The sequence below is a fragment of the Lathyrus oleraceus genome, chromosome 5, assembly GCF_024323335.1.
Source record: "Lathyrus oleraceus cultivar Zhongwan6 chromosome 5, CAAS_Psat_ZW6_1.0, whole genome shotgun sequence".
NCBI classification, from domain to species: Eukaryota; Viridiplantae; Streptophyta; class Magnoliopsida; order Fabales; family Fabaceae; genus Lathyrus; species Lathyrus oleraceus.
This window is the reverse complement of record NC_066583.1, coordinates 179,669,485-179,813,663: the sequence shown is the minus strand read 5'-3', so window position 1 is coordinate 179,813,663 and position 144,179 is coordinate 179,669,485.

Here is a 144,179-nt window from a genome sequence, read left to right as displayed (position 1 = left end):
TCTTGTATTGCTTTAACCTTTGTGGGATCAACCTCAATACCTCTTTCACTGACTATAAAGCCCAATAACTTGCCAGAACGGACTCCAAATGTACACTTGTTGGGATTCAGACGAAGCTTATACTTCCTCAGACGCTGAAAAAGCTTCAACAAGTGCTCTACATGTTCAACTTCCGTTCTCGACTTAGCAATCATATCATCAACATATACCTCAATCTCCTTGTGCATCATATCATGGAACAAGGTAGTCATAGCTCGTTTATACGTGGCTCCGGCGTTCTTCAAACCGAAGGGCATCACTCGATAACAGAATGTTCCCCAAGGTGTGATGAATGTTGTCTTCTCCATATCCTCGGGTGCCATTTTAATCTGATTATATCCGGAAAATCCATCCATAAATGAGAAGACTTTGAATTTAGCTGTAGTATCTACCAACATGTCAATATGTGGTAGAGGGAAATCATCTTTCGGACTAGCTTCATTCAAGTCTCTATAGTCCACACACATCCGGACTTTTCCATCTTTCTTAGGTACGGGCACAATATTGGCAACCCACTGAGGATATGTAGAAGTCACCAGAAACCCCGTATCAATTTGCTTTTGAACTTCCTCTTTGATCTTCACTGCCATATTAGGATGAGTTCTTCTGAGCTTCTGCTTCACAGGCACGCACTCAGGCTTCAAAGGCAAGAAATGTTGCACAATATCAGTATCTAGACCAGGCATGTCTTCATATGACCAGGCGAAGACATCGACATATTCTCGTAGCAACTCAATCAACCCCTTCTTAACAGATTCTTCCAAGAGTGCCCCAATCTTGACCTCTCGCACACAATCTTCAGACCCCAAGTTGACTGTTTCCAGATTTCCAAGATGTGGCTGAATGATCTTCTCTTCATGCTCAAGTAAACGGGTGATCTCATCAGGAATCTCTTCAACATCATCTTCCTCTGCCTCAAATACAGGGAATTCAAAATTGGGAGATGGCGTTGGGTCATTATGTTCAATGGGTCTAGAAATCAACCTGCATAATGATTTTGGATATGAAAAAGCTTTAGAATTTAAACAAGGCAAATCATTATGCAGATGAAAAGATGTATTTTATTCTATTTTAGGGTTTTATGTGATCACCAATTTCATGCAAAAAGCAAAAAGGGAAAATAATTTGGAAAAACAAACATTTAACATGAATTTATTGAAAGAAAATATCATTGTATTTATGTTGCCAACAATGTCATCACTCCTCCTTTTAGCATGGGAGAAGGGTTTTTTTTAACAAAGTGATCATTACGTTGACTTGTGGACAACTGTAGGAATATCCACAGCGACCCAATTGTTGCAGATCCCTCCAGGGATAATGAAATTGCGAGAATCCTCTACATCCTCTTCCAAGACAGCAACAGCTTCCTCATCCTGACCGGTGTGGATAAAACCTCCACTCTTGAATAGCCCTTTCTCGTTGAAGACCCTAGAAGAAAAACCAATGCCAGCCCGGGACTTATTGTCTTCTAGCTCAATCATTTTTCCTAAACCAGCAGTTGCACCACACTCGATGGCCAACTTTGCATCTTTATAGGAAGTAAATGAAGGACTTCTCTTCTCGACAGGCTCAGCTATAGATAAAGCTTGGAAAGGAGTTCCAACTTCATCCTCAGCATCTATGTATGAGAAGGAAGACAAGTGGCTAACCAGGAGAGCCTTTTCTCCCCCTACCACTACCAGTTTCTTCTTCACAAATTTCAGCTTCTGGTGTAGGGTGGATGTCACGGCGCCAGCCTCGTGAGTCCATGGTCTGCCCAAGAGACAGCTATACGATGGGTGGATATCCATAACCTGGAAGGTAATTTGGAAATCACTTGGTCCAATCTTGATTGGGAGATCAACTTCCCCAATCACAGTCTTACGCGACCCATCAAAAGCTTTCACAACTACTCCACTCTGCCTCATGGGAGGCCCTTGATAAGATAGTCTGGAAAGAGTGGACTTTGGCAATACGTTCATGGATGACCCAGTGTCCACCAGCACATTGGACATGGCGTCGTCTTTACAATTCATGGAAATGTGTAAAGCCAAGTTGTGGTCTCATCCCTCCTTAGGGAGATCAGAGTCACAAAAACTCAAATTGTTACAAGCAGTAATGTTTGCAACAATGCTATCGAACTGTTCTATTATGACATCATGATCTACATATGCCACATCCAAAACATTCTGCAGAGCCTCTCTATGGGGTTCCGAATTCAGAAGCAAAGATAACATACATATTTTGGATGGCGTTTGTAGAAGCTGGTCTACAACATTGTACTCGCTCTTCTTGATGAGCCTCAACATCTCATCACAGTCTTCTTTCACATTGCCACTCGGGCCAACAGAAGTAGGAGTTATCAATGTAGAGGAGGGTTTAACAGCAAGTGTCGGATTCAGAGGATTCACCGCATTCTCAATCGGGCGTTCACCATAATCAGCATTAGCCTGAGGCTTGGGAGGTGCTGAAAATACATGACCACTGCGGGCCAGCCCACTTAAATCAACAATATTAACAACAGAGGAGGAAGGCAAAGGCACTTCTTTCTCTCCTTCAACAGCAACAACGTTGTAACGGAAGGGAATTGCCTTTTCGGACGAGTAAGGCACTGAACCGGCAGGTTTGATGATCAGAACAGGGGAAACCTTCTGCTTGCTACCATCGTACTTGATGATAACAGGTTCGGGTATCCGAAATACTGGGGAAATTACGTTAACCTCGGGCTCATCTTCGTCAACATTCCTATTTTGAAGGATCTCAATGACTCCTTCATCCAGCATTTCCTGAAGATCTTTGCGCACCTAGCGACATCCCAATTTGTTAACAGAGCAAACTCGGCATCTATCATGATCGTGCTCATAGTGACTATAATCACACAACAAACGATGCATTTCGATCAGAGACTGTCAGATATGACTGACATATTTGACCTTGTACTTGCCAGGGCAACCCTGGACCATGTTAAGAGATTTCCCATGCCCGGGCAATGGGTTCTTCTTTACATTAGGACCTACGTCCTCAAAGCATAGAATACCACACCTTACAAGGTCTTGCAAGGATAGCAATTCTCCACGTCATGGCTGGGAGCACCAGAATGGTAAACACAATGCAATTCGGGCTTATACCACCACTGGGGGTTAGCAGGTATAGCCGGGGGGTCTCTCGGAGTAATCAGCTTCCTCTCTATCAAAGAGGGATATAATTCTGCGTACGTCATCGGAATAGGATCAAAGGTGACCCTTTTCTTCTCGTAACTCGTGCTGGCTTGATTACTGTTGCGAGGCTGGTAGGCCTGCTGCTGCGGACGATGCTGTTGTTGCTGATATTGCTGAGGTGGTTGCTGATTGTTATTGTGATGCTGATACTGTTGATTGTCTCTAAAGACAGGTTCTATATGAGCCACCTGGTGCTGGTTACTAGCGGGACGCATAGTTTTCCTCCTCACAGAGGGTCTTCTAGATTTCACATGGGAGGTCACAGCATGTGCCTCTCCATCTTTCTTCTTCGCAAACGCCCCATGACGTTTGGCAGAAGAGCCTTCATCCTTGGTTAGACGTCCTTCTCTAACCCCTTCTTCTAAACACATCCCCATATTCACCATCTCGGTGATGTCAGAAGGAGCGCTAGCAATCATCCGCTCATAATAGAATGAACTCAAGGTCTTCAGAAAGATCTTGGTTATTTCCTTCTCTTCTAGCAGAGGCACGATCTGTGCTGCCACCTCTCGCCACCTCTAGGCATATTCTTTGAGCGTTTCCTTGTCCTTCTGGGACATGGCCCTCAACTGATCCCTATCGGGAGCCATATCCACGTTATATTTGTATTGCTTAACGAAGGCCTCGCCAAGGTCGTTGAAAGATCGGATGTTCGCACTGTCTAACCCCATGTACCAATGCAGAGCGGCACCGGACAGACTGTCCTGAAAGTAGTGGATGAGTAACTGGTCGTTATCAGTCTGAGTAGACATCTTCCTGGCATACATGACCAGGTGGCTGAGAGGACAAGTATTCCCTTTGTACTTTTCAAAGTCAGGGACCTTGAATTTCCCAGGAATCTTCACGTTTGGAACTAAGCATAGATCGGAAGCAGACTTGCCAAAGAAGACCTTTCCTCTAAGAGTTTTCAATTCCTTGCGCAGCTCAAGAAATTGATCATTCATAGCATCCATCTTCTCATAGACATTTGGGCCCTCAGACGGCTCAGAATGATAGATGGTGTCGTCTACCCTGGGCATGGTATGCACGACAGGAGGAGGAACAACAAGGACCGGGCTAGATGCCGGCATAGAAGCAAAATTCGGAGCAGGACCCTCAGGCATGAAATTAGGAGGCATCCCCCACGGAAATCTGGTTAGCATGGCTGTCGGAGCAAAATGTGCACTGGCAACAGGCACAGTTGAGGAGACAATCTCAGAGATGACTGTCCTCTGGGGAGGAGTTGAAGGCGTTGGAGAAGACTGGCTATGGGCAGCCAAGAATGATTCCATCAGGGCAGTACCGGTGAGTCAGCTTGTCTTCAAAATAAATGAAGAGCACAGAGTTAGACCACAGGACAAGAGACCGGAAACAAAACCTACTTATGCACATGATGCATGCAATGCTTGTGCATATGATTTGTTTTTATTTTATTTCAAAGGAACTCTAGGGTTTTATTTGCAAATTTTGGAATCATTAAGTATTTTATCGCATATGGAAATATCTCATAAAATAATATCATAAGTACAGCATTGTCAATCGTATACAAGAGGAAAGGAAAATAATCATCCTATGGATCCCTAGAAACAATCATCTAATGCTCGGGACACAGGAAGATAAGATGCACGAAGCCTCTTCACCTCTCTCTCGTAGGCTGCCTCCATATCTGCCTTCTCCTTGGCGAGTCGATCGTACTTTCTCTTCCAAAACCGGGAAGACTGAGGAAGTAACAAATCCATGCATCATTAGGATCATCAATAACTTGATGCTCAAGGAAATCAATCAAAGCATCCTTCTCCTTAATCTGCTGAAGCAACTCTTCCCTTTCACGGATCCAAGCATGTGATCGGTCTTCGTCTCTCAACTCCTCTACTCCTTGATTAGGGAGGGTTGAATGCCCAGCCATAATCATAGGTGTAGGTCTTGGATACTCGTAAGGCATGAGATACTCAGACGCTCTCTTCCTCACCCAACTAGTGTAAGGCTCCAAAGCGATGCAATTCTTAGGACCCAATTCCTTCCTTCCCTTCTTATGAATCTTGCGCCAAGCGCGAACCATCCTAGCTTTCAAGCCTTGGGGATCTTTACCCTCCTGAAAGAACACACCTTCTAACAGAATGTTATTAGGTTTATCCTTTAGGGGGAACCCAAGCTGACGACGTGCCAAAACAGGGTTGTAGTTGATCCCACCACATGTACCAAGAAGAGGTACATTGGAGAATTCACCACAAGAGTCAATAATCTGCACACCATCATACACGCGGTTGTACCAAGAGGTATCATCATTAGTGAGAGACCTAAGTCTCGTGGACCACCGTAGACATCCCTTGTTCTCCTTGAAAGCGACCGTCTGAGGTAAGTGAGAAATAAACCACTTATACAACAGAGGCAAACAACACACAATAGCGCCACCACCTGTCGCATCACGCGAAAAACCGGCGGGAAAAAGAAGAAACAACAGAGCCGCCACCGTGCGTTATTTATCCCAAAAGAGGGAAAGGAAACGCTCAGAGTAAACCTGGGAAAGACATGGTCTCGCGACCAAAGAGGATGGGTTCGGGAGTCGGTTATGCGAAGGGAAGGTATTAGCACCCCTACGCATCCGTAGTACTCTACGGGATCCACGCACAAAAGGAAGGATAAATGGTTGCTAAACACTGCTCAAACTCACACACACTGGCTGAAGGAGACAAAAGAAACTGACTGAAACTGACTCGGCAGGACATCGTATCCTGGGCCTACTTAGTCTATCAGGCATAGACATCAGAGTCGAAGTAGTTCGGACCGGGGAAACGACACATGCTCGCTAGGATGTCGCATCCTATGCATACGTATCTTCTCGGACGAGAGAAGAATCAGAGCATTCGTAGCTCGGCTGACACGCACACAGACAGACACAGGCAAAGGCAAACGTGGAGCCTGAATGCCAATCACTGGACTTACATCAGCATCCGAACCAAAACACACCCACACTGGAACCCGAATGCCACTCGATGGTCTTACATCAGCTTCCAAGCGCACAACAACACAACAAGTTAATAGGGAGTCGGGGACTCGAGCCTATAACTGTCAAACAACACACACAAAAGAAAAGAAAAGGCGCCCGGAGAGATCAGCTCAATCTCCTGCCTACATACTTCATCTGGTGTGAAGATCAGGGCGATGTAGTTCCCCTACGCAGGGACAAAGGATCTAGCCTAACCAGATAACAGAGGGAGACACAACACTAGGGAGACTACGACTCGAGCCTAGATGTTGTCATGCAAAGTCGACCCTAAGTCAAGGTTTCTAGCTAACTGGCACAAGGGCCAAGCCTATCCTAAACGTGACTTGCACAGGAAGCAAGCCACACCTAACCTAACTCGCACAGGAAGCAAGAAGGGTCTCGATTGCAACTAGGGCAAGAGAAAGGGGAGGTCTCAATCGCAACGAGGGCGAGAGAAAAGAATTAGCGTTAGTTGTTAATCAAACTCGACAAGACATCGCATCTCGTGCCTACGTATCTCATCTGAACATGAGAATCAGAGTTGCCGTAGTTCGGCTAAACTATTACTGTTGGTTTGTGTTTTTTAAGTGGACAACGTCACTACACAATCTACCTGATGCTCGACCTTTGGAGACTTACTCATCTGTAGTAGAAGGAGTTAACGTATCCTTAAGAGGGGATGATGTTTGTTTGTGTTTTAAGAAGCTCAAGCAAAAAGGAAGTCCTATACGAAGGAACCGTGCTACCTTAATTGACATGCAAACGAGACTACGCGGAGTCTAACAACCTAGGGGATACAAACACACCACACAAGCATACACAAGCACCTCCAGCATAAGATAAACACACCAACAAGGGGGCTCAAGCATGGGTTAGGTTTTAGTCGAGGGGTCATATCAACCTCAACAAACAAACCTCTGGAATGGGGTGAGTGGTGCTCTTAACCTTGCCATTGAAGGGCTAAGGTGAAGCAGATGAAAGGTGAGTGAAGATAAGACTTCACAGCTCTTATCCCTGGCCTGGGAGAGCTTAAGACAAGAATGTGTGGGTTCAGAAGGTGGGAACCCTTCTACACATTTGAAACTGACTCAACTGTGCAATTGCACAAGATCTTGGGTTTTTATCTGTAATGCATCAACACAGTGGTGTGAGCAAAACAGAAGACACACTGAATAGCAGGGGATAGGTTGCTTATCCCTTGGTTCTGCCAATTGCCTCTTCACTTAGGAGGTCTTTGACTCTGTACAAGGACAATTTAAACATACACAAACATTGCCTCTTAAGGAGGACTTCAGACAGTTGCCTGGCCAAGTAACAGGCCAGGTCTTCCAGACTACATGAAGAAAAGGAATTATACCTCAAGCAAGTTGCTAAATAGCAAAGCAAAGCAAGTTCAAAGAACTTAAGCAACTAATGGTACCTGAAATAGTCAAACTAATCAGTACACATTTCAACAGCTAAAGCAAAAGGAATTGGTAAACAATAGTCAACACAGAGGGACCAATGTGCAAAGCACAAGACTCAAATCAAATGAGTCATACCACCTACAAAACAAAGGTTAGCTCATGATGAATAATCAAACTCAAATCAAAAGAAATTGATCTCATTGGTCATTGGGTGTTCAACCTGAAAACACAAGCTCAAGAGTGAGTGACTGGACCACTAGGGCAAGCCTAGGGTCAAAAGAGAATGAAAAAGTCAAAACAGCAAACCATATTCAATCAAAATCAAATACAATCAATCAAGAAGCATTTCCAATTGGATCCATATTCACATCATGCATCATCATCAGTTCATGAGCAAAAGAAGTCAAAGCATTGCAAACAGAAGCTCAAAGAAGTCAACAGAATGACTTGCACCAAAAGTCAACTCAAACATTTTCAAAAATCATCAAATAATTCATGCTCAATCAAAATCCGTAACATGACATGCATATGAAATTTCAGCTCAATTGGATCATGGGAAGATGGTCAATTGAAATCAGAAAGTCACAATCAATTCAAGTAAGCACAAAGAAGTCAAACAAACATGTACCAACTTCAAAAAATCATAACTAAATGAAAACAGATGAGAAATGAATGGGATTAACACCAATGCAAAGCTCAAGATGTCTAGTATGCACATGCAAAATTTCATGATCATACAATAAAGTATGAGAATTTCCCAAATGAAATGGCAAGGTGTGTCACACAAAGTCAACATTTGACTAGGCAGGGAGAAAAAATCTCAAACAAATGGAAAATAGCACAATTAATTCCAAGAAAAATCACAAGTCAACTAGACATATAAGAGAGGGATCATGCAAAATTTGGGGTCAATTGGAGGCCAGGAAGCATGCCAACATAATTCATGAATTTGCATATCCATGGTGTGACACAAGTTGTCACACCCTACTTCAAAAATTCATATCTCACAAACCACACATGATAAATTCAAGAACTCTACATCAAAACAAACATGAATGAGTGTAGATTAACCACAAAAAATTTCAGAGTCATTGGATGCATCATTACAATTTCACAAAAGGATTGGCAAAAGGTACAAAATGTGCATACATGTCAAGAACCCTAAAGCCATTAAAAATCCAGCCAATCAAAAAATCATTAAAAATCATGATAAAAAAGTAGGCATTCTCATGAACATGATGAAAAAAATTTCATGATTTTTGGAGTTGAAATGAGTGAATTGTGAATTTTGTAAGTTGAGTAATCAAATGAAATAAAAATAAGAAAAATAAATGAATTAAATTGATTAATTAATGACCGGATGGCAAAGCTGTAAATATTGAGTTCATTTAGCAAAACGCAGCGTTTAGACGCGGCCAGGGAAATGTTCTAATTGGTCCGCTCCAATGGAACAGTAAATTGCAACGGAAACTGGGCATGGCTTTGTAAACTTAGGGTTTCTGGGCAGCAGCATGAACACTCATCATCACCAATTCGTATTTTTCACAAAAAATCCCAGAAACCAAAACTAAATACACACAAATGTTCAGCATGGCATGGCAAACAAGATTCCAACAATAATTTCCATTAACACACAACATACATCCTGAATCGTGCAGAAGAAAATCCAACATCAAGCTTTGCTCATGAACAAAAATTCTCAGAAATGAATAACGGGCACACATACATGTTCATCCAAGCATGGTAAAGATAAATCCAACATTAGTTTTCATGGAAACAGGCTGTGGAAAGAGAATCGAACAAAAGAGCATATGAACATCAACTTTTAATTTCAGATTTCTTGCAAACTACTCAACCGAATTACATGAGACAAAGTTCATAGCAATCAGCATATCAAGACCTACACTAAGCATGGCATGATTTGGTAAAACAAGTAAATCGAAAACCTACCAAATTAGAGAGCAGATGCAGATTCAGCAGCTTTCTGGCCCTTAATGCTTGAAACAGATGAAGGTTCTACTTCCACAAGTTGAATGGTGAAGAAAGCTTAGTTCATGGATGCTTGGAAACCACTCAAATCAGATCTGCCATGGATGGATGCTTGGAATAACAGTCGAGTAAACCTCCTTCCAGTTGTGAAATGGCAATGAAAATATGTCCACAATGATGCTTAGGTGTTTGAACAAAGCTAACCAGGTCGTGGCCTTTGAAGGATTTGGAAGATTTTGGAAAATGCAAGAAAAATGAATTTGAGAGAGAGAGTAAATTTCTGAGTGTTTGCAGCTGCTAGGGTTGCTTCCAATGACAGAAAATGTCTTAAATATGGACTGTTTAAGCAATGCTAATCATGTGTTAATCAAACTTTGCTTAAATGAACCAAATTGCAAAATTGCTAATTTTGCACCAAAGGCAAATGGAGTGTGCAAGTCTGCCCGAGTTTGGGCTTTGGCAAGTCAGAAACAATGTTATGAAACAAATCCAAATGGCCAAAAGTGTTAAAACATGCTAAATCAAAAAGTCAACCTTGGTCCACACTTGAATTTAATTAGGTTAGGTCCAAAAATGCCATTTTGATTGGCAATGTTTTGGTGCATGAAATTTATGTTTTTGGAAAGAGGAGATGAAATGTGGTTTGTAGGAAAAAACCCCACCAAAATTGGCCAAATGGTTTGAGAGATATGGCCTTTTGAAGTTCAAGATTTTGTGAAAATGATTTGATCATATCTTGACAACCATGCATGGGAATTGAGAGTTCTTGGACTTTTTGGAAATGGGAGAACAAGATCTTCAACTTTCATGTTGGGCAAAAATTCATTTGAAGCTTGTATCATGATGTAAGTTGAGGATCAAGAAGTTTCCATTTTTGGCAGTTAAAAATACAGGTCCAGTTTCTATTTTTGGAAATTTTCTGTTTGGCTTCAAATTCTTCAATGATATTGTTTGCCATGATATATGAGGCCTATTGGGACATGAATAAGCTCTTTCAAACCAAATCCAACCATCAAAACCATAAAATCAACCACAGTTGACCAAGTTTGACTTTTCTAGGGTTTCTGGCTGACTGTGCATGAACTGATGATTTCTGAACATCCAACCCTTGACTTAAACACTTCAAATGGACCTCCAAGTCATGTGAACTTGTTGGACAAACCCTAGGGCCTTGGCTCCTTGAGAAAACCCTTGCTTGCTTGGTTGACTGATCTCCTGATCAGTTTGACCTAATTTCTTGACTTGCTTGCTCTTGAGGCAACTGGGGGCAATGCAATGCTATGCAATGGACCATGATATGCTATGACCTAATATGAGAATGTATGTACAATGATAGGTGCAAATTTGAGGTGCTACAGCTGCCCCTATTCAATCATCTGGGAACCCGAACGGATGATAGCAATGGCTGTCAGACTTTCAGGGTAAACAGGGATTGAATACAAAAGAACCGTAGAAATTTGCACCGACTGGATATAATACCGGAAAAACCACGTCATTTACCGATGACAACTGCATGATAGCTTCAGAAAAAACATTTACCGATGGTTGGAGAACTGGAAACTTGATATTTACCGATATCAACTTCAGCAAAACCATTTACCGATGGTTGCTGGGAAAACAACTTCTGAAAAACAAATTTGATGTAGAAAGGAAGCAAAACCATTTACCGATGGTTAAAACTTGATATTTACCGATATCAACTTCAGCCAGACCATTTACCGATGGCCGCTGGGAAACAAATTTGATGTAGAAGGAAGCAAGACCATTTACTGATGGTGGCTTCAAAGAAACTTGACATTTACCGATGTCAACTTTAACAGGGCCATTTACCGATGGCTGCCGCAACTGGGAATTCGATATTTACCGATATCGAAGAAAACTGGGCCATTTACCGATGGCATCTCCGCTTGGGGAGGAACAAAATCTTTGTGGTGATACCAGACAAGACGTTTACCGACGACTTCTGGGGATTTTGATTTTACTAACAAGAGAACAAAGAATGACCAGACATTTACCGATGACTGGGGTGAGACTCGATGTTTACCGACATCGAAAGATGATGTTTACCGACATCAAAAGAAAGACCAGACATTTACCGATGACTGGGGTGAGAAATTTATTGGGGAGATACAAACAAATATTCGCAACTGGAAACCAGAGAGGACATTTACAGATGACTCTACTGGGGACTTCTGGCTGGGGAATTATCAGACATTTACCGATGACTGAAATAAAGACTCGATGTTTACCGACACCGAAAGATGATGTTTACCGACATCAAAAATGACCAGACATTTACCGATGACTGGGCGGAACTTGATGTTTACCGACACCGAAACAATGGCGTTTACCGACACCAAAAATGACCAGACATTTACCGATGACTGGGTGAGACTCGATGTTTACCGACACCGAAACAATGGTGTTTACCGACACCAAAAAAATGACCAGACATTTACCGATGACTGGGTGAGACTCGATGTTTACCGACACCGAAACAATGGTGTTTACCGACACCGAAAGAAATACACGTGGGTGCTGAAATGACGCTTACCGGTATCACAAGAACGACATCTGAGATATGTCAAGGCAAGGCTGATCACTTGCTAAGGGTCTCACTGGGGAGAAACAAACTTTCTGTCACCATCGGGTGAGGAAATAAACCTCTGTGGGGATATCAATTCTGAAATGTTGTCTGAGCAATTGTAGCAGACTTGCTGTGCTGATGTTGAGTAAAAAGATCCACCTCTGTCGGGGATACAGTCTGATGTGGTCTCGAACACATGAATGCATATGTTTGAATTTTTCTATGGCGTAATGCTCCATATGGAATGGAAATGCTACGCAGTTTTGGGGATGCGATGATTACTACATGCAATGCAATATGATGAGAATTCTGCGGGGGAGAATACAAAGGACGACCATGCTGAGAAGTCTTCAAAATAAATCCGCTGGGGGAGGCAAAATAACTGCTGGGGAACCAACAAAATGAATCCACCAGGGGAAGACAAGGCAACTCGCTGGGGAGTAATAACGCCACTCTGCTAGGGGAAAGCAAAGGTAAACTGTTGGGGAACCAACAACACAACTCCACTAGAGGAAGACAAGGCAACTTGCTGGGGAGTAATAAAGCAACTCTGCTAGGGGAAAACAACGGCAAACTGCTGAGGATAGCCCGATGAATCCACAAAAACTCGGCTTGGGGAAATGAACGCTCCGCTGGGGGAAACTAAAACAGGCAACTCTCTGGGGATAAGGCTCATACAACCTCAGATAAAATGGACTGTGTTGTGGGGACTAACCGTTACTCCGCCGGGGACGACCCACAATATTCACAAGTAGAATCAACTCAGCTGGGGATGCGAGTATTAATCCGCTATGGCCACGCGTCCAATCTACTGGCGGGATGGACTCTGCTGGAGAAATGACTGCTTCGCTGGGGAAGGCTTAAACAAAACATAGTTAGGAGAACGACTCTGTTTGGGGAAACAAGCTACTGGGGAATGCTCACAGGTGACGACCTGCACAACAGAATAACCGATGCCCCAGGGGGTACATGGACAAGATACGCTCAAGTGTCCTCAACATTCAAAATGATTTTCAAACGTTTTAATCTTTTGCACGTCATTGTTTAGCCTTCATGTTTTTATATGCAATGTTTATCAAAAATTCGGACGTTTTTGCAAACAAAACAGTAAAAGTAAAAACAAGAGAGCAATTTATCTGAATAACGACTTTTTATTGATTGCAAGTGTGCCTGAAAAGGCAAATACATGGGGAAGCAATTCCTAGAAAGAGGTAATTGCGCATAAAAGGAAAAATAAACTATCCTAATGGCAATGTGAACGCGGCATTCACTGTTTCCCAACTCTGTTATAACTCGTAGATCATCAGTTTCCTCCCAACTCCTTGCTTTCTGAGAAGACTGACTGGACCGATCACATCTTTCGAAATGGCATCTGACGAAGCATGATGAAGTACAGATGACTCAGACTGTAGTCTTCGCTTTAATCCCTCTTTTGGCCGGATCGCCCTTTCGGGTTTTCAATCCACCGGGATACCCATTTTTGCCTAAGCCGCCCTTGCGGGTTTTCGACTTACCGGGTGTACAATTTTTTTATTTTTATCCCTAACTTTTGCCCGAACCTTTTCTTTTTTTTTGGTTCGCCGGGATGCCTATTTTTGCCTGGACTCTTTTATTCTTTTTGTCCAGCGGGTCAATTTATGCGAAGTATTTTTTGACTACGTCTGAGTTAACAGGGGAAGGAAAATCTTCACCATCCATAGTTGTAAGCATCAAGGCTCCACCGGAGAAGACCTTCTTCACAACATATGGACCTTCGTAATTAGGAGTCCACTTGCCCCTGTTATCTGTACCGGGAGGAAGGATCCTCTTCAAAACCAGATCGCCAGTTTGAAATGTCCGAGGACGCATTTTCTGATCAAAGGCTCGCTTCATCCTTCTCTGGTATAACTGCCCATGGCACACAGCTGCTAACCGTCTCTCTTCGATAAGGCTTAACTCATTAAACCTTGTACGAATCCACTCGGCTTCGTCCAGCTTAACATCCAATAATACCCTTAGAGAAGGGATCTCCACTTCAACTGGTAGGACTGCTTCCATACCATACACAAGGGAGTAGGGGGTTGCCCCGGTCGACGTACGTACTGAGGTACGGTACCCATGCAAAGCGAAAGGCAACATCTCATGCCAATCCTTGTACGTAACGACCATCTTCTGCACAATCTTCTTGATATTCTTGTTAGCTGCCTCTACAGCACCATTCATCTTTGGTCTGTAAGGAGAAGAATTGTGATGTTCGATCTTGAAATCTTTGCAAAGCTCTTTCATCATCCTGTTGTTGAGATTTGAACCATTATCAGTGATGATTCTCTCAGGGACTCCATAACGACAGATGATTTCTTTCTTGATGAACCGGGCAACCACTTGTTTGGTAACGTTTGCATAGGAAGCTGCTTCTACCCACTTGGTGAAGTAATCGATCGCAACCAAGATGAAGCGATGTCCATTCGAAGCAGTAGGCTCAATCTTCCCAATCATATCGATGCCCCACATGGCAAACGGCCAAGGCGAGTTCATGACATTCAACGGGCTTGGTGGTACATGCACCTTGTCAGCATAGATTTGGCACTTATGGCACTTCCGAGCGTATTTGAAGCAATCGGATTCCATAGTCATCCAGTAATATCCGGCTCTCAGCAATTTCTTCGACATTGCATGACCACCAGCATGGGTACCAAACGAACCCTCGTGCACTTCTTGCATTAACATGTCTGCTTCGTGTCTATCCACGCATCTGAGCAAGACCATGTCAAAGTTCCTCTTGTATAGCACATCATCCTGATTCAGATAGAAGCTTCCAGCCAGCCTTCTCAGGGTCTTCTTATCATTCTTCGACGCACCCTCAGGATACTCTTGAGTCTTGAGGAAGTTCTTGATGTCATAATACCACGGTTTCTCGTCAATAGCAACAACAGACTCGGCTGCAAACACATACGCAGGCCTCTCGAGTCGATTCACAGCAATATGTGGTGCATGGTTCCACCAATGAACTTTATCATAGAGGATAAAGTAGCCAAAGCATCAGCCATCTGATTCTCGTCCGGGGGACATGATACAACTTCACCTTCTTGAAGAACGTCAGTATCCTTCTGGTGTAATCTCTATACGGAATCAAATGTGGCTGGTTCGTATTCCAATCTCCATTGACCTGATTGATCACTAGAGCAGAATCTCCAAATATGTCAAGTGTTTTGATCCTCAGATCAATGGCTTCTTCTATCCCCATGATGCAAGCCTCATACTCAGCTTCATTGTTGGTGACGTCGAATGTCAATCTGGCAGAAAAAGGTATATGAGCACCTTTGGGATTGATCAACACTGCCCCAACACCATTACCGTTCATATTCACAGCCCCATCAAACATCAGTGTCCACTTGTCATCAGGATCTGGTCCTTCCTCGACAAGCGGCTCTTCACAGTCTTTTATCTTCAGATACATGATGTCTTCATCAGGGAATTCAAACATCATTGGCTGATAATCATCGATTGGTTGTTCGGCAAGATAGTCTGACAGAATACTACCTTTGATGGCCTTTTGAGACGTGTACTGAATGTCATACTCTGTTAAGATCATCTGCCAACGGGCAACACGTCCGGTGAGAGCTGGCTTCTCAAAGATGTACTTAACTGGATCCATCTTAGAAATCAACAGAGTAGTGTGGTTCAACATATACTGCCTTAGTCGGCGAGCAGCCCAGGCCAAAGCACAACAAGTTTTCTCGAGCAGTGAATATCTTGTTTCACAGTCGGTAAACTTTTTGCTTAGGTAGTATATGGCATGCTCTTTTCGACCAGACTCGTCATGCTGACCCAATACACACCCCATTGAAGTCTCAGTAACTGATAGGTACATTATCAGCGGCCTCCCTGGAACTGGAGGAATCAGGATTGGAGGTTTCTGTAAATATTCTTTGATCTTGTCAAAAGCTTTCTGACAATCATCATTCCATTTGATCGCCTGGTTTTTTCTGAGCAGTTTGAAAATTGGTTCACATGTGGCAGTTAGATGAGATATGAACCTTGCAATGTAGTTCAACCTCCCTAAAAACCCACGGACTTGCTTTTCCGTTTTCGGTTCAGGCATCTCTTGAATAGCTTTGACTTTTGCTGGATCTACCTCAATCCCTTTCTCACTGACAATGAAGCCTAAAAGCTTCCCGGATCTCACCCCAAACGTACACTTGTTCGGATTCAGCCTCAGTTTGAATTTGACCAGTCTGTCAAATAACTTCTGCAGATTAAACAGGTGCTCCTCTTCCGTCTGCGACTTCGCAATCATATCATCCACGTACACTTCGATTTCGTTGTGCATCATGTCATGAAAGAGAGTCGTCATTGCCCTCTGATAGGTAGCACCGGCATTCTTCAACCCGAATGGCATTACTTTATAGCAGAATGTGCCCCAAGGTGTAATGAATGTCGTCTTTTCCATGTCCTCTGGCGCCATCTTAATCTGATTATAGCCTGAGAAACCGTCCATGAAAGAGAATACCGAGGACTGAGCCGTATTATCAACCAATACATCGATGTGAGGTAATGGGAAATCGTCTTTCGGACTCGCTCTGTTCAAATCCCGGTAGTCGACACACATTCTGACTTTGCCATCCTTCTTTGGCACAGGAACAATGTTGGCAACCCACGGCGGGTAACTTGTAACAGCCAGAAAACCTGCATCCCACTGCTTCTGAACCTCTTCCTTGATCTTGACAGCCATATCAGGACTAGTTCTGCGAAGCTTCTGCTTGACCGACGGACACTCTTCTCGGAGAGGTAACCGATGCACCACAATGTCTGTATCCAGACCCGGCATATCTTGGTATGACCAGGCGAATATTTCCACATATTCTTTCAGCATCTCAATCAGCCTCCTCTTGACAGAGTCTTCTAAAGCAGCCCCGATCTTGATCTCTCTTCTGGCTTCCTCAGTACCCAGATTAACGATTTCCAACTCCTCCTGATGAGGTTGGATGACCCTTTCCTCTTGCTTCAGTAGTCTGACCAATTCTGCAGGGAGTTCACAGTCTTCCTCACTCTCCTCTTCAGCTTGGTAGATGGGATTGTCGAAATCATACTGAGCCATAACAGAGTCGTTCACAGTGGATGCCAAAATATCACTTCTGCATGTTTAATGTTTTGTTTTTAGAAAAGATTTCAATAAAGTCACGAAAAACAAAAAAACATTGCCATTTTTATTATTTTGAAAAAATGGAAAATCAAAAAGAAAGACAAAGATCTCAAAATTTGATCGCAAAACGTCCTTTATTTATAAACATTGTAAACATGATGTGGCCCTACAATGAACCACTACGCCTTGGGCAGAACGTAGGGTTTTCATGCAAAATGAAAAAACAAAGGAAAATTACTCTGTCAGTAGAGTAACTTGGACCACTTCTTCAGCCGTCCAATTGTTGATAGACTCGCCTGGTGCACAAGGGCGGACCCAGACATCCAAATCACAGTCACTGTCTTCACCATCAGTAGCAAAGACATCTCCATGGTTCATCAGCCCAGCGCTGGTAAAGGTACTCGGACCTGCTTGTACGCTCTGCTCTGCTCGGAGAGGCTCGTACCCAATGCCGAATTTGTCTTCTTTGATTGGCAAGTCAACCATCTTGCCCCAGCCTTCAGCTTTGCCAGAGTCAATCACCTCTTTGGCCTGCTTGTACGATGAAATCGAAGCACCAGGCTTCCTCTGCTCAGCACAAGCTACCCCTTCAAGCGCCACAGTCTCAAATGCCTGACACAGGGTTTCGTGGATCTCGCCATCTACCTCAACATACTTGAATGAGGAGAGATGACTCACCAGAATTTCTTCTTCGCCACATACGGTCACAATCTGACCGTTCCAGACATACTTGAGTTTTTGGTGCAGAGTCGACGAGACTGCCCCAGCTGCGTGTATCCACGGACGCCCCAACAAACAGCTATAAGCAGGCTGAATGTCCATCACATAGAACACGATGTCGAAAACTTCCGGACCTATCTTTACCGGCAAGGTGACTTCACCAAACACAGACCGTTTGGATCCATCAAAAGCACGCACAATAAGGTCACTGGGAGTGAGCACAACTCCCTCGACATCAATCTTCTTTAGAATCTGCTTGGGTAGGACATTCAGGGACGACCCGGTGTCTACCAGCACGTGAGATAAAACAGCACCTTTGCACTCCATAGTGATGTGCAAGGCTTTGTTATGATTACGTCCCTCAGGCGTTAGGTCTAGGTCAGTGAAACCTACACCGTGCCTGGTACTCACATTGGCTAGCACACCCTCCAACTGGTTGACGGATATCTCTTGCGGGACGTACGCCATGTTCAGCATCTTCAACAAAGCGTCCCGGTGTGCCTCAGAGCACATCAGCAAAGAGAGTATTGAAATCTTTGACGGAGTCTGGTTGAGCTGATCTACAATCTTGTAGTCACTCTTTTTGATAATCTTCATGAACTCCTCAACATCTTTTTCGAAAGAACCCTCAGCCTCCTTCTGAGCCGGTTCCTCGTCAACCACTGCTTGTTTACCCTTAGCCCTTGCGGATGCCTCAGCAGTAGCATCCCTCAGAGGCTGAGGAGCAAACAGTCGTCCACTCCTGGTGAAACCTCCTGGTCCTCCAACATTGTCCACCACTGGACTTGCAACAGCAGGAGTTTTCACTGGAGCACTGATAGTTACTGGCGCTTGACTAACTGGCCTTGTCTGATTACCAGCCCTTCTATCATTGCGATAGGCGTTGTCGTACCTCCACGGAACAGCCCTACTATTTTCCACTTGCCTTCTGCCAGGCGCCACAATAGTAGTTGGTGCACGGATGGTTACCGGAGCTGGAATGGTAACGGGAGTATTGCTCGTTGTAGGTGCACTGACAGCCCCACGCCCTCGTCCTTCAGACGGCTTGAAATATATGGTGACAGTAGACACTGCCCCATTCTCTTTAACGGCCCGGCTGAACTGGAGACAACCCTCATCAATTAATCTCTGAATACCAGCCTTCAACTGGTCACAGCCATTGGTGGCTTCAGCACAACCCATACAATCTTCATTACAACCCGGGTCAACACCCCCCTTCAACAAACGGTCTTTCACTACAAGTAGAGAAGTCTGAACATCTTCAACATTCACAACCAAATCTTCAGCCTCTCCTCCTTCAACATTGTTCACCCTATGCCCGCCATGCTGAGGCATAGGATTGTTCACTACGTTTGGCACTGGAGCAAAGTTGATCGCTTTAGCATCGATCAAGTCTTGAACTTTATGTTGCAGAGCCCGGCATCTTTCAGTGTGGTGGCCTGGTGCCCCAGAGTGAAAATCACAACAGACATTTGCATCATAACCCGGAGGCAACACTGTTGGAGGAGCCATGGTACGCAATTCAACAAACCCTAACCGGAGTAGTTCGGGTAACAATTCGGCGTACGACATTGGCAATGGATCAAAACGTCGATCAGCCATCCTCTGCTTGGGCTGATACGGACGTTGCTGTTGTTGTTGTTGTTGTGGTTGTTGTGGTTGTTGAACCCTTTGTTGTTGTTGACGAGGCTGAGGTGCAGGAATAGTCACTGCAGCCACCGGACGATATTGATCTCTGTTTGCACTTGCTCTGTACACACCCCCTCTATGTTGTACAGCATTGGTCTCTCCTTCTCTACGGCGAGGTGCCCCAGAGAAGGGTTTCTTCGAGGATGACGAAGAACCCGCATCATGAATCCTCCCAGCTTTGATTAAACTTTCAGTTCTTTCGCCACAGATGACGACGTCAGAAAAACTTCCGAATGGGCAGCTTCCCATCCGGTCCATATATACACCTTGCAGAGTACTGATGAACATGTCAGTCAACTCCCTTTCCAGCATAGGGGTTGAACTCTCGCAGCTAGTTCACGCCATCTCTGGGCGTACTCCTTAAAGCTTTCATTATTCTTCTGACATAGACTCTGCAGCTGAGTCCTGGTAGGAGCCATGTCCATATTATGCTTATACTGTCTGAGGAACGCTTCACCCAGATCTCTCCAGCATCTGATGGAATCCCGCTTCAACTCCATATACCAATCCAAAGACGCCCCAGATAGGCTGTCTTGGAAGAAATACATCCACATCTTCTCATCATCAGTGTATGCGGATATCTTTCTGTAGTATGCCTGCACGTGGGTGCGAGGGCAGGAGGTACCGTTGTATTTATCAAATGACGGCGCCTTGAATTTGTGCGGGATTCTCAGTCCTTCAACTAATCCCATATTTGTAACATCAAAACCGAGAGAGTTTTGACATTCTATTGCCCTGATCTTCTCAGCAAGGGCCTCGACTTTGCGATCTCTCGCATCATTTCTGCCCAAAATGCCTTCGTCTTCACTGAGCATAGTGAACAAATCCTCTTGTCTGTCAACAATCGGAATTCTGTTACGGGCTGGAACATGAATGACTCTGGCACTAGCAGCATCTGGAGCAATCGGTTGACCGTCAACTCGGATACCCCTCAACTCTTCACCTACAGCATAGTTGTTGACGGGAATAGCAGCAGCAGGAATGTCAGGAACTGGATTTCCTTCTGGTAGAGCCTGGTTGGGCGGTGGAATTGCAGCTTCTTGTCTCTGAACCAGTGCTCGGAGCTCTTCTTGGCCTTGTGCAACCCCTTGCATCATGTGCATGAACTGGGCCATGTTAGCCCTCATCTCTGCCAACTCAGCTTGTACTTGATCCATGTTGCGTTGATGGTTGAGCCTCGTTGAGTAGCGGTGTTGTCTTTGATCAGCTATCCTGCCTGAACACAGGAACCCACAGTAAGAAGACGGCACAAGAACACCTGTTATGCAAATGATATGAGTATGATGTTTTATGATATGCATGATGCACATGAGATGCTCATTTCTCAGGCATTCAAAGAGCCTGACCCTTTCTGAAAAGATGGCAACCTGCAGCAACAAGAGAACAACAGATACAGGGAAAAAAGAAAGCAACAGAGAAATGCTGACAACCTTATCTATACATAAGGGTAAAAAGGTCATACAACCAAGTCAACAGAATACTCGCATAAACAGAGTACAAAGAAAAGAATCCCATCCAACAAGCCTGGAGGTGATTCTCGATAACAAAGATTCAAAAGACGGATTACAAGCAAATGAATCCCATCCAACAAGCCTGGAGGTGATTCTCAACAAATACAACCAAAGGTACAGTCTAGGACAGACGGTCTTCCGGAATGAGAGTCTTCAGGTAATGGCACTGGTCTATCAACAGTGTGCATTCTGAACATTCTGGTAGAGGGGTAATCTTCTCCTTCAGTTGTCTTCTAAGCTCCAAGACTTCTCCTCCAAGATAATCTTCTGACTTCTGTCTCAACTCCACCTCTTTCTTCAACTGAGTGTCTTTGTCTTTGAGTTGCTTCTCCAGGTCTCTGATCTTCTTCTGATAGTTGACTTCTGCTCTCTGTAGCCTCAGACATTCCCTATGCTCTGCGTCCAACATAGACTCTACCTCATCATATGATCTCTTCTTGCTCCTTGCTCTGCTAGTATCCTCTCCTTGCACTTCCCTGAGTTGATGGGCCAAGTGCAGCTTATCAGCCTGAGCTTTGTACAGCTCCATCTGAGTGTCTTGCTCCTTCTCTCTCAGACGACGACTCTCCATCAGGGCTTGCTTATAGTGTTCAGCAGGCACACTATCAGCAAGAACCAAAGGTGGTTGCTCTCTCAACGGCTCCATCCTATCGTAGGGTAGCAGCAAAGTTTCCACTCTCTTCTTTACCCAATCAGTGTAATCGGGCATCGCAATGGCAAACTTCTTCCCTAAGACAGATCCATCCCTGACCCCAAGAGATCTCCAGGCTTTCCCTATCTGCTCCAACCTAACAGGGTCATCCTTCTTCTCAAAACACACACTCTCAGCTATCTCAGCTTCAAGTGGTCTTCTACTCATAACAAACCCTAGCTGGCGAAGGGAGAGAACCGGGTTGTAGTTGATGCAACCTTTGGTCCCCACAAGTGGCACGTTCCGGAATTCGCCACAACTCATGATAACATCCTTTACGTCCATCCGGTATGACTGCCATCTGATGTCGTAAGAAGTGAGCGACATGACCCTCTGAGTCCACTTAAGAGTGCTCTGGGTATCCACAAATGGTCCACTAGCTGGCAGAAGAGACATGAACCATTTGAACAGAAGAGGTAAGCAGCACCTGATGGCTCCACCCTTACCATGCCTACTGTGGATGGCATAGTAAGTATCAGCTAGAAGGGTTGGGACTGGATTCCCTCTGATAAAAATGCTGATGGCAGCATGATCAACAAAATTTGGCATACTGGGAAATAGAATGATTCCATATATCAAGGCGGCAAGCTGTGCGTGAAAAACTTCCCAATTTCCCTTTTTGCTTCATCTCTGGCTACTCTCAACAGAAACTTCAATGGCAGACCCACTACTTCCCCACAGGGCTTCCAATTCTCACCAACTTCCTTGACACTCATTCGTAGAGCTCTGGCAATTAATCTGAAGTCAACCTCCTTTGGGACGTCCAAGAAGGGAGTCTGATGCTGAACCGGGACGTTCATCAGAATAGAGTACTCCTCGAGAGTAGGTGCTAGCTGATAATCTTGAAATGTGAAGCATCTGAGCTCTGGATCATAGAACTGTAGTAGTGTCTGCAGAGGCACCGGATCCACTACTGTCTTCAGCACTGTCAAGATATCTCCATACTGTCCAACGAAACTCTTCAGACGATCATCTGTCACAAAGCTACCCAACTCAATCAGTGAAGTCAACGACTCACGATGGAAACTATAGGAACATGTCTTCCGCTTCGGCTCTGAGACTGTTGTCATCTCTATCAGTAGACAAGCTCTGGAATGTACCTGAGAAATGATATGCATGCAGAGATTAGCTTTTTTTTTTTTCTTTTTTTTTGATTGATTTTTTTGATTGATTTTTTTTTACTGCGTTTCTTTTGAAAAAAATAAATATGCTATGATGCAAATGATGCAGACTGGACTGGCTGGTTGTGCAAATCTCTGATCACTAGGTCGAAGCTTCAGTCAAAAATCAGAACCCAAATCCAACTTAAAAGATCCAAGGTCAACTGAACACACTGTCTGAACAAAGTCACCAACAGAACCGAGTCACCAACAGTACCTGTAATGATCAACCCTTCCCCACTCACGGGTGTAGTCTAGGCCAGGGTAAGGTCGAGAGAAACGCAGCATAAATAACCTTTCGCAGAATATCATCATATACACACCCGAAGTATGTAACGATAATATCCCACCAGGGTCTGAACTGCTCGTGATATCAATGTTCCGCTAAGTGGCGCAATACCACCCGCTTCCCATGAATCACTCTATTCCTAAGTATCCTGGATTTCACTCACGGTCTGGGTATTGGACCTTTTACCTCAACTGACACCCACCCCACACAGAAAAACAGACAACCAGCCAGGCAGTAATGAATAATGAATATGAATGCAAACATTAATGCACACAATCAATGCAATCAATAAATGAAATGAACAACTAATGAAAGCAATAAATAAACACAACACAAAGCAACCAAAACCCTAATCCTAGAGAGCGCTAGGAGAGACTCGCTCAGGGAAGATGGACCAGCACAGGTCAACTTCAACAAAAATCCCCAGCAGAGTCGCCAGCTGTCGCATCACGCGAAAAACCGGCGGGAGAAAGAAGAAACAACAGAGCCACCACCGTGCGTTATTTATCCCAAAAGAGGGAAAGGAAACGCTCAGAGTAAACCTGGGAAAGACATGGTCTCGCGACCAAAGAGGATGGGTTCGGGAGTCGGTTATGCGAAGGGAAGGTATTAGCACCCCTACGCATCCGTAGTACTCTACGGGATCCACGCACAAAAGGAAGGATAAATGGTTGCTAAACACTGCTCAAACTCACACACACTGGCTGAAGGAGACAAAAGAAACTGACTGAAACTGACTCGGCAGGACATCGTATCCTGGGCCTACTTAGTCTATCAGGCATAGACATCAGAGTCGAAGTAGTTCGGACCGGGGAAACGACACATGCTCGCTAGGATGTCGCATCCTATGCATACGTATCTTCTCGGACGAGAGAAGAATCAGAGCATTCGTAGCTCGGCTGACACGCACACAGACAGACACAGGCAAAGGCAAACGTGGAGCCTGAATGCCAATCACTGGACTTACATCAGCATCCGAACCAAAACACACCCACACTGGAACCCGAATGCCACTCGATGGTCTTACATCAGCTTCCAAGCGCACAACAACACAACAAGTTAATAGGGAGTCGGGGACTCGAGCCTATAACTGTCAAACAACACACACAAAAGAAAGAAAAGGCGCCCGGAGAGATCAGCTCAATCTCCTGCCTACATACTTCATCTGGTGTGAAGATCAGGGCGATGTAGTTCCCCTACGCAGGGACAAAGGATCTAGCCTAACCAGATAACAGAGGGAGACACAACACTAGGGAGACTACGACTCGAGCCTAGATGTTGTCATGCAAAGTCGACCCTAAGTCAAGGTTTCTAGCTAACTGGCACAAGGGCCAAGCCTATCCTAAACGTGACTTGCACAGGAAGCAAGCCACACCTAACCTAACTCGCACAGGAAGCAAGAAGGGTCTCGATTGCAACTAGGGCAAGAGAAAGGGGAGGTCTCAATCGCAACGAGGGCGAGAGAAAAGAATTAGCGTTAGTTGTTAATCAAACTCGACAAGACATCGCATCTCGTGCCTACGTATCTCATCTGAACATGAGAATCAGAGTTGCCGTAGTTCGGCTAAACTATTACTGTTGGTTTGTGTTTTTTAAGTGGACAACGTCACTACACAATCTACCTGATGCTCGACCTTTGGAGACTTACTCATCTGTAGTAGAAGGAGTTAACGTATCCTTAAGAGGGGATGATGTTTGTTTGTGTTTTAAGAAGCTCAAGCAAAAAGGAAGTCCTATACGAAGGAACCGTGCTACCTTAATTGACATGCAAACGAGACTACGCGGAGTCTAACAACCTAGGGGATACAAACACACCACACAAGCATACACAAGCACCTCCAGCATAAGATAAACACACCAACAAGGGGCTCAAGCATGGGTTAGGTTTTAGTCGAGGGGTCATATCAACCTCAACAAACAAACCTCTGGAATGGGGTGAGTGGTGCTCTTAACCTTGCCATTGAAGGGCTAAGGTGAAGCAGATGAAAGGTGAGTGAAGATAAGACTTCACAGCTCTTATCCCTGGCCTGGGAGAGCTTAAGACAAGAATGTGTGGGTTCAGAAGGTGGGAACCCTTCTACACATTTGAAACTGACTCAACTGTGCAATTGCACAAGATCTTGGGTTTTTATCTGTAATGCATCAACACAGTGGTGTGAGCAAAACAGAAGACACACTGAATAGCAGGGGATAGGTTGCTTATCCCTTGGTTCTGCCAATTGCCTCTTCACTTAGGAGGTCTTTGACTCTGTACAAGGACAATTTAAACATACACAAACATTGCCTCTTAAGGAGGACTTCAGACAGTTGCCTGGCCAAGTAACAGGCCAGGTCTTCCAGACTACATGAAGAAAAGGAATTATACCTCAAGCAAGTTGCTAAATAGCAAAGCAAAGCAAGTTCAAAGAACTTAAGCAACTAATGGTACCTGAAATAGTCAAACTAATCAGTACACATTTCAACAGCTAAAGCAAAAGGAATTGGTAAACAATAGTCAACACAGAGGGACCAATGTGCAAAGCACAAGACTCAAATCAAATGAGTCATACCACCTACAAAACAAAGGTTAGCTCATGATGAATAATCAAACTCAAATCAAAAGAAATTGATCTCATTGGTCATTGGGTGTTCAACCTGAAAACACAAGCTCAAGAGTGAGTGACTGGACCACTAGGGCAAGCCTAGGGTCAAAAGAGAATGAAAAAGTCAAAACAGCAAACCATATTCAATCAAAATCAAATACAATCAATCAAGAAGCATTTCCAATTGGATCCATATTCACATCATGCATCATCATCAGTTCATGAGCAAAAGAAGTCAAAGCATTGCAAACAGAAGCTCAAAGAAGTCAACAGAATGACTTGCACCAAAAGTCAACTCAAACATTTTCAAAAATCATCAAATAATTCATGCTCAATCAAAATCCGTAACATGACATGCATATGAAATTTCAGCTCAATTGGATCATGGGAAGATGGTCAATTGAAATCAGAAAGTCACAATCAATTCAAGTAAGCACAAAGAAGTCAAACAAACATGTACCAACTTCAAAAAATCATAACTAAATGAAAACAGATGAGAAATGAATGGGATTAACACCAATGCAAAGCTCAAGATGTCTAGTATGCACATGCAAAATTTCATGATCATACAATAAAGTATGAGAATTTCCCAAATGAAATGGCAAGGTGTGTCACACAAAGTCAACATTTGACTAGGCAGGGAGAAAAAATCTCAAACAAATGGAAAATAGCACAATTAATTCCAAGAAAAATCACAAGTCAACTAGACATATAAGAGAGGGATCATGCAAAATTTGGGGTCAATTGGAGGCCAGGAAGCATGCCAACAAAATTCATGAATTTGCATATCCATGGTGTGACACAAGTTGTCACACCCTACTTCAAAAATTCATATCTCACAAACCACACATGATAAATTCAAGAACTCTACATCAAAACAAACATGGATGAGTGTAGATTAACCACAAAAAATTTCAGAGTCATTGGATGCATCATTACAATTTCACAAAAGGATTGGCAAAAGGTACAAAATGTGCATACATGTCAAGAACCCTAAAGCCATTAAAAATCCAGCCAATCAAAAAATCATTAAAAATCATGATAAAAAAAGTAGGCATTCTCATGAACATGATGAAAAAAATTTCATGATTTTTGGAGTTGAAATGAGTGAATTGTGAATTTTGTAAGTTGAGTAATCAAATGAAATAAAAATAAGAAAAATAAATGAATTAAATTGATTAATTAATGACCGGATGGCAAAGCTGTAAATATTGAGTTCATTTAGCAAAACGCAGCGTTTAGGCGCGGCCAGGGAAATGTTCTAATTGGTCCGCTCCAATGGAACAGTAAATTGCAACGGAAACTGGGCATGGCTTTGTAAACTTAGGGTTTCTGGGCAGCAGCATGAACACTCATCATCACCAATTCGTATTTTTCACAAAAAATCCCAGAAACCAAAACTAAATACACACAAATGTTCAGCATGGCATGGCAAACAAGATTCCAACAATAATTTCCATTAACACACAACATACATCCTGAATCGTGCAGAAGAAAATCCAACATCAAGCTTTGCTCATGAACAAAAATTCTCAGAAATGAATAACGGGCACACATACATGTTCATCCAAGCATGGTAAAGATAAATCCAACATTAGTTTTCATGGAAACAGGCTGTGGAAAGAGAATCGAACAAAAGAGCATATGAACATCAACTTTTAATTTCAGATTTCTTGCAAACTACTCAACCGAATTACATGAGACAAAGTTCATAGCAATCAGCATATCAAGACCTACACTAAGCATGGCATGATTTGGTAAAACAAGTAAATCGAAAACCTACCAAATTAGAGAGCAGATGCAGATTCAGCAGCTTTCTGGCCCTTAATGCTTGAAACAGATGAAGGTTCTACTTCCACAAGTTGAATGGTGAAGAAAGCTTAGTTCATGGATGCTTGGAAACCACTCAAATCAGATCTGCCATGGATGGATGCTTGGAATAACAGTCGAGTAAACCTCCTTCCAGTTGTGAAATGGCAATGAAAATATGTCCACAATGATGCTTAGGTGTTTGAACAAAGCTAACCAGGTCGTGGCCTTTGAAGGATTTGGAAGATTTTTGGAAAATGCAAGAAAAATGAATTTGAGAGAGAGAGTAAATTTCTGAGTGTTTGCAGCTGCTAGGGTTGCTTCCAATGACAGAAAATGTCTTAAATATGGACTGTTTAAGCAATGCTAATCATGTGTTAATCAAACTTTGCTTAAATGAACCAAATTGCAAAATTGCTAATTTTGCACCAAAGGCAAATGGAGTGTGCAAGTCTGCCCGAGTTTGGGCTTTGGCAAGTCAGAAACAATGTTATGAAACAAATCCAAATGGCCAAAAGTGTTAAAACATGCTAAATCAAAAAGTCAACCTTGGTCCACACTTGAATTTAATTAGGTTAGGTCCAAAAATGCCATTTTGATTGGCAATGTTTTGGTGCATGAAATTTATGTTTTTGGAAAGAGGAGATGAAATGTGGTTTGTAGGAAAAAACCCCACCAAAATTGGCCAAATGGTTTGAGAGATATGGCCTTTTGAAGTTCAAGATTTTGTGAAAATGATTTGATCATATCTTGACAACCATGCATGGGAATTGAGAGTTCTTGGACTTTTTGGAAATGGGAGAACAAGATCTTCAACTTTCATGTTGGGTAAAAATTCATTTGAAGCTTGTATCATGATGTAAGTTGAGGAACAAGAAGTTTCCATTTTTGGCAGTTAAAAATACAAGTCCAGTTTCTATTTTTGGAAATTTTCTGTTTGGCTTCAAATTCTTCAATGATATTGTTTGCCATGATATATGAGGCCTATTGGGACATGAATAAGCTCTTTCAAACCAAATCCAACCATCAAAACCATAAAATCAACCACAGTTGACCAAGTTTGACTTTTCTAGGGTTTCTGGCTGACTGTGCATGAACTGATGATTTCTGAACATCCAACCCTTGACTTAAACACTTCAAATGGACCTCCAAGTCATGTGAACTTGTTGGACAAACCCTAGGGCCTTGGCTCCTTGAGAAACACCCTTGCTTGCTTGGTTGACTGATCTCCTGATCAGTTTGACCTAATTTCTTGACTTGCTTGCTCTTGAGGCAACTGGGGGCAATGCAATGCTATGCAATGGACCATGATATGCTATGACCTAATATGAGAATGTATGTACAATGATAGGTGCAAATTTGAGGTGCTACAGCTGCCCCTATTCAATCATCTGGGAACCCGAACGGATGATAGCAATGGCTGTCAGACTTTCAGGGTAAACAGGGATTGAATACAAAAGAACCGTAGAAATTTGCACCGACTGGATATAATACCGGAAAAACCACGTCATTTACCGATGACAACTGCATGATAGCTTCAGAAAAAACATTTACCGATGGTTGGAGAACTGGAAACTTGATATTTACCGATATCAACTTCAGCAAAACCATTTACCGATGGTTGCTGGGAAAACAACTTCTGAAAAACAATTTGATGTAGAAAGGAAGCAAAACCATTTACCGATGGTTAAAACTTGATATTTACCGATATCAACTTCAGCCAGACCATTTACCGATGGCCGCTGGGAAACAAATTTGATGTAGAAGGAAGCAAGACCATTTACTGATGGTGGCTTCAAAGAAACTTGACATTTACCGATGTCAACTTTAACAGGGCCATTTACCGATGGCTGCCGCAACTGGGAATTCGATATTTACCGATATCGAAGAAAACTGGGCCATTTACCGATGGCATCTCCGCTTGGGGAGGAACAAAATCTTTGTGGTGATACCAGACAAGACGTTTACCGACGACTTCTGGGGATTTTGATTTTACTAACAAGAGAACAAAGAATGACCAGACATTTACCGATGACTGGGGTGAGACTCGATGTTTACCGACATCGAAAGATGATGTTTACCGACATCAAAAGAAAGACCAGACATTTACCGATGACTGGGGTGAGAAATTTATTGGGGAGATACAAACAAATATTCGCAACTGGAAACCAGAGAGGACATTTACAGATGACTCTACTGGGGACTTCTGGCTGGGGAATTATCAGACATTTACCGATGACTGAAATAAAGACTCGATGTTTACCGACACCGAAAGATGATGTTTACCGACATCAAAAATGACCAGACATTTACCGATGACTGGGCGGAACTTGATGTTTACCGACACCGAAACAATGGCGTTTACCGACACCAAAAATGACCAGACATTTACCGATGACTGGGTGAGACTCGATGTTTACCGACACCGAAATAATGGTGTTTACCGACACCAAAAAAATGACCAGACATTTACCGATGACTGGGTGAGACTCGATGTTTACCGACACCGAAACAATGGTGTTTACCGACACCGAAAGAAATACACGTGGGTGCTGAAATGACGCTTACCGGTATCACAAGAACGACATCTGAGATATGTCAAGGCAAGGCTGATCACTTGCTAAGGGTCTCACTGGGGAGAAACAAACTTTCTGTCACCATCGGGTGAGGAAATAAACCTCTGTGGGGATATCAATTCTGAAATGTTGTCTGAGCAATTGTAGCAGACTTGCTGTGCTGATGTTGAGTAAAAAGATCCACCTCTGTCGGGGATACAGTCTGATGTGGTCTCGAACACATGAATGCATATGTTTGAATTTTTCTATGGCGTAATGCTCCATATGGAATGGAAATGCTACGCAGTTTTGGGGATGCGATGATTACTACATGCAATGCAATATGATGAGAATTCTGCGGGGGAGAATACAAAGGACGACCATGCTGAGAAGTCTTCAAAATAAATCCGCTGGGGGAGGCAAAATAACTGCTGGGGAACCAACAAAATGAATCCACCAGGGGAAGACAAGGCAACTCGCTGGGGAGTAATAACGCCACTCTGCTAGGGGAAAGCAAAGGTAAACTGTTGGGGAACCAACAACACAACTCCACTAGAGGAAGACAAGGCAACTTGCTGGGGAGTAATAAAGCAACTCTGCTAGGGGAAAACAACGGCAAACTGCTGAGGATAGCCCGATGAATCCACAAAAACTCGGCTTGGGGAAATGAACGCTCCGCTGGGGGAAACTAAAACAGGCAACTCTCTGGGGATAAGGCTCATACAACCTCAGATAAAATGGACTGTGTTGTGGGGACTAACCGTTACTCCGCCGGGGACGACCCACAATATTCACAAGTAGAATCAACTCAGCTGGGGATGCGAGTATTAATCTGCTATGGCCACGCGTCCAATCTACTGGCGGGATGGACTCTGCTGGAGAAATGACTGCTTCGCTGGGGAAGGCTTAAACAAAACATAGTTAGGAGAACGACTCTGTTTGGGGAAACAAGCTACTGGGGAATGCTCACAGGTGACGACCTGCACAACAGAATAACCGATGCCCCAGGGGGTACATGGACAAGATACGCTCAAGTGTCCTCAACATTCAAAATGATTTTCAAACGTTTTAATCTTTTGCACGTCATTGTTTAGCCTTCATGTTTTTATATGCAATGTTTATCAAAAATTCGGACGTTTTTGCAAACAAAACAGTAAAAGTAAAAACAAGAGAGCAATTTATCTGAATAACGACTTTTTATTGATTGCAAGTGTGCCTGAAAAGGCAAATACATGGGGAAGCAATTCCTAGAAAGAGGTAATTGCGCACAAAAGGAAAAATAAACTATCCTAATGGCAATGTGAACGCGGCATTCACTGTTTCCCAACTCTGTTATAACTCGTAGATCATCAGTTTCCTCCCAACTCCTTGCTTTCTGAGAAGACTGACTGGACCGATCACATCTTTCGAAATGGCATCTGACGAAGCATGATGAAGTACAGATGACTCAGACTGTAGTCTTCGCTTTAATCCCTCTTTTGGCCGGATCGCCCTTTCGGGTTTTCAATCCACCGGGATACCCATTTTTGCCTAAGCCGCCCTTGCGGGTTTTCGACTTACCGGGTGTACAATTTTTTTATTTTTATCCCTAACTTTTGCCCGAACCTTTTCTTTTTGTTTTTGGTTCGCCGGGATGCCTATTTTTGCCTGGACTCTTTTATTCTTTTTGTCCAGCGGGTCAATTTATGCGAAGTATTTTTTGACTACGTCTGAGTTAACAGGGGAAGGAAAATCTTCACCATCCATAGTTGTAAGCATCAAGGCTCCACCGGAGAAGACCTTCTTCACAACATATGGACCTTCGTAATTAGGAGTCCACTTGCCCCTGTTATCTGTACCGGGAGGAAGGATCCTCTTCAAAACCAGATCGCCAGTTTGAAATGTCCGAGGACGCATTTTCTGATCAAAGGCTCGCTTCATCCTTCTCTGGTATAACTGCCCATGGCACACAGCTGCTAACCGTCTCTCTTCGATAAGGCTTAACTCATTAAACCTTGTACGAATCCACTCGGCTTCGTCCAGCTTAACATCCAATAATACCCTTAGAGAAGGGATCTCCACTTCAACTGGTAGGACTGCTTCCATACCATACACAAGGGAGTAGGGGGTTGCCCCGGTCGACGTACGTACTGAGGTACGGTACCCATGCAAAGCGAAAGGCAACATCTCATGCCAATCCTTGTACGTAACGACCATCTTCTGCACAATCTTCTTGATATTCTTGTTAGCTGCCTCTACAGCACCATTCATCTTTGGTCTGTAAGGAGAAGAATTGTGATGTTCGATCTTGAAATCTTTGCAAAGCTCTTTCATCATCCTGTTGTTGAGATTTGAACCATTATCAGTGATGATTCTCTCAGGGACTCCATAACGACAGATGATTTCTTTCTTGATGAACCGGGCAACCACTTGTTTGGTAACGTTTGCATAGGAAGCTGCTTCTACCCACTTGGTGAAGTAATCGATCGCAACCAAGATGAAGCGATGTCCATTCGAAGCAGTAGGCTCAATCTTCCCAATCATATCGATGCCCCACATGGCAAACGGCCAAGGCGAGTTCATGACATTCAACGGGCTTGGTGGTACATGCACCTTGTCAGCATAGATTTGGCACTTATGGCACTTCCGAGCGTATTTGAAGCAATCGGATTCCATAGTCATCCAGTAATATCCGGCTCTCAGCAATTTCTTCGACATTGCATGACCACCAGCATGGGTACCAAACGAACCCTCGTGCACTTCTTGCATTAACATGTCTGCTTCGTGTCTATCCACGCATCTGAGCAAGACCATGTCAAAGTTCCTCTTGTATAGCACATCATCCTGATTCAGATAGAAGCTTCCAGCCAGCCTTCTCAGGGTCTTCTTATCATTCTTCGACGCACCCTCAGGATACTCTTGAGTCTTGAGGAAGTTCTTGATGTCATAATACCACGGTTTCTCGTCAATAGCAACAACAGACTCGGCTGCAAACACATACGCAGGCCTCTCGAGTCGATTCACAGCAATATGTGGTGCATGGTTCCACCAATGAACCTTTATCATAGAGGATAAAGTAGCCAAAGCATCAGCCATCTGATTCTCGTCCCGGGGGACATGATACAACTTCACCTTCTTGAAGAACGTCAGTATCCTTCTGGTGTAATCTCTATACGGAATCAAATGTGGCTGGTTCGTATTCCAATCTCCATTGACCTGATTGATCACTAGAGCAGAATCTCCAAATATGTCAAGTGTTTTGATCCTCAGATCAATGGCTTCTTCTATCCCCATGATGCAAGCCTCATACTCAGCTTCATTGTTGGTGACGTCGAATGTCAATCTGGCAGAAAAAGGTATATGAGCACCTTTGGGATTGATCAACACTGCCCCAACACCATTACCGTTCATATTCACAGCCCCATCAAACATCAGTGTCCACTTGTCATCAGGATCTGGTCCTTCCTCGACAAGCGGCTCTTCACAGTCTTTTATCTTCAGATACATGATGTCTTCATCAGGGAATTCAAACATCATTGGCTGATAATCATCGATTGGTTGTTCGGCAAGATAGTCTGACAGAATACTACCTTTGATGGCCTTTTGAGACGTGTACTGAATGTCATACTCTGTTAAGATCATCTGCCAACGGGCAACACGTCCGGTGAGAGCTGGCTTCTCAAAGATGTACTTAACTGGATCCATCTTAGAAATCAACAGAGTAGTGTGGTTCAACATATACTGCCTTAGTCGGCGAGCAGCCCAGGCCAAAGCACAACAAGTTTTCTCGAGCAGTGAATATCTTGTTTCACAGTCGGTAAACTTTTTGCTTAGGTAGTATATGGCATGCTCTTTTCGACCAGACTCGTCATGCTGACCCAATACACACCCCATTGAAGTCTCAGTAACTGATAGGTACATTATCAGCGGCCTCCCTGGAACTGGAGGAATCAGGATTGGAGGTTTCTGTAAATATTCTTTGATCTTGTCAAAAGCTTTCTGACAATCATCATTCCATTTGATCGCCTGGTTTTTTCTGAGCAGTTTGAAAATTGGTTCACATGTGGCAGTTAGATGAGATATGAACCTTGCAATGTAGTTCAACCTCCCTAAAAACCCACGGACTTGCTTTTCCGTTTTCGGTTCAGGCATCTCTTGAATAGCTTTGACTTTTGCTGGATCTACCTCAATCCCTTTCTCACTGACAATGAAGCCTAAAAGCTTCCCGGATCTCACCCCAAACGTACACTTGTTCGGATTCAGCCTCAGTTTGAATTTGACCAGTCTGTCAAATAACTTCTGCAGATTAAACAGGTGCTCCTCTTCCGTCTGCGACTTCGCAATCATATCATCCACGTACACTTCGATTTCGTTGTGCATCATGTCATGAAAGAGAGTCGTCATTGCCCTCTGATAGGTAGCACCGGCATTCTTCAACCCGAATGGCATTACTTTATAGCAGAATGTGCCCCAAGGTGTAATGAATGTCGTCTTTTCCATGTCCTCTGGCGCCATCTTAATCTGATTATAGCCTGAGAAACCGTCCATGAAAGAGAATACCGAGGACTGAGCCGTATTATCAACCAATACATCGATGTGAGGTAATGGGAAATCGTCTTTCGGACTCGCTCTGTTCAAATCCCGGTAGTCGACACACATTCTGACTTTGCCATCCTTCTTTGGCACAGGAACAATGTTGGCAACCCACGGCGGGTAACTTGTAACAGCCAGAAAACCTGCATCCCACTGCTTCTGAACCTCTTCCTTGATCTTGACAGCCATATCAGGACTAGTTCTGCGAAGCTTCTGCTTGACCGACGGACACTCTTCTCGGAGAGGTAACCGATGCACCACAATGTCTGTATCCAGACCCGGCATATCTTGGTATGACCAGGCGAATATTTCCACATATTCTTTCAGCATCTCAATCAGCCTCCTCTTGACAGAGTCTTCTAAAGCAGCCCCGATCTTGATCTCTCTTCTGGCTTCCTCAGTACCCAGATTAACGATTTCCAACTCCTCCTGATGAGGTTGGATGACCCTTTCCTCTTGCTTCAGTAGTCTGACCAATTCTGCAGGGAGTTCACAGTCTTCCTCACTCTCCTCTTCAGCTTGGTAGATGGGATTGTCGAAATCATACTGAGCCATAACAGAGTCGTTCACAGTGGATGCCAAAATATCACTTCTGCATGTTTAATGTTTTGTTTTTAGAAAAGATTTCAATAAAGTCACGAAAAACAAAAAAACATTGCCATTTTTATTATTTTGAAAAAATGGAAAATCAAAAAAGAAAGACAAAGATCTCAAAATTTGATCGCAAAACGTCCTTTATTTATAAACATTGTAAACATGATGTGGCCCTACAATGAACCACTACGCCTTGGGCAGAACGTAGGGTTTTCATGCAAAATGAAAAAACAAAGGAAAATTACTCTGTCAGTAGAGTAACTTGGACCACTTCTTCAGCCGTCCAATTGTTGATAGACTCGCCTGGTGCACAAGGGCGGACCCAGACATCCAAATCACAGTCACTGTCTTCACCATCAGTAGCAAAGACATCTCCATGGTTCATCAGCCCAGCGCTGGTAAAGGTACTCGGACCTGCTTGTACGCTCTGCTCTGCTCGGAGAGGCTCGTACCCAATGCCGAATTTGTCTTCTTTGATTGGCAAGTCAACCATCTTGCCCCAGCCTTCAGCTTTGCCAGAGTCAATCACCTCTTTGGCCTGCTTGTACGATGAAATCGAAGCACCAGGCTTCCTCTGCTCAGCACAAGCTACCCCTTCAAGCGCCACAGTCTCAAATGCCTGACACAGGGTTTCGTGGATCTCGCCATCTACCTCAACATACTTGAATGAGGAGAGATGACTCACCAGAATTTCTTCTTCGCCACATACGGTCACAATCTGACCGTTCCAGACATACTTGAGTTTTTGGTGCAGAGTCGACGAGACTGCCCCAGCTGCGTGTATCCACGGACGCCCCAACAAACAGCTATAAGCAGGCTGAATGTCCATCACATAGAACACGATGTCGAAAACTTCCGGACCTATCTTTACCGGCAAGGTGACTTCACCAAACACAGACCGTTTGGATCCATCAAAAGCACGCACAATAAGGTCACTGGGAGTGAGCACAACTCCCTCGACATCAATCTTCTTTAGAATCTGCTTGGGTAGGACATTCAGGGACGACCCGGTGTCTACCAGCACGTGAGATAAAACAGCACCTTTGCACTCCATAGTGATGTGCAAGGCTTTGTTATGATTACGTCCCTCAGGCGTTAGGTCTAGGTCAGTGAAACCTACACCGTGCCTGGTACTCACATTGGCTAGCACACCCTCCAACTGGTTGACGGATATCTCTTGCGGGACGTACGCCATGTTCAGCATCTTCAACAAAGCGTCCCGGTGTGCCTCAGAGCACATCAGCAAAGAGAGTATTGAAATCTTTGACGGAGTCTGGTTGAGCTGATCTACAATCTTGTAGTCACTCTTTTTGATAATCTTCATGAACTCCTCAACATCTTTTTCGAAAGAACCCTCAGCCTCCTTCTGAGCCGGTTCCTCGTCAACCACTGCTTGTTTACCCTTAGCCCTTGCGGATGCCTCAGCAGTAGCATCCCTCAGAGGCTGAGGAGCAAACAGTCGTCCACTCCTGGTGAAACCTCCTGGTCCTCCAACATTGTCCACCACTGGACTTGCAACAGCAGGAGTTTTCACTGGAGCACTGATAGTTACTGGCGCTTGACTAACTGGCCTTGTCTGATTACCAGCCCTTCTATCATTGCGATAGGCGTTGTCGTACCTCCACGGAACAGCCCTACTATTTTCCACTTGCCTTCTGCCAGGCGCCACAATAGTAGTTGGTGCACGGATGGTTACCGGAGCTGGAATGGTAACGGGAGTATTGCTCGTTGTAGGTGCACTGACAGCCCCACGCCCTCGTCCTTCAGACGGCTTGAAATATATGGTGACAGTAGACACTGCCCCATTCTCTTTAACGGCCCGGCTGAACTGGAGACAGCCCTCATCAATTAATCTCTGAATACCAGCCTTTAACTGGTCACAGCCATTGGTGGCTTCAGCACAGCCCATACAATCTTCATTACAACCCGGGTCAACACCCCCCTTCAACAAACGGTCTTTCACTACAAGTAGAGAAGTCTGAACATCTTCAACATTCACAACCAAATCTTCAGCCTCTCCTCCTTCAACATTGTTCACCCTATGCCCGCCATGCTGAGGCATAGGATTGTTCACTACGTTTGGCACTGGAGCAAAGTTGATCGCTTTAGCATCGATCAAGTCTTGAACTTTATGTTGCAGAGCCCGGCATCTTTCAGTGTGGTGGCCTGGTGCCCCAGAGTGAAAATCACAACAGACATTTGCATCATAACCCGGAGGCAACACTGTTGGAGGAGCCATGGTACGCAATTCAACAAACCCTAACCGGAGTAGTTCGGGTAACAATTCGGCGTACGACATTGGCAATGGATCAAAACGTCGATCAGCCATCCTCTGCTTGGGCTGATACGGACGTTGCTGTTGTTGTTGTTGTTGTGGTTGTTGTGGTTGTTGAACCCTTTGGTGTTGTTGACGAGGCTGAGGTGCAGGAATAGTCACTGCAGCCACCGGAAGATATTGATCTCTGTTTGCACTTGCTTTGTACACACCCCCTCTATGTTGTACAGCATTGGTCTCTCCTTCTCTACGGCGAGGTGCCCCAGAGAAGGGTTTCTTCGAGGATGACGAAGAACCCGCATCATGAATCCTCCCAGCTTTGATTAAACTTTCAGTTCTTTCGCCACAGATGACGACGTCAGAAAAACTTCCGAATGGGCAGCTTCCCATCCGGTCCATATATACACCTTGCAGAGTACTGATGAACATGTCAGTCAACTCCCTTTCCAGCATAGGGGTTGAACTCTCGCAGCTAGTTCACGCCATCTCTGGGCGTACTCCTTAAAGCTTTCATTATTCTTCTGACATAGACTCTGCAGCTGAGTCCTGGTAGGAGCCATGTCCATATTATGCTTATACTTTCTGAGGAACGCTTCACCCAGATCTCTCCAGCATCTGATGGAATCCCGCTTCAACTCCATATACCAATCCAAAGACGCCCCAGATAGGCTGTCTTGGAAGAAATACATCCACATCTTCTCATCATCAGTGTATGCGGATATCTTTCTGTAGTATGCCTGCACGTGGGTGCGAGGGCAGGAGGTACCGTTGTATTTATCAAATGACGGCGCCTTGAATTTGTGCGGGATTCTCAGTCCTTCAACTAATCCCATATTTGTAACATCAAAACCGAGAGAGTTTTGACATTCTATTGCCCTGATCTTCTCAGCAAGGGCCTCGACTTTGCGATCTCTCGCATCATTTCTGCCCAAAATGCCTTCGTCTTCACTGAGCATAGTGAACAAATCCTCTTGTCTGTCAACAATCGGAATTCTGTTACGAGCTGGAACATGAATGACTCTGGCACTAGCAGCATCTGGAGCAATCGGTTGACCGTCAACTCGGATACCCCTCAACTCTTCACCTACAGCATAGTTGTTGACGGGAATAGCAGCAGCAGGAATGTCAGGAACTGGATTTCCTTCTGGTAGAGCCTGGTTGGGCGGTGGAATTGCAGCTTCTTGTCTCTGAACCAGTGCTCGGAGCTCTTCTTGGCCTTGTGCAACCCCTTGCATCATGTGCATGAACTGGGCCATGTTAGCCCTCATCTCTGCCAACTCAGCTTGTACTTGATCCATGTTGCGTTGATGGTTGAGCCTCGTTGAGTAGCGGTGTTGTCTTTGATCAGCTATCCTGCCTGAACACAGGAACCCACAGTAAGAAGACGGCACAAGAACACCTGTTATGCAAATGATATGAGTATGATGTTTTATGATATGCATGATGCACATGAGATGCTCATTTCTCAGGCATTCAAAGAGCCTGACCCTTTCTGAAAAGATGGCAACCTGCAGCAACAAGAGAACAACAGATACAGGGAAAAAAGAAAGCAACTGAGAAATGCTGACAACCTTATCTATACATAAGGGTAAAAAGGTCATACAACCAAGTCAACAGAATACTCGCATAAACAGAGTACAAAGAAAAGAATCCCATCCAACAAGCCTGGAGGTGATTCTCGATAACAAAGATTCAAAAGACGGATTACAAGCAAATGAATCCCATCCAACAAGCCTGGAGGTGATTCTCAACAAATACAACCAAAGGTACAGTCTAGGACAGACGGTCTTCCGGAATGAGAGTCTTCAGGTAATGGCACTGGTCTATCAACAGTGTGCATTCTGAACATTCTGGTAGAGGGGTAATCTTCTCCTTCAGTTGTCTTCTAAGCTCCAAGACTTCTCCTCCAAGATAATCTTCTGACTTCTGTCTCAACTCCACCTCTTTCTTCAACTGAGTGTCTTTGTCTTTGAGTTGCTTCTCCAGGTCTCTGATCTTCTTCTGATAGTTGACTTCTGCTCTCTGTAGCCTCAGACATTCCCTATGCTCTGCGTCCAACATAGACTCTACCTCATCATATGATCTCTTCTTGCTCCTTGCTCTGCTAGTATCCTCTCCTTGCACTTCCCTGAGTTGATGGGCCAAGTGCAGCTTATCAGCCTGAGCTTTGTACAGCTCCATCTGAGTGTCTTGCTCCTTCTCTCTCAGACGACGACTCTCCATCAAGGCTTGCTTATAGTGTTCAGCAGGCACACTATCAGCAAGAACCAAAGGTGGTTGCTCTCTCAACGGCTCCATCCTATCGTAGGGTAGCAGCAAAGTTTCCACTCTCTTCTTTACCCAATCAGTGTAATCGGGCATCGCAATGGCAAACTTCTTCCCTAAGACAGATCCATCCCTGACCCCAAGAGATCTCCAGGCTTTCCCTATCTGCTCCAACCTAACAGGGTCATCCTTCTTCTCAAAACACACACTCTCAGCTATCTCAGCTTCAAGTGGTCTTCTACTCATAACAAACCCTAGCTGGCGAAGGGAGAGAACCGGGTTGTAGTTGATGCAACCTTTGGTCCCCACAAGTGGCACGTTCCGGAATTCGCCACAACTCATGATAACATCCTTTACGTCCATCCGGTATGACTGCCATCTGATGTCGTAAGAAGTGAGCGACATGACCCTCTGAGTCCACTTAAGAGTGCTCTGGGTATCCACAAATGGTCCACTAGCTGGCAGAAGAGACATGAACCATTTGAACAGAAGAGGTAAGCAGCACCTGATGGCTCCACCCTTACCATGCCTACTGTGGATGGCATAGTAAGTATCAGCTAGAAGGGTTGGGACTGGATTCCCTCTGATAAAAATGCTGATGGCAGCATGATCAACAAAATTTGGCATACTGGGAAATAGAATGATTCCATATATCAAGGCGGCAAGCTGTGCGTGAAAAACTTCCCAATTTCCCTTTTTTGCTTCATCTCTGGCTACTCTCAACAGAAACTTCAATGGCAGACCCACTACTTCCCCACAGGGCTTCCAATTCTCACCAACTTCCTTGACACTCATTCGTAGAGCTCTGGCAATTAATCTGAAGTCAACCTCCTTTGGGACGTCCAAGAAGGGAGTCTGATGCTGAACCGGGACGTTCATCAGAATAGAGTACTCCTCGAGAGTAGGTGCTAGCTGATAATCTTGAAATGTGAAGCATCTGAGCTCTGGATCATAGAACTGTAGTAGTGTCTGCAGAGGCACCGGATCCACTACTGTCTTCAGCACTGTCAAGATATCTCCATACTGTCCAACGAAACTCTTCAGACGATCATCTGTCACAAAGCTACCCAACTCAATCAGTGAAGTCAACGGCTCACGATGGAAACTATAGGAACATGTCTTCCGCTTCGGCTCTGAGACTGTTGTCATCTCTATCAGTAGACAAGCTCTGGAATGTACCTGAGAAATGATATGCATGCAGAGATTAGCTTTTTTTTTTCTTTTTTTTTGATTGATTTTTTTGATTGATTTTTTTTTACTGCGTTTCTTTTGAAAAAAATAAATATGCTATGATGCAAATGATGCAGACTGGACTGGCTGGTTGTGCAAATCTCTGATCACTAGGTCGAAGCTTCAGTCAAAAATCAGAACCCAAATCCAACTTAAAAGATCCAAGGTCAACTGAACACACTGTCTGAACAAAGTCACCAACAGAACCGAGTCACCAACAGTACCTGTAATGATCAACCCTTCCCCACTCACGGGTGTAGTCTAGGCCAGGGTAAGGTCGAGAGAAACGCAGCATAAATAACCTTTCGCAGAATATCATCATATACACACCCGAAGTATGTAACGATAATATCCCACCAGGGTCTGAACTGCTCGTGATATCAATGTTCCGCTAAGTGGCGCAATACCACCCGCTTCCCATGAATCACTCTATTCCTAAGTATCCTGGATTTCACTCACGGTCTGGGTATTGGACCTTTTACCTCAACTGACACCCACCCCACACAGAAAAACAGACAACCAGCCAGGCAGTAATGAATAATGAATATGAATGCAAACATTAATGCACACAATCAATGCAATCAATAAATGAAATGAACAACTAATGAAAGCAATAAATAAACACAACACAAAGCAACCAAAACCCTAATCCTAGAGAGCGCTAGGAGAGACTCGCTCAGGGAAGATGGACCAGCACAGGTCAACTTCAACAAAAATCCCCAGCAGAGTCGCCAGCTGTCGCATCACGCGAAAAACCGGCGGGAGAAAGAAGAAACAACAGAGCCACCACCGTGCGTTATTTATCCCAAAAGAGGGAAAGGAAACGCTCAGAGTAAACCTGGGAAAGACATGGTCTCGCGACCAAAGAGGATGGGTTCGGGAGTCGGTTATGCGAAGGGAAGGTATTAGCACCCCTACGCATCCGTAGTACTCTACGGGATCCACGCACAAAAGGAAGGATAAATGGTTGCTAAACACTGCTCAAACTCACACACACTGGCTGAAGGAGACAAAAGAAACTGACTGAAACTGACTCGGCAGGACATCGTATCCTGGGCCTACTTAGTCTATCAGGCATAGACATCAGAGTCGAAGTAGTTCGGACCGGGGAAACGACACATGCTCGCTAGGATGTCGCATCCTATGCATACGTATCTTCTCGGACGAGAGAAGAATCAGAGCATTCGTAGCTCGGCTGACACGCACACAGACAGACACAGGCAAAGGCAAACGTGGAGCCTGAATGCCAATCACTGGACTTACATCAGCATCCGAACCAAAACACACCCACACTGGAACCCGAATGCCACTCGATGGTCTTACATCAGCTTCCAAGCGCACAACAACACAACAAGTTAATAGGGAGTCGGGGACTCGAGCCTATAACTGTCAAACAACACACACAAAAGAAAAGAAAAGGCGCCCGGAGAGATCAGCTCAATCTCCTGCCTACATACTTCATCTGGTGTGAAGATCAGGGCGATGTAGTTCCCCTACGCAGGGACAAAGGATCTAGCCTAACCAGATAACAGAGGGAGACACAACACTAGGGAGACTACGACTCGAGCCTAGATGTTGTCATGCAAAGTCGACCCTAAGTCAAGGTTTCTAGCTAACTGGCACAAGGGCCAAGCCTATCCTAAACGTGACTTGCACAGGAAGCAAGCCACACCTAACCTAACTCGCACAGGAAGCAAGAAGGGTCTCGATTGCAACTAGGGCAAGAGAAAGGGGAGGTCTCAATCGCAACGAGGGCGAGAGAAAAGAATTAGCGTTAGTTGTTAATCAAACTCGACAAGACATCGCATCTCGTGCCTACGTATCTCATCTGAACATGAGAATCAGAGTTGCCGTAGTTCGGCTAAACTATTACTGTTGGTTTGTGTTTTTTAAGTGGACAACGTCACTACACAATCTACCTGATGCTCGACCTTTGGAGACTTACTCATCTGTAGTAGAAGGAGTTAACGTATCCTTAAGAGGGGATGATGTTTGTTTGTGTTTTAAGAAGCTCAAGCAAAAAGGAAGTCCTATACGAAGGAACCGTGCTACCTTAATTGACATGCAAACGAGACTACGCGGAGTCTAACAACCTAGGGGATACAAACACACCACACAAGCATACACAAGCACCTCCAGCATAAGATAAACACACCAACAAGGGGGCTCAAGCATGGGTTAGGTTTTAGTCGAGGGGTCATATCAACCTCAACAAACAAACCTCTGGAATGGGGTGAGTGGTGCTCTTAACCTTGCCATTGAAGGGCTAAGGTGAAGCAGATGAAAGGTGAGTGAAGATAAGACTTCACAGCTCTTATCCCTGGCCTGGGAGAGCTTAAGACAAGAATGTGTGGGTTCAGAAGGTGGGAACCCTTCTACACATTTGAAACTGACTCAACTGTGCAATTGCACAAGATCTTGGGTTTTTATCTGTAATGCATCAACACAGTGGTGTGAGCAAAACAGAAGACACACTGAATAGCAGGGGATAGGTTGCTTATCCCTTGGTTCTGCCAATTGCCTCTTCACTTAGGAGGTCTTTGACTCTGTACAAGGACAATTTAAACATACACAAACATTGCCTCTTAAGGAGGACTTCAGACAGTTGCCTGGCCAAGTAACAGGCCAGGTCTTCCAGACTACATGAAGAAAAGGAATTATACCTCAAGCAAGTTGCTAAATAGCAAAGCAAAGCAAGTTCAAAGAACTTAAGCAACTAATGGTACCTGAAATAGTCAAACTAATCAGTACACATTTCAACAGCTAAAGCAAAAGGAATTGGTAAACAATAGTCAACACAGAGGGACCAATGTGCAAAGCACAAGACTCAAATCAAATGAGTCATACCACCTACAAAACAAAGGTTAGCTCATGATGAATAATCAAACTCAAATCAAAAGAAATTGATCTCATTGGTCATTGGGTGTTCAACCTGAAAACACAAGCTCAAGAGTGAGTGACTGGACCACTAGGGCAAGCCTAGGGTCAAAAGAGAATGAAAAAGTCAAAACAGCAAACCATATTCAATCAAAATCAAATACAATCAATCAAGAAGCATTTCCAATTGGATCCATATTCACATCATGCATCATCATCAGTTCATGAGCAAAAGAAGTCAAAGCATTGCAAACAGAAGCTCAAAGAAGTCAACAGAATGACTTGCACCAAAAGTCAACTCAAACATTTTCAAAAATCATCAAATAATTCATGCTCAATCAAAATCCGTAACATGACATGAATATGAAATTTCAGCTCAATTGGATCATGGGAAGATGGTCAATTGAAATCAGAAAGTCACAATCAATTCAAGTAAGCACAAAGAAGTCAAACAAACATGTACCAACTTCAAAAAATCATAACTAAATGAAAACAGATGAGAAATGAATGGGATTAACACCAATGCAAAGCTCAAGATGTCTAGTATGCACATGCAAAATTTCATGATCATACAATAAAGTATGAGAATTTCCCAAATGAAATGGCAAGGTGTGTCACACAAAGTCAACATTTGACTAGGCAGGGAGAAAAAATCTCAAACAAATGGAAAATAGCACAATTAATTCCAAGAAAAATCACAAGTCAACTAGACATATAAGAGAGGGATCATGCAAAATTTGGGGTCAATTGGAGGCCAGGAAGCATGCCAACAAAATTCATGAATTTGCATATCCATGGTGTGACACAAGTTGTCACACCCTACTTCAAAAATTCATATCTCACAAACCACACATGATAAATTCAAGAACTCTACATCAAAACAAACATGGATGAGTGTAGATTAACCACAAACAATTTCAGAGTCATTGGATGCATCATTACAATTTCACAAAAGGATTGGCAAAAGGTACAAAATGTGCATACATGTCAAGAACCCTAAAGCCATTAAAAATCCAGCCAATCAAAAAATCATTAAAAATCATGATAAAAAAGTAGGCATTCTCATGAACATGATGAAAAAAGTTTCATGATTTTTGGAGTTGAAATGAGTGAATTGTGAATTTTGTAAGTTGAGTAATCAAATGAAATAAAAATAAGAAAAATAAATGAATTAAATTGATTAATTAATGACCGGATGGCAAAGCTGTAAATATTGAGTTCATTTAGCAAAACGCAGCGTTTAGGCGCGGCCAGGGAAATGTTCTAATTGGTCCGCTCCAATGGAACAGTAAATTGCAACGGAAACTGGGCATGGCTTTGTAAACTTAGGGTTTCTGGGCTGCAGCATGAACACTCATCATCACCAATTCGTATTTTTCACAAAAAATCCCAGAAACCAAAACTAAATACACACAAATGTTCAGCATGGCATGGCAAACAAGATTCCAACAATAATTTCCATTAACACACAACATACATCCTGAATCGTGCAGAAGAAAATCCAACATCAAGCTTTGCTCATGAACAAAAATTCTCAGAAATGAATAACGGGCACACATACATGTTCATCCAAGCATGGTAAAGATAAATCCAACATTAGTTTTCATGGAAACAGGCTGTGGAAAGAGAATCGAACAAAAGAGCATATGAACATCAACTTTTAATTTCAGATTTCTTGCAAACTACTCAACCGAATTACATGAGACAAAGTTCATAGCAATCAGCATATCAAGACCTACACTAAGCATGGCATGATTTGGTAAAACAAGTAAATCGAAAACCTACCAAATTAGAGAGCAGATGCAGATTCAGCAGCTTTCTGGCCCTTAATGCTTGAAACAGATGAAGGTTCTACTTCCACAAGTTGAATGGTGAAGAAAGCTTAGTTCATGGATGCTTGGAAACCACTCAAATCAGATCTGCCATGGATGGATGCTTGGAATAACAGTCGAGTAAACCTCCTTCCAGTTGTGAAATGGCAATGAAAATATGTCCACAATGATGCTTAGGTGTTTGAACAAAGCTAACCAGGTCGTGGCCTTTGAAGGATTTGGAAGATTTTTGGAAAATGCAAGAAAAATGAATTTGAGAGAGAGAGTAAATTTCTGAGTGTTTGCAGCTGCTAGGGTTGCTTCCAATGACAGAAAATGTCTTAAATATGGACTGTTTAAGCAATGCTAATCATGTGTTAATCAAACTTTGCTTAAATGAACCAAATTGCAAAATTGCTAATTTTGCACCAAAGGCAAATGGAGTGTGCAAGTCTGCCCGAGTTTGGGCTTTGGCAAGTCAGAAACAATGTTATGAAACAAATCCAAATGGCCAAAAGTGTTAAAACATGCTAAAACAAAAAGTCAACCTTGGTCCACACTTGAATTTAATTAGGTTAGGTCCAAAAATGCCATTTTGATTGGCAATGTTTTGGTGCATGAAATTTATGTTTTTGGAAAGAGGAGATGAAATGTGGTTTGTAGGAAAAAACCCCACCAAAATTGGCCAAATGGTTTGAGAGATATGGCCTTTTGAAGTTCAAGATTTTGTGAAAATGATTTGATCATATCTTGACAACCATGCATGGGAATTGAGAGTTCTTGGACTTTTTGGAAATGGGAGAACAAGATCTTCAACTTTCATGTTGGGCAAAAATTCATTTGAAGCTTGTATCATGATGTAAGTTGAGGAACAAGAAGTTTCCATTTTTGGTAGTTAAAAATACAGGTCCAGTTTCTATTTTTGGAAATTTTCTGTTTGGCTTCAAATTCTTCAATGATATTGTTTGCCATGATATATGAGGCCTATTGGGACATGAATAAGCTCTTTCAAACCAAATCCAACCATCAAAACCATAAAATCAACCACAGTTGACCAAGTTTGACTTTTCTAGGGTTTCTGGCTGACTGTGCATGAACTGATGATTTCTGAACATCCAACCCTTGACTTAAACACTTCAAATGGACCTCCAAGTCATGTGAACTTGTTGGACAAACCCTAGGGCCTTGGCTCCTTGAGAAACACCCTTGCTTGCTTGGTTGACTGATCTCCTGATCAGTTTGACCTAATTTCTTGACTTGCTTGCTCTTGAGGCAACTGGGGGCAATGCAATGCTATGCAATGGACCATGATATGCTATGACCTAATATGAGAATGTATGTACAATGATAGGTGCAAATTTGAGGTGCTACACCACCCTTTGCATTCCTCATATGCAAAGTGAAATAAGTATCACCCAACAGAGTAGGAACGGGATTAAGAGCAGAGAAGATCCTAATAGCGTTCACATCCACAAACTTGTCGATGTTGGGGAATAAGACCAACCCATAGATGAGAAGTACAAATATGGCTTCAAAAGCATCCTCACTCATGGCCTTTCCATAGATAGTAGCTTGAGCAATGAGGAACTCAGAAGGGAGACCTTGAATTCCACCTTTGGTAGTCATATGAGCATCAACCAGAGATTCATCTGTGTGTAACATATCTGCTATCTCTTGAGAAGTAGGAACACTCTCCAAACCACTGAACCACAACTGATCCAGGATAGGTATACCCACAAGATAGGCATACTCCTCAAGGGTAGGCAAAAGCTGAAAGTCCGGAAAAGTGAAGCAACGGTACAAGGGATCATAAAACTGCATCAACACGCTCATCAGTCCTTCATCCACCTGAGTAGTCAGAAGAGGAAGAAGCTTCCCAAAATGAGCTTTGAAACCCAAGGGATCTAGTACATAGGATGTCAGATTCCTTAACTCTTTCAAATCTGGTTGCCTGAAACTGTACTTCTTTGTATTCCTTCTTTGTCTTTCCATGTCTGAAAATTCTGCAAATAAACCCCTTAAGATTCTTGAAAATTTCTTATTGTTTTAATGATATGGATGCAAATGGGTGCATGAATGCATGTATGCAACAATCACACTCAAGGATCAAGCAAAGCACACCAAATAAATGTCATGGGATGGATCATATCATCCTTAATATCAATCATCCATTTTGGTGAATTATGGTTTACACCTTATCAACACCCAAGTTCCATTGATATTAAGGATATATGAACGGAACAACCATGAATCAAGGGTTTGTTGCAAGTCACGAGCATGGAGTTTAGGTTAAGGACCACCCAAAGGGAGTGTACTAAGGTTTAAACCTGCCAAACATGTTCTACAAGAGGTTCCCATAGTCATCATCTCATCTTTCAGATATTATCGGAGAAACGAATACTCGTATTCCAAAAATATTCTCAAGAGAGACTCTTATGAGTGTAGTATCGCGTAACAATCGTATCAAATCTTACACTTGAACGACTTTCGCACTACATCCTAAAAATAGGCCAAGATGGGCTTGGTAAACTAAGTTCCTTGGCTTCTAAGGTCTATATTGGAAAGAGTAATGTCTAACCACAACTTACTTGTGTGACATTATTGATCCCAACATGACCTCCACCAAGTGAATGGACTTGCAAGTCAACTTGCTAAGGAATAACTCCACACAAGTCAACAAGACTATGCCATTCTCCTACCCTAAGTGAACTCGAGTTCGGGTATAGAACTCATCTCACAAAGATCACCAAGCATACAAGAAATTAATATTCAAGCAAATCAATCATTACACACAATACAATAATCCCAAATTGCACAAAAATATGTCACAATACAACACAATAAGTATGAAAAGTAGGCAAAACCCACTAGGCAAATTTTCCCCAACAGAGTCGCCACTTTTCTGTAGCGGGGTATTCGTTACCATTAGAGATATTGATTAAATCCTAGGTAAGCCATACAAGTCGAGTCGCCACCGCACTTCTATTTATCCAAAGGAATGGTTAGAAAGCGAACAAAAACCTAAAAGTTTTAACAAACACTACTAAAAGAAACAGAGATCTGGGTAAAGGGGTTGGTTATGCAATGGGAAGGTATTAGGCACCCAAAACATCCTAGGTACTCCTAGGGAGCCCTTTTCACATTTGTTGCAAAGGTTGTTTGTTTTGTGAAATTTTGTTTGTGCAAACAATGATTGAAGGGATGAGAGAAGAATATACAAGTTTATTTACATTTTGGTGTTTGGATGGATAAACCCATTTCCTACGTACCATCTTATAAAAAGATTAGGATCAAAACCTCGTAGTCCGGGGTAAAAATCTCAAAAACAAGTTGGTGAATTGATTGGTCCAAAAGCCTTAAGGTCTTTTGTTATCAAAGGGAGAAAAATCAACCAAACCACAAATCCCCCATGTGAGGATAACTTCAACATGCTAGTGAGGGGTTAACCCTATAATAAGCATGGAAGGCTCATTGTCCATCACTAAGGACAAAGGTGAGTATTACATCTACCACAAAGATAACTCAAACCTAATAGCTAAAGGTTATGAAAAAAATTGATTAAGAAGTGGCCATTGAAACCACAAAAGAAATTTGAATGGGTTATATTTTCCAATTAGAAGTATATTCAAAAAATGGTCAAAGTTGACTTAAAAGTTCAATTCAAAATAAGTGTTATGAAAAGGAGGTTTGAAAATCAAAAGCATAAGGCTCAGGTTTCTAATGTTGAAAATAAGTGAAATATTTGCACAAAAAGTTTTGGCTTGGGTTAGAGTGGAGAGAAGAAGAAGAATGGCTAAGTCCTAAGTGAAACAAAAAGGTGAGGGATAAGAAAATTAACCACACTAGGAGTTCCTCTCTTGAGATCATATAGATGATCCAAGTAGTTCCCATCCTTTGGAATAAGCAATAACAAGCAAATATTTCAAGCAATCAAACACAAGGTCATGCTTCTAAGAATCCTCCAATGGCTTTTGTATCTCACACTTTGGATGCTCATGGAAATGGTTCCTCAAAGTTACTCAAGGTTGGGATCCCCTAGCACAAGAAAACACACATCAAAAAGTTCTATAAACAATCAAGGAATGGACAAGAGGGAGTTTTAGAAGATAGTCCCTTCAAAGTTCTCTTCAATTTTTATAGCACTCTAAAGGCCCAATGCCTAGTTTCTCTTCAAATTCCATTTTCTTAGGTAGGGTCCTAAATTCTAAGTCCATATTGTCCAATTCTTGGTATGTGGTTCACAACAAACAGACAAACACAAGCACAAAAGATATATACACAATTATAAACCCAAGTGGGCAAAAGGCAAATGGGATTAACATAAACATGTGCTCCAATGAGCAAAGGAAAAATCAAATGAATAATATGTGCAAGAATTGTAAATTGCATAAATGTAAATTGCATAAAGTAAAAGTTAGTTGTTAGTGGTTAATGGTTAGTATGCCATAAGGCAAAAATTTAGCGCTATGTTAAGCAATCGTAATTGGACTTATGTAGAAGTCACAACTATCTGAGGCCAGTGAATAATAATGTAGGCAACAAACACAAGTTAAGAGTCTTGATTAGTGAACCAAGTCCCAACAAATTGCCATGCCAAAAAGAGGAAGAAAATGACCTTGTATTGGTTTAAGCCATTTGCATGATTTAGAAGACAACATATCTTTAATGCAAAGCCATTCACTTGATCAATTGATCAAGATGAATTAGATTTGAATCAAGGAATGTTAAGTCTCCCTAATCAATGCTAACTTATCAACCTTCAACTCATTGATCAAAAAGAAAAGAAGTAGAAGAAGAAGAAGGAGAAGATGGATAAAAAAAATGGAAATGACAAAATAAAATGCATTTCATGGAAGGTCATGTACCAATCCTCATATGTTGACCAATAATATTGAAAGTCAAGGTCAAACAACCAAAAACAGAAGTGGGATGAAGATTGGAAGTCAAGAAATGAATAAACTATTTTTGGCATTTTTTTATATTAAAATAAACTTGAATTAAAATAAAATGGAAAGGTCAAACTTCAAAATCGCTTCAAATCAACTTTGAAAAGTCCAAGTGATTTATCCTAAGTTCAACAAGGTCAAACAAAGTTTGACAAAAAATTTCAGCATTTTTAAAAGTCAGAAACTATTTTTAATGAATTAAAAATGAATAAAAATAACCTAATTGAACTAAAATCTCAAATAAATCTCAAATCAATTCAAAAATTGATGGGAATATTTTTCATAGATCAATCATCATTCAAATAGGTTAGGAAAATATTTTTTGTATTTTTTGAAATATCAAAAACTATTTAAAATGAATTAAAAACCACCAGAAAAGAGAAAATTCACAAAAAATATCAAATGATGAAATAAAAAATATTAAAAATCAAAAATAGAAACTAGAAATTATTTGGGAAATAATGCAATTGGTCCCATATTTTTTGGAATTAAAATGAGAGAGATATGATTTTTTGAAATAAAAGGAAATAAACAAAATAAAAACAGAAATTAGAAAAATGAAAAAAACGAGAGCCCTTGGATCTGAGCTCATTAATTGAGCTGGCAGATCCAAGGATCCAGAGGCGCGCGCTCACGAAACACCACAGTCAATGCCACCACATGGGAAAGAATAAAAGGTCATAACAAACAATGGCTATGATTGAATCTGGAGATCACATCCAACGGTCCAGATTCAAACTGGACATGATGAAGCCACCGGAGCCTTCATCTTCTCCGGCGAGCTTCCCAGATTCCGGCCAAGTTGCAGAAAATAAAAAGGCAACCAAAACGTGCGATCTATATATCAATCGAAAGAGGAAGTGATGTACATCACTCCTATGCCATGCACTTCCACTCTAGATCCCTATAAATGGAGAAATCAGAGCTGGAAGTATGATGGTGTTTATCATGAACTTCATGTTTTTGCAAAATTTAAAGCACAAATCAAATGCCTCTATTGAGAGGACTTCAACCAATATTAGATCCAAGCAAAAAGGTCCATGGATGAAGAGAATCGAGGAAATTACCAGTTGGAGTGCAAGCTTGAGTTCTGGTGAATTGAGCATGAAACCTTGCTTGCTTTATCAAAACAGAAGTCCAATGGATCAAGGTGAAGAGGTCTAGGAACTTTTAGATCAAAGAAAACAGTCGAGGAAACTAAATTCTAGATCTGAAATTTTTAGAGAAAATAGAGAGTTCCTTTGAGTGTGGTTGAGGATTCAATTCAACAGAGTTTCAGGCGCCTTCAGGTTAGTGAAATGAAGCTCATATGCAATGTATTTATAGGCAAGGCAATGCTGAATGCATGATTTCAAATTTGCATGAATGGAAAGGGCCTCCATGCATGGGCCTGTACAGGCGCATGGAGGGCCCAATTCCACTTGGTTTTGGCAGCTGATCATCATCATGTACAAATTGGACGTGCAAATTGGATGTTAATGGATCATGCATGGCAATTGGAATGATTTTCATAAAATGCACTATTTCATTGAAGCCTTCGAAAATGCCATGTCCAAAATCAAAATGCAAGCTTATGAGTAATGGTTGGAAAGCTTATTTCATAAGGAACAAATTTCATGTTGATCAAAACTTCATTTGGGCCTTGGAAATTAGTGAAATTTGAGCTTGAAGGGTGATGTGCAAAACATATCAAGGCAAGGTTTCTAAAATTGGCCAACTTTCAAGCCCTTCTGTTTTGATGATACAAACTCCAAATGGAAAAACCTCCAACATCAAAGTTGTAGATATTTTCAAGACAATCAAAATGGACTTACATTTTGAATCATTTGGATTTTTGATGAAAGAGTTATGGGCACTTGAAGTTGGACTTTTTTGACTTTTAATGCATTTGGTCAAAAAGGACCTATAATGTCTTGCATTATCACATGTATTTTCTTTGAGATTTTGAAATTTTGTTCAACATAACATTTGAAGTAGACATCTTAAGCTTTCCAATTCATTTTATCCAACCTCAAAATCATAAGAAATGAATGAGTTATGTCCTTGGGAAGTTGACCCATAATTAGGGTTTCAATCAAAATGACCTATAATGTATTGGAATGGCAGATGGTCTTCCAAGCTTCAAATCAATTTTTGATTAACATGAAAGTTATTAATATTGTCGTTAAGAGAATTTTTGCTTTTGGAACCATCTCCATTTGACCAACACATAAAAAGTTAGGTCTCAGTGCATTTCAAAATAGTCAGATGAATTGACTGATCAACTTCTCAAGTTCATGACTCATATCTTGATGAATTGATGATTGAGGATACTCAAATAAGTTCAAATATGCATGAAATGATGAATTAAATAACTTCCCTTGATTGTATTTGACCATGGGCTGAGGTTGCTTCATGAGCAAGGCATTGTGATGCACAGATGAATTAGGGTTTCTCTGGGGAACAAACCTTAAACCCTTTGACTTGCATTGATCAAACATGATGAATTGAGATACTAGGGGGGAAAATTTGATGGATGAGAGCTTTGGGAATCATTACCATGCTTGCTTCCACCTCCTCTTGGCCATGTCTTTGTACCAATGACCTCCTTGAAGCTTTTGATCTTGTGATTGCTCAAGCTACAACCAAAAGATGTTAGTGACATATTTTTGGGCTTTTTGGTTATTAAACAAAATGAGAAAAGAAATGATATACAATTCAAGCATGCTTGGTGATCTCAAACCAACTCACAAGGGATCCCACCCAAAGGCAAAGGGAACCAAGATGCTCAATGATCCTTGAGGCTATGCAAATGAAATGTTATGATGCCATGAGGGATCTTAGGGACAAAATTAGGGTCTTACAGATGCCCCTATTTAAGGTCATTCTAGCCGAAGAAGAGAAGGTTAAAATCTTCGTCTCGACGAGGTAGAATGGGCTTAAATAATAACAAAGAGACGAATTTTGGTCCCTAAGAGACCTCATGATGCAGATGTATGTATGCAAAAGGTAAAACCCCTGTGGGTATATGTGTCCACAATGATAAAGATTAAGAGGAAATTGACGACTCTCATGAATAATTCATTCTATAGGGCAGAGACTCTACTGGGGAGTAAAGGACTGAAATCGCGTGAGCAGGTCACGACTCAAAGTTGGGGAAAAGAGTCTCCAAAGGGAATAAATCCGTTGGAAAGACTCGAGCTGACTCAAAGATGCATGTATTGGGGAATATGTCAATACAGCAAAACTATCCGCAATGGATACTTCGGATAAAATCCGGATGAAGACAATCCGCCGAGGACTCGCTGGGGATACCCAACAGAATCTCCTAGGGGAGCAGGGGGGTGAGGTATTACCGGTTACTGGGTAATAAGCTCAAAGAGACGTGTGATCTGAACACCGGTACAAGGGTGAGAGATACAACAAGCTCAGGAAGAAATGAATATCTAAGACCGGTATAAGGGTGAGAGATATCAAAACTTCAAAACATCTGAGGAAGACCTAAAAAAGGTATATTTCAACTCAGGAACTCTGACTCCGCAGGGGACAAGAGTCATAATAGGGAGCAGAAAGGAAGGAACACCAGGGATACCAGTTATTGGGCATATAATAGGTGACCAACCAAGGCGTGAATTGGGGAATATTTCCAAGACACTCATCATCCAAAAGAGGGCTAAAAGCAAACTCGATTATAGGATGGATATTCGATTTCGCAAAGGGGATACGAATCTTACTCGACTGGGGAAGAACAAAAGGCTTCAACCAAAGAGTGCATGAGATATATTATCTATTACCGTCCGAACGTAGATAATATACTCGCATGGAAGATTATCCACAACCAGTTACTGGGTTAATAAAGGATAGATCGACCGAAAAGAAAAGGCATCGGGATACCGAAACTAGGTATATAATGATGACCAATTCAGGAAAGAAACAATCGTTACCAACAACAGGGTAGACGAGAGATAACTTGCTGGGGATAAATTGCATATACAGGGCAATTATCCAGGCAAAAAGAGGGAATATCAACACCGAATATTGGATGAAAATAACCGTCAAGGAGGGGATTACACCTACCGGATATTGGGTAGGAAACCGCGGAAAAGTAACCGTTATCGATTACGATGAACAAAAGGTTAACTCTGCAAAGAAAAAGGGTTTACAACTACCGATATAAGGGTAGAAAACCACAGATTCCGCCGGGGATAATATGAATGATTGCTAATTACTGAGCAATTATTCATTTATACCATAGGGAAGCAGAAGGAACAGTTATAAGATGCCAATTTAGGATCAAACCAAAGAGGCGAACTGAATCAAGACTCGTCCTAATGAGGATATAACTCAATATGGGAACCCATCCCGATATATGTGTTGGGAGGAAACAGAAACAACCATCATCCACGAGGATATATCTCAGTGGGGAATATGGGAGAAAGGGTAAACACTTTCTGCTTATGGGGCTGACTCTATATGGAGAGATCAGACACACACAATCTGCTTGGGGAGATATATATCACCAGATAGCAGGAGACAACAAACAACGATATATGGCGAAGAATGCAACATGAATATCTGAATGTTAAGATTATGCATGCATATGCGTGGTTTATGTTTGATGAATGCTAACAAACAGACATATCTAACACAAACAGGTCCAGGAATCTACCACCCGGTACTACATCTCAAGGGGGAGGCCAGGATCCATGGAGAGTATCCAATATGTCGGGGATCAGGGATACCAGAAAACAGCAATATCTCTGCAGGGGATGAATCATCACAGATAAATTCCACCATACCAACAACTCTACTGGGGACTTATCCGAGGAAATGAAGGAATTCTGGGGATCAACCACCAAATACCGAATCTTCCAGAGAGGACACATCTGCTGATGAGGGAAGACCACTGCTCTGTTGAAAGGAAGGGAGGAGAATAACAATATTCTGGGGGAAGAGGATACAGTCATGCCAGGAATATGAACAAATGTCTTACCCTGTTGGAAATCATACCACCCTTGGGAGAGCATTGAGGATCCCTTAAGCATCCTTTCGTCTTTGTGAATGTTCACTTTGTTTTAAAAACAATTTATGAAAAATTTATTTGTTTATAACAATGATATTTTTCTCAATTAAAAACATGCAAAACATTTGTTGAATGGAAACAAATAAGAGTGCAAACAATTGGGTAAAGGTTCAAATTTATTTGATGGAATGGTAGTCTGCAAATGGCAAGACTCCATAGATCTTTACAAGTTCGAAATTGGTGATATATATTGGAAAAGGGCTACATTGAACATAATGACCATTTCTCCACCAATTCCAAATCCGATGTATTTGAAGCTTCAGTTGATGATGACTGAGCGAGAATCTCTGACGAACGACAGTTGTAGAACAAAAGTCTTGTCAGGATGCAGTTACTTGCCAAATCCCTAATTTTTGCCTAGATTGCCCCAGGATGAGGTGCTCAATCTAGCGGGATATATATATATATATATATATATATATATATATATATATATATATATATATATATATATATATATATATATATATATATATATATATATATATATATATTATGTCTCTAACTTTTGCCTGGATCGCCCTTTCGGGTTTTCAATCCACTGAGACGCTCATTTTTGCCTAAGCCGCCCTTTCGGGTTTTCGACTTAGCGAGCTACTCTGTTTTTATTTTTAGGCGAAGTATTTCTTGACTACATCTGAATTCACAGGACGAGTGAAATCCTCCCCATCCATAGTTGTAAGCATCAAAGCACCACCTGAAAAGGCTCTCTTAACAACATATGGACCTTCATAGTTTGGAGTCCACTTGCCCCTGGAATCGGGCGCGAAAGACAAGACTTTCTTGAGCACTAGGTCACCTTCTCTGAACGCACGAGGCTTGACCTTCTTATCAAAAGCTTTCTTCATTCTTTGTTGATATAACTGACCGTGGCACATGGCAGTCAATCTCTTCTCTTCAATCAAATTCAACTGGTCATAACGACTCTGAACCCATTCAACATCAGTCAACTTGGCTTCCATCAAGACTCTCATTGATGGGATCTCCACCTCTACTGGGAGTAAAACCTCCATGCCATAAACAAGAGAGAAGGGGGTTTCCCCTGTTGAAGTGCGGACAGATGCACGATATCCATGTAAAGCAAATGGCAACATCTCATGCCAATCTTTGTACGTAACCACCATCTTCTGAATAATCTTCTTGATATTCTTGTTAGTAGCTTCAACAACCCCATTCATCTTGGGTCTGTAAGGAGAGGAATTATGATGTGCTATCTTGAACTTATTACACAGCTCTTTCATCATCTTGTTGTTCAAGTTGGATCCATTATCAGTAATGATCTTATCTGGAACACCATACCGACATATGAGTTGATTCTTGATAAACTTCACAACCACCTGCCTGGTCACATTTGCATACGATGCCGCTTCAACCCACTTGGTCAAGTAATCAATTGCTATGAGAATGAATTTGTGCCCATTGGACGCTTTCGGCTCTATCATGCCAATCATGTCAATTCCCCACATGGAGAAAGGCCATGGTGATGAAATCACATTCAGAAGTGTCGGGGGAATATGAATCTTATCCGCATAAATCTGACACTTATGGCATTTCTTCACATACTTGCAGCAGTCAGACTCCATTGTCAACCAATAGTAGCCTGCTCTCAATATCTTTCTAGCCATGGCATGTCCATTGGAATGAGTACCAAATGAACCTTCATGAACTTCAGCCATCAACCGGTCTGCTTCGTGTCTATCCACGCATCTGAGCAGAACCATGTCAAAATTTCTCTTATAAAGCACATCTCCATTGAGGTAGAAACTGCCAGATAATCTCCTCAAAGTTTTCCTATCTTTCACAGATGCCCCAGGTGGGTAAGTCTGGCTCTGAAGGAAACACTTGATATCATAATACCATGGCTTATCATCTTTTACTTCTTCAACTACAAATACGTGAGCTGGTCTATCCAAGCGCATCATAGTGATATTGGGAACTTCATTCCACAGTCTGACCATAATCATTGAAGCAAGTGTAGGAAGAGCGTCTACCATCCGATTCTCATCTCGAGGAATATGATGGAAGTCAACATCAGTAAAGAACGTTGAAATCCTCCTCACATAATCTCTATAGGGGATGAGACCAGGTTGATTCGTCTCCCACTCACCCTTAATCTGATTAACAACGAGGGCCGAATCACCATAAACATCAAGATGCTTGATCCTAAGATCAATGCACTCCTCCAATCCCATAATACAGGCCTCATACTCAGCCATATTATTCGTGCATTTGAAAGTTAGCCTTGCTGTAGCCATGAGGGGTGATAATCACTTCCCCAATACCATTTCCATATTGATTTACATCGCCATCAAATACCATACTCCATCTGGAACCAGGCTCTGGCCCTTCATCGAGTGTAGGTTCATCATAATCTTTCATTTTCGAATATAGAATTTCCTCATCTGGGAAGTCGTACTGAACTGACTGATAATCCTCGATCGGCTGATGTGCCAAGTGGTCAGCCAAGATACTACCTTTGATAGCTTTCTGAGCTCGATACTCAATATCATACTCAGACAACAACATCTGCCAACGGGCAATCCTCCCAGTTAAAGCAGGCTTCTCAAATATGTACTTGATTGGATCCATTCTGGATATCAACCAAGTTGTATGATTTAACATATACTGGCATAAGCGCTTAGCAGCCCAAGCCAAAGCACAACATGTTTTCTCAAGCATTGAGTATCGAGACTCACAATCAGTGAACTTCTTACTCAGGTAGTAAATAGCATACTCTTTCTTCCCTGACTCGTCTTGCTGACCCAGGACACAACCCATTGAATCTTCAAGAATAGTCAGATACATAATCAAGGATCTCCCTTCCACAGGCGGGGACAGAATCGGGGGCTCGGACAGGTACTCTTTAATACTGTCAAAAGCTTTCTGGAAATCCCTGGTCCAATCATGAGACTGATTTTTCCGGAGGAGCTTGAATATCGGCGCACATGTGGCAGTCATGTGGGATATGAATCTGGAAATGTAATTCAAGCGGCCAAGAAAACCTCGGACTTGCTTCTCAGTTTTGGGCGCAGGCATATCTTGTATTGCTTTAACCTTTGTGGGATCAACCTCAATACCTCTTTCACTGAAGATAAAGCCCAATAACTTGCCAGAACGGACTCCAAATGTACACTTGTTGGGATTCAGACGAAGCTTATACTTCCTCAGACGCTGAAAAAGCTTCAACAAGTGCTCTACATGTTCAACTTCCGTTCTCGACTTAGCAATCATATCATCAACATATACCTCAATCTCCTTGTGCATCATATCATGGAAGAAGGTAGTCATAGCTCGTTTATACGTGGCTCCGGCGTTCTTCAAACCGAAGGGAATCACTCGATAACAGAATGTTCCCTAAGGTGTGATGAATGTTGTCTTCTCCATATCCTCGGGTGCCATTTTAATCTGATTATATCCGGAAAATCCATCCATAAATGAGAAGACTTTGAATTTAGCTGTAGTATCTACCAACATGTCAATATGTGGTAGAGGGAAATCATCTTTCGGACTAGCTTTATTCAAGTCTCTATAGTCCACACACATCCAGACTTTTCCATCTTTCTTAGGTACGGGCACAATATTGGCCACCCACTGAGGATATGTAGAAGTCACCAGAAACCCCGCATCAATTTGCTTCTGAACTTCCTCTTTGATCTTCACTGCCATATTAGGATGAGTTCTTCTGAGCTTCTGCTTCATAGGCACGCACTCAGGCTTCAAAGGCAAGAAATGTTGCACAATATCAGTATCTAGACCAGGCATGTCTTCATATGACCAGGCGAAGACATCGACATATTCTCGTAGCAACTCAATCAACCCCTTCTTAACAGATTCTTCCAAGAGTGCCCCAATCTTGACCTCTCGCACACAATCTTCAGACCCCAAGTTGACTGTTTCCAGATTTCCAAGATGTGGCTGAATGATCTTCTCTTCATGCTCAAGTAAACGGGTGATCTCATCAGGAATCTCTTCAACATCATCTTCCTCTGCCTCAAATACAGGGGAATTCAAAATTGGGAGATGGCGTTGGGTCATTATGTTCAATGGGTCTAGAATTTAACCTGCATAATGATTTTGGATATGAAAAAGCTTTAGAATTTAAACAAGGCAAATCATTATGCAGATCAAAAGATGTATTTTATTCTATTTTAGGGTTTTATGTGATCACCAATTTCATGCAAAAAGCAAAAAGGGAAAATAATTTGGAAAAACAAACACTTAACATGAATTTATTGAATGAAAATATCATTGTATTTATGTTGCCAACAATGTCATCACTCCTCCTTTTGGCATGGGAGAAGGGTTTTTTTAACAAAGTGATCATTATGTTGACTTGTGGACAACTGTAGGAATATCCACAGCGACCCAATTGTTGCAGATCCCTCCAGGGATAATGAAATTGCCAGAATCCTCTGCATCCTCTTCCAAGACAGCAGCAACTTCCTCATCCTGACCGGTGTGGATAAAACCTCCACTCTTGAATAGCCCTTTCTCGTTGAAGACCCCAGAAGAAAAACCAATGCCAGCCCGAGACTTATTGTCTTCTAGCTCAATCATTTTTCCTAAACCAGCAGTTGCACCACACTCGATGGCCAACTTTGCATCTTTATAGGAAGCAAATGAAGGAGTTCTCTTGTCGACAGGCTCAGCTATAGATAAAGCTTGGAAAGGAGTTCCAACTTCATCCTCATCATCTATGTATGAGAAGGAAGACAAGTGGCTAACCAGGAGAGCCTTTTCTCCCCCTACCACTACCAGTTTCTTGTTCTTCACAAATTTCAGCTTCTGGTGTAGGGTGGATGTCACGGCGCCAGCCTCGTGAATCCATGGTCTGCCCAAGAGACAACTATACGATGGGTGGATATCCATAACCTGGAAGGTAATTTGGAAATCACTTGGTCCAATCTTGATTGGGAGATCAACTTCCCCAATCACAGTCTTACGCGACCCATCAAAAGCTTTCACAACTACTCCACTCTGCCTCATGGGAGGCCCTTGATAAGATAGTCTGGAAAGAGTGGACTTTGGCAATACGTTCATGGATGACCCAGTGTCCACCAGCACATTGGACATGGCGTCGTCTTTACAGTTCATGGAAATGTGTAAAGCCAAGTTGTGGTCTCTTCCCTCCTCAGGGAGACCAGAGTCACAAAAACTCAAATTGTTACAAGCAGTAATGTTTGCAACAATTCTATTGAACTGTTCTATTGTGACATCATGATCTACATATGCCACATCCAAAACTTTCTGCAGAGCCTCTCTATGGGGTTCCGAATTCAGAAGCAAAGATAACACGCATATTTTGGATGGCGTTTGTAGAAGCTGGTCTACAACATTGTACTCGCTCTTCTTGATGAGCCTCAACATCTCATCACAGTCTTCTTTCACATTGCCACTCGGGCCAACAGAAGTAGGAGTTATCAATGTAGAGGAGGGTTTAACAGCAAGTCCCGGATTCGGAGGATTCACCGCATTCTCAATCGGGCGTTCAACAAAATCAGCATTAGCCTGAGGCTTGGGAGGTGCTGAAAATACACGACCACTGCGGGTCAGCCCACTTACATCAGCAATATTAACAACAGAGGAGGAAGGCAAAGGCACTTCTTTCTCTCCTTCAACAGCAACAGCGTTGTAACGGAAGGGAATTGCCTTTTCGGACGAGTAAGGCACTGAACCGGCAGGTTTGATGATCAGAACAGGGGAGACCTTCTGCTTTCTACCATCGTACTTGATGATAACAGGTTCGGGTATCCGAAATACTGGGGAAATTACGTTAACCTCGGGCTCATCTTCGTCAACATTCCTATTTTGAAGGATCTCAATGACTCCTTCATCCAGCATTTCCTGAAGATCTTTGCGCACCTGTCGACATCCCAATCTGTTAACAGAGCAAACTCGGCATCTATCATGATCGTGCTCATAGTGACTATAATCACACAACAAACGATGCATTTCGACCAGAGACTGTCGGATATGACTGACATATTTGACCTTGTACTTGCCAGGGCAACCCTGGACCATGTTAACAGATTTCCCATGCTCGGGCAATGGGTTCTTCTTTACATTAGGACCTACATCCTTAAAGCACAGAATACCACACCTCACAAGGTCTTGCACCTTGGTCTTCAAAGGATAGCAATTCTCCACGTCGTGGCCGGGAGCACCAGAATGGTAAACACAATGCAATTCGGGCTTATACCACCACTGGGGGTTAGCAGGTATAGCCGGGGGGTCTCTCGGAGTAATCAGCTTCCTCCCTATCAAAGAGGGATATAATTCTGCGTACGTCATCGGAATAGGATCAAAGGTGACCCTTTTCTTCTCGTAACTCGTGTTGGCTTGATTACTGTTGCGAGGCTGGTAGGCCTGCTGCTGCGGACGATGTTGTTGTTGCTGATATTGCTGAGGTGGTTGCTAATTGTTATTGTGATGCTGATACTGTTGATTGTCTCTGAAGACAGGTGCTATATGAGCCACTTGGTGCTGGTTACTAGTGGGACGCACAGTTTTCCTCCTCACAGAGGGTCTTCTAGATTTCACATGGGAGGTCACAGCATGTGCCTCTCCATCTTTCTTCTTTGCAAACGCCCCATGACATTTGGCAGAAGAGCCTTCATCCTTGGTTAGACGTCCTTCTCTAACCCCTTCTTCTAAACACATCCCCATATTCACCATCTCGGTGAAGTCAGAAGGAGCGCTAGCAATCATCCGCTCATAATAGAATGAACTCAAGGTCTTCAGAAAGATCTTGGTCATTTCCTTCTCTTCTAGCAGAGGCACGATCTGTGCTGCCACCTCTCGCCACCTCTGGGCATATTCTTTGAATGTTTCCTTGTCCTTCTGGGACATGGCCCTCAACTGATCCCTATCGGGAGCCATATCCATGTTATATTTGTATTGCTTAACGAAGGCCTCGCCAAGGTCGTTGAAAGATCGGATGTTCGCACTGTCTAACCCCATGTACCAATGCAGAGCGGCACCGGACAGACTGTCCTGAAAGTAGTGGATGAGTAACTGGTCGTTATCAGTCTGAGTAGACATCTTCCTGGCATACATGACCAGGTGGATGAGAGGACAAGTATTCCCTTTGTACTTTTCAAAGTCAGGGACCTTGAATTTCACAGGAATCTTCACGTTTGGAACTAAGCAGAGATCGGAAGCAGACTTGCCAAACAGATCCTTTCCTATAAGAGTTTTCAATTCCTTGCGCAACTCAAGAAATTGATCATTCATAGCATCCATCTTCTCATAGACATCTGGGCCCTCAGACGGCTCAGAATGACAGATGGTGTCGTCTACCCTGGGCATGGTATGCACGACAGGAGGAGGAACAACAAGGACCGGGCTAGATGCCGGCATAAAAGCAAAAGTCGGAGCAGGACCCTCAGGCATGAAATTAGGAGGCATCCCCCACGGAAATCCGGTTGGCATGGCTGTCGGAGCAAAATGTGCACTGGCAGCAGGCACAGTTGAGGAGACAATCTCAGAGATGACTGTCCTCTGGGGAGGAGTTGAAGGCGTTGGAGAAGACTGGCTCTGGGCAGCCAAGAACGATTCCATCAGGGCAGTCAATCTGGCCACTTCCTCCTTGAGTTCACGGTTCTCTTGCTCTAGATGATCCATCAGTCTTGCAGAGTTGGCTCTAGTGTAGTACCGTTGAGTCAGCTTGTCTTCAAAATAAATGAAGAGCACAGAGTTAGACCACAGGACAAGAGACCGGAAACAAAACCTACTTATGCACATGATGCATGCAATGCTTGTGCATATGATTTGTTTTTATTTTATTTCAAAGGAACTCTAGGGTTTTATTTGCAAATTTTGGAATCATTAAGCATTTTATCGCATATGGAAATATCTCATAAAATAATATCAGAAGTACAGCATTGTCAATCGTATACAAGAGGAAAGGAAAATAATCATCCTATGGATCCCTAGAAACAATCATCTAATGCTCGGGACACAGGAAGATAAGATGCACGAAGCCTCTTCACCTCTCTCTCGTAGGCTGCCTCCATATTTGCCTTCTCCTTGGCGAGTCGATCGTACTTCCTCTTCCAAAACCGGGAAGACTGAGGAAGTAACGAAGTCCATGCATCATTAGGATCATCAATAACTTGATGCTCAAGGAACTCAATCAAAGCATCCTTCTCCTTAATCTGCTGAAGCAACTCTTCCCTTTCACGGATCCAAGCATGTGATCGGTCTTCGTCTCTCAACTCCTCTACTCCTTAATTAGGGAGGGTTGAAGGCCCAACCATAATCATAGGTGTAGGTCTTGGATACTCGTAAGGCATGAGATACTCAGACGCTCTCTTCCTCACCCAAGCAGTGTAAGGCTCCAAAGCGATGCAATTATTAGGACCCAACTCCTTCCTTCCCTTCTTATGAATCTTGCGCCAAGCGCGAACCATCCTAGCTTTCAAGCCTTGGGGATCTTTACCCTCCTGAAAGAACACACCTTCTAACAGAATGTTATTAGGTTTATCCTTTAGGGGGAACCCAAGCTGACGACGTGCCAAAACAGGGTTGTAGTTGATCCCACCACATGTACCAAGAAGAGGTACATTGGAGAATTCACCACAAGAGTCGATAATCTGCACACCATCATACACGCGGTTGTACCAAGAGGTATCATCATTAGTGAGAGACATAAGTCTCGTGGACCACCATAGACATCCCTTGTTCTCCTTGAAAGCGACCCTCTGAGGTAAGTGAGAAGTAAACCACTTATACAACAGAGGCAAACAACACACAATAGCGCCACCACCCTTTGCATTCCTCATATGCAAAGAGAAATAAGTATCACCCAACAGAGTAGGAACGGGATTAAGATCAGAGAAGATCCTAATAGCGTTCACATCCACAAACTTGTCGATGTTAGGGAATAAGACCAACCCATAGATGAGAAGTACAAATATGGCTTCAAAAGCATCCTCACTCATGGCCTTTCCATAGGTAGTAGCTTGAGCAATGAGGAACTCAGAAGGGAGACCTTGAATTCCACCTTTGATAGTCATATGAGCACCAACCAGAGATTCATCTATGTGTAACATATCTGTATCTCTTGAGAAGTAGGAACACTCTCCAAACCACTGAACGGAAACTGATCCAGGATAGGTATACCCACGAGATAGGCATACTCCTCAAGGGTAGGCAAAAGCTGAAAGTCCGGAAAAGTGAAGCAACGGTACAAGGGATCAAAAAATTGCACCAACACGCTCATCAGTCCTTCATCCACCTGAGTAGTCAGAAGAGGAAGAAGCTTCCCAAAACGAGCTTTGAAACCCAAGGGATCTAGTACATAGGATGTCAGATTCCTTAACTCTTTCAAATCTGGTTGCCTGAAACTGTACTTCTTTGTATTCCTTCTTTGTCTTTCCATGTCTGAAAATTCTGCAAATAAACCCCTTAAGTTCCTTGAAAATTTCTTATTGTTTTGATGATATGGATGCAAATGGGTGCATGAATGCATGTATGCAACAATCACACTCAAGGATCAAGCAAAGCACACCAAACAAAGGTCATGGGATGGATCATATCATCCTTAATATCAATCATCCATTTTGGTGGATTATGGTTTACACCTTATCAACACCCAAGTTCCGTTGATATTAAGGATATATGAACGGATCAACCATGAATCAAGGGTTTGTTGCAAGTCACGAGCATGGAGTTTAGGTTAAGGACCACCCAAAGGGAGTGTACTAAGGTTTAAACCTACTAAACATGTTCTACAAGAGGTTCCCATAGTCATCATCCCATCTTTCGGATATTATCGGAGAAACGAATACTCGTATTCCAAAAATATTCTCAAGAGAGACTCTTATGAGTGTAGTATCGCGTAACAATCGTATCAAATCTTACACTTGAACGACTTTCGCACTACATCCTAAAAATAGGCCAAGATGGGCTTGGTAAACTAAGGTCCTTGGCTTCTAAGGTCTATATTGGAAAGAGTAATGTCTAACCACAACTTACTTGTGTGATATTATTGATCCCAACATGACCTCCACCAAGTGAATGGACTTGCAAGTCAAATTGCTAAGGAATAACTCCACACAAGTCAACAAGACTATGTCATTCTCCTATCCTAAGTGCACTCGAGTTCGGGTATAGAACTCATCTCACAAAGATCACCAAGCATACAAGAAATTAATATTCAAGCAAATCAATCATTACACAGAATACAGTAATCCCAAATTGCACAAAAATATGTCACAATACAACACAACAAGTATGAAAAGTAGGCAAAACCCACTAGGCAAATTTTCCCCAGCAGAGTCGCCACTTTTCTGTAGCGGGGTATTCGTTACCATTAGAGATATTGATTAAATCCAAGGTAAGCCATACAAGTCGAGTCTCCACCGCACTTCTATTTATCCAAAGGAATGGTTAGAAAGCGAACAAAAACCTAAAAGTTTTAACAAAAACTAGTAAAAGAAACAGAGATCTGGGTAAGGGGGTTGGTTATGCAATGGAAAGGTATTAGGCACCTAAAACATCCTAGGTACTCCTAGGGAGCCCTTTTCAAATTTGTTGCAAAGGTTGTTTGTTTTGTGAAATTTTGTTTGTGCAAACAATGATTGAAGGGATGAGAGAAGAATATACAAGTTTATTTACATTTTGGTGTTTGGATGGATAAACCCATTTCCTACGTACCATCTTATAAAAAGATTAGGATCAAAATCTCGTAGTTCGGGGTAAAAATCGCAAAAATAAGTTGGTGAATTGATTGGTCCAAAAGCCTTAAGGTCTTTTGTTATCAAAGGGAGAAAACTCAACCAAACCACAAATCCACCATGTGAGGATAGCTTCAACATGCTAGTGAGGGGTTAACCCTATAATAAGCATGGAAGGCTCATTGTCCATCACTAAGGACAAAGGTGAGTATTACATCTACCACAAAGATAACTCAAACCTAATAGCTAAAGGTTATGAAAAAATTTGATTAAGAAGTGGCCATTGAAACCACAAAAGAAATTTGAATGGGTTATATTTACCAATTAGAAGTATATACAAAAAATGGTCAAAGTTGACTTAAAAGTTCAATTCAAAATAAGTGTTATGAAAAGGAGGTTTGAAAATCAAAAGCATAAGGCTCAGGTTTCTAATGTTGAAAACAAGTGAAATATTTGCACAAAAAGTTTTGGCTTGGGTTAGAGTGGAGAGAAGAAGAAGAATGGCTAAGTCCTAAGTGAAACAAAAAGGCGAGGGATAAGAAAATGAATCACACTAGGAGTTCCTCTCTTGAGATCATATTGATGATCCAAGTAGTTCCCATCCTTTGGAATAAGCAATCATAAGCAAATATTTCAAGCAATCAAACACAAGGTCATGCTTCTAAGAATCCTCCAATGGCTTTTGTATCTCACACTTTGGATGCTCATGGTAATGGTTCCTCAAAGTTACTCAAGGTTGGGATCCCCTAGCACAAGAAAACACACATCAAAAAGTTCTATAAACAATCAAGGAATGGACAAGAGGGAGTTTTAGAAGATAGTCCCTTCAAAGTTCTCTTCAATTTTTATAGCACTCTAAAGGCCCAATGCCTAGTTTCTCTTCAAATTCCATTTTCTTAGGTAGGGTCCTAAATTCTAAGTCCATATTGTCCAATTCTGGGTATGTGGTTCACAACAAACAGACAAACACAAGCACAAAAGATATATACACAATTATAAACCCAAGTGGGCAAAAGGCAAATGGCATTAACATAAACATGTGCTCCAATGAGCAAAGGAAAAAGCAAATGAATAGGATGTGCGAGAATTGTAAATTGCATAAAAGTAAATTGCATAAAGTAAAAGTTAGTTGTTAGTGATTAATGGTTAGTATGCCATAAGGCAAAAATTTAGCGCTATGTTAAGCAATCGTAATTGGACTTATGTAGAAGTCACAACTATCTGAGGCCGGTGAATAATAATGTAGGCAACAAACACAAGTTAGGAGTCTTGATTAGTGAACCAAGTCCCAACAACTTGCCATGCCAAAAAGAGGAAGAAAATGACCTTGTATTTGTTTGAGCCATTTGCATGATTTAGAAGACAACATATCCTTAATGCAAAGCTATTCACTTGATCAATTGATCAAGATGAATTAGATTTGAATCATGGAATGTTAAGTCTCCCTAATCAATGCTAACTTATCAACCTTCAACTCATTGATCAAAAAGAAAAGAAGTAGAAGAAGAAGAAGGAGAAGATGGATAAAAGAAAATGGAAATGACAAAATAAAATGCATTCCATGGAAGGTCATGTACCAATCCTCATATGTTGACCAATAACATTGAAAGTCAAGGTCAAACAACCAAAAACAGAAGTGGGATGAAGATTGGAAGTCAAAAAATGAATAAACTATTTTTGGCATTTTTTTATATTAAAATAAACTTGAATTAAAATAAAATGGAAATGTCAAACTTCAAAATCACTTCAAATCAACTTTGAAAAGTCCAAGTGATTTATTCTAAGTTCAACAAGGTCAAACAAAGTTTGACAAAAAATTTCAGCATTTTTAAAAGTCAGAAACTATTTTTAATCAATTAAAAATGAATAAAAATAACCTAATTGAACTAAAATCTCAAATAAATCTCAAATCAATTCAAAAATTGATGAGAATATTTTTCATAGATCCATCATCATTCAAATAGGTTAGGAAAATATTTTTTGTATTTTTTGAATATCAAAAACTATTTAAAATGAATTAAAAACCACCAGAAAAGAGAAAATTCACAAAAAATATCAAATGATGAAATAAAAAATATTAAAAATCAGAAATAGAAACTAGAATTTATTTGGGAAATAATGCAATTGGTCCCATATTTTTTTGGAATTAAAATGAGAGAGATATGATTTTTTGAAATAAAAGGAAATAAACAAAATAAAAACAGAAATTAGAAAAATGCAAAAAACGAGAGCCCTTGGATCTGAGCTCATTAATTGAGCTGGCAGATCCAAGGATCCAGAGGCGCGGGCCCACCAAACACCACAGTCAATGCCACCACATGGGAAAGAATAAAAGGTCATAACAAGCAATGGCTATGATTGAATCTGGAGATCACATCCAACGGTCCAGATTCAAACTGGACATGATGAAGCCACTGGAGCCTTCATCTTCTCCGGCGAGCTTCCCAGATTCCGGCCAAGTTGCAGAAAATAAAAAGGCAACCAAAATGTGCGATCTATATATCAATCGAAAGAGGAAGTGATGTACATCACTCCTATGCCATGCACTTCCACTCTAGATCCCTATAAATGGAGAAATCAGAGCTGGAAGTATGATGGTGTTCATCATGAACTTCATGTTTTTGCAAAATTGAAAGCACAAATCAAATGCCTCTATTGAGAGGACTTCAACCAACATTAGATCCAAGCAAAAAGGTCCATGGATGAAGAGAATCGAGGAAATTACCAGTTGGAGTGCAAGCTTGAGTTCTGGTGAATTGAGCACGAAACCTTGCTTGCTTTATCAAAACAGAAGTCCAATGGATCAAGGTGAAGAGGTCTAGGAACTTTTAGATCAAAGAAAATAGTCGAGGAAATTGAATTCTAGATCTGAAATTTTTAGAGAAAATAGAGAGTTCCTTTGAGTGTGGTTGAGGATTCAATTCAACAGAGTTTCAGGCGCATTCAGGTTAGTGAAATGAAGCTCATAAGCAATGTATTTATAGGCAAGGCAATGTTGAATGCATGATTTCAAATTTGCATGAATGGAAAGGGCCTCCATGCATGGGCCTGTACAGGCGCATGGAGGGCCCAATTCCACTTGGTTTTGGCAGCTGATCATCATCATGTACAAATTGGACATGCAGATTGGATGTTAATGGATCATGCATGGCAATTGGAATGATTTTCATAAAATGCACTATTTCATTGAAGCCTTCGAAAATGCCATGTCCAAAATCAAAATGCAAGCTTATGAGTAATGGTTGGAAAGCTTATTTCATAAGGAACAAATGTCATGTTGATCAAAACTTCATTTGGGCCTTGGAAATTAGTGAAATTTGAGCTTGAAGGGTGATATGTAAAACATGTCAAGGCAAGGTTTCTAAAATTGGCCAACTTTCAAGCCCTTCTGTTTTGATGATACAAGCTCCAAATGGAAACACCTCCAACATAAAAGTTGTAGATCTTTTCAATACAATAAAAATGGACTTAAAGTTTACATTATTTGGATTTTTGATGGAAGAGTTATGGGAACTTGAAGTTGGACTTTTTTGACTTTTAATGCATTTGGTTAAAAAGGACCTATAATGTCTTGCATTATCACATGTATTTTCTTTGAGATTTTGAAATTTTGTTCAACATAAAATTTGAAGTAGACATCTTAAGCTTTCCAATTCATTTGATCCCACCTCAAAATCATAAAAAATGAATGATTTATGTCCTTGGGAAGTTGACCCACAATTAGGGTTTCAGTCAAAATGACCTATAATGTATTGGAATGGAAGATGGTCTTCCAAGCTTCAAATCAATTTTTTATTAACATGAAAGTTGTTAATATTGTCCTTAATAGCATTTTTTCTTTTGGAACCATCTCCATTTGACCAACACATAAAAAGTTAGGTCTCAGTGCATTTCAAAATAGTTAGATGAATTGACTGATCAACTTCTCAAGTTCATGACTCATATCTTGATGAATTGATGATTGAGGATACTCAAATAAGTTCAAATATGCATGAAATGATGAATTAAATAACTTCCCTTGATTGTATTTAACCATGGGCTGAGGTTGCTTCATGAGCAAGGCATTGTGATGCACAGATGAATTAGGGTTTCTCTGGGGAACAAACCTTAAACCCTTTGACTTGCATTGATCAACCATGATGAATTGAGATACTAGGGGGGCATATTTGATGGATGAGAGCTTTGGGAACCATTACCATGCTTTCTTCCACCTCCTCTTGGCCATGTCTTTGTACCAATGACCTCCTTGAAGCTTTTGATCTTGTGATTGCTCAAGCTACAACCAAAAGATGTTAGTGACATAATTTTGGGCTTTTTGGTTATTAAACAAAATGAGAAAAGCAATGATATACAATTCAAGCATGCTTGATGATCTCAAACCAACTCACAAGGGATCCTACCCAAAGGCAAAGGGAACCATGATGCTCAATGATCCTTGAGGCTATGCAAATGCAATGTTATGATGCCATGAGGGATCTTAGGGACAAAATTAGGGTCTTACATCTGCATATGTGCCTCAGGAGATCTCAGTGAACCAACTAGAAGGTATTGTTGCAAATGTTCATACAAGCAACGAGTTGGGTTTGACTGATTCTGACTTGACGCCAGCTGGACGCGATCATAACAAGGCTTTGTACATCTCGATGGAGTGTAAAGACACTGTGCTATCCCATGTTCTGGTGGATACAGGTTCCTCTCTCAATGTGCTACCCAAGAGAGCCCTGTCAAGGTTAGAAGTAGAGGGTTTGACCCTGAAGCCTTCAGATCTTATTGTGAGAGCCTTTGATGGTTCTAAGAGGTCGGTGTTCGGAGAGGTAGAATTGCCAATTCAGATTGGATCACAAACCTTCAACACCGTCTTCTATGTGATGGATATCAGTCCTTCCTATAGTTGCCTGCTGGGTCGTCCTTGGATCCACAATGCTGGGGCAGTCTCTTCAACTTTACATCAGAAGGTTAAATTCCCAATCAATGGAAGGATTATCACCGTCTGTGGTGAGGAGGATATTCTGGTCAGTAACCTGTCTACATTCAAGTATGTAGAGGTTGAAGGTGAATTTCATGAGACCCTATGTCAGGCCTTTGAGGCAGTTCAGATCAAGAACACAACTCCGGTGGAAGAGGTTAAAGCGGGCGCCTCTTTGTCATCCTTCAAGCAGGCACAGGCCTTAGTAAATTCAGGTGCTGCTCCCGGTTGGGGACGTCTGTTGGAGTTACCAATGAAAGAAGACAAGTTCGGGATTGGGTATCAGCCAGCTTTGACTTCTACAACTTCAACACTTCAGACTCGTCAGGGGCCGATTACTTTCTCCAGTGCTGGCACCGTTCAGTATGGCCAGGTCTCTGCAATCAACGAAGAGGAGGGGGATAGTGACAACTGGGTGCGTCCGAGGGTCCCGGGTGAAGTTCTCCGCAATTGGTCTTCTGAAGAGATTATCCAAGTCACTCTTCTTGAAGAGTAATTTTCTTGTTTATTCATGCATGTCTAAGTCTTACGTTCCGCCCAGGGCGTAATGACTCATTGTAGGGCTCATCTATGTGGATACCTGCATTTTTTATCATAAATAAAGGACGTCTTTTTGCATTCAAATATTTTGTTCACTGTCTTTCTATTTTTGCAGTTTTCAAAAATAAAAATAATAATACATTTGGCAATGTTTGGTTTAGTTGTCACTCTTTTTTTTCACACTCATAAGCACATACCATCACTCATGCAGATGCACATCACCGGATCCTATTGCTAACGGTTCTGCTATGGCTCGCTTCGACTTTGAAAATCCAATCTTTCAAGCTGAAGAAGAGGGTGATGAAGACTGTGAACTCCCTGAAGAACTTGCCAGGTTATTAAAACAGGAGGAAAGGGTCATTCAACCGCATCAAGAGTCTATTGAAGTGATTAATCTCGGCACCGAGGACGCCAAGAGAGAAATCAAGATAGGGGCTGCTTTGGAAGACAATGTGAAAAAGGGGTTGATTGAATTGCTGCAAGAGTATGTTGACATCTTCGCTTGGTCTTATCAGGACATGCCAGGACTTGACACAAACATCGTGGTACACCGCTTGCCTCTCAAAGAAGCTTGTCCTCCGGTCAAGCAGAAGCTCAGAAGAACAAGAACAGAGATGGCTGTCATGATAAAGGAAGAAGTGCAAAAACAGTTGGATGCAGGGTTTCTAGTAGTCGCCAATTATCCACCATGGGTTGCAAATATCGTTCCGGTACCTAAAAAGGATGGAAAGGTACGGATGTGTGTTGACTACCGGGATCTGAACAGAGCTAGCCCTAAAGATGATTTCCCATTACCTCACATTGACGTTTTGGTGGATAACACAGCTCAGTTCTCGGTATTCTCCTTCATGGACGGTTTTTCTGGCTATAATCAAATTAAGATGGCACCAGAAGACATGGAGAAGACAACTTTCATAACCCCATGGGGCACATTCTGCTACAAGGTGATGTCGTTTGGTCTGAAAAATGCTGGGGCAACATATCAACGAGCTATGGTGACTCTTTTCCATGATATGATTCATCATGAAATAGAGGTTTATGTTGATGATATGATTGCCAAATCTCAGACAGAAGAAGAACATTTGGTGAATTTGCAGAAACTGTTTGAGCATTTGAGGAAATTCAAGCTGAGGCTTAATCCGAACAAATGTACTTTCGGGGTGAGATCTGGAAAACTGATGGGTTTCATTGTTAGTGAGAAAGGGATTGAGGTGGATCCGGCCAAAGTGAAAGCGATACAAGAAATTCCTGAGCCAAGAACAAAGAAACAAGTTCGTGGATTCTTAGGGAGGTTGAACTACATTGCAAGGTTCATCTCCCACCTAACAGCCACGTGTGAGCCAATATTCAAATTGTTGAGAAAAGATAAGGCCATCAGGTGGAATGATGATTGCCAAAGGGCTTTCGAGAAGATAAAAGAGTATTTGCAGAATCCTCCAATCCTTATGCCTCCGGTCCCAGGGAGACCGCTGATTATGTACTTGACAGTACTTGACAATTCTATGGGTTGTGTTCTCGGTCAACACGATGAGACAGGTAGGAAAGAGCATGCCATCTAATACCTAAGTAAGAAATTCACCGACTGCGAGTCGAGATACTCAATGCTTGAAAAGACATGTTGTGCACTTGCATGGGCTGCTAAGCGATTAAGACAATACATGCTGACTCACACAACCTTATTGATCTCCAAGATGGATCCAGTCAAGTATATATTCGAGAAGCCAACTCTCACCGGAAGGGTTGCTCGTTGGCAAATGGTACTGACGGAGTACGATATCCTGTATACATCCCAGAAAGCCATCAAAGGGAGTATTCTATCAGACTATCTTGCTCAACAGCCGGTTGAGGATTATGAGCCGATGAAGTTTGATTTTCCAGATGAAGATATCATGTTCCTCAAGATGAAAGACTGCGAAGAGACAGTTGTTGAGGAAGGACCTGATCCAGACGAAAAGTGGACTTTGTTGTTTGATGGGGCTGTCAATGCCAGAGGAAGTGGAATTGGTGCTGTCATTACTACTCCGAAAGGTGCCCACATGCCTTTCATCGCTCGTCTGACTTTTGAGTGCACCAATAATGAAGCTGAGTATGAAGCCTGTATCTTGGGTATTGAGCAAGCCATTGATTTGAGAATCAAGACTCTGGACATCTTTGGAGATTCAGCTCTAGTGATCAATCAAGTGAATGGTGATTGGAACACCCTCCAGCCCAATCTGGTCCCTTACAGAGATTACACGAGAAGATTGTTGACTTTCTTCACAACAGTAAAGCTGTATCATATACCTCGTGATGAGAATCAGATGGCAGATGCTCTTGCCACTCTATCCTCCATGATCAACATGAGTCGGTGGAACCACGCTCCCAGGATTGATGTTATGCGCCTCGACAGGGTCGCGTATGTGTTTGCTGCTGAACTGGTAGTTGATGACAAGCCTTGGTACCACGACATCAAGTGCTTTCTGAAGAATCAAGAGTACCCCGCAGGGGCATCCAACAATGATAGAAAGACTTTGAGAAGATTGGCAGGCAGTTTCTTCTTGAATAAAGACGGCGTGCTGTATAAGAGGAACTTCGACATGGTTTTGCTCAGATGCGTGGATAGACACGAAGCAGACATGTTAATGCAGGAAGTTCATGAAGGCTCCTTCGGTACTCATGCCGGCGGACATGCAATGGCTAAGAAATTGTTGAGAGCGGGTTATTACTGGATGACCATGGAATCTAATTGTTTCAAATATGCTTGAAAGTGTCATAAATGCCAGATTTATGCCAATAAGGTGCACGTGCCGCCAAATCCTCTGAATGCGATGTCTTCGCCGTGGCCTTTTGCTATGTGGTGCATTGATATGATTGGAAAGATTGAGCCGACCGCCTCCAATGGGCATCGCTTCATCCTTGTTTCCATCGACTATTTCACCAAGTGGGTCGAAGCAGCGTCATTTGCAAAGGTCACCAGACATGTGGTTGCCCGATTCATTAAGAAAGAAATCATTTGTCGTTATGGGGTTCCCTAAAGAATCATTACTGATAATGGTTCCAATCTCAATAACAAAATGATGAAGGAGTTGTGCCAGAACTTCAACATTCAGCATCACAATTCTTCCCCTTATCGTCCTAAGATGAACGGTGTTGTTGAGGCAGCAAATAAGAACATAAAGAAGATTGTGCAGAAGATGGTCGTCACGTACAGAGATTGGCATGAGATGCTACCCTTCGCCTTGCATGGGTACCGTACTTCAGTACGTACATCGACCGGGGCAACCCCTTATTCCCTTGTGTATGGTATGGAAGCAGTCCTACCTGTTGAAGTGGAGATTCCTTCTCTAAGAGTCCTGTTGGATGTCAAGTTAGACGAAGCTGAATGGATTCGGACAAGGTTCAATGAGTTGAGTCTTATAGAAGAAAAGCGAATGGCAGCCATTTGTCATGGGTAGTTGTATCAGAGTCGGATGAAGAGAGCCTTTGATCAGAAAGTGCGTCCTCGGTGCTTCCGAGTCGGAGATTTAGTGTTGAAAAGGATTCTTCCTCCTCAGACAGATCACAGGGGCAAGTGGACTCCTAACTATGATGGACCGTATATTGTCACCAAGGTTTTTGATGGTGGGGCCTTAATGCTTGCAACTATGGATGGTGAAAACTTTACTTCCCCTGTAAACTCAGGCGCAGTTATAAAGTACTTCGCATAAAACAGACCCGCTGGACAATAAAAAGAATAGTCCAGGCAAAAAATGGGCATCCCGACGAACCAAGAAAATGAAAAGGTTCGGGCAAAAATTAGGGATTAAAAATGAAAAGATTGTACACCCAGTAAGTTGAAAACCTGAAAGGGCAACTTAGGCAAAAAATGGGTATCCCGGTGGATTGAAAACCCGAAAGGGCGATCCAGGCAAAAGTTAGGGACTAAGCGAGTGACTGCGTTCTGAGTAGTTCTGAATCTCATCCCATGTCGATAACTGGAAACTTTCGAAAGGTAGGAAACATTCCAATCACTCTTTTCAGAAAGTCGATCATCTGGAGGATCTTGAAGACGAGCGAGTCATAGCAGAATTGGAACCCGATAGGAATCCATTTCACATTGCCATTAGATTAATTTCTGTTTTTATCTTTTGTGGGATTACCTCTTTCTAGGGATTGCTTCCGGATGTAAATGCTTATTCAGAGGCCATTCAATCAATAAAATCATGTTATTCAGTATATCTCTGTGTTCATTTTCATTTTACTGTTTTGTTTGCAAAAATGACGTCCGAATTTTTGATAAACATTGCATCATGAAACATAAGAGCTTTACAGGTACGTGCTCAATAGACATTGAAAATTGCTGTAAATTTTAAGTGCTTTGGATCGTCTATTCAGAACAGGTACACTCGGGGCATTTCCTTAAGGTCCCCATCAAATGATCGCGGATGTTTTTCCTCAACAGTTGGAATTTGGTATCTTATCCCTGCAGAGTTGGTCTGAGCGTTAGAATCTTCAATCCCCAGTAGACTCTCACTACTGTGCTCCCCCAAGCGTTTGTTTCAGACTATACACTCCCCAGTAGAGCTGACAGTGTCAGACTGTATATCCCCAGCGGAGTTGACAGTGCTAGACTGTATCTTCCCAGCAGAAGCGGCTGCTCCTCAGAGTTCGATGCCAGATCGATGATCTCGACGCTAGACCCATGGTCTCTTTCCTTGAAGCAGAATCTCGGTACCGTATCGGTGTTTGCTTCCCCTGCTGAGTCGTCTCTCTCGCAGATTATGGTTGCCAGAACCATTGTCGCTTTCCTCAACAGCAAGTTTTCAGTACCGTCCTCTCCTCAGTCAGAGCCTCGGTATTTCGTTATTTTCCAGAACACCGTGTGGCGGGTCATTTCCCCACAGAGTTCTTTGTGCTGTGCATCTCCAACAGCCTTGCCAGGGTCTAGAAGATGGTGATCATTCCCCCAGCAGAATTCCTTGCTTTGGCTTGGCATTCCACCCAGCATTTTGCATCCCTGCATATAGAATCATATTGCATTACATCCTCCCAAATCGCATAGCATTTCCATTTTCATGAAAAATTCAAACATACGCATATAAAGTGTCGCAACCTGAAAAATACAGTGCGCAAAAAAAACAACCGGCGAAAGAAAAAGACAGAAGAGTCGCCACCGTGCGTTATTCAGTCCAAAGGAGGGAAAGGAAACGCTCGAACTAAACCTGAAAAAGGAAAGGACAAGACGGGGTCTCGCAACCAAATCTTGGGTTCGGGAGTCGGTTATGCGAAGGGAAGGTATTAGCACCCCTACGCATCCGTAGTACTCTACGGGATCCACTTTTGTGGTTCTTGTCTAAAGGGTGTGGGTTTACCTAATGTGTTTATTTACTAAAAAGAAAAGGGTTAAATGAAAATGACTCGCGCGGATGTCGCATCCACTGCATACGTATCTCATATGAATATGAGAATCAGAGTCTTCGTAGCTCGGCTAACCTATGTGTTGGGGGATGTGTGCTCGCTAAGACATCGCGTCTTATGCCTACGTATCTCATCTGGAATGAGAATCAGAGCAAGCCGTAGTTCGGCTAACTACGGGGTTGTGGATTGGGTTTTGGGTGAACGACGTCACTACGCAATCTACCGGATGCTCGACCTTTGGAGACTTAATCGCCTGTAGTAGAAGGAGTAAACGTGTGTTATGGAGAAGAAAAATCAATGAAGGGTTTGTTTGCATTGTAGGAACGCGCATGCAAAAGGGTAATGAGGATAAGACCTCATAGCTCTTAACCCTGGACAAAGGAACCTGCATAAAGTAAACACAAAAACATTGCCTCCTATCGAGGTCTTCCAGCTAGGAAAGCAGTAAAATGCGGGAAAAATGTAAAAGTACCACGCGGATAAAGATCCGAAGTAACATCAATTAAAGGAATGGGAAACCCTGAGATCCTTCCAAGCTAACATCATCAAAGAAAGTGGATCAGTACAGGTAATCGGAATGAACCTCCAGGGGTTATCCCACAAATAAAGTGGGAAACCACGCAAGTTATCCCTGCAAAAGTCATGTGAGCCCTCACAAAAACTCAACAAAAGGGTTAGTGAAACACCTTAAGCATTTTTTTCATGGATAACAGTATGGTTTCAGAAACCTCAAACCCTGTGGCATACACTTCAGAAATCATGTGATTAAACATTCAAGGCATAGGTTTCACCCATTCATAATACATCACACATTTAGAACATTCAAATTGAAGGCGTAAAATAATGGGAATAGGGCAAACCTGATTGGAGAGCTTGATTGAAATTGAGTTGCACCCGTGAGGCCCTTCAGGGTTTTGGAGGCTGCTCTGAGTTCTCTGTCAGGTTTCTCTTCAGGTTTTGTCCAGGGTTTTGTTCCAAGGAAACCTCAGAGTATTTTGCTTCTCTTCCTTTTTCTCAAGTGAAGCCTTGGTATTTATAGACTGAATTTCATGGTTTTGTGGGCTCAAATGAGAGAGTCCCAAGTCCAAAATTTTTTTATTATATTTTATTTATTTATTTATTATTATTTTTATTTATTTATTTATTTATTCGTTTTTTTTTTCTTTTTTTTTTCCATTTTTTTTTTCGTTTTTTTTTTTCGGATCTAATTCTGATTGACATGATGAAATGCAATATGAAATGCTAAAAGAATGCATGAATGAGGAGGGTAAATTTTGGGGTGTTACAGCTGCCCCTATTCAATCATCAGCTAAACCGAGTAGGATGAAAGCGAACAGCTTATCAGACAAACGGGGTGAGCTGTGATTGAATACCAAAGACAGACCGAAAATTTGCGCTCCGAGAACACCACAAAAACGCGGAAATACACCGTGCTGTTTATTTTTCTTCCGATCCTCTGGCATAATCTGGAGTTTCGATCCTCTGGATGAACCTATACTCAATTTAGTCCTCTGGTTGGATATTAATCTTGATCCTCGGGCTGGATACGATTTTGATCTTCTGGCTAGATCTTCTTCGATCTTCTGGCTAGATCTCCTCCGTTTCGATTCTCTGGCTGAATCTATTTCCTTTGATTCTCTGGCTGAATCTACTTCGATCTTCTGGCTAGATCTGAATTGTTGCGATTTTCGATCTTCTGGCTAGATCTTCTTTGTTTCGATTCTCTGGCTGAATCTACTTCGATCTTCTGGCTAGATCTGGATTGTTTTGATGATAAATTCCCGTCATTAGGATCCCGCATCTGAGGCATGCGCTGGTTGACCCTCTTTTGAAATCTACACCCAACCTTCATATTAGATATGCAGCTTCGAGAATATTCCACTTTTGGGCTTCGTACATATTCTTCGGGCTAGAACATGTTGTAACGACTCCTCAACTAGACTTGGGCTTGCTGGGGAAATAAAGCTTGTAGGCGACTTCACTGGGGAATCTTCAAATTGAGCCTTAGGCTGGCTCACTGGAACACGATTCTCAGGCTGAATCTTCGAAATGACCCTCAGGCTGGATCACTGGAACACGATTCTCAGGCTGAATCTTTGAAATGAACCTCAGGCTGGATCACTGGAACACGATTCTCAGGCTGAATCTTCGAAATGGACCCTCAGGCTGGATCACTGGAACACCATTCTCAGGCTGAATCTTCAAAATGAACCTCAGGCCGGATCACTGGAACACGATTCTCAGGCTGAATCTTCAAAACGACCCTCAGGCTGGATCACTCACGCTTGATCCTCTGGCTGGATCTCATGACCTTGGTTGTAAAGTAACTCTTCAGTCTGCTTGGAAGAACCTGTTTATCAGCTTATGTGTATGCTTGATATGATATGCATGCAAATGCAAATGTTATGCATGGTGTAAAAAGAAATCTGCTTGGGGAAGCAAACTCCAGTAGGGAACAGATCGCTGTATCAATCCTTGAATGCTTTGTGGGGAATGATCCGTCTGCCGGGACCAATGAGCCACCAAAAATAAATTGGCTGCTTGAAAAGTTGACCTTGCGGGGGGAGTATCAACTATGGAAACTTTGTTCGGCGAGGCTCTGTGAGGAGAGTCTGTGGGGAAAACACTTCTTGGGGAAATGTTGTAAGAAACGGCCTTTGCTGGGGATATGAACTTGCTAATCGCCCTCAAGCTGAGGATTAACAAATCTGTTAAAAATGATCTGCTGGGGAATGAGATGAACACTGGGAACGCCACCCTCTCATCTGTTGGTTATGCAACCACTCCGCTGTTGCTAGGAAGATACAGTCTGATACTGTCAACTCCACTGGGGATATATAGTCTGGATACTGTCAACTCTACTGGGGATAGACAGTCTGGATTCTATCAACTCTGTTGGGGAACATGCTCTGCTGAGGAGAGACTTTGTCAACCGCTTGGGGATGAGGATTCATGACTTGGCATCCGGTTCCTGTGACCTGCAACCAAAAATACACGTATGCCTCGGGGGAATTACTCGGTTTGAATTCACCGTTCGGGATTAAGCACATTCAAAGCAATTTTAAATGTTTTCCTGTGCAAATCATCTGCAAAAGCCACCATTATGTTCATATGCAATATGTTTTATCAAAAATTCGGACATTTTTGCAAACAAACGGATAAATGAAAAATAAAGAGGCTCTTTAACTGAATTATTCGACTCTTACTGGGGAGAAAATTTGTGCCAGGAATAGGCGAGGGTATCAGGAAGTTGATCCCTGAAAAGAGGTGATCGCTATAAAAAGAGAATTATCCTAATGACAATGGGGATACGGGGTCCCACTGAGTTTCGACTCTGCTATGACTCGTATGTCCTCAAGACGCTCTGCTCATCTTGCTTTCTGAAGCGGATGATTAGTCGATCTTTAACCTTCGAAAATTGCCGGATTGAATGAAACGGTGATATAACACTGATGAACTCAGATCACAGTCATTCGCTTATTCCCTAACTTTTTCCTGGATCGCCCCCTTTTCGGGTTTTCAATCCATCGGGATACCCATTTTTGCCTGAGCCACCCTTTTGGGTTTTCGACTCACCGGGTGTACTCTTTTTTTATATCCCTAATTTTTGCCCGAACCTCTTTATTCTTTTTTTTTTTGGTTCGTCGGGATGCCCTTTTTTTTTGCCCGAACTATTCTTTTTATCGTCCAGCGGGTCTATTTTATGCGAAGTATTTTTTTTTAACTGCGTCTGAGTTAATAGGGGACGGGAATCCTTCGCCATCCATGGTTGTTAGCATCAAAACTCCGCCATAGAAAATCCTTTTAACCACGTACGGACCCTCATAGTTCGGTGTCCATTTTCCCCTGTGATCTGTGTTGGGAGGAAGAAATATTTTGAGTACCAATTCACCGACTTGATACCCCCGAGGGCGCACTTTCTGACCAAATGCTTTCTTCATTCGTCTCTGACCGAGATATGTCAATTATGGGTACGTAGTTCCAGCATAGCACCTTAATCATCGAAGAAAAGGTAAACAAAGCATCAGCAAATTGGTTTTCTTCAAAAGAAAATTAACAATCTTCTCGTGTAGTCTCTGTAAGGAACCAGATGAGGCTGAGGTGTATACCATTTCCCGTTGGTTTGATTGATGACCAAAGCTGAATCCCCGTATACATCCAGGGTTTTAATATGTATATTGACGGCTTCCTCAAGTCTTAGGATACAAGCTTCGTATTCGGCTTCATTGTTGGTGCAGGGAAAAGTTATTCTGGCACCAAATGGCATATGAACCCCCTTCCGGTGTGATCAACACTATACCAACTCCGCGACCATTGACGTGGACTGCCCCATCAAACATGATAACCCATTTGGATTCAGGGTCAGGCCCCTCCTCCGGGAGTGGTTCCTCTCAATCTTTCGATTTGAGAAACATGATGTCCTCATCAGGAAAGTCAAACCTCATAGGTTGGTAATCATCAATCGGTTGCTCTGCAAGATAGTCTGACAAGACACTTCCCTTGATGGCTTTTTGTGAAGTGTATTGGATGTCATACTCTGTCAGTATCATTTGTCACCTAGTAACCTTTCCGGTAAGTGATGGCTTTTCAAAAATATACTTGACTGGATCCATTTTTGATATCAACAGAGTCGTGTGAGTCAACATATACTGTCTTAGTCGGCGAGCAGCCCATGCCAAAGCGCGGCAAGTTTTCTCGAGCAATGAGTATCTTTGTTCACGGTCGGTAAAATTTTGCTAAGGTAGTATATTGCATGCTCTTTTCGACCTGACTCGTCATGTTGACCGAGCACACAACCCATTGACCTTTCTAACACAGTCAAGTACATGATCAACGGTCTTTCCTCTCGGCCTGTAGACTGGCCCCGATCTTGATCTCTTTCTTGTCGTCTTCGGTACCAACGTTGATGGTCTCAACCACCTCCTGATAAGGTGTAATAGCTCGGTCCTCCTGTTTCAACAATCTGGCTAACCCTTCAGGCAATTCACAATCTTCCTCAGCCCCTTCTTCGGCTTGATAGATAGGATTGTCGAAGTCATACTTGGCCATAGCAGTGTCGTTAGCAGTGAGATCCGAGTGGTCGGCTCTGCATGATGGAGGATCATGCTTTACCTTAGAATGAGAGATTTTTTTTTTGAAAGAAAGGAAAAACGAAAAAAGAAACATTGCCATTTTTTTTTGTAAAAAGTCAAAAAACTGAAAGAAAGAGAACACAAAATTGTTTGCAAAAGCCGTCCTTTATTGATGATAAAAATAATTGCGAAACGTAACTAAATGGATGGCCCTACAAATGAGCCGTTACACCTTGGGCAAAGTGTAAGACTTTATTATGCATGTAATAAAGGAAAACAATAAAAATCACTCTTTCAGCAGAGTAAACCGGACGGTTTTTTCAGACGACCAATTGTCGAGCTTTTCTCCCGGGACACACGGGCGAATCCAGCTATCTAAGTCACAGTCGCTGTCAGCCTTGTCTTCATCTGCAACATTGACGATGTGGGGAGAAACCAAACCCCCGCTGGAGAGAGTACCGGTTTCATTCTTCTTAGATCCCGGAGCATACCCCAATCCAAACTTGTCTTCTTTGATGACTGGCTCTACAAATTTGCCCCAGCCTTGGGCATTACCAGCTTTAACCACTTCGACAGCTTGCTTGTATGAAGAGATAGAAGTCCCGACCTTCTCAAACTCAGGTGAAAAGACAGCTTCGGGCGCGACCTCATTGATGTTTGTAGTTTCGAAGCCCTGACACAGCATCTCATGCATCTCGCCATCCATCTCTACATACTTAAATGTAGACAGGTGGCTAACAAAAATATCCTCTTCACCACATACAGTGACGATCTGACCTTCTAGTTCATATTTGAGCTTCTGGTGGAGGGTAAAAGTAACAGCACCGACATCATGAATCCAAGGCCGACCTAGCAGACAGCTGTAGGCAGGCTGGATATCCATCACATAAAAGGTGCTCTTGAACACCTGCGGTCCAATCTTAACTGGCAACTCAACTTCGCCAAAAATAGCTCTCTTAGAGCCATCAAAAGCCCTCACAACTAAGTTACTTGGCCTCAGGATGATGCCATCGCAATCCAACTTCATTAAGGCTTTCTTTGAAAGAACATTCAGAGAAGAGCCTGTATCAACCAAAACATGGGAAAACACCACCCCTTTGCACTCCATTGTGATATGCAAGGCTTTGTTGTGATTCCTGCCCTCAGGTGTCAGGTCATTATCGGTGAAACCTAGCCCCCGGCTAGCGTTTACATTGGAAACTACCGACTCCAGCTGGTTAACAGTTATCTCCGGTGGAACATAGGCCATATTCAGTACATTCAACAAGGCTGCTCTGTGCGCCTTAGAGCACAACAATAGTGAGAGAATGGAGATCTTTGAGGGTGTATTTAGCTGGTCGACTACCTTGTAGTCACTTTTCTTGATAATCCTCATAAACTCATCCACTTCCTTCTCGAATGCGGCCTTAGGAGGATCTTCCTCAGTAGTAACCTCTTCGGCGGCCATCTGTTTCCCTTTAGCCTTGGCAGCTGCCTCGGCTTCAGTATTCGCGCGTAATGTTGATGGTGCAAATAGGCGTCCACTACGAGTGAAGCCACCAACCCCTCCAACATTGTCTACAGCGGAGCTACCAATGTCAATGTCTTCTTCGTTAACTTTCTGCCCCTGGCAGTAGATATTAGCCCCATAGTGCCACGGGATAACACTGTCTTTCTCATACGGAATAGGTCCTGGTACCGTGATGGTGATTGGACCAACCAAAGTCGGTTGAAGGCTGTCAGAGTAAATTGCAACTGGTGCTGAACTTTCGATGTTCACCGCTGCTGGTTTTGTACTTTCTAGGAAATATATTGTTGTCGGAGCGAGTCTCTCGGGAACATATATTTCTTCAGGAGTGAAATAAAATGTCACCGTCGATACATCATTCTTCACTGGACGGGCCTGATCGAACTGAAGACAACCTTCATCTATCAGTTGTTGAATACCCCTTCTCAAACTGTCACATCCGTTTTCGGCAGTTTGACAATTTCTGCATTCTTCCCCACAGCCCGGGAAAATCTGTCCTTTCAGAAGTCGGTCTTTAACCACTGATAGCGAATTCTTCACCTTAGTCACATCAGAAACCAAATTCAAAGTTCCCCCACTATCAACAACATTAATCCTCTTCCCGCCGTGAGCCGGCATCGGGTTCTGGATAACATTAGGCACCAGAGCAAAATTGATAGCCTGGGCATCTCTCAAATCTTGTACCTTTAACTGGAGAGCCTTGCAATTATCTGTAGTATGGTCAGGTGCGTTGGAGTGAAAAGCACATCTGGCGTTGACATCATAACCTCTAGGCAAATTATTGGGATCGATTGGTGGGGCCAGAGTTCTCAACGTAACCAGATTCATGTCAATCAGCTTGGGAAGTAATATTGAATAAGGCATTGGGATTGGCTCGATGACCCGGTCCGTCTGCCTTGGACGTTGTTGATAGTGTCTCTGCTGACACGGATTACCTCCTTGTTGTTGATTGTTGTACCTGGGTTGTTGTTGCGGATGATATTGCGGTTGAGGAACATGTGTTGGAATAGTGACTGCGGCCACTTGATCTTGATAATAATTAGGGCGTCCTTTACTCCTGCCTCTGCCGGCATACACAACGCTTGCCTCGCCTTCTTTTCTTCGCTGACCGTTACCAGCAAACGGTCTCTTGGGACCTGATGGGTTGGAAGCACTATTGTCTTGAATTTGGCCCATCTTCAACAGACTCTTGATTCTTTCTCTAGCAATTACTATCTCTGCAAAGCTGATTGACGGACAAGCAGCTAATCTCTCAATATAATTGCCTTGAAGAGGGTTCATGAACATGTCCGCCATCTCCCTTTCAGACATAGGGGGTTGGACGGACGCAGCAATCTGTCTCCAACGCTGAGCATATTCTCTAAAGGTCTCCTTGGCAGTCTGGGACATACCTTGCAACAAGGTCCGATTTGGAGCCATGTCCAAGTTGTATTGATATTGCTTGACAAAAGCCTCTGCCAAGTCTTTCCAGCTCTTGATGGTAGTACGAGACAAATGAGAATACCATTCACGAGAAGCTCCAGTTAGACTGTCTTCAAAATAGTACATCCACAGCTTTTCATCTTTCGTGTGAGCTCCCAACCTTCCCAAATAAGATTGGAGATGAGTGCGTGGGCAAGAAGCCCCGTTGTATTTCTCAAAAGTAGGGGTTTGAACTTGTGAGGAATCCTTACTCCCTGAACCAGACCAAGATTTGTGACATCAAAGCCTAAGGAATTTTGAGACTCCAAAGATTTGAGCTTCTCAGCAAGCTCATCCATACGGCGAGTGGTCTCGAGGGCCTCGTCGTGCAAAGAAAATTGATCATACTGATAATCTTCAGTAACGGGGTGCCCGTTAATCCGAATTCCTTGATTCACATTGTACCTTCCGCCAATACCATTTCCAACATTCCCTGTGTTGCCAACATTACCCGGGTTTCCATCAGCATTTGCGTTACCCGCGTTACCAGTGTTCACAGGGTTATCAGCGTTCCCAGGGTTACCAGGGTTTCCCTCAGCATTTAGTATCTCCACCTCAGGCCTCGGTTGCCCAACCAATTCCCTCAGCTTTTCTTGACCTGCTGCCATACCAGTCATCAATATCATGAACTGATCCATCCTTTCACGCATATCAGCTAGCTCTTTCTGTACTTGGTCCATCGCTAGTCGTGGACGGTTTTCCTTTGTCGGGTATCTGTGAACTCGCTTGGGACCAATAACTTCCTGATACAGGGAACAAACATTAGACACTGCGGTGACACCTGCAAAACAGACAAGGGTTAATATGCATGGTATGCGATGCACTGCTTGTTCAGTTTTAAGGCACCCCCGTTTTGAAAGGGAATACCCTGCAAATGAATAAGCATGAGATGTTGGATGCAAATATGTAGATGATGTTATGCAATGCAAAGGCATGTCAATCAGAATTGATGGATCCGCTTGAACATCTGTCAGGTTGCACTTCCTGGAGAGAAATTCACTGAGGAATATAATACAAGACCAAAACTCTGCTCCAGAAAACCGGGTTGGTTGGAGGTTAAGGTTTCCTGAATTTAGCCCACCCCTCACTGGTAGGTTCTAAGAACAAAAGTTCGTCAGCTTCAGCCCTTCAGTCGCGAATAATACGTTTACCACTGAAGGTTTGGCATTATTACGGGATAAAAGACCTCCACTAACTCCCCTCAACAGGACATCCTAAAGCAAGTTCCCAGTCTCGGGATCCTCAGATTGATCAGCGAGAATGCGCCCACCAGAGCTAACATAATCACGTCTCGGAGGAGAGGCCTCGACTGAGTTCTCGGGAAATGGTCACCAGAGTCGACGATTTCTAAAGGAACACCATGTCGTTACGGAACATCCGTAGGACATAATATATCCAAAAGAAACCTCGTCTAGGTGTGGTTCTTCACGAACGACTTAACGTAGCAACATGCCACGCAAGCCTCATGATCATCCACTCTAAAACCTGTGTGTACACTCAAGCCTGGGTAATGGGCTTATCTCTCATAGAACATCCCATCCCAACAAACAAACAAACAGATCCAATAGATACAACAGATGCATGCAAGCAGGTAAGCAAATAAATGTACAAAAGCATGAACACCCAATAAACAAGAAATCACACAAGCTAGGAGGGACTCGCTTAGGGAAGATGGACCAGCAAGAGGTCAACTTCTTAGTCCCCAGCAGAGTCGCCAGCTGTCGCAACCTGAAAAATACAGTGCGCAAAAAAAACAACCGGCGAAAGAAAAAGACAGAAGAGTCGCCACCGTGCGTTATTCATCCCAAAGGAGGGAAAGGAAACGCTCGAAGTAAACCTGAAAAAGGAAAGGACAAGACGGGGTCTTGCAACCAAATCTTGGGTTCGGGAGTCGGTTATGCGAAGGGAAGGTATTAGCACCCCTACACATCCGTAGTACTCTACGGGATCCACTTTTGTGGTTTTTGTCTAAAGGGTGTGGGTTTACCTAATGTGTTTCTTCGTAGCTCGGCTGACCTATGGGTTGGGGGATGTGTGCTCGCTAAGACATCGCGTCTTATGCCTACGTATCTCATCTGGAATGAGAATCAGAGCAAGCCGTAGTTCGGCTAACTACAGGGTTGTGGATTGGGTTTTGGGCGAACGACGTCACTACGCAATCTACCGGATGCTCGACCTTTGGAGACTTACTCGCCTGTAGTAGAAGGAGTAAACGTGTGTTATGGAGAAGAAAAATCAATGAAGGGTTTGTTTGCATTGTAGGAACGCGCATGCAAAAGGGTAATGAGGATAAGACCTCATAGCTCTTAACCCTGGACAAAGGAACCTGCATAAAGTAAACACAAAAACATTGCCTCCTATCGAGGTCTTCCAGCTAGGAAAGCAGTAAAATGCGGGAAAAATGTAAAAGTACCACGCGGATAAAGATCCGAAGTAACAGCAATTAGAGGAATGGGAAACCCTGAGATCCTTCCAAGCTAACATCATCAAAGAAAGTGGGTCAGTACAGGTAATCGGAATGAACCTCTAGGGGTCATCCCACAAATAAAGTGGGAAACCACACAAGTTATCCCTGCAAAAGTCATGTGAGCCCTCACAAAAACTCAACAAAAGGGTTAGTGAAACACCATAAGCATTTTTTTCATGGATAACAGTATGGTTTCAGAAACCTCAAACCCTGTGGCATACACTTCAGAAATCATGTGATTAAACATTCAAGGCATAGGTTTCACCCATTCATAATACATCACACATTTAGAACATTCAAATTGAAGGCGTAAAATAATGGGAATAGGGCAAACCTGATTGGAGAGCTTGATTGAAATTGAGTTGCACCCGTGAGGCCCTTCAGGGTTTGGAGGCTGCTCTGAGTTCTCTGTCAGGTTTCTCTTCAGGTTTTGTCCAGGGTTTTGTTCCAAGGAAACCTCAGAGTATTTTGCTTCTCTTCCTTTTTCTCAAGTGAAGCCTTGGTATTTATAGACTGAATTTCATGGTTTTGTGGGCTCAAATGAGAGAGACCCAAGTCCAAAATTTTTTTATTATTTTTTATTTATTTTATTATTATTATTTTTATTTACTTTTTTTTTGTAAAAAAATATTTTTTTTTTTGTTTTTTTTTCCATTTTTTTTTTCCATTTTTTTTTCGGATCTAATTCTGATTGACATGATGAAATGCAATATGAAATGCTAAATGAATGCATGAATGAGGAGGGCAAATTTTGGGGTGTTACATAAAGCATAAAACATTCTCGGTATCCCAAGTGATAAGCCAGAAGTTGTTTCCAGTACTCAGACTGAAGATTGTTTATGACTTATCTTTATTATCCCCAGCATAGGTCGTTGGCCCACGCGCCGCCTCAATTATCATTTTCCCTATTTCTGCCGATGCTGACAGGCATGAAAGTGTTTCCGGTATTCAGGCCAGGTTTTCCGGTATTCAGACCGAAGTGGCATTCAGGCCAATTTTTCGATGTTCAGATCGAAGAAGTTTCTGACGTTCAGGTCGACGCAACTTATGGCATTCAGGCCAATTTTTTCCGGTATTCAGACCGAAGTGGCATTCAGGCCAATTTTCCGATGTTCAGATCGAAGAAGTTTCTGACGTTCAAGTCGACGCAACTTATGGCATTCAGGCCAGTTTCCGGTATTCAGACCGAAGTGGCATTCAGGCCAATTTTCCGATGTTCAGATCGAAGAAGTTTCCGACGTTCAGGTCGATGCAACTTATGGCATTCAGGCCAGTTTCCGGTATTCAGACCGAAGTGGCATTCAGGCCAATTTTCCGATGTTCAGATCGAAGAAGTTTCTGACGTTCAGGTCGACGCAACTTATGGCATTCAGGCCAGTTTCCGGTATTCAGACCGAAGCGCCATTTAGGCCAATTTTCCGATGTTCAGATTGAAGAGGTTTCCGACGTTAAGGTCGACGCAAATTATGGCATTCAGGCCAATTTTCCGGTATTCAGACCGAAGTGGCATTCAGGCTAATTTTCCGATGTTCAGATCGAAGAGGTTTCTGACGTTCAGGTCGACGCAACTTGCGGCATTCAGGACAATTTTCCGGTATTCAGACCGAAGTGGCATTCAGGCCAGTTTCCCGGTATTCAGACCGATGTTAATAATCTCATATCTCCCAATGCTCATATCGAAGTCATTTCCAGTATTCAGACTGATGAGCGGCATTCAGGCCATGGTTATTTCTGTGTTACCATTTATTTTGGTATCCAGGTTAACATTCTTTTTCGGTATTCAGACCGCCTCTCACCATACCATACGGATTCTTCTTTCAAGACCACCTCTTTGCGGATTCTGACAGGCATTGTTACTTCACTTCAGTGTCAATTTTCGGGCTTTTATTGTATTCAATCCCTTGATACTTCTCCAGTTGATTGAATAGGGGCAGCTGTAATACCCCAAAATTTACCCCCCTCATTCATGCATTCATTTTTAGGTCATTTAACATTTCATATTGCATTTCATCATGTCAATCAGAATTAGATCCAAGAAGCTTGAATATCATCCAAGACACTTTGTGGGTTCTATCTGGGTGATCAGTCAACACAAGGGAATGACTTGAGTTACTTCCAACATGTTCAAATGGGGTCTATTCATCATTCGAAACGCTGATCTTGAAGGAGCAGAAGTCTGTGCCTGAGCTGTCATGCTCGCTAGGCGAGCAACGTAGTTCGCTTAGCGAATCTGAACTGTCATGCTCGCTAGGCGAGCAAATTCTTCGCTAGGCGAAGCTCACGCGTTTTAAAGTATAACAGAAAAATCTTGGACTTAGACCTCTCTCATTTGAGCCCACAAAGCCATGAAAATCAGGTTATAAATTCAGAATTTCATTGAGCCAAACCCTATTTTATTCCTATTACCCTGGTAGAAGAGAAGAGCTAATAGAATTCAGAGCAGCCTCCATAGACACTGAAGGAAAGAACTCCTTTGCACAGGATCACCTCTACCACTTCCGCCTCATACAAACCCTAAGATTGCTTTACAAACCCAATCACACAATTCAATTTCATTCGATCTCTCCAATCAGGTTTGCCTTATTCCCATTATTCTATGCTTTCAATTTGAAATTTCTAAATGTATGAGGTATTATGGTGAATTGGGAAGAGTGGGTATCATTAGGTTTCACATGTGGGTTTAGCTATGCACAAATGTGTAGAACAATGCCTTGAATGTTTGATCACTTAATTTTTGAAATCGTATTGTTATCAGAGAAGAATCCAGAACCCGCAGGCACTCGCTAGCACCTTCGCTAGGCGAGCCTCCAATGAAGCTCCGCTAAGCCTTCGCTAAGCGATGCAGCAGCGATCGCGACAGTAGCTGCTTTTGCTCTCTAATCTGTTTTGTGTTTCTTATGACATGCTTTCTATTGCACCCGGGCACATGTTTTAATATGTATGTCATGTTCTTACGTGTGGATCTTTACCCCCTGACTTTGAGTTTTGATACCCTTTTGATGCATTTGTTTGACAAGAGGTTTAGGCCTCCTATCCTTGGTTGCTTCTTGTGAGATTTTTGTGAGCTTTAATGGCATGATTCATGTGGTTACATTTTGTTTGGTGCAACTCTTGATTGCACCCCATCCTATTATTCTAACTTGTTTGTTGAGTTTTTGTGAGGGCTCACATGACTCTTGAAGAGATAGCTTGCTTGGTATTCCACTTTATTTGTGGGGTACCATTTGGAGATTTATTCTGATTACCCTGCTGATTTGCTTTCTTTGATGGTGCTAACTTGAGAGATCTCTGGGTTTCTTGCTTCTTTAGCTGTTATTACTTCGGATCTTTATCTGTGTGGTAGATCTCTTGATCCCTTTATCTTTCCCGCATTTTACCGCTTTCTTAGCTGGAAGACCTCAATAGGAGGAAATGTTTTCTTTTGTTTGTTTACTTTCGTGCTAAAGACCTCCATGAAGAGGCAATTGACGGATAAAAGGGATTAGTAGTCAATCCCCCGTTATTTAGTGTGTCGTTCTTTATGCTCGCACTACGTGTCGACGCTTCAGAACAAAAGCCCAAGATCTTTTGTCCGGTCAGTCAGTGGAGAGGGTTCCACCTTTCTGAACCCCCACGCTTTGTCATGAGCTCACCCTGTCAAGGGTTAAGAGCTATGAGGTCTTATCCTCATTACCCTTTTGATCTGCTCACCCTGACGTTCAATGTCAGTGGTTAAGAGCCCATTTGATTACCTTTTCCATGGCTTGTTTGTCGAGGTTTATATGACCCCTCTTGACTAAAGCCCTACCCATGTATGTTTGAGCCCCCTTACTGGCGTGTTTACTTTATGCATGTTTTGTATGGTGTGATCGTCTCCCCATAGGATTGCTAGGCTTCGTATAATCTCTCGTTGCATGTCAATTAAGGTAGCACGGTTCCTTCGTCTAGGACTTCCTTTTTGCATGAGCATTCCTAAAACACAAACAAACTCATTGATTTTTCTTCTCCTAAGAACCCGTTAACTCCTTCTACTACAGGCGAGTAAGTCTCCAAAGGTCGAGCATCCGGTAGATTGCATAGTAACGTCGTTCCTCCAAAACAAACCCCTAGTTAGCCGAACTACGGCTTTCTCTTATTCTCATTCCAGATGAGATACGTAGGCATAAGACGTGATGTCTTAGCGAGCACACTCCTCTTTAACCCATAGGTCAGCCGAGCTACGAAGACTCTGATTCTCATATTCAGATGAGATACGTATGCAATGGATGCGACATCCGTGTGAGTCATTTTCTCTTAACCCCTCTTTTTAGTAAATAGTGCATTAGATAAACCCACACCCTTTAGACAAGAACAACAAGAGTGGATCCCGTAGAGTACTACGGATGTGTAGGGGTGCTAATACCTTCCCTTCGCATAATCGACTCCCGAACCCCAGATTTGGTTGCGAGACCTTGTCTTTTCCTTTCCTTTTTCCAGGTTTACTTCGAGCGTTTCCTTTCCCTCCTTTGGGATAAATAACGCACGGTGGCGACTCTTCTGTCATTTCTTTCTTCTTCGCCGATTGTTTTTTCGCATACTATATTTTTTAGGTTGCGACAAATGGAGGTTGGGATTTTACTTCTGCAGTAATTCAGGCGCCTTGAGGTTGGATTTTGAAGAGGAATGGAGCTTCTATTTATAGCCAAGCATGATGCAAGCAAATGAAAAATCCGTGTGCATGTGGAGTTGGGTCCTCCATGCATGGGCCTGTACAGGCGCACGAGAGGCCCAAATGCAATGGCAAATGAAAGCTGAAGTGCAATTAAGGTGTTTTGGACGTGCATATTTCATGGTACAAGCTTGTGCATGGAAATTCAACATGTTATGCATAAATGATCATAAATCTTTACCTCTTCGAAAATACCATTTGCCAAATTCGAACATAGCCATGTAGGTAATGGTTGGAAAGGTCTTGACATGACGAACAAATGTTATGTTGAACAAAAATCCATTTGGAGTTGGGAAATTTATGAAAACAGACCATGAAGTTCAATGCACAAAACATGTATATGGAAATTTAGCCAAAATGGACCAACTTCAAGCCCTTCTGTTTCAATAATGCAAGCCTCAGATGACAAAACCTTCAACATCAAAGTTGTATATATTTTCAAGAAAATCAATTTGGACTTAAATTTTGCATCCTTTGGATTTTTGATGAGAAAGTTATGGGCACTTGAAGTTGGATTTTTTCACATTTCAATTGCTTTGGTCCAAAGTGACCTATAATGTTTTGTATTATCACATGTGTTTCTTTTAGGATTATGAAATTTTGTCCAACATAACAATGTAAGTAGACATCTTGAAATTTCCAATTCACTTTATCCTACCTCAAAAGCATAAATAACGAAGGAGTTAGGTCCTTGGGAAGTTGACCCAAAATTAGGGTTTCAGTCAAAATGACCTATAATGTTTTGAAATGAATGATGACCTTACAAGTTTAAAATGGATTTTTGATGAACATTAAAGTTGTTCATATGGTTTTTAAGAACATTTTTTCTCTTGAGGTCATCTTCATTTGACAAACACATCAAAATTTAGGTCTCAGTGGATTTCAAAATAGTCAGATGAATTGACTGATCAACTTCTCAAGTCCAAACTTCAAATCTTAATGAATGGATGATTGAGGACACTCACATGAGCTCATATATGCATAAAATTATGAATGAAAGAACTTCACTTGATTGTATTTGATCATAGGTTGAGGTTTCTTCATGAGCAAGGCACAATCAATGCACAATTGAATTAGGGCTTCCTTGGGAAACAATCCTCAAGCCCTTTGGTTTATCTTGATCAAATTGACAAATTGAGATACTTGGGAGGCATATATGATGATTGAGAGCTTTGGGAACCATTGTCATGCTTGCTTTCGCTTTCATCTGGCCACATCAATGAGCATAGGGGCCTCCTAGGAGCCTTGGATCACATGATTGCTCAAGCTTCAAAACAAACAAAGTTAGTGACATATTTTTGTGCTTTTGGTTAGTAAACAAAATAAGAAAAGAAATAATATACAATTCAAGCATGCTTGGTGATCTCAAACTAACTCACACAAGTCCCAACCCAAGGGTTAAGGAGCCAAGATGTTATGATCCTTGAGGCAAAGTGCAATGACCAAATGTTATGATGCCATGAGGGATCTTAGGGTCAAAATTAGGGTCTTACAAATGCCCCTATTTAAGGTCATTCTAGCCGGAGATATGAAGGTTAAAATCTTCATCTTGACGAGGTAGAATGGGCTTAAATAATAACAAAGAGACGAATTTTGGTCCCTAAGAGACCTCATGATGCAAATGTATGTATGTAAAAGTTAATACTCTGTGGGGATATGTGTCCACAAAGGAAAAAGAAATCGGGAGAAACTGAAAATCCATATGAGTAATGAACTCAAAAATGGAACAGAGACTCTGGGGACTTTACTGGGGAAAAAGGGGATAAAATGCGTGAGCATGTCACGACTTAAAACTTGCTGAGAGACACGAAGGGATTCCATGAAAATAAATCAATGGAAAGACTCGAGCTGACGCAAAGATGCATGTATTGGGGAATATGCCAATACAGCAAACTATCCACAAAGGATACTTCGGATAAAAATCCAGACTCGGACGGGGAAAATCCGCTAAGGGACTCAGGCTGATAACATCCGCAAAGGACTCAGCTGAGGAAGAAACAAATGAGGTATTACCGATTACTGGGTAATAATCTCAAAGAGACATGCGATCAAATCACCGGTATAAGGGTGAGAGAATAACACACTCAGGGGGAATGAATATCTAAGATCGATATAAGGGTGATAGATATCAATCATCCAAAACATCTGAGGAAGACCTAAAAAGGTATATTTCAACTAAGGAAAATCTGACTCCACAAGGGACAAAAAGTCATAATAGGGAGCAGAAGGAAGGAACACCAGGGATACCGATTACTAGGCATATAATAGGTGACCAACCAGGCATGAATTGGGGAATATTTCCAAGACACTCATCATCTAAAGGGAGGGCTGAAAAAGCAAACTCGATTACAGGATGGGCATTCGATTCCATAAGGAAATACGAATCTTACTCGACTGGGGAAGAAAAAGACTTCGATTGAAGAGCACATGAGATATATTATCTATTACCGTCAGAACGTAGATAACATACTCGCATGGAAGATTATCCACAACCGGTTACTGGGTTAATAAAGGATAAATCGACCGAAAAGAAAGGACATCGGGATACCAGTTACCAGGTATAAAATGATGACCAATCAAGGGGAGAAACAATCATTACCAACAAAAGGGTAAATGAAATATGACTCGTTGGGGATAAATTGCTTGATCAGAGCAATTATCCAAGAGATATATCACCGGTTACTGGGTGGTATACTAAAAAAAATGAAGGAATATCAATACCGAATATTGGATTAAGATAACCAACAAAGAGGGGATTACATCTACCGGCTACTGGGTAGAAAAACCATGGAAGAGAGTAACTGTCATCGATTAGGATGAACAACATCAAGGGTTAACTCTGCAAGGGGATAAAATGGGGTTTACAACTACCGGTTACTAGGTAGTAAACCATAGAAATAGGACTTACAACTACTGGTTACTGGGTAGAAGGCCACAACATCCGTTGGGGGAAAGAATGAACAATTACTATTTACTGAGCAATTGATCACCAGAACCACAAGGAGGTGCAGGGGATATAACAAGAGTAGTCAATCTAGGAACAAACTAGAGAGACACGATGAAACAAGACTCAACCCAATGAGGATATAACTCAGGGGAGTAATTCCATCCAAATATATGTTTTGGGAGGAAATTGAAATAATAATCATCCACGAGGACACAACTCAGTGGGGAATATGGAAGAAAGGGTAGACACTTTCTGCCTATGGGGCTGACTCTATATGGAGAGATCAGACACAGTCATCTGCTTGGGGAAATATGTATCACCAAATAGCAGGAGATAACTAACAAAGATATATGGCAAAGAATGCAACATGAATATCTGAATGTTAAAATTATGCATGTATATGCGCGGTTTATGTATGATTAATGCTGACAAACAAACATATCTAACACAAACAGGTCCAAGAATTACTAGACAGACATCCAGTACTACATCTCAAAGAGAAAGCCAGGCCCACTGGAGAAACATCCAATCTGGTGGGGGGCAACAAATACTAGGAAACCAATCACCGCCGAGGATCGAGCGAAGTCGTTGCCAGGGACAAAGATCACTGCTAGGGGAACAAGCAGGATCGCCAGGGATCAGAGACCGCTGTTGGGAATAAGCAAGGGATCACAACCACCAAAGCTGGGGATCTTCCAACAGTACGCAGAGACAAGGATAAGATCAGTTAGAGAAGAAATCTACCGGGGATCTTATCAGAGGGTGGTGTAGAATTCTGTGGGGAACAACCATCAAACAGAAGCACATCAAACAACATTCACTTCTAACCACAGAAGGAATGTTGTTGCATTACGCGAAAAAACAACCGGCGGGAAAAGACACAGAGCCGCCACCGTGCGTTATTTATCCCCAAAGGAGGGAAAGGAAATGCTCGAAGTAAACCTGGAAAGGAAATGGTCTTACGACCAGAGATTGCTAGGATCAGGAGTCGGTTACGCAAGGGGAAGGTATTAGGACCCCCTCACGTCCATCGTACTCGACGGGATCCACGCTCGAAAGAATATAAGAAAGGTTGCTAATAAACTGCTCAAACAACTGCACAGACTGGAATAAAACACAGGACGGGAAAACGGAGAAAGCGGACTCGGCAGGATGTCGCATCCTGGGCCTACGTAGTTTGTCAGAAACAAACATCAGAGTCGACGTCGTTTGGGTAAAGGGAACGTGCTCTCTAGGACCTCACATCCTATGCATACGTATCTCCTCTAACCAGAGTAAGAATCAGAGCACCCGTAGCTCGGCTAACGCACGTCGAAACAAAACGCTAAACCAAAGACGCTGAGACGTCAGAGCAAACACACAACTGGAAACGGAATGCCAATTGCTGGTCTTACATCCAACTCCACAAAAGAAACAGGAAACAGATAGCCAATCAATGGTCTTACATCTGACTCCACAAACACACACGAAAAGAAGAAGGGTCTCAATTGCAACTAGGGCAAGAGAAAAGGAAGGTCTCGATCGCAACGAGGGCGAGAGAAAAGAATCGCAACGAGAGTGAAAACTAGCAGGGATTAAATGTTAGTCGTCAATCAAACTCGACAAGACATCGCATATCGTGCCTACGTATCTCATCTGGACATGAGAATCAGAGTTGCGGTAGTTCGGCTAAACTATTTCTGTTTGTTTTGTGTTTTTTAGATGAACAATGTTACTACGCAATCTACCAGATGCTCGACCTTTGGAGACTTACTCACCTGTAGTAGAAGGAGTCAACGTGTTCTTAAGAGAAGATACAGTTTGTTTGTGTTTTAGGAATGCTCACGCAAGAAAGGAAGTCCTAGACGAAGGAACCGTGCTACCTTAATTGACATGCAAATGAGAGACTATGCGAAGTCTAGCAATCCTATGGGGATACAATCACACCACACAAAAACATATACAACATGAAGTAAACACACCAACAAGGGGCTCAAACATCAAGGGTGAGGCTTTAGCCAAGAAGTTATATCAACCTCGACAAACAAGTTGGCATTGGAAGGGTATCTGAGAGCTCTTAACCATTGACATTGACCGTCAGGGTGAGCAGATGAAAGGTAATGAGGATTGGACCTCATAGCTCTTAACCCGGGCCTGGGTGAGCTTGAATCAATGAAAACGTGGGGATCCAGAATGAGGGACCCTACTCCACTTGACTGACTCTATATACAATGATTTTGGGTTAGGTTCAAGAGCCTTAGCACGTAGTGCGAGCTTAATGAACGACTCAAACGATTAGCAGGGGATTGATTGCTAATCCCTTCTATCTGCCAATTTCCTCTTCACTTAGGAGGACTTGAATTACATGACACAAATATAAACAATCACAGTCATTGCCTCTTAAGGAGGACTTCAGCCAAATGCCTGCCAAAAGAAACGGCAGGGCTTCCAGACTACATGGAGTTAGAGAATTATTACCTAGGTGGTATGCCAACCACAAGCAAAGAAAAGCTCAAGCAATGAGCTAAAGCGACTAATGTACCTGTACAAAAGTCAAACAAGTCAATATTCACATTCAGACAAATCCAACAGACAGCCAACAATGTTACAACCAATATGCACACAAGGCAAGTCAACAACTCAACAACTCAAGTGAGTTCATCACCAAGGAACCTACAACACAACAAAGGTTAGTGGATAAAGCAAATTTGCATCTCAAGTCATGAGATTGCATCAACCACTAGAGCTAATAGCTTGGACCTGAAATACAAAGCTCAAAAAATGAGTACAAACCACTAATACCAAGACTAGGGTCAAAGGCAAAGCAAAAAGTCAAAATAGCAACCAATATTCAACATGAAGCACATTTATTCAATCGAGAACATGTCCTAAAAAGGACCAAACTCAAATCCTAAGGCAAATCCATCTAATGATCATGCTAAGGCAAAGGCGTACAATGGTGTCAACAATTGAGCATCAAGAAGAGAAAATGCACATTAAATCAGAAACACATCCAATAATCATGAAACTTTTTGTGTGATATCAACATGTTAAACCCAATCATCATGCAAAAATCTAGAATCAGAGGAGCTCAATTGGCCTAGGAATGAAAATGCACAAGTATAACATCAAAATGTGTGACACACATTGTCACACCATACATTCATGTGTCCAAAACAGAGATGGAAAATGATAAAAATGCACAACCAAGCCTCAAAAATCATACAACATGTTAGGAACCAGCATATCAAATTTCAAAGCAATTGGACAATACATGAGCATTTCACAAGAGAATTGGTACAACATGTCACACTTGCACACATGATCAAATAACAGCTCATCATAAAAAATCCAGAAATGATAAAATCAGGAAATGGACATTATAAAATACTAGACATCAAGATGAACATGTAGGAAAAAAATTGCATTCAATTTGGATCAATATTCTGTTTATTATGATTTTTTGAATTAATGAACAAAAAAAATGAAATAATGTTGAAGATTATATGGAAATGGTAATTGAATGGGAATTGGAAAAGTGCAACACGCAGGAATCGAACCATGTGTGCCTAAAAATAGAGGTGCTCAGGAAAATAAAATGGGAATTGTCCACGCCTGGAATCGAAGCGAGGTACAAGGCGCATTCAAAACGCTGCCGTTTTGGCCAAGGCAGGAAAATAGTGGAAAAAATAAAAGTGCGCTCAGGGAGAATCGAACACGGGACGCTGAAGTGAAAGGCGCTTACACAGTTAAGCCCTAGCACACGAACCAGGCCGGTGGTTGACTATTCACAGACGGTGGAACACGGTGGTTTCCACCGTTTTCTTCATTAAGTCCGGCGACGCTACAGTGCACACTCATAATTTTTTTTTGCAGAATTACGCATAGCTTATATCATTGGAAAGCTCTCGTCGCGAGGATCTTAAATATCATAAAAGCTAAGCCTAACTCTCCATGAATTGGAAGGATCGAAGATAAACATATTTGCACATCAAACTTTAAATCAACACAACTTCATCAATATTCATCCATTTTTAATGAAATTTATATCAGAATTCTCAGCGTGGAAAGATCTACAATACTATGGCAATAAAATCAAGAATTAAGGTGCTCGAATTTCCAACCTCTTGAAGAGCAGTGTATGGATTCTGTGGATTCAAGGCTTTTCCAGCTCCAAATCTTCTCCTCCAACCTTGATATGAAGTCTGGTACACGAATTGATGCTTGCAAAGGCTTGGATCTTGCTTAATCTTCAAGTTCCATGTTCATCTTCATGAGTTCAACTTTCTTGATTCTTGGCCAAAATCTTCAAATCAATGCTCAATTCCTACTAAATGACACTCACTGAACAAGATTATGCAATAAAATTGAGGTGTTATGTGAAGAATTTTCAAATTTGAGATGAGAGCAAAAATGGAGGGAAAAATGATTCTAGATCTAGAACTTGTTAGAATGAGCAAAACAGTTACAATTAAGCTTATATATGACATGTTAATTATGTTGTAATCATGATTAGGCATTGGCTAATGAAAAATTAAGAAGATATGAGATGTATGACCAAATTGCAAAATTCACCTTATGCATGGCAAAATGGACGTGAACAGTACCATGTGGATGTTCAAAATCACTTAAAATCATCTCATGCACATGATGGAAATGGAATTAGGTTCATGTGATGCACCAATTTTAAATTCTTCATTTTCCCTCCAAAAAGCACATGTATGCACCAATGATCATATGAGTTAAATTCATGCAACGCAATGATAGATTTGGAAAATATAGGTCATGAGAAGCAATATGCAAAAAGAGTGGCTCAAATTGGAGTTTTGGATCAAAAGTTATGGCACTTTGAAGTTTCATGCACACTTGATGATCATTTGCTCATAACTTCTCAACCCTTTATCAGATGCTCATGATCTTGGACTTTTGGGAAATGGGAGAGAAAGATCTTCAAATTTCATGTTGGACAAAATTTCATTTGAAGCTTCTTTAATGTTGGAAAATCAAGTTGAATATGGTCTAAAAACTTGCCATTTTTGGAAACTTGAAATTACAGGTCACTTTCCATTTTGGGAAACTTTTGATCTGGCTTCAAATTCTTCAGGGGGGATGTTTGACATGATGAATAAACCTCTTTTGGACATGAATGAAGTGTCTCAAACCATTTCTCCACCTCCTAGCCCTCAGTTGACTTTCAATTGACTTTTATGGGCCCCGGATGACCTGGCAATGCACTAATGACTTTGAGCCTCTACCACTTGGCAAAGTTGCTTCAAAATGAACCTTGATTCATATAAGCTCTTCAAAATAATCATGTGGCCTCCATCTCAAGAAAAACCTTGCTCTTTTGCCCTGATGATTCTCTTGATGCCAGTTCTTGTTGATATGGTGCAATGCAATATGTAATGATATATGACCTAAAAAATGAAATGAATGCATGAATGGGGGGTGAAAATTTGAGGTGCTACAGCTGCCCCTATTCAATCAACTGAGAACCTGAACGGATGAGAGCAACGGCTGTCAGACCTTTAAGGTAAACAGGGATTGAATACCAAAAGAACCTGGAATTTGCACTCTGCGGGGGATGAATTGAGGAAATCAAGCCATTCACCAATGGCGGCTTCCACTGGGGATTTGATATTTATCGAAGAAAGGAACCACGGCCAGACGTCTATAGACGACTGGGAAGAGAGAAACCACGACCAGACGTCAACGGACGAATGGGAATAAAGAAGCCACGACCAGACGTCAACCGACGAATGGGAAAAGAGAAACCACGACCAGACATCAACAGATGAATGGGAAGAGAAACCACGACCAGACATCAACAGATGAATGGGAAGAGAAACCACGACCAGACATCAACAGATGAATGGGAAGAGAAATCACGACCAGACATCAACAGATGAATGGGAAGAGAAACCACGACCAGACATCAACGGATGAATGGGAAGAGAAACCACGACCAGACGTCTCACGACGAATGGGAAGAGAAACCACGACCAGACGTCAACAGATGAATGGGAAGAGAAACCACGACCAGACATCAACAGATGAATGGAAAGAGAAACCACGACCAGACATCAACGGATGAATGGGAAGAGAAACCATGACCAGACGTCTACAGACGAATGGGAAGACAAAACCACGACCAGACGTCAACAGACGAATGGGAAGAGAAACCACGACCAGACGTCAACAGACGAATGGGAAGAGAAATCACGACCAGACGTCAACGGACGAATGGGAAGAGAAACCACGACCAGACGTCAACGGACGAATGGGAAGAGACTCGATGGGACGGACATCGAAAGATGATGTCTACTAACACCAAAAGAAAGGACACACACGGGGATCAACACGACACTCACCAGTATCGTAAGGATGGCATCTACATGTGTCAAAACAAGGCAGACGCTTGCCGGGGACTATGCTAGGGAGTCAATCAAGCTTTCCTTTCACGGACGGGTGAGGAAATAAACCTCTCTGGGGATTATCAATTTTGAATGCTGTCAGGAGCAACGGTCGCAAATGTGCCACACAGATGTTGGAAAACGGTCCACCTCTGTTGGGGATATGATCCAATCTGGTTTAACACATGTATGCATATGTTTGAGTTTTTCTATGGCGTAATGCTCCATATTGAATGGAAATGCTACGCGATTTGAGGATGCAAATGCAACTGATGATTACTATATGCAAGATGAAAAGGGAGGGAAACTCCTGCTGGGAAAGCGAACGATCACTTTGCTGAGCACGCGACTCTTGTTCGATCTTCCAACTCTGTGGGGATACACAACAATCCTGCTGAGGATACTCACCGATCTGACATTCTCGGAATGGCAGAGAAACAGACTCAACTGGGGAGTCACTTGTTGGGAAAACACCAACCTTTCGATCATGCTGGGGAAATAGCACTGCTGCTGGGGAAAGGATAATCCTCACTGGGGATGACCTCCACTGAACCCGATCCGCTTGGGGACTCCGTTGGGGAAAACAAACAACGTACACCTCCGCTGGGGAAACAGCAACCTTCAGACTTGCTGGGGCAACTAACATCAACCCTGCTGGGGAACTAACATCAACCCTGTTGCAAACTCAACCCTGCTGGGGACTACAACACTTCAGGCCCGGCTACTGAGGAACAAATTACCCATAGACACCTCCGCTGGGGGAAGTAGCAACCTTCAGGCTCGCTGGGGAACTAACAGTCCTCAGACTTGCTGGGGAAAGGGCAACCTTCAGGCTCGCTGGGGAAACACCGATCTCGAAACCGTTGGGGAGGTACCGACCTCGAACCCGCTGGAGAGGTACCAAACTCCACCTTGCAGGGGGATATAACCAATCTCAGGCTTGGCTGCCGAGTAAACACCGATCTCGAATCTGTTAGACTATGGCACGAATCTAGAAGGGGGGTTGAATAGATCCCAATTAAAATTTGAGTCGGCGCTACCAATTTAAAATTGGTTTTAAAAATTTGTTTTAAGTGCGGAAGCGGCCGAGGAAAATTTTAGTCTAAAACGAACCGTTATTGGAAAACCGGATATGCGTCAGGCCTATGGATTAGGGATAATGTGAAATACGAATCACTACACTATTTGCACAATCAATGATTTCTTTCACTTGCTAGGATTCCTAGTTCCAATGATTCAAATACCAAATTAAACTAGATACACACTTAAGATAATTTTGGTTTAGGCAAATTATCAAACACTTGGTGTGCAAAAACACTCCAAGTGATATTTGTGTTGAGTAAGTGATTCCAATTAATCTAGTACAATATGCTATTGTACTTTGGATTCAAAAAAACAGAGTTTTAACCTCTTACTCAATTAATATCAATGTTTGGTAAAAATGCTTATACTAAAATCACTTAATTTTTAAGCTGAAAAACAATTATGCAGAAAATTAAAGAAGACAAGGATTTGATGAGGCAGTTCCCCCGCCGTCCTTGCTTCGGGGTACATCTGGCCTCAATTCTAAAACTAGAATTGAGATGATTTAATAGATATCACCTTTTGAATTTAACCGTTTATACAAGGATTGCAAAGCACATATACAACAGAACTCTCAAGATGTTGAATGTAGCTTCCTCTCCTTGTTCCTTGATTCAAGATGAATCAAGCCCTTCGATTGTTATTGCTAGACCTCCGATTCCAGCCCCTTTGTTGAATAACCTTCCGTTCTTCAAACCCTCGGCCCGGTTGATCTCAGCTACAACGAATCAAACCCGAATTCTTCCCATCAATATCACTGAATCCGCTACTAGACTGATGAAGACTTCCTCTTCTCAATCACCTTCGCTCAGCTGAAAATTGATGAAGTAATTCGTACAAAAACCCCCAAACACAAACCAGTCTTGGAGGACAAAACCCTAACGGTTTTATTCAAGAAAAAACCTGCCACAAGCTTCAACCCGAACCGGATTCCCCAATCTCAGCTTCGAACCTTATCACCTTTAACCAATCACACAGCACTTCAAAAATGGTTGTGTGTAGTTGATGTGTTGTGAGATGTTGAAGATGAAGATGATGAATCTTGGACACCTATTTCACTTTTTCTTGTTTCTTTGAACACTTGAAATGAAATTGACAAATGTTAGTTGATAAAAGTAATTTGACTTCTATTTATAGTAACCAACTTACCAACCAAAAATAACAGCTTTTCAAACAGTGGAAAATACTCAGAAAACTGAGTTTACGCACGAGCGGTCGACCATAGGTCGGCGTGCGCTGACCCGTGGGAAATGCGCCGACCCCTATGGTCGACTCAAGTATTCCATGTGCTGACCCGTGGCCAACTGCACTATGCCATGCACCGACATGTGGTCGACTCAAGCAACCATGCGCTGACCAGTCACCAACTGGTCTGTGTTATGCGCTGACCCGTGGGAAATGCGCCGACCCCTATGGTCGACTCAAGGCCTGCAAATCTGCAAAAATTCGTATTTTTGTGGTTTTCATGCATTTCGTCATGATCACATTTTATCCATATATGTTTTATGAAATATAGTTGTTTTAGATAAGCATAGAGAAGGATATGATAGGTGATATGTTGCATTTGTTTGTAGACGTGGAATCGACAATGCCGATTCATCCATGATGGTCATTTGTCATCATCGAAACTTGTGATTGTATGTTGTCTGACAATTTGCCCTTACATACTCCCCCTTTTTGATGATGACAACCTGTGCAAAGCCAAAGAGACAAACAACATGCAGTATTTACACACATTATGCACACTCCCCCTTTCTTTTGTAATCTAACGCTATCTGCAAAACCGACTGTTAATTGTGGTGAACATTTTGGCTGCTTGTACTCTTCTCCCCCTTTGACAACATCAAAAAGAGACAAGGAACAATTATTCAACATAACATAAAATTCAACAGGAAATAACACTATCAGATAACAATATCACACCAAATATCATTACTGAATGATAATCATTAATTAAGAGAAGATAATCATTACAATGGATTTTGCATAAACAAGCATAACAGAAAAATTCAGTCAAACAACAAACAAATTTAGATGCATATGCAGTCCTATGTCCTAATGGTGTCGTCCTTGACGGTAACATATATCAGGGTTTCTGTAGGGGTCAGCCAGAGATGATATTTGTTCAGCAATACCGCCTAGATACTTGAGACTCCCGTCGACCGATCGTTCCTGGCGTTCAAACGTTTCGGTAAATGCAGCATACCGTTCATTCATGCTTGTAGAGAGGTTATCAAGCCTCTCATTTTGCGCTTGAATTTGGCTGCTAATATGAGCATAGCGCTCATCCTGAGTTTGCATGAAGGACTGTTGTGCCAGCTGCATATTTCGCATCATATCCAACAATTCTGAAGAGTTTGCGTGTTGTGGAGGAGACGGAGGAGATTCTTCATCATCCTGGTGATACGACTGGTAGAATTGACGTTGAGTTGACCAGCCCGTATGTTACCATTCACACCAGCCACCCTGGTTGGGGACATCTTCTTCAGTTGAATGTGAATGCTGAACCCAAGCGGAGTCTGAGTAGTCGTGAGTGTCAACGCGTGGAGGACTATTATCTCCACCATGGTGATCAAAGGCTTGTCCTGCTTCCTCTTCTTCATTTTCCTCTTCATCTTCTTCTTCTTTGCTTTCATCACTTTCATCATTTGCTGCAACAGTCCCAGGAACATTACCTCTTCGAACAAACTTGTAGATTCTCCGCTCATCACACCAAAAATATCCCATCATAGACAGAGTTTTTGGGCTGAACTCTTTGTCTGATGAGATGGAGGTATACGGGAAGGACGGATGATTGACGTCGGCTGCAGTAAGGACCTCTTGAATGAAAGATCCGTATGCAAGAGTCGTTCCTCGTCCGGAATCACGTAGACTGAACATCCTACTGGCAATGTAGTATGGCCAGTTAATTTTCTGCTTATTTTTCAGAATGTACATGAGATGAACCTCAGCCTGTTCAACTCGGGAGAGACCACCCTTCTTAGGTCGCAGAATGCGCGAGACAATCCACTGGAGAATCCGTTCTCCTGTTTTCAGCTTGCCGGCAGTGACAGTTCGTGGGAACGCATCACTGTTCACAATCTGATCAGGGTAGGGTCGTTTTAGCATGTCGTTCAACGCACTTTTAAACTCGTAACCTTCTATTTGGTGAGAGTTAGTTACCTCAGCTAGAGGATTTTCAGCATCATCCAATGACATATCAAAATATTGGTTCCAAACATTTGACTTAAACGATACCTTTGTCGTGCCGATCCGGGAGTGAAACTTGTGCCCGCGAAATTTGTCATGAAGGCCGGCGTAGAACACTCGGACTAAGTCTTCGCTATATTTAGCATTGCATTCCAAGAATTTGACAATGCCTTGATGTTGTAGCAGAGACATGATTTCTGTGAGGTGCATGCGTTCGGCAGTGAGTTTGTAGAATGCATGTTGCCTCACAACTCCTCTTTTACCAATATCTTTGTTGAAGGATTCGACGCAAGCCAGTGGAACTAGCGATACAGCGGAGATGGGTAGAGATATGGCAGATGAATCCCGAGATCTCTTACCGGTAGGTCTGCGAGATGTGGAAGCCATTTGAACAGATTTGAAGTTTAGAGTGTGTGGGTAGAGAGTGAAGCTTGGTGAGGGTTTTTGAGAATGATATTGCAAGAGCTATTTTTCCTTTGTGTAGATGAGAAGTTAGGGTTTTGGGAAGAGGAAAGATCAAGGGACAAAAGACACTAGGTAGATGCAACTTACAAGGTAGTGGGAAGTTTGAAATGAAATGTAATATAGATGCACACTTAATGGGGATTTAGAATGTAGATGCATGAGAAGATTTAAGGTTTTTCTGCAGAAAAATAGAATTTTTGAGCGATGTGTCGACCATACCTCTGCATGCGTCGACGTATACTGTTTGATTTTTGAAAGATCACACAAATTTTAAGTGTGCGTCAACCATTCCCCTGTTACGGTCGACTCATACAGGCAAAAAATCCAGTTTTTCACTTTTTTGCACATACGCTTACAAGTTTGATGCATAATTAGATTGCCACACAACAATAAACATCCAAAGAGATACATCATGTATATATACAATATTATTATGTAGTATAGCTATTTAACCATGAAACTTTGCAGAGAGAGAGAGAGAAAAAAAAAGGAACAGTATCACCTCGATGCCGGAGTAGCTTGATGAACAATAAACTTGTGCTTGCAACAACATCAATTTGTTAGAAGTACAAGATTATAGTCTTAAATGGAATAAGGTAAAACCAGCAGTTTATAATGCCCGTTCTGAAATATCGAGAATACCAAGTTCTCGGCGGATATGAAAGAAAGGTTCAGTAGCTAGCGGCTTTGTGAAGATGTCCGCTAGTTGATTTTCAGTATTAACATGTTCAAATACAATATCACCTTTCTCTACATGATCCCGAAGAAAGTGGGGTCGAATTTCGATATGTTTGGTGCGAGAATGCAACACAGGATTCTTGGTAAGATTAATGGCACTTGTATTGTCACAGAAAATGGGAATACGTTCAAGTTTGAGGTTAAAATCCAATAGTTGTTGCTTAATCCATAGGATTTGAGCACAACAACTACCGGCGGCAACGTATTCCGCTTTGGCGGTTGACAAAGCAACTGAAACCTGTTTCTTGCTATGCCAACTGACCAAAGAATTTGAAAATAAGTGACAAGTGCCACTGGTGCTTTTCCTATCCGATTTGCAACCAGCAAAATCGGAATCGGAGAAACCTACCAATGAACAATCATTACCTTTGGAATACCATAGTCCATACTTCGGAGTACCGGATAGGTATCGAAGTATTTGTTTGACAGCTTTTAGATGGGATTCCTTGGGACATGATTGATATCTTGCGCACATGCATACGCTAAACATAATATCGGGACGAGAAGCAGTAAGATAGAGAAGTGATCCAATCATACCTCTATACCGTTTTACATCTACGTCCTTACCGTCTTCATCTTTGTTCAAGTTTGTACAAGTTGGCATGGGGGTGTCAATGGCCTTAGCTTTTGCCATGTCAAATCTCTTGATAAGGTCCAAACAATACTTTGTTTGGCTCACGAAAGTTCCTTCTTTGAGCTGTTTAATTTGCAAACCGAGAAAGTATGTGAGCTCCCCCATCATACTCATCTCGAATTCGCCCTGCATAAGGTCTGAAAACTCTCTCACAAGATTCATGTTAGTAGACCCAAATATAATATCATCTACATAAATTTGTACTAATATCAAGTGCTTTCCTTGACGTTTAATGAAGAGAGTTGTGTCAACCTTTCCTCTTGAGTAACCTTGATCGAGTAAAAATTTGCTTAGTCGCTCATACCAAGCTCTAGGAGCTTGTTTGAGACCGTATAAGGCCCTTTTTAGTTTATAAACATGATCAGGATACTCATGAGATTCGAAACCCGGAGGTTGTGCGACGTAAACCTCTTCATTTATGTGACCGTTAAGGAACGCACTCTTAACATCCATTTGGAATAGTTTAAAGTCTTTCGCACAAGCGAAGGCAAGGAGAAGACGTATAGCCTCAAGTCGGGCAACCGACGCATAAGTTTCCTCATAGTCGATGCCTTCCTCTTGGTTATACCCTTACGCGACTAAACGCGCCTTGTTACGGGTTATTACCCCGTTTTCGTCCAGCTTGTTCCTAAACACCCATCGGGTGCCGATTACTCGATGATCTCGCGGAGGAGGGACAAGATCCCAAACCTCATTTCTAGTGAATTGATTAAGTTCCTCCTGCATTGACAAAAACCAGTGTTCATCGAGTAGGGCTTCTTTTGGGTTTTTAGGTTCCATTTACGAAACGAAAGCGAAGTGATAACAGAAATTACTTAGCTTCGATCGAGTTGTAACACCCTTTGAGATATCTCCGAGAATGTTGTCGATGGGATGGTCTTTGGAAGACTTCCAAGCTTGAGGGAGATCATCGTTTGAAGGCGGATGAGCTACCTCGGTTTCCTCATGGTGTACATCTTTATCCTCCTCAATTTTGACTTTGTCGGGTTGATCAATCCCCGGCTCGCCACCTTTGAGTATGTCTTCTGTAGATGTACCTGCACCATGAATAACACTACCCTTTCCGACGTTTCTCGGATTGGATTCATCAAAAGTGACATGTACAGACTCTTCTACAGCAAGTAACCGTTTGTTGTATATTCTATATGCTTTACTCGATTGAGAGTATCCGAGGAAGATACCTTTGTCGGCCTTGGAATCGAATTTGCCCAAGTTTTCCTTTCCATTATTTAATACAAAACATTTGCAACCGAAAACATGTAAGTGAGAAACATTTGGCTTTCTCCCTTTTAAAAGCTCATACGGTGTTTTATTTAGAATGGGGCGAATGAGCACCCTATTCAAAACATAACAAGCCGTACTAATGGCGTCGACCCAAAAATATTTCGGTAAACCACTTTCATTGATCATTGTTCTTCCCAATTCTTCTAAAATTCGATTTTTACGCTCCACAGCCCCGTTTTGTTGAGGAGTACGTGGAGCGGAGAAGTTATGATCGATACCATGGTTATCGCAATATTCTTCAAATAAATGATTTTCGAACTCACCCCCATGGTCGCTTCTAATTGCAACAATGTTTGTATTTAATTTATTTTGGGAAAGCTTAGAAAATCTTTCAAAGGCAGCGAATGTATCGCTCTTGCTTACTAAAAAGATAGTCCAACAAAATCTAGAAAAGTCGTCCACTATTACGAAACCGTAATAATTTCCTCCTAGACTTGTAATCCTAGATGGCCGAAATAAGTCCATATGAAGGAGCTCGAGAGGTCTCGTTGTTGAAACGATATTTTGAGACTAGGACTAGATCTTTGGTGAACTTAATTTTGGGGAGACCTAGGACTAGATCTTTTGAGACTACTTTATTTAGTAAGTCAAAGTTAACATGTGTTAAACGTCTATGCCATAACCATGAAACTTCACTCATTGTTACAAGGCATTTGTCACTTGTTAACGATACTTCATTCAAGTCTAACATATAGACATTATTCATACGCAGGCCATTAAACATACTCTTCTTATCATCATTATGTACAATTTTGCAACAATCTTTTGAAAACGATACATTGTATCCTTTGTCACATAATTGACTGATGCTAAGTAGATTGTGTTTAAGACCTTCGACAAGCAATACATCAGAGATAGTAGTGGAAGAAGGATTACCTACACTACCTTTACCAAGTATTGCTCCACGGTTGTTGTCACCATAGGTTACATATCCCTTCTTCTTAGCCACGAAGTCAATGAAGAGTGATATGTCTCCTGACATGTGCCTTGAGCATCCACTGTCGAGAACCCATCTTCTCTCAGTAGTCTCGAGGCATTGTACCTATGGAAATGTAATTAACAAGAGAAGGTACCCAATGGCTTATTGGGTCCTGAATGGTGAGGAACGAAATGGTTGCATTTGGGCATCCATTGATAAATGCCTTTAGGAACTAAAAATCTCCTAAACCTACATTTAGCAATGGAGTGGCCTTTCTTACAACAATAAAGACAAGAGAAATTTACATTTTGATTGCTTTTGCTATCTTCATCCTTTATAACATATTTATATTTTTGATATGGATTAACCATACTTTTTCGAAAGTTTGATTTATCGATAGCAAAGGTAATCTTGGGCTCAAGAGCCTTGTCAAGTTTGGCCTTTAGGTTTCTTACCTCACCTTGCCAAATATAACAAGTATCACACCCAAAGTTGATCATCCTACTTCTAAGGTCCTCACAACCTGCTTTTGTGCTTTCTACTATAGAAGCTTTAAGTGCCTCAAGTTTCCTTTCGGATTCTTGAATTTTATGTTCCAAGTGAGAAATTTTTTTCTTATTTGAGGCAAGCCTTTTATAGGCCTCTTTCGCTTCACAGTGTAAAGTATCAAAAGCAGTTTGCAATTCATGATGAGACATACTAGAGGATTTTTCATATTTAGCATGTCGTACCTGTTTCTTTTTGTTCTTTTGATGAGCAGAGAGACATAGGTTTGCATTTTCATCTTCATCACTAGAACTTTCATCATCGGAGGAGTCGCTATCGCTTTCCCAAGCTATGTATGCTCTCCTTGGCTTTGATGATTTCTTGTGTGATTTGTATGATTTCTTTTCCTTTGTCTTCTTGTTCATCGGACAGTCCGGTTTGTAATGACCCGGCTTTCCACACGTATAGCACGACCCTCTAGTCATTTTACCTTTTGAGTCATCATTTTTAGAGTACCTGGATTGTTTCCGGAAGTTTACCAAGTTCTTCTCGGAGTGTTGAATGCCGTTCTTTCTCATGTAACGATTGTAGCGTTTAACGAACAGCCCCATATCTTCACTCTTGTCCTCTTCTTCTTCGTCGCTCGATGAATAATCACTTTGCTCTTTTGCTTGAGACTTCGAGGAGGAAGTCTTTAGAGCTATAGATTTCTTTTCACTCACCTTTGCTTTGTCCTTCTTATCTTTCTTTTCGTGTTGTTCTAGACTCAAGAGAACTTGTTCGTGCTCTTGTAGTTTGCCAAATAATGTTGTAAAGTCTAATGTGGTAAGATCATTTACTTCTTTGATGGCGGTCACTTTCGGCTGCCATTCCCTGTTAAGACATCTCAAGATCTTATTAGTAGCAACATCATTGGAAACCGGCCTACCAAGTGAATGTAATCGATTGATAAGATGAGTAAATCTCTTTTGCATGTCAGCAATGGTTTCCCCTTGCTCCATGAAAAAGAGATCAAACTCTTGTGTTAGTGTGTTGATTCTTGCCAACTTAACATCGTTCGTCCCCTCATGGGCAACTTGTAGTGAATCCCACATGGCCTTAGCAGTAGGGCAATGGGATACACGATAGTATTCATCTACACCTAATGAGGAGATTAGGATATTTTTGGCTTTCCAATCATAATTGTATTTCTTTTCATCATCATCGGTCCATTGTGCTTCGGGCTTAGGCACCAATTCATTGTTCTCATTGGTCATGGTTATTTCAATTGGACCATTGAGAATAACGTTCCATATTTTTCTATCTATGGAATTTATGTGCACCCGCATACAGTCTTTCCAATAACTATAGTTTTCACCATTGAGAACGGGAGCTCTATTATAAGCCCCTTTAGGTTCGTTAGCCATTTTCTATCAAAGTTATATTTTGAAGCACGGAGTGAACCGGAGCTCCTGATACCACTTGTTAGACTATGGCACGAATCTAGAAGGGGGGGGGGGGGGGTTGAATAGATCCCAATTAAAATTTGAGTCAGCGCTACCAATTTAAAATTGGTTTTAAAAATTTGTTTTAAGTGCGGAAGCGGCCGAGGAAAATTTTAGTCTAAAACGAACCGTTATTGGAAAACCGGATATGCGTCAAGCCTATGGATTAGAGATAATGTGAAATACGAATCACTACACTATTTGCACAATCAATGATTTGTTTCACTTACTAGGATTCCTAGTTCCAATGATTCAAATACCAAATTAAACTAGATACACACTTAAGATAATTTTGGTTTAGGCAAATTATCAAACACTTGGTGTGCAAAAACACTCCAAGTGATATTTGTGTTGAGTAAGTGATTCCAATTAATCTAGTACAATATGCTATTGTACTTTGGATTCAAAAAAACAGAGTTTTAACCTCTTACTCAATTAATATCAATGTTTGATAAAAATGCTTATACTAAAATCACTTAATTTTTAAGCTGAAAAACAATTATGCAGAAAATTAAAGAAGACAAGGATTTGATGAGGCAGTTCCCCCGCCGTCCTCGCTTCGGGGTACGTCTGCCCTCAATTCTAAAACTAGAATTGAGATGATTTAATAGATATCACCTTTTGAATTTAACCGTTTATACAAGGATTGCAAAGCACATATACAACAGAACTCTCAAGATGTTGAATGTAGCTTCCTCTCCTTGTTCCTTGATTCAAGATGAATCAAGCCCTTCGATTGTTATTGCTAGACCTCCGATTCCAGCCCCTTTGTTGAATAACCTTCCGTTCTTCAAACCCTCGGCCCGGCTGATCTCAGCTACAACGAATCGAACCCGAATTCTTCCCTTCAATATCACTGAATCCGCTACTAGACTGATGAAGACTTCCTCTTCTCAATCACCTTCGCTCAGCTGAATATTGATGAAGTAATTCGTACAAAAACCCCCAAACACAAACTAGTCTTGGAGGACAAAACCCTAACGGTTTTATTCAAGAAAAAACCTGCCACAAGCTTCAACCCGAACCGGATTCCCCAATCTCGGCTTCGAACCTTATCACCTTTAACCAATCACACATCACTTCAAAAATGGTTGTGTGTAGTTGATGTGTTGTGAGATGTTGAAGATGAAGATGATGAATCTTGGACACCTATTTCACTTTTTCTTGTTTCTTTGAACACTTGAAATGAAATTGACAAATGTTAGTTGATAAAAGTAATTTGACTTCTATTTATAGTAACCAACTTACCAACCAAAAATAACAGCTTTTCAAACAGTGGAAAATACTCAGAAAACTGAGTTTACGCACGAGCGGTCGACCATAGGTCGGCGTGCGCTGACCCGTGGGAAATGCGCCGACCCCTATGGTCGACTCAAGTATTCCATGTGCTGACCCGTGGCCAACTGCACTATGCCATGCGCCGACCTGTGGTCGACTCAAGCAACCATGCGCTGACCAGTCACCAACTGGTCTGTGTTATGCGCTGACCCGTGGGAAATGCGCCGACCCCTATGGTCGACTCAAGGCCTGCAAATCTGCAAAAATTCGTATTTTTGTGGTTTTCATGCATTTCGTCATGATCACATTTTATCCACATATGTTTTATAAAATATAGCTGTTTTAGATAAGCATAGAGAAGGATATGATAGGTGATATGTTGCATTTGTTTGTAGACGTGGAATCGACAATGCCGATTCATCCATGATGGTCATTTGTCATCATCGAAACTTGTGATTGTATGTTGTCTGACAATTTGCCCTTACAGAATCTGCTGGGGAGATAAGTTCTGAACTTGACTTGGACCACCCCACTTCTCACACTACTGGACAGTGTTGAAACACCTTTGAACAAACTGGGGCTCACCTGCTTCAGCCAGCAATCAAAGATAGTATCCTGCAAAACGACAATTCAAACATGCCCCAGGGGATTGTACGGGCAAAATACACTCAAGTGTACTCAACATTCAAAATGATTTTCAAATGTTTTATCTTTCTGCACGTTATTGTCTAACCTTCATGTTTTTAGATGCAATGTTTATCAAAAATTCGGACGTTTTTGTAAACAAAACAGTAAAATAAAAACAAGAGAGCAATTTAACTGAATAACGACTTTTATTGATTGAAAATGGGCATGTAAAGACAAATACATCCGGAAGCAATTCCTAGGAAGAGGTAATTGCGCCAAAAAAGGAAATAAACTATCCTATTGGCAATGTGAACACGGCATCCACTATTTTCCAATTTTGTTATGACTCGTATATCCTCAGTTTCCCCCAAATTCCCTGCTTTCTGAGAAGAATGATTGGACCGGTCATATCCTTCAAGATGGTAGACGTTGAAGCGCGATGAAGTACAGATAACTCAGACTGTAGTCTTCGCTCTAATCCCTTTTTTTCCTGGATCGCCTTTTCAGGTTTTCAATCCACCGGGATACCCATTTTTGCCTAAGCCGCCTTTTCAGGTTTTCGACTTACCGGGTGTACATATTATTTTCATTCTTTATCCCTAACTTTTGCCAGAACCTTTTTCTTTTTTTTCTTGGTTCGCCGGGATGCCCTTTTTTGCCTGGACTCTTTTATTCTTTTCGTCCAACGGGTCAATTTATGCGAAGTATTTTTTGACTACATCCGAGTTCACAGGGGACGGACAATCTTCACCATCCATAGTTGTCAGCATCAAGGCTCCACCGGAGAAAACCTTCTTAACAACATATGGACCTTCATAATTCGACGTCCACTTTCCCCTATTATCTGTACCGGGAGGAAGGATCCTCTTCAAAACTAAATCACCTGTCTGATAGCTCCGAGGACGCACTTTCTGATCAAAGGCCTTCTTCATCCTTCTCTGATACAGTTGTCCATGGCACACGGCTGCCAATCGCTTCTCCTCGATAAGGCTCAACTCATTGAACCTTGTCCGAATCCATTCAGCTTCGTCTAGCTTGACGTCCAGCAAGACTCTTAGAGAAGGAATCTCCACTTCAACAGGTAGGACTGCTTCCATACCATACACAAGGGAGTAAGGGGTTGCCCCGGTCGACGTACGTACTGAGGTACGGTACCCATGCAAAGCAAAAGGCAACATCTCATGACAATCCTTGTACGTCACGACCATCTTCTGCACAATCTTCTTAATGTTCTTGTTTGCCGCCTCTACAGCACCATTCATCTTTGGTCTGTAAGGAGAAGAATTGTGGTGTTCGATCTTGAAATCTTTGCAAAGCTCTTTCATCATCTTGTTATTGAGATTCGAACCATTATCAGTGATGATTCTCTCGGGAATCCCATAACGACAGATAATCTCCTTCTTAATGAATCGGGCAACCACTTGCTTGGTAACATTGGCATAGGAAGCTGCTTCCACCCACTTGGTGAAGTAATCAATCGCAACCAGGATGAAGCGATGCCCATTAGAAGCAGTAGGTTCAATCTTCCCAATCATATCGATGCCCCACATCGCGAATGGCCAAGGAGAGTTCATGACATTCAGAGGGCTTGGGGGTACATGCACTTTATCTACATAGATCTGACATTTGTGGCACTTCCGAGCGTATTTGAAACAATCGGATTCCATGGTTATCCAGTAATAACCGGCTCTTAACAATTTCTTGGCCATTGCATGACCACCAGCATGGGTACCGAAAGATCCCTCGTGTACTTCCTGCATTAACATGTCTGCTTCGTGTCTATCCACGCATCTGAGCAGAACCATGTCAAAGTTCCTCTTGTACAACGCATCATCCTGGTTCAGGTAAAAGCTTCCAGGTAGCCTTCTCAATGTCTTCCTGTCATTCTTTGACGCTCCTTCAGGATACTCCTGGCTTTTGAGGAAATTCTTAATATCATAGTACCACGGCTTCTCATCAACAACAGACTCGGCTGCAAACACATACGCATGCCTCTCGAGTCGATTCACAGCAACATGTGGCACATGATTCCACCAATGGACTTTGATCATAGAAGACAAAGTAGCCAAGGCATCAGCCATCTAATTTTCATCGCGGGGTACATGATACAACTTCACTGTCTTGAAGAAAGTCAGGATCCTTCTGGTGTAGTCTCTATAAGGAATCAAATGCGGCTGGTGAGTATTCCAGTCTCCATTGACTTGGTTAATCACTAGAGCGGAATCTCCATAGATATCCAGGGTTTTGATCCTTAGATCGATGGCTTCTTCAATCCCCATGATACAAGCCTCGTACTCAGCTTCATTGTTGGTCACTTCAAAAGTCAATCTGGCAGAAAAAGGTAAGTGTGCACCTTTAGGATTTATGAGTACTGCCCCAACACCGTTTCCATTCACATTAACCGCCCCATCAAACATCAGTGTCCACTTGTCATCAGGATCCGGTCCTTCCTCGACAAGAGGCTCTTCACAATCTTTCATCTTTAGGTACATGATGTCTTCATCAGGGAATTCAAACATCATCGGCTGATAGTCATCAATCGGTTGCTCGGCAAGGTAATCAGACAGAATACTACCCTTAATGGCCTTTTGAGACGTGTATTGGATATCATACTCAGTCAAAATCATCTGCCAACGAGCCACATGTCCGGTGAGAGCCGACTTTTCAAAGATATACTTCACGGGGTCCATCTTAGAAATCAACAAGGTAGTATGGTTCAACATATACTGTCTCAGTCGGCGAGCAGCCCATGCCAAAGCGCAACAAGTTTTCTCGAGCTGCGAATATCTTATTTCACAGTCGGTAAACTTTTTGCTAAGGTAGTATATTGCATGCTCTTTTCGACCAGACTCGTCATGCTGTCCCAATACGCACCCCATCGAACTCTCAGTTACTGAAAGGTACATTATCAGAGGCCTCCCAGGAACTGGAGGTATAAGGATCGGAGGTTTCTGCAAATATTCCTTTATCTTATCAAAAGCTTTTTGACAATCACTGTTCCACCTGATTGCTTGATCTTTTCTTAGCAATTTGAATATTGGTTCACACGTGGTTGTTAGGTGAGATACGAACCGTGCAATGTAGTTCAATCTCCCTAAAAACCCACGAACCTGCTTTTCCGTTCTTGGTTCAGGCATTTCTTGAATAACTTTTACTTTCGCTGGATCAACCTCAATCCCTTTCTCACTGACAATGAAGCCTAACAGCTTCCCGGATCTCACTCCAAACATACACTTGTTTGGATTCAACCTCAGTTTGAACTTTCTCAATCTTTCAAACAACTTTTACAAGTTTACCAGGTGCTCCTCTTCTGTCTGAGACTTCGCAATCATATCATCCACGTACACCTCAATTTCTTTGTGTATCATGTCATGAAAGAGAGTCGTCATAGCCCTCTGATAGGTAGCACCGGCATTCTTCAGCCCAAATGGCATCACCTTATAACAGAACGTACCCCAAGGTGTAATGAATATCGTCTTTTCCATGTCTTCTGGCGCCATCTTGATCTGATTATAGCCAGAAAATCCATCCATGAAAGAGAAAGTCGAGGATTGAGCAGTGTTATCAACCAATACATCAATGTGAGGTAATGGGAAGTCATCTTTCAGACTGGCTCTATTTAGATCTCGGTAATCGACACACATCCTGACTTTACCATCCTTCTTCGGCACGGGCACGATGTTGGCCACCCACGGGGGATAATTGGTAACTGCCAAAAAACCCGCATCCAACTACTTCTGAACTTCCTCTTTGATCTTGACAGCCATATCAGGACTAGTTCTGCGAAGCTTCTGCTTTACCGAAGGACAATCTTCTTTGAGAGGTAGCCTGTGCACCACAATATCTGTATCTAAACCAGGCATATCTTGATACGACCATGCGAATATCTCCACATACACTCGCAACATTTCAATCAGCCCTCTCTTGACAGATTCCTTCAAAGCAGCCCCGATCTTGATCTCTTTCCTGGCGTCCTCAGTACCCAGGTTAATGACTTCCAACTCTTCCTGATGAGGTTGGATGACCCTTTCCTCCTGCTTCAATAATCTGACCAATTCTTTGGGGAGTTCACAGTCTTCTTCACTCTCCTCTTCGGCTTGGTAAATGCGATTATCGAAATCATACTGAGCCATAATAGAACTGTTTTTAATGGAATCCGCGAGATCAATTCTGCATGAACGATGTTTAATGCTTTGTTTTAGAAAAGAATTCAAGAAAGCCACAAAACAAAAAACATTGCCATTTTATTATTTTGAAAAAAATGAAAATAAAAACAAGAAAGACAGTGAGCACAAATTTGTTTGCAAAACGTCCTTTATTAATGATAATCATTGAAAATTCAAACATGGTGTGGCCCTACAATGAACCACTACGCCCCGGGCAAAGCGTAGGGTTTTGTGCAAAATGAAAAACAAAAGAAAATTACTCTGTCTGAAGAATAACTTGGACTATTTCTACGGCTGTCCAATTGTTCACCATCTCCCTTGGAGCACACGGGCGCACCCAGTTGTCCACATCGCAATCACTGTCACCATCTTCACTACCGGTTGCAAAGACGTCACCATGATTCATCAACCCAGCACTGGTGAAGGTACATGGCCCTTTCTGACTCTGAACACCCTGCTCTGACTGAAGAGGCTGATAACCAATGCCAAATTTGTCTTCTTTCGCGGGCATGTCAATCATCTTGCCCCAGCCCTTTGCGTTGCCAGAGTTGACAACCTCCAAAGCTTGCTTGTAGGATGCAATTGAGACACCTGGTTTCTTCTGCTCCACAAAAGCCACCTTCTCAATAGCAATGGTCTCGAAAGCTTGGCAAAGAGTTTCATGAATTTCGCCATCCATCTCCACATACTTGAAAGAGGATAAATGACTCACAAGAATGTCCTCCTCGCCACACAGAGTCACAACCTGACCATTCCACACATACTTCAGCTTTTGATGGAGAGTTGACGAAACTGCCCCAGCCCCATGTATCCAGGGACACCCCAATAGACAACTATATGCTGGTTGAATATACATCACATAGAAGACAATATCAAATACTTTCGGGCCAATCTTCACTGGCAACGTGACTTCACCAAAAACTGACCGCTTGGATCCATCGAAAGCACGGACAATGAGATCACTCAGCGTGAGAACAACCCCTTCAACATCAAGCTTGCTCAAAACCTTCTTGGGCAACACATTCAAAGAGGAGCCGGTATCAACCAGCACATGTGACAATACCGCGCCTTTGCACTCCATCGTGATATGCAAAGCTCTATTATGATTGCGACCCTCAGGCGTCAAATCCAGATCTGTGAACCCCAAACCGTGTCGCGTGTTAACATTTACAATAACACCCTCGAGTTGGTTTACCGAAATCTCTTGAGGTACGTAATCCAAATTCAACATTTTCAGCAAGGCGTTACGGTGTGCCTCAGAACACATTAACAACGAGAGGATAGAGATTTTCGACGGTGTTTGGTTCAGCTGGTCCACAATCTTATAATCACTTTTCTTGATGATTTTCATGAACTCCTCTACATATTTCTCAAAAGAACCCTCGGGTACCTCCTTCTGTACTGGTGCTTCTTCAACCACAGTTTGTTTCCCCTTTGCTTTAGCAAGAGCCTCAACATTGCTATCCCTCAGAGTCTGTGGTGCAAACAGACGACCACTTCTAGTAAACCCTCCAGGTCCTCCCACATTGTCCACAGCCGGACCAACTGTTACGAGAGTTCTATTTGGCAAACCAATTGTCACTGGAGCCTGACTTACCGGTCTGGTTTAATTTTCTGATCTTCTGTTACTGCGGAAAGCATTGTCGTACTTCCAAGGAACTGCTCTACTGTTCTCAACAGGTCTTCCACCAGAAGCAGCAATGGTGGCAGGAGTACCTACAGTCACCGGAGCGGATATGGTCACCGGAGTACCAATAGTCACCGGCGCATTAACAGTTCTCGGAGCACGTCCGGGACCTTCTGACGGTTTGAAGTAAATGGTGACAGTTGATACCACTCCACGATCTTTCACAACACGACCAAACTGTAAGCAACCCTCATCCATCAAACCCTGGATACCTCTCTTCAACTTTTCACAACCATTCTCGTGATCATCACAATCTGGACAAGTCTCATCACAGCCCAGGAACACTCCCCCTTCCAGCAGACGCTCTTTCACCACAAGCAACGACGTCTGGACATTATCAACATCGACTACCAAGTCCAAAGCTTCCTCACCTTCCACATTGTTCACCCTAGGCCCACCATGCTGAGGCATAGGATTATTCACAACATTCGAAACAGGAGCAAAGTTGATTGTCTTGGCATCAATCAAATCCTGGACCTTATGATGGAAAGCCCGATAGTTCTCAATGTGATGCCCCTGTGCACCGGAATGAAAATCATAACTGACATTGGCATCATACCCAGCAGGAATCCTCGTTAACGGCGCCATGGTGCGAAGTTCAACAAATTTCAACTTGAGCAGTTCAGGAAGCAACTCAGCATATGTCATCAGCAACGGATCGAAACGACGCTCCGGCATTCTCTGTCTCGGCTGAAACGGGCGTTGTTGCTGTTGTTGTGGTTGTCCTCGTTGTTGTTGCTGAGGTTGAGTTGTTGGGATAGTTACAGCAGCAACCTGACGATAGTGTCCTCTGTTTACATTTCTCCGGTGGTGCACAACATTAGTCTCACCCTCTCTTCTCCTGGGTGCACCTGAAAATGGTTTCTTCGAACTTGAAGACGAAGAACCCGGGTCCTGAATCTTTCCTGCCTTGATAAGACTCTGAGTCCTTTCTCCGCAGATAACAACATCTGAAAAGCTACCGAACGAGCAACTTCCCATACGGTCCATAAACACACCCTGCAGGGTCCCAATGAACATGTCAGTTAATTCCCTCTCCAGCATCGGAGGTTGCACTCTTGCCGCTAATTCACGCCACCTCTGGGCGTACTCTTTGAAGCTTTCACCAGTCTTCTGGAACAAACTCTGCAGCTGAGTTCTGCTCAGAGCCATATCCATATTGTGCTTATACTGCCGCAGAAAGGCTTCACCCAAATCTCTCCAGCTTCTAACAGACTCTCTCTTCAAATCCATGTACCAGTCCAAAGAAGCTCCAGACAAGCTGTCTTGGAAGAAGTACATCCACATCTTCTCATCATCAATGTATACGGAGATCTTTCTGTAGTAAGCCTGCACATGAGTGCGAGGACAAGAAGTGCCATTATATTTGTCAAAGGACGGCGCTTTGAATTTGTAATGAATCCTCAATCCATCAACCAAGCCCATATTAGTGACATCAAACCCCAAAGAGTTCTGACATTCCATGCCACGGATTTTCTCAGCAAGGGCATCGACTTTTCTATCCCTCTCTTCAGTCCTTCCCACTTCATCATCATCACTGAGGATAGTGAACATATCCTCTTGTCTATCAACCAACGGAGCAGGATGGCGAGCCGGAGCACGCGCTGCTCGAACATTAACAGTCTCTGGAGTGATAGGTTGTCCGTTGATTCTGATACCCCTCAATTCATCACCCACAACATAGTTATTGACGGGAATGGTGACAGCCATAACGTCATTAATAGGGACTCCTTCCGGCGAAGTACGGTTGACAGGTGGAATCACAACTTCCTGTCTCTGGGCCAAGGCTCGGAGCTCCTCTTGCCCTTGCACAACACCTTGCATCATGCTCATAAATTGGGCCATGTTAGCCCTCATCTCTGCCAATTCAGCCTGAACTTGATCCATGCTTCTCTGTTGATTCAGTCTTGTCGCGTAGCGATGCGGACGATGATCAGCAATCCTGCCTAAAACAGGAACCAGAATGAGAAACCTCTTCAAGAATACCTGTAATGCAAGAATGATATGTATATGATGCGTATGATGCGCATGCTATGCATGTTATATTCATTTCTCAGGCATTCAAGAGTCTCATCCATCTTTTGAAAAATGGCAACCTGTAACATAAACAACAAAGAAGCACCCTACACTGGATGACGAGCACAAGTGAAACATCAACAATCTCATCTATAGATCATGAGCAAATAAAGATCATACAAACATAGTTCGAGCAAATATTCAATCATCCGAGTCAAACAGGGAATCCCATCCAACAATCCTGGAGGTGATTCTCAAAGTAAACAACAAAACAAACTAAGAAAGTCGTCCTCCAGGAATGAGAGTCTTCAGATACTGGCACTGATCAATCAACCGGTCACACTCTGAACACTCAGGTAAAGGAGTGAGCTTCTCCTTCAGTTGCACTTTGAGTTCCACAACTTCTTCTCTGAGCTAGCTATCTGCTGCATGCCTTAGGTCTACCTCTTTCTTCAACTGAATGTCTTTGTCCTTAAGCTGCCTTTCCAAGTCTCGTATCTTCTTTTGGTAATTGGCCTCCGCTCTTTGTAACCTCAAGCGCTCATGGTGTTCTTTATTCAACATTGTCTCTATCTCCTCATAGGACCTCTTTTTGTTCTTCAATCTACTAGCACTTTCAACTTGCACTCCTTTGAGTTTATGAGCCAAATTCATCTTATCAGCTTTGGCTTTGTAAAGCTCCATCTGGATTTCTTGTTCCTTTTCTTTCAACTGGAGGTTCTCCATTAAGGCTCGTTTGTAGTACTCAGCAGGCACCTTCTTGGAATGTATCAAAGGTGGTTGCTCTTGCAATGGTTCCATCCTATCAAATGGTAGCAACAAAGTTCCCACTCTTTCCTTGACCCAATCAGTGTAAGCAGGCATAGCAACTGCAAACTTCCTCCCTAACACAAATCCATCCTTGACACCAATATTCTCCCAAGCTTTTACCAATTGCTCCAATCTAGCTGGGTCACTCCGTTTCTCAAAATACACACTTTCAGCTATCTCCACATCTTATGGCCTCTCATTCATGACAAAACCCAACTGACTGAGAGAAAGAACCGGGTTGTAGTTGATGCAACCCTTAGTTCCTATGAGCGGAACATTGCGAAACCTTCCACAACTCATAATGGCATTGCGCACATTAATCCTGTAAGCTTGCCACTTGATATCATAAGAGGTGAGTGACATGATCCTCTGAGTCCATTTGTGAGTATTCTGAGTATCCACAAACAGTCCACTGGTTGGTAGAAAAGACAAGAACCACTTGAGTAACAACGGGAGACAACACCTGATAGCCCCACCCTTACCATGCCTGCTGTGTATAGCATAATAAGTGTCAGCTAACAAGGTAGGAACCGGGTTTCCTCCGATGAAGATAGTGATTGTTGCCAGGTCCACAAAATTAGGCATACTAGGGAACAAAACAACTCCATAAATCATGACAGCCAACTGAGCATTGAAAGCTTCCCAATTTCCTTACTTTGCTTCTTCCTTAGCCATTCTCACCAGGTACTTCAAAGACAAACCCACAACATTACCACTTGATTTCTAATTATCACTCACCTCCTTGATACTCAAATAAAGAGCCTTAGCAACAACTCTGAAATCCACCTCCTTTGGCACATCTAGGAAGGGTACTTGGTATCTGATTCGAACATTCATAAGGATGGAGTACTCTTCAAGAGTGGGTGCTAACTGATAGTCCTGAAAAGTGAAGCAACGGAGCTCTGGATCATAGAACTGTAAGAGAGTCTGTAGAGGTACCGGATCAACCACCATCTTCAACAATGTCAGAATATCCCCATACTGATCATCAAACACCTTCTGATTACAGCTGGTCACCAGATTACTCAATTCTTCCAAAGATGTCAACGACTCACGGTAAAAGCTGTAGGTGCAAGTCTTCCTCTTCAACTCTGGAATGGCTGCCATCTCTCGACATGAACAGACTCCTGAATGAACCTGAGAAATGATATGCATGTGCAAGTTAGCTTTTTTTCTTCTCTTTTTTTTTGCATTATTTTTTTTGTTTTTTTTTTGAAAATAAACATGCTATGATGCAAATGATGAGACCATGACTGGTTGGTTGTGTATCACAAGGCACAGGTTCAGAACTTCGGCATGAATTCGGAACCAGAAACCACAGATCATGATCATCTGGAACCCATACTTCAGAATCAGGTCACCAACAAGAACCAAACTGAAGTCACCAACAGGACACGGTCACCAACAGAGCAAGTCACCATTTGTACCTGTAAAATGATTCATTCCCACCCCACTCACGAGTGTCATCTAGGCCAGGGTAAGGTCAAGAGAAACGCAGGATAAACGATCCTTTCAAGAATATCATCATATGCACACCAGGTGTGTGCAACGATAATACCCCATCAGAATCTGAACTGCTCGTGATATCATGTTCCGCTAAGTGGCGCCATACCACCCGCTTCCCATGAATCACTCTATTCCTAAGTGTCCTAGAGTTCACTCATAGCCTGGGTATTGGGCCTTTTACCTCTTGTGATCCCCACCCAACAGAGAAACAAATACACAGCCAACACAATGATAATATGATGCATGCAAACATATATGCAAATATATACAATCACAGCATAATAATCATAAATGCAACAAATAAAGCAATAAAAGCAACCAAAACTATCCTAAAGAGCGCTAGGATTGACTCGCTTAGGGAAGATGGACCAGCAAGAGGTCAACTTCTCTAGTGTCCCCAACAGAGTCGCCAGCTGTCGCATTACGCGAAAAAACAACCGGGGGAAAAGACACAAAGCCGCCACCGTGCGTTATTTATCCCCAAAGGAGGGAAAGGAAACGCTCGAAGTAAACCTGGAAAGGAAATGGTCTTACGACCAGAGATTGCTAGGATCGGGAGTCGGTTACGCAAGGGGAAGGTATTAGCACCCCCTCACGTCCATCGTACTCGACGGGATCCACACTCGAAAGAATAGAAGAAAGGTTGCTAATAAACTGCTCAAACAACTGTACAGACTGGAATAAAACACAGGACGGGAAAACGGAGAAAGCGGACTCGGCAGGATGTCACATCCTGGGCCTACGTAGTTTGTCAGAAACAAACATCAGAGTCGACGTAGTTTGGGGAAAGGGAACGTGCTCTCTAGGACCTCGCATCCTATGCATACGTATCTTCTCTAACCAGAGTAAGAATCAGAGCACCCGTAGCTCGGCTAACGCACGCCGAAACAAAATGCTAAACCAAAGACGCTGAGACGTCAGAGCAAACACACAACTGGAAACGGAATGCCAATCGTTGGTCTTACATCCAACTCCTCAAAAGAAACAGGAAACAGATAGCCAATCAATGGTCTTACATCTGACTCCACAAACACACACGAAAAGAAAAAGGGTCTCGATTGCAACTAGGGCAAGAGAAAAGGAAGGTCTCGATCGCAACGAGGGCGAGAGAAAAGAATCACAACGAGGGTGAAAACTAGCAGGGATTAAATGTTAGTCTTCAGTCAAACTCGACAAGACATCGCATCTCGTGCCTACGTATCTCATCCGGACATGAGAATCAGAGTTGTCGTAGTTCGGCTAAACAATTTCTGTTTGTTTTGTGTTTTTTAGATGAACAACGTTACTACGCAATCTACCGGATGCTCGACCTTTGGAGACTTACTCACCTGTAGTAGAAGGAGTCAACGTGTTCTTAAGAGAAGATACAGTTTGTTTGTGTTTTAGGAATGCTCACGCAAGAAAGGAAGTCCTAGACGAAGGAACTGTGCTACCTTAATTGACATGCAAACGAGAGACTATGCGAAGTCTAGCAATCCTATGGGGATACAATCACACCACACAAAAACATATACAACATGAAGTAAACACACCAACAAGGGGCTCAAACATCAAGGGTGAGGCTTTAGTCAAGGGGTCATATCAACCTCGACAAACAAGCCGGCATTGGAAGGGTATCTGAGAGCTCTTAACCACTGACATTGACCGTCAGGGTGAGCAGATGAAAGGTAATGAGGATTGGACCTCATAGCTCTTAACCCGGGCCTGGGTGAGCTTGAATCAATGAAAACGTGGGGATCCAGAATGAGGGACCCTACTCCACTTGACTGACTCTATATACAATGATTTTGGGTTAGGTTCAAGAGCCTCAGCATGTAGTGCAAGCTTAATGAACGACTCAAACGATTAGCAGGGGATTGATTGCTAATCCCTTCTATCTGCCAATTGCCTCTTCACTTAGGAGGACTTGAAGTACATGGCACAAATATAAACAATCACAGTCATTGCCTCTTAAGGAGGACTTCAGCCAAATGCCTGCCAAAAGAAACGACAGGGCTTCCAGACTACATGGAGTTAGAGAATGATTACCTAGGTGGTATACCAACCACAAGCAAAGAAAAGCTCAAGCAATGAGCTAAAGTGACTAATGTATCTGTACAAAAGTCAAACAAGTCAATATTCACATTCAGACAAATCCAACAGACAGCCAACAATGTTACAACCAATATGCACACAAGGCAAGTCAACAACTCAACAACTCAACAACTCAAGTGAGTTCATCACCAAGGAACCTACAACACAACAAAGGTTAGTGGGTAAAGCAAATTTTCATCTCAAGTCATGAGATTGCATCAACCACTAGAGCTAATAGCTTGGACCTGAAATACAAACCTCAAAAAATGAGTACAAACCACTAGTACCAAGACTAGGGTCAAAGGCAAAGCAAAAAGTCAAAACAGCAACCAATATTCAACATGAAGCACATTTATTCAATCAAGAACATGTCCTAAAAAGGACCAGACTCAAATCCTAAGGCAAATCCATCTAATGATCATGCTAAGGCAAAGGCATACAATGGTGTCAACAATTGAGCATCAAGAAGAGAAAATGCACATTAAATCAGAAACACATCCAATAATCATGAAACTTTTTGTGTGATATCAACATGTTAAACCCAATCATCATGCAAAAATCTAGAATCAAAGGAGCTCAATTGGTCTAGGAATGAAAATGCACAAGTATAACATCAAAATGTGTGACACACATTGTCACACCATACATTCATGTGTCCAAAACAGAGATGGAAAATGATAAAAATGCACAACCAAGCCTCAAAAATCATACAACATGTTAGGAACCAGCATATCAAATTTCAAAGCAATTGGACAATGCATGAGCATTTCAAAAGAGAATTGGTACAACATGTCACACTTGCACACATGATCAAATAACAGCTCATCATAAAAAATCCAGAAATGATAAAATCAGGAAACGGACATTATAAAATACTAGACATCAAGATGAACATGTAGGAAAAATTGCATTCAATTTGGATCAATATTCTATTTATTATGATTTTTTGAATTAATGAACAAAAAAAATGAAATAATGTTGAAGATTATATGGAAATGGTAATTGAATGGGAATTGGAAAAGTGCAACACGCAGGAATCGAACCATGTGCGCCTAAAAATAGAGGCGCTCAGGAAAATAAAATGGGAATTGTCCACGCCTGGAATCGAAGCGAGGTACAAGGCGCATTCAAAACGCTGCCGTTTTGGCCAAGGCAGGAAAATAGTGGAAAAAATAAAAGTGCGCTCAGGGAGAATCGAACACGGGACGCTGAAGTGAAAGGCGCTTACACAGTTAAGCCCTAGCGCACGAACCAGGCCGGTGGTTGACTATTCACATACGGTGGAACACGGTGGTTTCCACCGTCTTCTTCATTAAGTCCGGCGACGCTACAGTGCACACTCATAATTTTTTTTGCAGAATTACGCATAGCTTATATCATTGGAAAGCTCTCGTCGCGAGGATCTTAAATATCATAAAAGCTAAGCCTAACTCTCCATGAATTGGACGGATCGAAGACAAACATATTTGCACATCAAACTTTAAATCAACACAACTTCATCAATATTCATCCATTTTTAATGAAATTTATATCCGAATTCTCAGCGTGGAAAGATATACAATACTATGGCAATAAAATCAAGAATCAAGGTGCTCGAATTTCCAACCTCTTGAAGAGCAGTGTATGGATTCTGTGGATTCAAGGCTTTTCCAGCTCCAAATCTTCTCCTCCAACCTTGATATGAAGTCTGGTACACGAATTGATGCTTGCAAAGGCTTGGATCTTACTTAATCTTCAAGTTCCATGTTCATCTTCATGAGTTCAACTTTCTTGATTCTTGGCCAAAATCTTCAAATCAATGCTCAATTCCTACTAAATGACACTCACTGAACAAGATTATGCAATAAAATTGAGGTGTTATGTGAAGAATTTTCAAATTTGAGATGAGAGCAAAAATGGAGGGAAAAATGATTCTAGATCTAGAACTTGTTAGAATGAGCAAAACAGTTACAATTAAGCTTATATATGACATGTTAATTATGCTGTAATCATGATTAGGCATTGGCTAATGAAAAATTAAGAAGATATGAGGTGTATGACCAAATTGCAAAATTCACCTTATGCATGGCAAAATGGAGTGAACAGTACCATGTGGATGTTCAAAATCACTTAAAATCATCTCATGCACATGATGGAAATGGAATTAGGTTCATGTGATGCCCCAATTTTAAATTCTTCATTTTCCCTCCAAAAAGTACATGTATGCACCAATGATCATATGAGTTAAATTCATGCAACGCAATGATAGATTTGGAAAATATAGTTCATGAGAAGCAATATGCAAAAAGAGTGGCTCAAATTGGAGTTTTGGATCAAAAGTTATGGCACTTTGAAGTTTCATGCACACTTGATGATCATTTGCTCATAACTTCTCAACCCTTTGTCAGATGCTCGTGATCTTGGACTTTTTGGAAATGGGAGAGAAAGGTCTTCAACTTTCATGTTGGACAAAATTTCATTTGAAGCTTCTTTGATGTTGGAAAGTCAAGTTGAATGTGGTCCAAAAACTTGCCATTTTTGGAAACTTGAAATTACAGGTCACTTTCCATTTTGGGAAACTTTTGATCTGGCTTCAAATTCTTCAGGGGGGATGTTTGACATGATGAATAATCCTCTTTTGGACATGAATGAAGTGTCTCAAACCATTTCTCCACCTCCTAGCCCTCAATTGACTTTCAGTTGACTTTTATGGGCCCTAGATGACCTGGCAATGCACTGATGACTTTGAGCCTCTACCACTTTGCAAAGTTGCTTCAAAATGAACCTTGATTCATATAAGCTCTTAAAAATAATCATGTGGCCTCCATCTCAAGAAAAACCTTGCTCTTTTGCCCTGATGATTCTCTTGATGCCAATTCTTGTTGATATGGTGCAATGCAATATGTAATGATATATGACCTAAAAAATGAAATGAATGCATGAATGGGGGGTGAAAATTTGAGGTGCTACAAATGTCTCTGCTGCGGAGAAAGAGAATCAGTCACTCCGCTGGGGAAGAATACAACACGTCCTCCTAGCAGTGCCAACGCCAAACTAAGATCAAGCAGAGCCTTATCTGGGGAAGCTAAACATGGATAAGATCCATCGTAGAAGTAACTCTACTGGGGAAAATCCAGGAAAGCTAAGAAACTCTGCGGGGAATAACCACAAAAAAAAAAGTTCCAATAACCATCACAATTCCTCATACTGCTGGAGAAATAATCTCTGCCGAGGAGAAGAGAAACAACGCTCCGCTGGGGGATAGAAAAGTAAACATTTTCATCACCCACTCTACTCAAGGGGAAAACTACCCGAGAAGGAGGAAGTATCAACAATCAGGCTTTGATCAGACAACTCTACTGGGGAAACAACTGCTGATGACTGAACCGGGAATAACCTGTAGGCGATCAGCTGGAGATAACCCGCTGGTGACCAAACTGGGGAAGTCTGATATGAAAAACCCTGCTGAGGACGAACAGGAGGCAAACCTGCTGGAGATAAATGTATGTGAATCCATGGAGGATAAGATTCAAACCAAATTGTGGAATATTCCACTCATACTGGGAGTTCCTGCTCACTCTGCGGGAGATTTCCAATCTGAATGAAGGAAAACCAACTTCCTCGAAAAGATTAGCATATCAATTTATCAATTTATAAGGGATTTTAGGTCAATCCACACAAGGGATGACAACCATATAATTGATAACACACAGATGCTAGATCCAGACTCATTGGGGAGCTAGAAGACCGAGACCAAACTCCAGACTCTCTGAGGATTTGGGTGGTGTATCACTTTCTCTGCGCTCACTGAGGAGACAACCTGAAAGATGATGAAGAGGATACAAATATACCAGGAATATGAACAAATGTCTTACCCTTTTGGAGATCATACTATCTTTGGGAGAGCACTGAAGATGTCCCAATTATATTTTTGAGTCAAGGTGAATGTTCACTTTGTTTAAAAATAGTTTATAAAAACTTTTATTTGTTTAAAACAATGATATTTATCAATTAAAACATGCAAACATTTGTTGAACAGAAACAAATAAGAGTGCAAAGATCTGGATAAAGGCTCAAATTTATTTGATGGAATGGTAGTCTGCAAATGACAAGACTCCATGGATCTTTATAAATTTGAAGTTGGTGATATATATTGGAAAAGAGGTACATTGAACATAATGACCATTTCTCCACCAACTCTGAATCCAATGTATTTGAAGCTTCAGTTGACGATGACTGAGCAAGAATTCTTTGACAGAAAACAGCTTGTAGAACAAAGTCTGGTCAGGATGCAGTTACTTGTCAGATCCCTAATTTTTGCCTAGGTTTCCCCAGGGTGAGGTACTCAATCTAGCGGGATATATATTCATTTTTTATGTCTCTAACTTTTGCCTGGATCGCCCTTTCGGGTTTTCAATCCACCGAGACGCTCATTTTTGCCTAAGTCGCCCTTTCAGGTTTTCAACTTAGCGAGTTATTCTGTTTTTATTTTAGGTGAAGTATTTATTGATTGCATCTGAATTTATAGGACGAGTGAAATCCTCCCCATCCATAGTTGTAAGTATCAAAGCACCGCCTGAAAAGGCTCTCTTAACAACATATGGACCTTCATAGTTTGGAGTCCACTTGCCCCTGGAATCGGGTGCGAAAGACAAGACTTTCTTGAGCACAAGGTCACCTTCTCGGAACACACGAGGCTTGACCTTCTTATCAAAGGCTCTCTTCATCCTTTGCTGATATAACTGACCATGGCACATGGCAGTTAATCTCTTCTCTTCAATCAAATTCAGCTGGTCATAACGACTCTGAGCCCATTCAACCTTAGTCAACTTGGCTTCCATCAAGACTCTCATTGATGGGATCTCAACCTCCACGGGGAGCACAGCCTCCATGCCATATACAAGGGAGAAAGGGGTTGCCCCTGTTGAAGTGCGAACGGATGTACGATAGCCATGCAAGGCAAAAGGCAACATCTCATGCCAATCTCTGTACGTAACAACCATCTTCTGGATAATCTTCTTGATGTTCTTATTAGCAGCTTCAATAACCCCATTCATCTTGGGTCTATAAGGAGAAGAATTATGATGTGCAATCTTGAACTCTCTACACAGCTCTTTCATCATCTTGTTGTTCAAGTTAGATCCATTATCAGTAATGATCTTATCTGGCACACCATAACGACATATGAGTTGATTCTTGATGAACTTCACAACCACCTGCCTAGTCCTGTTCGCATATGATGCCGCTTCAACCCACTTGGTGAAGTAATCAATTGCTACGAGAATAAACCTGTGACCGTTGGACGCTTTCGGCTATATCATGCCAATCATGTCAATTCCCCACATGGAGAAAGGCCATGGTGAGGAAATAACATTCAAAAGTGTCGGGGGAATATGAATCTTATCCGCATAAATCTGACACTTGTGGCATTTCTTCACATATTTGCAGTAGTCAGACTCCATTGTCAACCAATAGTAGCCTACTCTTAACATCTTCTTTGCCATGGCATGTCCATTGGAGTGAGTACCAAATGAACCCTCATGGACTTCAGTCATCAACAGGTCTGCTTCGTGTCTATCCACGCATCTGAGCAGAACCATGTCAAAATTCCTCTTATAAAGCACATTGCCATTGAGGTAGAAACTGCCTGATAATCTCCTCAAAGTCTTCTTATCTTTAACAGATTCCCCAAGCGAATAAATCTGACTCTGAAGAAAACATTTGATGTCATAATACCATGGCTTATCATCTTTCGCTTCTTCAACTACAAGTACATGAGCTGGTCTATCCAAGCGCATCACAGTGATATTGGGGACTTCTTTCCAGAATTTCACCACAATCATTGAAGCAAGTGTAGCAAGAGCATCTGCCATCCGATTCTCATCTCGAGGAATATGATGGAAGTCAACCTCAGTAAAGAACATTGAAATCCTCCTCGCATAATATCTGTATGGGATAAGGCCAGGCTGATTCGTCTCCCATTCACCCTTAATCTGATTAACAACAAGGGCCGAATCACCATAAACATCAAGACATTTGATCCTAAGATCAATACACTCTTCCAATCCCATAATACATGCCTCATACTCCGCCATATTATTCGTGCATTTGAAAGTTAGCCTTGCTATAAAAGGAAAATGTGTGCCCTGAGGAGTAATAATCACTTCCCCAATACCATTTCCATATTGATTTACAGCGCCATCAAACACCATGCTCCATCGGGAACCAGGCTCTGGCCCTTCATCGAGTGTAGGCTCATCACAATCTTTCATTTTCAAATACAAAATCTCCTTATCAGGAAAGTCGTACTAAACAGACTGATAATCCTCAATTGGTTGATGTGCCAAGTGGTCAGCCAAAATACTACCTTTAATAGCCTTCTGAGCTCGATACTCAATATCATACTCAGACAACAGCATCTGCCAACGGGAAATCCTCCTAGTTAAAGCAGACTTCTCAAAGATATACTTGATTGGATCCATTTTGGATATCAACCAAGTCGTATGATTCAACATATACTGGCGTAAGCGCTTAGCAGCCCAAGCCAAAGCACATCATGTCATCTCAAGCATTGAGTAGCGAGACTCACAATCAGTGAACTTCTTACTCATATAGTAGATATCATACTCTTTCTTCCCTGTTTCATCTTGCTGACCCAGTACACAACCCATAGAGTCTTCAAGAATAGTTAAATACATAATCAAAGGTCTCCCTTCCATAGGCGGAGACAGAATCGGAGGCTCGGACAGATACTCTTTGATACTATCAAAGGCCTTCTAGCAATCCTCGGTCCAATCATGACGATGATCTTTCCGGAGGAGCTTGAATATTGGCGCACATGTGGCAGTCATGTGGGATATAAATCTGGAAATATAATTCAAGCGGCCAAGAAAACCTTGGACTTGCTTCTCAGTTTTGGGCGCAAGCATCTCTTGTATTGCTTTGACCTTAGCAGGATCAACTTCAATACCTCTTTCACTGACAATAAAGCCCAATAACTTGCCGGAACGGACTCCAAATGTACACTTGTTCAGATTCAGACGGAGTTTGTACTTCCTCAAATGCTGAAAAAGCTTCAACAAGTGCTCTACATGTTCAATTTCCGTTCTTGACTTTGCAATCATATCACCAACATATACCTCTATCTCTTTGTGCATCATATCATGAAACAAGGTAGTCATAGCTCATTGATACGTGGCTCCGGCGTTCTTCAAACTGAAGGGCATCACTCGATAACAGAATGTTCCCCAACGTGTGATGAATGTTGTCTTCTCCATATCCTCGGGTGCCATTTTGATATGATTATATCCGGAAAATCCGTCCATAAATGAGAAGACATTGAATTTTAGCTGTATTATCTACCAACATATCAATATGTGGTAGAGGAAAATCATCTTTCAGACTAGCTTTATTCAAGTCACTATAGTCCACACACATTTGGACTTTTCCATCTTTCTTAGGCACGGGCACAATATTGGCCACCCATTAAGGATATGTAGAAGTCACCAGAAATCCCGCATCAATTTGCTTCTGAACTTCTTCTTTGATCTTCACTACCATATCGGGATGAGTTCTTCTGAGCTTCTGCTTCACAGGCACGCACTCAGGCTTCAAAGGCAGGAAATGTTGCACGATATTAGTATCCAGACCAGGCATGTCTTCATATGACCAGGCAAATACGCCGACATATTCTCGTAGCAACTCAATCAACCCCTTCTTAACAGATTCTTCCAGGAGTTCCCCAATCTTCACTTCGTGAACACAATCTTTAGACCCCAAGTTGACTGTTTCCAGATTCTCAAGATGCGGCTGAAGGGTCTTCTCTTCGTGCTCAAGCAGACGGGTAATATCATTAGGAATCTCTTCAACATCTTCTTCTTCGGCCTTAAATACAGGGAACTCAAAGTTGGGAGATGGTGTTGGATCATTATGTTCAATGGGTTTGATCAACCTGCATAATGATTTTGGATATAAAAGAGATTTTAGAATTCAAACAAAGCAAATCATTATGCAGATGAAAAGATTGATTTTATTCTTTTTTTTAGGGTTTTATGGTGATCACCAATTTCATGCAAAAAGCAAAAAGTGAAAATAATTTGGAAAAACAAAAATTTAACATGAATTTATTGAATGAATATCATTGTATTTATGGGCCAACTGAAATTCTGGCGTAGTCAGTATTCAGATGTTCTACTCCAAGTCATGACATCTGATCTAACATTGTACTTATTACAGCAAGACAGTTATTACACTCTGTACTAATGAGCACCTTTTCACAGTGTCACGACCTCTCCTTCTATGTCATCCTAGAAAGGAGGAACACTTAGTTATGTGCACCATCACCTTCTCTTCTGTTGTTTTCCTACACAGATATCAGCACGATGTCTCAATCCTGTTTTGAACATCATCTGTTACATTGTTCCAGTTTGTTGGTCATGTACTTGTATTTCCTAAATTAAAGGTTGTAACAAGTTAAACTAATCTCCACTTATTAAGGAGCTAACAAATAGATTATTTGCCAGGTTCATTAATTGTAGCTTAGTTGTTAGTTTCCTAGATTTTAGATCAGCTGGTGGATTCCTGAAGAATAGCCTGAGAAAAATCCTGAAACAGAAAAACTAACCATCCAACAATTTAGCCTATGCTGTCAGGAGTGAATGTCACAACATTCCGTTTGACATCCAAGTCCAGAACCATATGCTAAGTCTGTTTGGTTCCTGAAAACAGACTGTGCTAAATTTGTTGTACTGTAAAAGACCAACCAGTCTCTACTTCAGTATCAGCTTACAGGAAGAACTGTCAAGGCATCCAGTTTGACAGTTTCACAAAGATCCTTTTGGCCAGGTCTGGTGTGCTTTTGAACTCCAGACTTCACTACATACTGAACTGAATTCATCAGCTTATTAAACAGTATGTGCTGTTGTTGATGAATGTCAAAACATTCTGATTGACATTCCAACAGAAGGCTATGTATCAGGTCTGCTATTATCTTGATGAACAGACTGGAATACATGCTTAGTTATGGCAGACATGATTATATCATACAGAAGGAAAACAAACACAGGAAATTGTTAACCCAGTTCAGTCCAACATGACCTACATCTGGGGGCTACCAAGCCAGGAAGAAGATCCACTATTAGTAGTATCAATTCAGAGTTAAACTCCCCGGTTTACAACTCATCACTTAATCCCTACCCAATGCAATCTATACCTAGGAACTCCTAGATAGAAACCTCCAGTTTCAATTCCTATCACTACAAATACAATGTAATGTGCAAACACCTTGAACTTGCTTCACAGCTTCATTCAAGAACATAATCACTCTTGCCTACAGGCTTTGAGTGACAAACACTCTCAGGTTTACCACTGAGAGACACATGGTAACCTTCCCACAGATTGGGAGGTTTACCTTACACACACCCTCAAAAATTCATTCTAAGAGGCTTACAAAGACTAGATTACAATCAGCTATTTATAACCTAATCACCCAACTGGATTTGGGCCTTCAGAAAATTGCAGCAGACTTGTTCTTTGCTGTTGCAACTTCAGCAGAAAAATTCTGCTACAAACAAGGTCTTCAAGTTCCTAATCTCTCTCCATATATATCTCCATATTTAGAGCCTATATATATTCTGAATTAGTCTTCAAGGCCTTCACAAGGGAGTTAGGATATTCACCAGATATCCTTGCTGATCCCATGACATATACTGAATTAATTAATTCAGTTTCCTACAAATGTGCGATGTCACAGACCTGACGTCGTGACATCGTACATGACATGTTGGTCCAGATGTTGAATTTCTTCAACCCAACATATTAAAACAACAGAGATGATTACATTATTTGTTTTCTAAAATCTCTGCCAATCCTAAGGAATCAACAATCTCCCCCTTTGGCAAATTTTAGCTAAAACAAATAAGCAATATACTTGACAAAACATCCCAATTTGGGAATGCTCTTCATCTCCGTCATTGGCTCCACCACCACAAACACCAAAGTTGGTGTACATGGGGAAGAAGAGGGACAATACTCAGTTGTACCAGAACCCTTCCCCTCAACCGGAGAGCTTCCAGAAGAATATGTAATGCTGAGTACATAGACAATGTAACTCAGATCACAAGGCACAACTATCTTCTTAACTCAGATCACAGGACACAAGTGGAAACCCCAGTTGGTGGATTTTGTGCCTGATGCCAACTTCTGTTTGCTGCCACATCCACAGTTGGCTTGCTTCTGGTACATTCTCAACCCCAGGACTATCTTTCTCTCCCCCTTTTTAGCTAAACATTTGTAAAGGCACCCTTCATAAAACCAGATCCAGGCGCAGCTTGCCCAAACCTTAACATACCCCATGATTCTGAGAATGGAGTGTTTTTCTTGTGAGAGGAAGAGGGCTATTGCATCCTTTAAATAGTCCAGCCCGTGCCTAGGAATTTCCGGTAGAAATAAATGCTTGGTCAAGATGCATTTATTTTTGCTGAGAAACAGTCAGAGAATCACCAACAATATCTCAGACTATCTTTGAATACCTTTTATAGCTCTTGACTGTTTCTTTTCCAAAACAGCCGTTCTAGTGTATGGAGACCATTCCATATATGCAGTCAGACACGTTGCACGCGATGTCTTAACAATCCTGCATTCAGCCAGTATTCAACAAGACCTCTGTCATACCTCCAGTGGAGACTTGACACCTAGCACTGCTACAGCCAACTTTTCACACTTCAGTTGATGGTTACTCCCCCTGTACCACACAGCTGTAGCCATCAGGCTTATTCTGGTTTATCAGACTTAGCCACATCACCCTCATAATTCCTAATGACTTTAAGATTCAGAAGGAATTGACAGCAATGTCCAGGGTAATGTCATGACATCCGGTCAGACATTCTTCTGCTCACTCAGCCTTGACATACATCACAGCATCCTGATAACTATCTAGTCATCTGAGAGCACATAGACCACAAGCTTGGTGATTGCTTGCAGCACAAAGGCACAACTCCCCCTGTCATGATCATATCCAACATCCCAAGGTTGGACCTTCACCTACTTCCTGATTCAAAGAGATTCCAGACCACTTGATGAAAGGAAAACATAAGACGCATCTTCATGTCTTCAAGAGCGCACCCTCTGTCCAACCCTCTTGGCTGAACACATCCACACTCTGTGTCAATTTCTCTTCTAACCAGAACAGAAGATCACTTCACAAGATGTTTTAACATCAGCTGGGACTTCCTTCACAGCATCACAAGGAGCACTATCTGATAGACTTCAGCTATTACTGAGTCCTCAGCTTGGGCCAGAGGAACCCAGGCATACATTGGGATATATACACTCTCATCCCACTACCAGAGACAGTCTTCCATAGATAGCTCAGAACTTCTACCACAAGCTCCAAGAGATGAATAGAGAACACCTCCTTTTGTCTTCAACTTAATACTTTTCAGTTCAAAAGTAATTTGTCTCAGACTTTCCTCAAGAATAATCAGCTGCCTTATGTTGATTACCTTGATTCTTCGAACTCACTTCTGAGATAGACCAACTGCCACTGGTTGATTACCTCCTTCATGAATTCTCATATGAAAAGGTCAAATGCTGCTTTTTGACCTCCCCAAGTTTATCAGACTTCTCCCAAAGATATTCTGACCTTCCAAGTGAGACTTGAACTTCAAGCTTTTTGAAGTATCCAATCTACAACCCTGTAGACCTTTCTATCTCAAGTTGATGTGCCACTTCACCAACTAAGAATCTGATGTTGAACCAAATGTCACAACATTGTGTTTTGACATCCAGCTGTTGAATTCAGCTCCTTCTTCTGCCACTTGAAAGAACTTCCTCCCTTCATAGAACAAGAGTTCAATGTTCTCATAGACTTGATTGTGGAACCAAGTTTGAGTAAACAACCTCCATCCTGCAGGTTTGCAGTTAAGTCATCCAAGCTTACACCTTGATGAATCCCTGCTTCTTCTCCAAAGACATCAGACACTCTGATGTATGAGTCTTCAGAAGGACCAGTTAGAACCTAACCCTTCAGCTCTACCAAGGATTCCACATCCTAAGGCAAGGCTGTTTCCATGATGTCAAGACTGCTGCCACTTGTTCTTGACTTCACAGTGTGCATAAGCTAATGCACTTCCTTACCTAGATCAGAAATAAACTGATCCAAGTAACCACCATCAAGACTATGATGTCTTCTTCTTCTTATACATACCAAGGCTGATCATGTTTCTTGCCAGGAAACCTTTTCAGAGATCATGTGCTTTTGCTGCCACCAAAGAGATAGATCATAAGCCAATGTACTGTCCTTCCTGTGATTCTGCACAGGGTCTTGAAGAAGTGATGTTCCAACATCTTTGAGAACATCAGTTATCTTGAGCTCCAAGGATAATCAATTAAACACTTGCACTTGGCACAAGTAAACATTGATCTTAAATCCTTTCCCAATCATCCCTTCAGATACTTTCACCATAAGAATACTTTGAAAAATATTCTTCTTGTGTCAACATCTTCTGCTTGCAAGCACCTAGGCAATTTTGAAAGTCTTCCCAGATTAAATTCACCCTTAGGAATGAGAGAGATGAATTCTTCCTTGCAAATGTGTCACACAACCACCAGAACCCATGTGACATAGGTCAACAGCCAACCAGACCCTAGGCTGACCAGACTTGAGGAGGTTAACCAAAACTCCCCCTCAACTTAACAATCATGGATACTCCACACCAATATCCATGCATTGTACACATATGTCTCAACATGACATACATTATCCCTACCAGTGGCAACTAACTCCTCCAATCAGACTCCAGCTGACCATAAGTACTAGTGAGACACACAAAACCAATCGATAGTAGTTATGCATTGCCAGGGCATACTACTTCAACCAACCTCTGAATCTTCATATTCTTACTCCTTGACAGAACTGCCACTTCTGCACGTGGTGTTTGAATAACATGATTCATGGTTCCAATCCTCATAGATGATACAGCACTCAGGTTACCCCATTATTGACTGCTAACATCCAGGGGACTTGTATTCCAACACACCATAGTACTTCAGGGAACAACTATCCAATCCTGATCAACCTGCAGGAGTATGCCAAACAGCAGGAGTTTGCACAATGTCACATCTCAACCAGCTCAACTTCTAGGGATGACCTTCTTGAGCACACACCCAGTTGACCCTGCTCTTGTCAACTTAGCACACACAGATGTCTCCTCTTCCAGGTCAGGAGTAGGTTCCAAACAGAATTATCCCTTTGTTTGAACCCTAAAACCATCTGCTCTTCAACCAGTAGCTGCATACTTGTTGAACAACATGTTCTAACATCACATAGAACATTGGTTCCACCTCCTTAGAACAAACCTTCCTTGAAGGTCTTCAAGGTCTTCATATACACTACTCAAGAGAGTAAGAGAATCAGTGATTAAGTGACTCTTACCATCCTGAAGTGAGAACGTCACGATGAGTGGACTTGAGGGGACTCAAGTATCTTTGACATCTTCAGTAGATTATGATGAGATCTTGAACACAGCAGCCTTTCATCCACATGAGGGGAAACTCCATCAGAGTTTGAGTTTTGCCATGTATTATGCAGCGGAAATCATAATACAACTCAACCTATGAACACACACTTCACCAGATTGGCCTCCAAGACCATACCAGGTTTGAATGTGTTTTAGTACTGGCACAGCTGTCCCACACACAGGCCAATAGCCAACCTCCAGAGACAGGTACACACCATTCCTGTCATGAACAGTCCATCCACCTACTTCAAGGGACCATTCAGGGAATTACAGAACCTTACACAGGTTCCAGCATCAGTACTAACATAACTCCTTGCCAGCTACCAGAAAGTATCACCCATGGATCTCATCCAGAGACAGAACAGGATGCCTGCTCTGATACCAATTGAAATTCTGGCATAGTCAGTATTCAGATGTTCTACTCCAAGTCATGACATCTGATCTAACATTGTACTTATTACAGCAAGATAGTTATTACACTCTGTACTAATGAGCACCTTTTCACAGTGTCACGACCTCTCCTTCTATGTCATCCTAGAAAGGAGGAACACTTAGTTATGTGCACCATCACCTTCTCTTCTGTTGTTTTCCTACACAGATATCAGCACGATGTCTCAATCCTGTTTTGAACATCATCTGTTACATTGTTCCAGTTTGTTGGTCATGTACTTGTATTTCCTAAATTAAAGGTTGTAACAAGTTAAACTAATCTCCACTTATTAAGGAGCTAACAAATAGATTATTTGCCAGGTTCATTAATTGTAGCTTAGTTGTTAGTTTCCTAGATTTTAGATCAGCTGGTGGATTCCTGAAGAATAGCCTGAGAAAAATCCTGAAACAGAAAAACTAACCATCCAATAATTTAGCCTATGCTGTCAGGAGTGAATGTCACAACATTCCGTTTGACATCCAAGTCCAGAACCATATGCTAAGTCTGTTTGGTTCCTGAAAACAGACTGTGCTAAATTTGCTGTACTGTAAAAGACCAACCAGTCTCTACTTCAGTATCAGCTTACAGGAAGAACTGTCAAGGCATCCAGTTTGACAGTTTCACAAAGATCCTTTTGGCCAGGTCTGGTGTGCTTTTGAACTCCAGACTTCACTACATACTGAACTGAATTCATCAGCTTATTAAACAGTATGTGCTGTTGTTGATGAATGTCAAAACATTCTGATTGACATTCCAACAGAAGGCTATGTATCAGGTCTGCTATTATCTTGATGAACAGACTGGAATACATGCTTAGTTATGGCAGACATGATTATATCATACAGAAGGAAAACAAACACAGGAAATTGTTAACCCAGTTCAGTCCAACATGACCTACATCTGGGGGATACCAAGCCAGGAAGAAGATCCACTATTAGTAGTATCAATTCAGAGTTAAACTCCCCCGTTTACAACTCATCACTTAATCCCTACCCAATGCAATCTATACCTAGGAACTCCTAGATAGAAACCTCCAGTTTCCATTCCTATCACTACAAATACAATGTAATGTGCAAACACCTTGAACTTGCTTCACAGCTTCATTCAAGAACATAATCACTCTTGCCTACAGGCTTTGAGTGACAAACACTCTCAGGTTTACCACTGAGAGACACACCTTCCCACAGATTGGGAGGTTTACCTTACACACACCCTCAAAAATTCATTCTAAGAGGCTTACAAAGACTAGATTACAATCAGCTATTTATAACCTAATCACCCAACTGGATTTGGGCCTTCAGAAAATTGCAGCAGACTTGTTCTTTGCTGTTGCAACTTCAGCAGAAAAATTCTGCTACAAACAAGGTCTTCAAGTTCCTAATCTCTCTCCATATATATCTCCATATTTAGAGCCTATATATATTCTGAATTAGTCTTCAAGGCCTTCACAAGGGAGTTAGGATATTCACCAGATATCCTTGCTGATCCCATGACATATACTGAATTAATTAATTCAGTTTCCTACACATGTGCGATGTCACAGACCTGACGTCGTGACATCGTACATGACATGTTGGTCCAGATGTTGAATTTCTTCAACCCAACATATTAAAACAACAGAGATGATTACATTATTTGTTTTCTAAAATCTCTGCCAATCCTAAGGAATCAACACCAACAATGTCATCACTTCTCCTTTTGGCATGAGAGAAGGGTTTTTAAACAAAAATGAACATTATGTTGACTTATGGACAACTGTTGGAACATCAACAGCGACCCAATTATTGCAGACTCCTCCAGGGATGACAAAGTTGCCAGAATCTTCCTCTACATCATCTTCCACTACAGCAGCAGCTTCTTGGTCTTCGACCGCGTGGATGAAACCCCCACTCTGAAACAGATCATGCTTGTTGAAAGTGCCTGAAGAGTACCCTATGCCAGCCCGGGATTTATTGTCTTCCAGCTTGATCATTTGTCCTAAACCAGCAGTTGCGCCATGCTCAATGGCCAACTTCGCATCATTATAGGACGCAAATGAAGAAGTTCCTTTCTTAGAAGGCTCAACCATAGACAATGCTTGGAACGGCATCCCAACCTCATCCTCAGCATCAATATAAGAAAAGGAAGACATATGGCTTACCAAGAGAGCCTTCTCCCCCCCTACCACTACCAACTTCTTGTTCTTCACGAACTTCAACTTTTGGTGTAGGGTGGATGTCACGGCGCCTGCCTCGTGAATCCATGGTCTTCCCAACAAACAGCTATATGATGGGTGGATATCCATGACCTGAAAAGTGATCTGGAAATCACTAGGTCCTATCTTGATTGGGAGTTCAACCTCACCAATCACTGTCTTGCGGGATCCATCAAAAGCTTTCACGACCACTCCACTTTGCCTCATGGGAGGCCCCTGATATGAAAGTTTTGCTAGGGTGTATTTTGGCAACACATTCAGCGATGATCATGTGTCTACCAGCACATTAGACAAGGCATCATCCTTGCAATTCATAGAGATGTGAAGTGCCAAATTGTGGTCCTTTCCCTCCTCGGGAAGATCAGCATCACAGAAACTCAGGTTGTTACAAGCAGTAATATTTGCAGCAATGCTATCAAACTATTCTATGGTGACGTCGTGATCCACGTACGCCACGTCCAACACCTTCTGCAAAACTTCACGGTGTGGCTCAGAGTTCATCAACAAAGACAACACTGATATCTTTGAAGGCATTTGTAGAAGCTGATCTACAACATTATATTCGCTCCTCTTGATGAGCCTCATCATCTCATCACAGTCCTCTCTCAATATGCCATTCTGGCCAGCAGGGACATGAGTTCTTGCAACAGCGGCAAGTCTGTCAACAGCAAGTGCCGGATTCGGAGAAGAAGAAGAGTTCCCCAAAGGACGGGCAACACTATCAGCAGTATCAGCTCTTCTAGTGTCAACCTGGGGTTTCGGCGGCGCCGAAAAAACACGACCACTATGGGTCAAACCACTGACATCAGCAATATTCACAACAGAAGTGGAGGGTAAAGGCACCTCCTTCCCATCTTCTAATGCAACTGCATTATAACGATAGGGAACAACCTTGTTGGAAGAGTAAGGAACAGGGCCAGCTGGCTTAATGATGAGAGTAGGAGAGGCCTTCTGCTTGCTGCCATCGTATCTGACAACAACAGGCTCAGGTAATTTGAACACGGGGGATATAACATTGACTTCGTCCTCATCACGATTTTGAAGTATCTCGATCACACCCTGATCCAGTATTTCTTGGATGTCTTTTCTGACTTGATGACATCCTCTCTCATTGACAGTGCATATGCGGCAGCTGTCATGGTCATGCTCATAGTGATTGTATCCACATAACAGTCTGTGCATCTTGACCAATGATTGTCAGATATGGCTGACATATCTGACCTTGTATTTACCAGGGCAACCCTGAACCATATTAACAGCAAATTTCCCATGCTCGGGCAATGGGTTCTTCTTCACATTAGAACCTACGTCCTCGGAAAACAGAATACCACTTCTAACAAGGTCTTGAACCTTGGTCTTGAGAGGGTAACAGTTCTCCACATCATGTCCGGGAGCACCGGAATGATAAACACAATGAAGCTCGGGCTTATACCACCACTGAGGGTTGGTTGGTATAGCTGGTGGGTCACGTGGAGTAATCAATTTCCTTTCAATCGATGAAGGATATAGCTCGGCATAAGTCATGGGAATAGGATCAAAAGTGACCCTTTTCCTATCATAGCTAGTGTTGGTCTGAT